Below are 144179 nucleotides of genomic sequence, written 5' to 3'. Positions count from 1 at the left end.
AAACCCTAAAACACTACCCCTAGCACGACCCCCTATACTACACAAACACCACTGCACTACCCTAAACCCTAAAACACTACCCCCCGCACGGCCCCCTTCACTACCCAAACACCACTGCACTACACTAAACAATAAATCTACCCCAGCACGACCCCCTACACTACCCAAACAACACTGCGCTACCCTAATCCCTAAAACACGGCCCCCTATACTACACAAACACCACTGCACTACCCTTAACCCTAAAACACTACCCCCAGCACAACTCGCTACACTACACAAACACCACTGCACTACCCTAAACCCTAGAACGCTACCCCCAGCACTGCCTCCTAAACTACCCAAACACCACTGCACTACCCTAAACCCTAATACACTACCCCAACACGAACCCCTACACTACACAAACATCACTGCACTACCCTAAACCCTAAATCTATCCCCAGCATGACCCCCTACACTACCCAAACACCACTGCATTACATTAAACGCTAACACATGACCCTCTACACTCCACAAACACCACTGCACTACCCTCAACCATAAAACATTACCCTCAGCACGACCCCATACACTACACAAACACCACTGCATTACCCTCAACTCTAAAACACTACCCCCAGCATGAACCCCCAAACTGTACTCAAATACCACTGCACTACCCTAAACCCTAAATCTACCCCCAGCACGACCCCCTACACTACCCCAACACCACTGCTCTACCCTAAAACACTACCCCAGCACAACCTCCTACACTACTCAAACACCACTGCAGTACCCTAAACCCTAAAACACTACCCCCAGCATGACCCCCTTTACTACCCAAACACCACTGCACTACCCTAAACCCTAAAACACTACCCCCAGCACGACCCCCTTCACTACACAAACACCACTGCAATACCCTAAACCCTAAAACACTACCCCTAGCACGACCCCCTATACTACACAAACACCACTGCACGACCCTAAACCCTAAAACACTACCCCCCGCACGGCCCCCTACACTACCCAAACACCACTGCACTACACTAAACAATAAATCTACCCCAGCACGACCCCCTACACTACCCAAACAACACTGCGCTACCCTAATCCCTAAAACACGACCCCCTATACTACACAAACACCACTGCACTACCCTTAACCCTAAAACACTACCCCCAGCACAACTCGCTACACTACACAAACACCACTGCACTACCCTAAACCCTAAAACACTACCCCCTACACTACACAGGCACCACTGCACTACCCTAAACACTAAAACACTACCCTCAGCACGATCCCCTACACTACACAAACACCCCTGCATTACCCTAAACCCTAAAACACTACCCCCAGCACGACCCCTACACTACACAAACACCAATGCACTACCCTAAACCCTAAATCTACCCCAGCACGACTCCCTGTACTACCCAAACACCACTGCACTACCCTAAACCCTAAAACACTATCTCCCAACATGACCCCCTACACTACACAAACACCACTGCACTACCCTAAACCCTAAAACACTACCCCAGCACGACACCCTACACTACACAAACACCACTGCAATACCCTAAACCCTAATACACTACCCCCAGCATGACCCCCTACACTACACAAACACCACTGCAATACCCTAAACCCTAATACACTACCCCCAGCACGACCCCCTACACTACGCAAACACCACTGCACTACCCTAAACACTATTCACTACCCCCAGCATGACCCCCTACACTACACAAATACCACTGCACTACCTAAACCCTAAAACACTACCCCAGCACGACCCCCTACACTACCCAAACACAACTGTGCTAAACTAAAACACTGCCCCCAGCATGACCCCCTATACTTCCCAAACATCGCTGCAGTACCCTAAACCATAAAACACTTCCCCAGCATGCCCCCTACACTACCCAAACACCACTGCACTACCTTAAACGCTAACACGCGACCCCTTACACTCCACAAACACCACTGCACTACCCTCAACCATAAAACACTACCCCCATCATAACCGCCTACAGTACACAAACACTACTGCACTACCCTAAACCCTAAAACACTACCCCAGGACAACACCCTACACTACCAAAACACCACTGCACTACCCTAAACCCTAGAACACTACCCCAGCACTGCCTCCTATACTACCCAAACACCACTGCGCTACCCTAAACCCTATAACACTACCCCCAGCATGACCCCCTACACTACACAAACATCACTGCACTACCCTAAACCCTAAATTTACCCCCAGCATGACCCCCTACACTACCCAAACACCACTGCACTACCCTAAACACTAAAACATGACCCCCTACACTCCACAAACACCACTGCACTACCCTCAACCATAAAACACTACCCCCATCATGACACCCTACACTACACAAACACCACTGCACTACCCTCAACTCAAAAAAAACCTACCCCCAGCGTGAACCCCCAAACTCTACTCAAATACCACTGCACTACCCTAAACCCTAAATCTACACCCAGCACGACCCCCTACACTACTTAAACACCACTGCACTACCATAAACCCTAAATCTACCCCCAGCACAACCCCTTACACTAACCAAACACCACTGCACTGCCCTAAACCCTAAAACACTACCCCCAGCATGACCCCCTAAACTACACAAACACAACTGCACTGCCCTAAACCCTAAAACACTACCCCCAGCATGAACCCCCAAACTCTACCCAAATACCTCTGCACTACCCTAAATCCTAAATCTACCTCATCACGACCCCTACATTACCCAAACACCACTGCACTCCCCTAAACCCTAAAACACTGACCCCAGCACAACCCCCTACACTACACAATCACCACTACACTACCCTAAACCCTAAAACCCTACCCCCAGCACGACCCCCTACTCTACACAAACACCACTGCACTACCCTAAACCCTAAAACACTACCCCAGCATGACCCTCTACACTATCCAAACACAACTGCACTACCCTAAACCCTAAAACACTACCCCCAGCATGACCCCCTACACTACCCAAACACCACTGCACTACCCTAAAACACTACCCCAGCACAACCTCCTACACTACCCAAACACCACTGCAGTACCCTAAACCCTAAAACACTGCCCCCAGCACGACCCCCTACACTACCCATACACCACTGCACTACCCTAAACCCTAAACCCTAAAACACTACCCCTAGCACGACCCCCTACACTACCCATACACCACTGCACTACCCTAAACCAGGACCCCCTTCACTACACAAACACCACTGGACTACCCTAAACCCTAAAACACTACCCCCAGCACGACCCCCTTCACTACACAAACACCACTGCAGTACCCTAAACCCTAAAACACTACCCCCAGCATGACCACCTACACTACCTAAACACCAGTGCGGTACCCTGAACCCTAAAACACTATCCCCAGTACGACCCCCTACACTACCCAAACACCACTGCGCTACCCTATACCCTAAAACACTACCCCACCACGACACCCTACACTACCCAAACATTACTGCGGTACCCTAAAACACTACCCCAGCACGACCCCATATACTACCCAAACACCACTTCCCTACCCTTAACCCTAAAGCACTACCCCAGCATGACCCCTATACTACCCAAATGCCACTGCACTACCCTAAACCACTACCCCAGCACGACCCCCTACACTACACAAACATCACTGCACTACCCTAAACTCTAAATCTACCCCCCAGCATGACCCCCTACACTACCCAAACACCACTGCACTACCCTAAACCCTACAACACTACCCCAGGACAACACCCTACACTACCGAAACACCACTGCACTACCCTAAACCCTAGAACACTACCCCCAGCACTGCCTCCTAAACTACCCAAACACCACTGCACTACCCTAAACCCTAATACACTACCCCAACACGAACCCCTACACTACACAAACATCACTGCACTACCCTAAACCCTAAATCTATCCCCAGCATGACCCCCTACACTACCCAAACACCACTGCATTACCTTAAACGCTAACACATGACCCTCTACACTCCACAAACACCACTGCACTACCCTCAACCATAAAACATTACCCTCAGCACGACCCCCTACACTACACAAACACCACTGCATTACCCTCAACTCTAAAACACTACCCCCAGCATGAACCCCCAAACTGTACTCAAATACCACTGCACTACCCTAAACCCTAAATCTACCCCCAGCACGACCCCCTACACTACCCCAACACCACTGCTCTACCCTAAAACACTACCCCAGCACAACCTCCTACACTACTCAAACACCACTGCAGTACCCTAAACCCTAAAACACTACCCCCAGCACGACCCCCTTCACTACCCAAACACCACTGCACTACCCTAAACCCTAAAACACTACCCCCAGCACGACCCCCTTCACTACACAAACACCACTGCAATACCCTAAACCCTAAAACACTACCCCTAGCACGACCCCCTATACTGCACAAACACCACTGCACTACCCTAAACCCTAAAACACTACCCCCCGCACGGCCCCCTACACTACCCAAACACCACTGCACTACACTAAACAATAAATCTACCCCAGCACGACCCCCTACACTACCCAAACAACACTGCGCTACCCTAATCCCTAAAACACGACCCCCTATACTACACAAACACCACTGCACTACCCTTAACCCTAAAACACTACCCCCAGCACAACTCGCTACACTACACAAACACCACTGCACTACCCTAAACCCTAAAACACTACCCCCTACACTACACAGGCACCACTGCACTACCCTAAACACTAAAACACTACCCTCAGCACGATCCCCTACACTACACAAACACCCCTGCATTACCCTAAACCCTAAAACACTACCCCCAGCACGACCCCTACACTACACAAACACCACTGCACTACCCTAAACCCTAAATCTACCCCAGCACGACTCCCTGTACTACCCAAACACCACTGCACTACCCTAAACCCTAAAACACTATCTCCCAACATGACCCCCTACACTACACAAACACCACTGCACTACCCTAAACCCTAAAACACTACCCCAGCACGACACCCTACACTACACAAACACCACTGCAATACCCTAAACCCTAATACACTACCCCCAGCACGACCCCCTACACTACACAAACACCACTGCAATACCCTAAACCCTAATACACTACCCCCAGCACGACCCCCTACACTACGCAAACACCACTGCACTACCCTAAACACTATTCACTACCCCCAGCATGACCCCCTACACTACCCAAACACCACTGCGCTACCCTATACCCTAAAACACTACCCCACCACGACACCCTACACTACCCAAACATTACTGCGGTACCCTAAAACACTACCCCAGCACGACCCCATATACTACCCAAACACCACTTCCCTACCCTTAACCCTAAAGCACTACCCCAGCATGACCCCTATACTACCCAAATGCCACTGCACTACCCTAAACCACTACCCCAGCACGACCCCCTACACTACACAAACATCACTGCACTACCCTAAACTCTAAATCTACCCCCCAGCATGACCCCCTACACTACCCAAACACCACTGCACTACCCTAAACCCTACAACACTACCCCAGGACAACACCCTACACTACCGAAACACCACTGCACTACCCTAAACCCTAGAACACTACCCCCAGCACTGCCTCCTAAACTACCCAAACACCACTGCACTACCCTAAACCCTAATACACTACCCCAACACGAACCCCTACACTACGCAAACATCACTGCACTACCCTAAACCCTAAATCTATCCCCAGCATGACCCCCTACACTACCCAAACACCACTGCATTACCTTAAACGCTAACACATGACCCTCTACACTCCACAAACACCACTGCACTACCCTCAACCATAAAACATTACCCTCAGCACGACCCCCTACACTACACAAACACCACTGCATTACCCTCAACTCTAAAACACTACCCCCAGCATGAACCCCCAAACTGTACTCAAATACCACTGCACTACCCTAAACCCTAAATCTACCCCCAGCACGACCCCCTACACTACCCCAACACCACTGCTCTACCCTAAAACACTACCCCAGCACAACCTCCTACACTACTCAAACACCACTGCAGTACCCTAAACCCTAAAACACTACCCCCAGCACGACCCCCTTCACTACCCAAACACCACTGCACTACCCTAAACCCTAAAACACTACCCCCAGCACGACCCCCTTCACTACACAAACACCACTGCAATACCCTAAACCCTAAAACACTACCCCTAGCACGACCCCCTATACTGCACAAACACCACTGCACTACCCTAAACCCTAAAACACTACCCCCCGCACGGCCCCCTACACTACCCAAACACCACTGCACTACACTAAACAATAAATCTACCCCAGCACGACCCCCTACACTACCCAAACAACACTGCGCTACCCTAATCCCTAAAACACGACCCCCTATACTACACAAACACCACTGCACTACCCTTAACCCTAAAACACTACCCCCAGCACAACTCGCTACACTACACAAACACCACTGCACTACCCTAAACCCTAAAACACTACCCCCTACACTACACAGGCACCACTGCACTACCCTAAACACTAAAACACTACCCTCAGCACGATCCCCTACACTACACAAACACCCCTGCATTACCCTAAACCCTAAAACACTACCCCCAGCACGACCCCTACACTACACAAACACCACTGCACTACCCTAAACCCTAAATCTACCCCAGCACGACTCCCTGTACTACCCAAACACCACTGCACTACCCTAAACCCTAAAACACTATCTCCCAACATGACCCCCTACACTACACAAACACCACTGCACTACCCTAAACCCTAAAACACTACCCCAGCACGACACCCTACACTACACAAACACCACTGCAATACCCTAAACCCTAATACACTACCCCCAGCACGACCCCCTACACTACACAAACACCACTGCAATACCCTAAACCCTAATACACTACCCCCAGCACGACCCCCTACACTACGCAAACACCACTGCACTACCCTAAACACTATTCACTACCCCCAGCATGACCCCCTACACTACACAAATACCACTGCACTACCTAAACCCTAAAACACTACCCCAGCACGACCCCCTACACTACCCAAACACAACTGTGCTAAACTAAAACACTGCCCCCAGCACGACCCCCTATACTTCCCAAACATCGCTGCAGTACCCTAAACCATAAAACACTTCCCCAGCATGCCCCCTACACTACCCAAACACCACTGCACTACCTTAAACGCTAACACGCGACCCCTTACACTCCACAAACACCACTGCACTACCCTCAACCATAAAACACTACCCCCATCATAACCGCCTACACTACACAAACACTACTGCACTACCCTAAACCCTAAAACACTACCCCAGGACAACACCCTACACTACCAAAACACCACTGCACTACCCTAAACCCTAGAACACTACCCCAGCACTGCCTCCTATACTACCCAAACACCACTGCGCTACCCTAAACCCTTTTAACACTACCCCCAGCATGACCCCCTACACTACACAAACATCACTGCACTACCCTAAACCCTAAATTTACCCCCAGCATGACCCCCTACACTACCCAAACACCACTGCACTACCTTAAACACTAAAACATGACCCCCTACACTCCACAAACACCACTGCACTACCCTCAACCATAAAACACTACCCCCATCATGACACCCTACACTACACAAACACCACTGCACTACCCTCAACTCAAAAAAAACCTACCCCCAGCGTGAACCCCCAAACTCTACTCAAATACCACTGCACTACCCTAAACCCTAAATCTACCCCAGCACGAACCCCTACACTACCTAAACACCACTGCACTACCATAAACCCTAAATCTACCCCCAGCACAACCCCTTACACTAACCAAACACCACTGCACTGCCCTAAACCCTAAAACACTACCCCCAGCATGACCCCCTACACTACACAAACACAACTGCACTGCCCTAAACCCTAAAACACTACCCCAGCATGAACCCCCAAACTCTACCCAAATACCTCTGCACTACCCTAAATCCTAAATCTACCTCATCACGACCCCTACATTACCCAAACACCACTGCACTACCCTAAACCCTAAAACAGTGACCCCAGCACAACCCCCTACACTACACAATCACCACTACACTACCCTAAACCCTAAAACCCTACCCCCAGCACGACCCCCTACTCTACACAAACACCACTGCACTACCCTAAACCCTAAAACACTACCCCAGCATGACCCTCTACACTATCCAAACACCACTGCACTACCCTAAACTCTAAAAGACTACCCCCAGCACGACCCCCTACACTACCCAAACACCACTGCACTACCCTAAACCCTAAAACACTACCCCCAGCATGACCCCCTACACTACCCAAACACCACTGCACTACCCTAAAACACTACCCCAGCACAACCTCCTACACTACCCAAACACCACTGCAGTACCCTAAACCCTAAAACACTGCCCCCAGCACGACCCCCTACACTACCCATACACCACTGCACTACCCGAAACCCTAAAACACTACCCCAGCACGACCCCCTTCACTACACAAACAGCACTGCACTACCCTAAACCCTAAAACACTACCCCTAGCACGACACCCTACACTACCCATACACCACTGCACTACCCTAAACCAGGACCCCCTTCACTACACAAACACCACTGGACTACCCTAAACCCTAAAACACTACCCCCAGCACGACCCCCTTCACTACACAAACACCACTGCACTATCCTAAACCCTAACACACTACCCCCAGCCCGACCCCCTTCACTACCCAAACACCACTGCACTACCCTAAACCCTAAAACACTACCCCAGCACGACCCCCTTCACTACACAAACAGCACTGCACTACCCTAAACCCTAAAACACTACCCCTAGCACGACCCCCTACACTACCCATACACCACTGCACTACCCTAAACCAGGACCCCCTTCACTACACAAACACCACTGGACTACCCTAAACCCTAAAACACTACCCCCAGCACGACCCCCTTCACTACACAAACACCACTGCACTACCCTAAACCCTAAAACACTACCCCTAGCACGACCCCCTACATAACACAAACACCACTGCACTACCCTAAACCCTAAAACACTGCCCCAGCATGACACTCTACACTATCCAAACACCACTGCACTTCCCTAAAACACTACCCCTGCACGACTCCCTACACTACCCAAACACCACTGCACTACACTAAACCCTAAAACACTACCCCAGGACAACACCATACACTACCGAAACACCACTGCACTACCCTAAACCCTAAATCTACCCCCAGCACGACCCCCTACACTACCAAAACACCACTGCACTACCCTAAACCCTAAAACACTACCCCCAACATGACCTCCTACACTACCCTAAACCCTAAAACACTACCCCCAGCACGATTACCTATACTACACAAACACCACTGCACTACCCTAAACCATAAAACACTACCCCCAGCACGACCTCCTACAGTACCCAAACACCACTGCACTTCCCTAAACCCTAGAAAAGTAACCCCCACCCCATGCCCAATCCCCCTTACCTGTCATTCCTCGTGGTTCCTGCTTCACGTCATCTCTGAGGGTCGGTGCATGTCGTTGTGAGTAAACGGAACAGCATATGTTTCCTTTCAACGACGTGGCTTGTCTACATTTTTTTAGAATGCATGGTCATTTACCATACATTCCTGTACAACGAAATTTGTTGTAAAGGCATGTGTGGTAAATGACCATGCGTTCTAAAAAATGCGTAGTAATGACTTTGCAATGTACAACGCATGCATGGGAATGCATTCATTGTAATGGTATTGCGAAGTAAAAATTTGTTGTAACAGCTGTTTACCGATCGAAGCTGGCCCCTGTTCTTCAGTGAGTTTTTTATTTGATTAGGAGGAAGGAATGTGTTTTTTTTTACCGAAAAGTGCATTCCAGGCTGTTGTATTGTGAAAGTGTCCGCGTGGCCTGGTTTCACATCCGATGAGAGAGTCGGTTTCGATCTAAAGGAGTTCTGTTGTTGGACGGGGCCGGAGCGACACGTCATCAGAAAACACAGCTAATGGAAAGCGTCCTCCCCGAAGTGTGGAGCAGTGCCATAAGAGGTCAACGAGTGTGCGTCCCACCGCAGTTTGACCGTACTGTGCCGTTCTAGGTTACGGGAGGCAGAAGCGCCATCCATCGCAGGTCCTCTTGTACACTAAAAAAATGACCAAACAATGCTTTCCTTTCTTTCTTTTCTTCTTCTGCTGCACCATCTGCTCTTCCTCCTTTACTGCAAGTTGATCAACTTCGGCAAAACTAGAAGCAATAGTTGTATTAAAAATAAATCAAAACACAAAAAAGGTATATCAATATAAAGAGAAGTAAGAAACAGGTCTTCTCTCTATCAAGGACAAAAAGTAAGGGAAATATCAGAATGAAATTGATTTCAAACAATCAGATTCCTTTTTTCTTTTGCTGACATGAAGTCGCCTAGGGTGCACGCACTCGTCACGCACCCATCGCGCACCTGCAAAAATGATATATATCATTATACACTATAAATAAAAATTTCTATAAACTTTTAATAAGTATATTAGCAAAACTGTTCAGTCTAATATCATATTCAAACTTTCTATAGTCATTTGTTCAACTTTAAAAGTACGCCGAAGTCTCGACTTCGGCTCGATCTCAGCGCGATCACGGCATGACCCCGGAAATACGCGTGGGGAGATGTTGTGCACATTAAGCGGCTACCCCGCGCATTTTGTAACTTTACTTTTGTCGAAATTATATTGAAAATTATACTTTAAAAATACTTTTATTAATAAATTTAGACAAACACTTAAAGGAAAACTTTTATTTATAATTAATTTAAAGATAAATCATACTTTACAAATTACGCCAAATCGCGACCCCAGTGCGACTTTTCAAAATGGCTACCGGAATGCGTGCAGCCATCGTGTAGGATGCGCGAAGGGTGCACGACTTCTGTATAATATTACAAAGAAAAAAGAATGAATATAGTTTTCCTAAATATATATATACCTATAGAAAATAAAAAAAACATAGGATTGAGGTACATTAGATTTACACATTTTCATTTAAAAAACCTTTGAAATTCACTGAATAAAACCATAGTTTTCAGGCACGTTATAGTTAGAAATTAGCATTTAAAAAACCATAGTAATTCACTAAAAAAACATAGGTTTCAGGCATGTTGTAGTTAGAAATTAGCATTTAAAATACCATAGAAATTCACTGAAAAAACCATAGGTTTCAGGAACGTTATAGTTAGTTGGACATTTCACTCGTACAAAACCATAGAAATTCCGGTGTTATAGTTAGTTCAGCTAACTATAACTCGCGCCCCCGCAATGCGCTGCTGATGATGTCACATATTACATCATTCATGACATGGCCAGTGACATCACTGATGACATCTCAAATGACATCACTGATGACATCATCCATGTGAAAATCTGATGAACCTTCTCACACCTGAATATAACCTTTGATACACCCACTCTAAAATACAGACTACCATTTTCCAAAAAATAGACACATCAATACCAGTTACTAAATATGCGCTGACTGATTCTTAGGTCGACACACACATCCACTCATTCACCTATACAGTCACTCATACATGCAGTCACTCATCAATACAACACTATCATTTGCACTCATACACCTATACAGACACTCACACACTGCCACATATCCAGAGTTACTCACACACCTAGTCAGTCATGCAAAGAATCAATCATACTTCCATTTACTCACCTATACAGTTATACAGACACCACCTCACTTATTCATACAGATACTAACACATAGTTACTCTCTTATAGAATCACTGATACAAATACACACTCATCCATGCAGCCACTCTCACAATTACTGACTCTCACATATAGTTATTTATATACACCATCACTCACATATACTGCCGTTTACATATGTACTTATGTGCACATGTACCACTGAGACATCCATTCACTCACCAACACACCCATACACATACTCACCCACCCATACAGCTGTTTCCACATGCACTCTTGAACCCATACACCCAGTGAATCAACCACTCACACATCTATGCACAGAGTCACACACCTCCCACCCACCCACACACACACTCAGGCAGCCATACAAATACTCAGGCAAGCAATCAATAACCCATATAGACACTCCTGCAGCTACTTACCAACCCAAGCAGCAGCTTACACAACAACAGACTGACTGATACAGACTTTCACACAGTTTAGTCACTAACCCATGCATTCAGAAAGACACATTTAATCACTCACTTTTACAGTCAGTCATGTACCTACTAAATCCTCCATACAGACACTTATAGACCCACTCATTCTTCAATACAGCTTGGCATATATATAAAACAAATTTAAAGTTTACGGAAACACACAGTCACTGGATGATGTCACCAGTGATGTCCAACTAACTATAATGTTCCTGAAACCAGTGAATTTCTATGGCATTTTAAATGCTAATTTCTAACTATAACGTGCCTGAAACCTATGTTTTTTTGTGTGAAAAAAAAAAATATATATATATATATATATATATACTCACACACACATATATATTTCTGATGGATACTTCTGTCTGTGGATTCCCCCCCTGCGCCAGCATTCCGCGGAAATTCTTTCCTAGCTCTCCCACGTCGATGAGGACGTCACAATAGTAAGGCTCCGCTCGTGACACCGTATGACGTCATCGAAGCCATAAGAGGACCTCGTTCCCGTGCTGATGTCTGTTCCCCTTTTTCCGCGCCGTCGACGCGTAACGGTTTTTCTAGGGCCTCTCCATTTTCTTGGAAGAAAACTTTGTATCTCTTGTTGGTTTCTGATGGCTACTTCCAGGAAGACCGTGTTTAAACCCTGCAGAGAATGTGGCGGGCATATGTCGATCACGGACCCGCATGAAGATTGCCTCTGGTGTTTATCTTCGGATCATGATGTCGAAGAATGTCGAAGCTGCAGGAAGATGAATCTCAAGGCTATTAAGGAGCATGAAGCTAAGCTGTTTATGGCCAAAGCCAAAAAGGAGAAGAGGGGTCGTAAGAGGGCGAAGTCTTCATCTTCCCATACATCTAAGTCAAAGAAACATAAGAAGTCCAAGAGGAGACATGGCTCTCGGCACCGATCTTCGAAGACCAGGGGCTCGAGGTCGAGGTTGCCGACTCCAGCTGAGTGGCCTCGAAGAAAGGACGTAGTCTCTCCATCTCCATCTCCTCAGGTGATGCCGGTTCCATCTCCGGATCCGGTATTGCCGGCTTCGAAAGGCTCTTCGCTGCATGAAGACACACCGGCTCCAGTGATGTCGCCGGTACCTAGGGAGTTGTCTCCAGGCTGTGTGGCTTCACCTGTGCGGACGCCGTCCCCGGCTCCGCAGCCTCTAGCTCGACCTCTGGAAGGTACGGATCCATATCCTGTTTCTCCTGCTCCTGGATCAGATTCTTCGCATTTCCTTAATGTGATGTTTGGCATGTTTGCCAGGGCCTCTGGTCCATCCGGATTTGCCTTCGGGCCCCGTGGGTCCTTTTTCCTTTAACTTGGGTGTTCCTCAATTTTATCCTCAAGCACCCTTTATGCCTTTCTTGTCGTCGACTCCGGCTTGGCATTTCCCAGCGCCGACGTCCTCCACTTCGGCTCCTCGGACTCCTTCGGCTGTTGACTCGGCGCCACCTCGAGTTCGATCGGCGTCTAGGTTTGAAGCTGAGACTCCTACCCATACACCACTGCACTACCCTAAACCAGGACCCCCTTCACTACACAAACACCACTGGACTACCCTAAACCCTAAAACACTACCCCCAGCACGACCCCCTTCACTACACAAACACCACTGCACTATCCTAAACCCTAACACACTACCCCCAGCCCGACCCCCTTCACTACCCAAACACCACTGCACTACCCTAAACCCTAAAACACTACCCCAGCACGACCCCCTTCACTACACAAACAGCACTGCACTACCCTAAACCCTAAAACACTACCCCTAGCACGACCCCCTACACTACCCATACACCACTGCACTACCCTAAACCAGGACCCCCTTCACTACACAAACACCACTGGACTACCCTAAACCCTAAAACACTACCCCCAGCACGACCCCCTTCACTACACAAACACCACTGCACTACCCTAAACCCTAAAACACTACCCCTAGCACGACCCCCTACATAACACAAACACCACTGCACTACCCTAAACCCTAAAACACTGCCCCAGCATGACACTCTACACTATCCAAACACCACTGCACTTCCCTAAAACACTACCCCTGCACGACTCCCTACACTACCCAAACACCACTGCACTACACTAAACCCTAAAACACTACCCCAGGACAACACCATACACTACCGAAACACCACTGCACTACCCTAAACCCTAAATCTACCCCCAGCACGACCCCCTACACTACCAAAACACCACTGCACTACCCTAAACCCTAAAACACTACCCCCAACATGACCTCCTACACTACCCTAAACCCTAAAACACTACCCCCAGCACGATTACCTATACTACACAAACACCACTGCACTACCCTAAACCATAAAACACTACCCCCAGCACGACCTCCTACAGTACCCAAACACCACTGCACTTCCCTAAACCCTAGAAAAGTAACCCCCACCCCATGCCCAATCCCCCTTACCTGTCATTCCTCGTGGTTCCTGCTTCACGTCATCTCTGAGGGTCGGTGCATGTCGTTGTGAGTAAACGGAACAGCATATGTTTCCTTTCAACGACGTGGCTTGTCTACATTTTTTTAGAATGCATGGTCATTTACCATACATTCCTGTACAACGAAATTTGTTGTAAAGGCATGTGTGGTAAATGACCATGCGTTCTAAAAAATGCGTAGTAATGACTTTGCAATGTACAACGCATGCATGGGAATGCATTCATTGTAATGGTATTGCGAAGTAAAAATTTGTTGTAACAGCTGTTTACCGATCGAAGCTGGCCCCTGTTCTTCAGTGAGTTTTTTATTTGATTAGGAGGAAGGAATGTGTTTTTTTTTACCGAAAAGTGCATTCCAGGCTGTTGTATTGTGAAAGTGTCCGCGTGGCCTGGTTTCACATCCGATGAGAGAGTCGGTTTCGATCTAAAGGAGTTCTGTTGTTGGACGGGGCCGGAGCGACACGTCATCAGAAAACACAGCTAATGGAAAGCGTCCTCCCCGAAGTGTGGAGCAGTGCCATAAGAGGTCAACGAGTGTGCGTCCCACCGCAGTTTGACCGTACTGTGCCGTTCTAGGTTACGGGAGGCAGAAGCGCCATCCATCGCAGGTCCTCTTGTACACTAAAAAAATGACCAAACAATGCTTTCCTTTCTTTCTTTTCTTCTTCTGCTGCACCATCTGCTCTTCCTCCTTTACTGCAAGTTGATCAACTTCGGCAAAACTAGAAGCAATAGTTGTATTAAAAATAAATCAAAACACAAAAAAGGTATATCAATATAAAGAGAAGTAAGAAACAGGTCTTCTCTCTATCAAGGACAAAAAGTAAGGGAAATATCAGAATGAAATTGATTTCAAACAATCAGATTCCTTTTTTCTTTTGCTGACATGAAGTCGCCTAGGGTGCACGCACTCGTCACGCACCCATCGCGCACCTGCAAAAATGATATATATCATTATACACTATAAATAAAAATTTCTATAAACTTTTAATAAGTATATTAGCAAAACTGTTCAGTCTAATATCATATTCAAACTTTCTATAGTCATTTGTTCAACTTTAAAAGTACGCCGAAGTCTCGACTTCGGCTCGATCTCAGCGCGATCACGGCATGACCCCGGAAATACGCGTGGGGAGATGTTGTGCACATTAAGCGGCTACCCCGCGCATTTTGTAACTTTACTTTTGTCGAAATTATATTGAAAATTATACTTTAAAAATACTTTTATTAATAAATTTAGACAAACACTTAAAGGAAAACTTTTATTTATAATTAATTTAAAGATAAATCATACTTTACAAATTACGCCAAATCGCGACCCCAGTGCGACTTTTCAAAATGGCTACCGGAATGCGTGCAGCCATCGTGTAGGATGCGCGAAGGGTGCACGACTTCTGTATAATATTACAAAGAAAAAAGAATGAATATAGTTTTCCTAAATATATATATACCTATAGAAAATAAAAAAAACATAGGATTGAGGTACATTAGATTTACACATTTTCATTTAAAAAACCTTTGAAATTCACTGAATAAAACCATAGTTTTCAGGCACGTTATAGTTAGAAATTAGCATTTAAAAAACCATAGTAATTCACTAAAAAAACATAGGTTTCAGGCATGTTGTAGTTAGAAATTAGCATTTAAAATACCATAGAAATTCACTGAAAAAACCATAGGTTTCAGGAACGTTATAGTTAGTTGGACATTTCACTCGTACAAAACCATAGAAATTCCGGTGTTATAGTTAGTTCAGCTAACTATAACTCGCGCCCCCGCAATGCGCTGCTGATGATGTCACATATTACATCATTCATGACATGGCCAGTGACATCACTGATGACATCTCAAATGACATCACTGATGACATCATCCATGTGAAAATCTGATGAACCTTCTCACACCTGAATATAACCTTTGATACACCCACTCTAAAATACAGACTACCATTTTCCAAAAAATAGACACATCAATACCAGTTACTAAATATGCGCTGACTGATTCTTAGGTCGACACACACATCCACTCATTCACCTATACAGTCACTCATACATGCAGTCACTCATCAATACAACACTATCATTTGCACTCATACACCTATACAGACACTCACACACTGCCACATATCCAGAGTTACTCACACACCTAGTCAGTCATGCAAAGAATCAATCATACTTCCATTTACTCACCTATACAGTTATACAGACACCACCTCACTTATTCATACAGATACTAACACATAGTTACTCTCTTATAGAATCACTGATACAAATACACACTCATCCATGCAGCCACTCTCACAATTACTGACTCTCACATATAGTTATTTATATACACCATCACTCACATATACTGCCGTTTACATATGTACTTATGTGCACATGTACCACTGAGACATCCATTCACTCACCAACACACCCATACACATACTCACCCACCCATACAGCTGTTTCCACATGCACTCTTGAACCCATACACCCAGTGAATCAACCACTCACACATCTATGCACAGAGTCACACACCTCCCACCCACCCACACACACACTCAGGCAGCCATACAAATACTCAGGCAAGCAATCAATAACCCATATAGACACTCCTGCAGCTACTTACCAACCCAAGCAGCAGCTTACACAACAACAGACTGACTGATACAGACTTTCACACAGTTTAGTCACTAACCCATGCATTCAGAAAGACACATTTAATCACTCACTTTTACAGTCAGTCATGTACCTACTAAATCCTCCATACAGACACTTATAGACCCACTCATTCTTCAATACAGCTTGGCATATATATAAAACAAATTTAAAGTTTACGGAAACACACAGTCACTGGATGATGTCACCAGTGATGTCCAACTAACTATAATGTTCCTGAAACCAGTGAATTTCTATGGCATTTTAAATGCTAATTTCTAACTATAACGTGCCTGAAACCTATGTTTTTTTGTGTGAAAAAAAAAAATATATATATATATATATATATATACTCACACACACATATATATTTCTGATGGATACTTCTGTCTGTGGATTCCCCCCCTGCGCCAGCATTCCGCGGAAATTCTTTCCTAGCTCTCCCACGTCGATGAGGACGTCACAATAGTAAGGCTCCGCTCGTGACACCGTATGACGTCATCGAAGCCATAAGAGGACCTCGTTCCCGTGCTGATGTCTGTTCCCCTTTTTCCGCGCCGTCGACGCGTAACGGTTTTTCTAGGGCCTCTCCATTTTCTTGGAAGAAAACTTTGTATCTCTTGTTGGTTTCTGATGGCTACTTCCAGGAAGACCGTGTTTAAACCCTGCAGAGAATGTGGCGGGCATATGTCGATCACGGACCCGCATGAAGATTGCCTCTGGTGTTTATCTTCGGATCATGATGTCGAAGAATGTCGAAGCTGCAGGAAGATGAATCTCAAGGCTATTAAGGAGCATGAAGCTAAGCTGTTTATGGCCAAAGCCAAAAAGGAGAAGAGGGGTCGTAAGAGGGCGAAGTCTTCATCTTCCCATACATCTAAGTCAAAGAAACATAAGAAGTCCAAGAGGAGACATGGCTCTCGGCACCGATCTTCGAAGACCAGGGGCTCGAGGTCGAGGTTGCCGACTCCAGCTGAGTGGCCTCGAAGAAAGGACGTAGTCTCTCCATCTCCATCTCCTCAGGTGATGCCGGTTCCATCTCCGGATCCGGTATTGCCGGCTTCGAAAGGCTCTTCGCTGCATGAAGACACACCGGCTCCAGTGATGTCGCCGGTACCTAGGGAGTTGTCTCCAGGCTGTGTGGCTTCACCTGTGCGGACGCCGTCCCCGGCTCCGCAGCCTCTAGCTCGACCTCTGGAAGGTACGGATCCATATCCTGTTTCTCCTGCTCCTGGATCAGATTCTTCGCATTTCCTTAATGTGATGTTTGGCATGTTTGCCAGGGCCTCTGGTCCATCCGGATTTGCCTTCGGGCCCCGTGGGTCCTTTTTCCTTTAACTTGGGTGTTCCTCAATTTTATCCTCAAGCACCCTTTATGCCTTTCTTGTCGTCGACTCCGGCTTGGCATTTCCCAGCGCCGACGTCCTCCACTTCGGCTCCTCGGACTCCTTCGGCTGTTGACTCGGCGCCACCTCGAGTTCGATCGGCGTCTAGGTTTGAAGCTGAGACTCCTCCGTCGACATCATTGATGCCTTCACCGGTGTCGCGTGTGGCGCCGCCGACGCCTATTCCTAAACAACGCTCTAGGGGAGAGGCGCAGAGGCTCCTTGAAGAGGAGGAATATGCACAGAATCAGGAGGAAGGAGAGATTGTTGATTCTATGGATAAGTTTGAGGGCCTTTGCGAGGCTAGTGGCTTGGATACTTCTTCTGAGTATAATCTTCCATCTGCGAATGCTGGTGTTGTGCAAGACATTGCTCCTTATGTGGTCATAAGGAAGGCGGCTGATTTGCCTGGTCTACAGCTTCCCTCAGCTGAGGTGAAATCTAATATTCTTACCGAGGTTCTTAATATTTCTTCTTCAACTTCTGAACCATTGCTTCCCTTTACGGATGCTTTGACGGAACCAATGATGGAGGTGTGGCAGAAGCCTTTATCTACTCCTGCAGTTTCTCGTTCCATCTCTAGAAGGTACAGGCCGCTCCTGGTGATCCGGCTTTTTCATCCTCACATCCTACACCGGAAAGTTTAGTTGTCAAGGCTTCTTGTTCAAAGCAATCTTCTGGTTCTTTCCCTTGCATTCTTGGTGATAGGGATTCTACAAAAATGGAACAGGCGGCAAAGAAGGTGTTCTCTTCTGCAAGTATGGCTCTTTAAATCCACTAATGCAACCTGTCTTCTTGGAAGGTATATCCATGCTTTGATGGACTCAGTCATGCAGCTAGCTCCAAAATTTCCTGAGGAGGATCGGGCTAATTTCTTGGAAGTCCTTTCTGATTCGGCACGTCAGGTGATTCAATCGGGCCTGGACACTGCTGACTCTGTAGCTCGTGTGACGGGGTCTTCTGTGGCTGCAAGGAGACAGGCTTGGCTTCGATCGTCTGGTTTCTCACCTGATATTCAGGCGACTTTGCTGGATTTGTCCTTGATGGGTCAAAACTCTTTGGTTCAAAGCTGGACTCAGCCGTAGAGCGTTTTAAGGACAGTAGGGCTACTGCAAGGTCTCTAGGCCTCTAGGTGCAGTCCAGAGGATACGGCTACAAGCGGTATCGTGGATTTGGGAGATCTGCTTCCTTTCGTGGCCACCAGCAATCTCAACAGGGCCAGCAGCAGCAGAATCCCTTGTATAAGTCGTACAGAGGGGAGAATAAAAGAGGCCTCAGGAAAGCAGCTCGACAACAATCCTCCTCCTTTTCCTCTACTTACCCTCCCGCCACCGTTGTTACATCAGGAAAGCAGTTCTAGATCCCTCATCATAGAACATGTTGGTCCGGTTGGAGGTCGGGTGTCCCACTTTCTACAAGAGTGGAGACTGATCACGTCAGATTGTTGGGTCTTGAATCTTGTAGAGAATGGGTACGCTCCTTTTTGGAGTTTCCTCCTCCTTACCCTCCTCGCCAGGGTTGGTGCTCAGAGGACCACTTACTGCTTTTACAGCAGGAGGTTCTTACCTTGCTTCAGAAGGGTGTGATAGAGGTGGTTCCGGAGCAGGAAAGGGGTCAGGGTTGCTACTCCCGGTATTTCCTGATCCCCAAACAGGACGGTCGCTTAAGGCCAATCCTGGACCTCAGGATTTTGAACCTTCACCTCAGACAGGAGAAGTTCAAAATGTTGACCTTGGCTCAGGTTCTTCTTGCGCTGCAACAGGAAGACTGGATGGTGTCCATCGATCTACAGGATGCGTATTTTCATCTTCCCATCCTGAGGTCGCATCGGAAGTATCTCTGGTCCACGGTAGGGTCGCAACATTAACAGTTTGCGGTTCTTCCGTTCGTTCTTACTTCCGCACCTCGAGTCTTTACAAAGGTGATGGCGTTGGTAGCGGCTCATCTCAGAAGGTATGGGGTTCCACTTTTCCCCTACCTGGACGACTGGCTGTTGAAAGACAGAAGTTGGTTTTGCCCCACTTGCAAGTAACAGCTCATCTGTTGTTCAAATTGGGTTTCTCGATAAATGTACCCAAATCTCGCCTGGTGCCTTCTCAGCGCAGCCTGTTCATAGGGGCAATACTGGACACTTCTGTGTGTCGAGCTTACTCTCCTCCGCGGATGATTCTCGACATTCAGGAAATGGTTCCTTTATTTCACGATGGAGCGGTTGTTCCAGTCCTGAAGGTTCTTCGCCTGCTCAGTCTGTTCGCTTCCTGCATTCTGTTGGCCAACCATGCACGCTGGCACATGAGGGCACTCCAGTGGTGCCTCCGCAGGCAGTGGTATCAGCAAAACGGAGATCTCGGGGAGAAGGTCAAGATCTCCAGAGAAGCTGCAGCGGAGCTGATTTGGTGGAGTGTGCAGGGCAACCTATCTCAAGGAAAGCCCTTTCAGCCTCCTCCACCGGTGGCCACAGTGATCACGGATGCCTCCACTCTAGGGTGGGGTGCTCATCTGGGGGATCTGGAGGTCAAAGGTCTTTGGTCTCCAGAGGACAGGTTGCTTCATATCAACTTGCTGGAATTGCGGGCGATTTGTTTGGCACTAAAGGCCTTCCTCCCTTCCCTTTTCGGTCAGTCGGTTCAGGTCCTGAGGGACAACTCTACTGCGATGTGATATATCAACAAACAGGGAGGTGTAGGGTCGTTTCGTCTTTGTCGAGAGGCTCTGCGGCTCTGGTCCTGGGCTCAGAACCATCGGATTCGTGTGTTTGCAAATCATCTGGCCGGTGTGCTGAATGTTTGTGCGGACAGTCTCAGTCGGCGTTACTCGGCCGATCACGAGTGGCGACTTCATCCGGAGGTGGTCCATCACATCTTTCAGATGTGGGGGTCTCCTCGGTTGGACCTGTTTGCCACTCACGAGAACGCGCACTGCCCTTCGTTCTGCAGTCTTTAGTATCCGATGCAGGGAGCGCTGGGGGACGCGTTTCAGTTGGATTGGAGGACACAGCTCCTTTACGCGTTTCCTCCCATACCCTTGATTCCTCGGGTTCTGAGGAAGATTCGCCAAGACCGGGCCCAAGTCATATTTATTGCCCCGGATTGACCAAGAAGGGTGTGGTACACAGATCTACTTCACCTCTCATGGCACACTCCGCTCTGTCTCCCTCTCAGGGCAGACCTCCTCTCGCAGTCGCAAGAGCAGGTTCTATACTCCCACCTCCAGAGCCTGCACCTTCATGCCTGGAGATTGAACGGGGCAACCTGAGTTCCTTTTCTCTCCCGCCGGATATAGTGGATGTTATTTTATCGTCCAGGCGACACTCCACTAAGTCAGTCCCGATGGTCCAGATTTGTTAGGTGGTGCAGAGAGAGAGACATTGACCCTTTGAAGGCCCGTTTGTCTAATATTCTGGAGTTTTCACTTTCTTTGGCACAACAAGGTTGTACTGAAGCCACTGTTAAGGGCTATTTGTCGGCCTTGTCTGCTTTTCTATTTTTGCCGGACCAGCCGTCTTTATTTAAGTCCCCCATTGTCATGCGGTTCATTAAGGGCCTTACAAATAAGTTCCCTCCCACACCTTTCATTATGCCTCAGTGGAATAAGAATCTCGTTCTCACCTTCTTAATGGGTGCTCCGTTTGAGCCTCTTCATACTTGCCCGTTTAGGCTTCTTTCTTTTAAAATGGTTTTCTTGATTGCCATTACCTCAGCTAGGAGGGTAAGTGAGCTTCAGGCTCCTAGTTCGAATCCTCCTTTCTTGACCATTCATGCGGATAAGTTGGTTTTAAGGACCAGGGCTGCTTTCTTTCCAAAGTGGTTACCCCTTTTCATTTGGGACAGTCCATTACTTTACCTACCTTCTATCCTCCCCTCACCCTTCCAAGGAGGAGGAGAGACTGCATCGTTTGGACCCTAAGAGAGCTGTCAGCTTTTACTTGGCTCGGACAAGAGATCTGAGACTGGACAATCAGCTCTTTGTGGGCTATGTTGGAAAGATGAAAGGCAAGGCTGTGCACAAGAGGACTCTTTCCTGGTGGTTTATCTTGTGCATCAAGATTTGCTACGCCTTGGCCAAGAAGGACCCTCCTGAAGGTATCAGAGCTCATTCCACCAGAGCTAAGTCTAATTCTTCTGCTTTGGCTAGAGGTGTTCCTGTTGTTGACATTTGTAAGGCAGCAACTTGGGCCTCCCCCCACACCTTTGCGAAGCATTACTGCTTGGACTCTGAGGTTAGGAGGGATGGCCATTTTGCTCATTCTGTTTTGCAAGATTTTTTGGTCTAGTCAGGTGGACACCCTCCGCCAGGAGAGGTACGGCTTTGGGAGTCTATTCATAAGGTGAGGAATCCACAGGCAGATGTATCCATCAGAAGAACAAGTTACTTACCTTCGGTAACGCTTTTTCTGGTGGATACAGTATGTGCCTGTGGATTCCTCACTGTCCCGCCCGCCTCCCTGTTGTCTACCTGTATCTACCCAAATTTTTATTATTTGAATATGTCTTGATCATGTTGATATTTTATTAATGAGAAATGCTTATTCAGTTGGTATTTCTCTATGTCTTTATTGATTATGCATTTGTGAGTTTATATATGTGTATATATTTGGTATGCTACGTTTACATTTGAAAATGTGTTGGTCTGCCCGTTTGCCTAGGTGGCACGGAAAAATGGGTCGCCGACGAGGTCCTCGTATGGCTCCGATGACGTCATACGGTGTCGCGAGCGGAGCCTTTACTATTGTGATGTCCTCGTCGACGTGGGAGAGCTAGGAAAGAATTTCTGCAGAATGCTGGCGCAGGGGTTATTCATAAGGTGAGAAATCCACAGGCAGATACTGTATCCACCAGAAAAAGCGTTACCGAAGGTAAGTAACTTGTTCATATACATACATACACATATATATATCTATATATAGATATATATATTACCTACTGGCGGTCGCCAGTAGGTAGTTCTAGTTAGGACCTAGTTACTATAGGAAAATGGCAATATTTTTTTCGCAATAACTTTGGCGCCGATTGATGAAGCTTCGTGAAATTATCAAAACTAATTCTTTGTTGAGATCAGCTCCTATGTTGAAAGTTTGGGGGTGATTCGTCAAGGGGGGGGCCGAGAAAAAAGGGGGGTCCCAAAACGTGTGAACGGAATTACCCCAAATTTGGCAGGGAGAAGGGTCGAGAAAGAACGCTTTTGTTTATTTGGTGTAAATCCGTTCAGTAGTTTTTGAGAAATATCGAAATTTATAGATATCGATATTTGGGAATTCTGCCATCTGATTGGCTGCGAGCGCTGCAAGCATTTGCAACTAGGAAGTGCTGGCCGCCATTTTGTGATCCCGTTGAAGCGAGTAAGGGGGAAAAAGGGCGAAAATGTGGGAAAGAGGAGGGTAGGAGCACTGTAACCTTTGTGGGGTGTTTAGGGTGTGCTATAGAGGGGGTGTGAAGTGAACTAGTCATACCTACTGGTGTGAAAGTTCTAGGCTACAAAAATTAAGTGAGGTATTGGCTAGTGTGTGATGTTTCTAAGGTGAGCTTGTGCACGACTCAAGGATTAAAGCATGAGCCCACACTGTGTGTCTTAAGCTGTGAAGTCATGTGCCCTGGCCACTGCAGTACAGTTGTGGAAGTAGTGTCAGCATGTGTTTATACCTACTAGGATGAACTACTGACCCGTAGTGGTGTGAAAGTCCTGGGTACGGAAAATATGTGAGGTATTGTCTGGAGTCTCATGGAAGGAGGAAGTGCTGGCTGCCATTTTGTGATTCCGTTGAAGCGAGTAAGGGGAATAAAGGGTGAAAAAAGTGGGAAATAGGAGGGTAGGAGCACTGTAACCTCTGTGGGGTGTTTAGGGTGTGCTATAGAAGGGGTGCGAAGTGAACTAATCATACCTACCAGTGTGAAAGTGCTAGGCTACGAAAATTAAGTGAGGTATTGCCTAGATTGTGATGCTGCTAAGGTGAGGTGGTGCGGGACTCGGGGATTAGAGCGTGAGTCTAAATTGTGTGTCTTATGCTGTGAAGTCATGTGCCGTGGCCGTGCCCGCAGCAGTACAGCTGTGGAAGTAGTTTCAGCATGTGTTTATAACTACTAGGACGAACTACTGACCCGTACTGGTCTGAAAGTTCTGGGGTACTGAAAATATTTGAGGTAGTGTATAGAGTCTCATGCTGCTAAGCTGAGCTGCTGCCGGACTCCGGGATGAAAGCGTGAGCCCAAACTGTGTGTCATATGCTGTGAAGTCATGTGCTCTGGCCGCTGTGCCACATCTGCACAAGTAGTGTCAGCATGTAGTTCTAGCTACTTGGAGGAACTTTTGTTTCAAACATTGTAACTTGTGTATGGTGCTTAGGGGGTGTTATATAGGGAGTACGAAGGTAAATTTGTGTGTATGAAATGAATTTGGTATTTGGAAAGTGGAAAGCTCTGACTCCTATGGGTCTGATGGCACTGGGGGAGTAAGGTGAGGTGCTGCTGGAGTTGGGAATAAAGCTGATGAACTACTGACCCTATTGTGAACTTTTAACGTGCACGTGCCGTTAAATGTTCGATAAAATGTTGCAAAAGTATATCGTTAGGTAAAAAAAAAAATGATGCCCTTTTAACCTGCAGGTGTCGTAGAAGGTTCCAGAAAGTGTGGTGATAAAATATGTTGAACTTGTGACCTGTATGTGGCGCGGAATAATAAGTAGCTTTTCGGAAGGAAAATTCAAAATTAACCAATGGAGGTAATTTTTGGAATGTCGTCGAAGGAATGAAGTATTCTGATTTGTTCTTTACATGTATTTATTTGTGGAGCGACAGAGAAATTGTGTAATTCCTGGTTTCATTCTTGATGAAGTCAGAGCTTTACATGTACTATGTGAGAAAGAGAGAATTGTATGCGTGTGCCATTTGAAATCTGGATAACAACTGCAAAGGTGAGTTAGAAATGAACAAGGTGTGTTATGTGTTTTATAGTATTGATTAAGTATTTGAAGTGATGTTTTTAATTTTGACAGTATTTTTTATTTCAAAGTAGTGTAGTAAAGTGTGGTGTTTGATATTGGTTATGAAATATGCATAACATTTGAGCTGTTATATAAGTATTTTATATATGTTTAGGAATTTTTCGCAGAGAAGAAGTGCAGTTTGTCATCTTTATAGGACTGTATTGTTTTGAAAATGAGGTTCAGCGTCAATTTGAGTTTGTAATGTATTTGGGGAGATAAAGAAAATGTTGCACATTTGCAACTGATACTTTTTGTGGAAATAGTGGGGTGGGAGGTGGTTGTAGGAGACGTATGTGTTATTAAGTTAAAAGCAATAAAACGAAATGTTATGTGGGCAGGTTGTGGTCTTATTTTTGACACTGAGAGGTAGGTTTGAATGTAAGTCAGGGTAGGTTGTTGTACAGTGGGGCCGTGTACAGTGTTTGGAGATTACATGGAGAGGAGATGGAGATAGGAAAAGTGATACGTTCCTTTTATATGTACGCATAGTTTGAATCATGTGATCCTAAGTTGAGATAAATATGAATATGGTTTCTGGTTTGCATTTGGGTATATTGAATATTTTTTGTAGTTTCTGACTAGTGAATAATAAAAAGGTAGATATAATAAAATATATGGTAGTAAACGTATTAATTATTGTCTGTTCTTATGGAATAGAAGTAGTTGGGGAGTGCTTCTTTAGAGGAGATGTTTTATAAATGTGTGAGAGACAAAAAAAATTTAAATGTGCGGTATACTTTCTGCATGACTTTGTTGACATTAGAGAACTACATGTGATTATAAGTGATACTATTTGTCAGGCTGTGTCGCTGTGGCGGATATATGTAGGTGTTAAAGTGGTTCGTGTTTTACTGATGGTGAGCTTCACTATCCCTTTTGAGACACTCGTCAATTTATTCATTCCATTTAATATCTTCAATATAGATACAGTAAAGGGACTGTATATCAAATGTTTGGGAATTAGAACTTTGTTTACTCTCCCCAAGCCCTGCTATACACTCTACAGAGTGTTTAAACGACTTTCGTAACATATAGATGTCTAGCTAGTAAAGATGGTGTAGTTCGACTGGGCCCATTTATAAACCGTGCTATGGGATGGTTTATGTTTTACCCGCCAATTTGCATGTTTGAATACTTTTTGCTGATAAGTGTTCCGGCAGACACCTGTTAAAATTAACGTTGTATATGGGTATAGTGGCGCTACTGGTAATGGTGGGGGTTTCTATTTGATTTCGTACGGTTAAGCAAGGGCAGGTGTGGGTGTGGGGGTGGTGGTTATGTTGCTGATTGAAACACAGAATATAGTTACGTGCAGATGTCGAGCTACTAAAGGTGATCTAGTATCACTGGGAGCACTTATAAAGCGCCCTATGGCATGGGATATGTTTTAGTCGCACATTTGCATGTTTTAATACGTTTAGTTGATGAGCGTTTCGGGAGACATCTGTTCAAATTAAGCCTCTGTTTGGCTATAGTGGCGCTTCTACGTTTGCTGGAGCTCTTTCTTTTATTGCGTAAAGTTAAGCAAGGGTGGGTGTTGAGGTGGTGTAGTTGTACTGTGACTCTTTATAAACCGTCTTATGGCATGGTGTATGTTTGAGTTGCAAAATTGTAAGTTTTATTAGCTTTTGCTGATGAGCGTTACGGCAGACACCTGTTGACATTGAGGGGCCGATTCCGATCCTGGAAAAACCGGGTACAAACTGTCGGTCGGAGCGTTTTCTCCGTCCGACTCGTACCCGGGAAAAAAAACCTACAAACTTGCAAGTACGATTCGTACGGAAACACCATTTCCGTACGAATCGGAAAAAAGACCGACCGACAGAAAAATACATACAAATGTGATCCGGGACACCACGGACGTGACGTCCGGACGGAGTTTGGCAGCTTTTTACGTACCAGCAAGTACGATTCGTACCGACAGCACTCCGGACGGCAATATTTTTACGGCACCCAAAAAGTGCCGGAAAAGCGAAGTACGCCGCGAAGCGTGAGGAAAAGGGGGCCCGGTACGTGCCGAACACCCCCCTAGCCCCCCCGTAAGAACGGAGCGTACCCCCAGCCCCCCGTATGTACGGAGCGTACCCCCAGCCCACCGTATGTACAGAGCGTACCCCCAGCCCCCCGTATGTACGGAGCGTACCCCCAGCCCCCCGTATGTACGGAGCGCACCCCCAGCCCCCCGTATGTACGGAGCGTACCCCCAGCCCCCGTATGTACGGAGCGTACCCCCAGCCCTCCCGTATGTACGGAGCATACCCCCAGCCCCCCGTACGTACGGAGCGTACCCCCAGCCCCCCGTATGTACGGAGCGTACCCCCAGCCCCCCGTATGTACCGAGCGTACCCCCACCCGCGTATGTATGGAGCGTACCCCCCACCCCAACAGTGTACGTACGGACCGTAACCCCACCCGCGTATGCATGGAGCGTACCCCCCACCCCAAGAGTGTAAGTACGACCCGTACCCCCACCCGCGTACGTATGGAGCGTACCCCCCCTGCCAACAGTGTAAGTACGACCCGTACCCCCACCCGCGTACTTATGGAGCGAACCCCCCACCTCAACAGTATCACTATGAGTACGCATACGCGAGAACACCCATAGTGAGACGGAGCGTACACACGCCTGAACGCTCACTATCACTATGAGTACGCATACGCGAGAACACCCATAGTGAGACGGAGCGTACACACGCCTGTACGCACACTATCACTATGAGTACGCATACGCGAGAACACCCATAGTGAGACGGAGCGTACACACGCCTGTACGCTCACTATCACTATGAGTACGCATACGCGAGAACACCCATAGTGGCACGGAGCGTACACACGCCTGTACGCTCACTATCACTATGGGTACACATACGGCAGCACTCCCATAGTGATACGGGAACGTACACAGGCCCTCTTTGCGAAAGCACGGTGCTTTTCACACATCACAGTGGTGACAGGCAGCACACAGGAAGGAATAGGGCTGACATACTTGTCCATGGATTGACATCAAGGCATTGTCTGGGCAGTACTACATGTGTGGGGCACAGGTGTGAAAGGCTGTGATGTGGCACATTACTCCTGAGTCGAGAAGGCATCAGATGTATGATGAGATGTGTACACATGTAATGTGTGACGGTGCAATGTGTGCCAGGCATGCCCTTGAATCCTTTGACATGTGTGCATGTCGTACTGCACACTTGGGATGAGCGTCACTGGCATGGCACGGACAACAACACACGCAAGTGTCCCCTGAGGCCCGGTACAGGGGTTACCACACCAGACATGTCACCACCCACGGTGCACGATGTGACTATGACATGTATGTGTGGGGGGTTCCCATTAGGTTGATGTTGGAGCTCCCTCAAAAGCAGCAGCTGTTGCAGCAACCAACATGTGTGTGTGTAGATTGACATGGCACACTGTTCCGCACACCATGCCACATGTGGTATCGGATGTGAGGTGCGTATGTATGCATGGGGCACGGAGTAGCGTAACAAGGACATGTCTGCATCCTCTCTATGAATGTGTGGTGAGTCATGACATGTACACCTTAATGGCAAGGTGTGTGGGCTGTCCTAGTGTAATGTCATGTGACCTGTGGCTCTAGTGTTCCGCTACCAGTCTCTGCAATCGACATCCTACTTCTGCTGATGTGTGGATGTATGTCACTCCTGTCTTGCGTCTGGCTGTTCACTTACACTGGGACACAGCTAATCCCATGCCATGGCATGTGGAGGTTCACAATCTCCGTGTGTAGCTGGGTCTTGGTAGGAGTGTCACCTGGCAGCCATACGTGTCCAGGGCATGTGGGACATACCTGACTCCGTATGTAGCATATGTGTATTGACAGATTAACATGTGCTCAGTACAAATAAATTGTTGTTGTGGTGCACTCACTCTTCCTTGTCACTTCCAAATTACTGCAGAGCGCCGCCTCTTCCCCGACCAATTCCGGACTTGGCTGACATGCGGGAGAATGACTGTATCCGGTGCTACCGCTTCCCCCAACCGTTGATTCTGGAGTTGACGGCGAGACTGGCACCACACCTGCAACCGCTGCACAGGTATCCTACGGCACTGACACCCAAGCTGAAGGTAATGGCAGCCCTACATTTTCTTGCCACGGGTACCTTTCAAAATACCATAGCTCATGTTGGTGGCATGTCCCAGAGCATGTTCTGCCGTGTGCTGCATGATTTCTTAGAAGCCATGTTGATTCACCTGGATGACTTCATCCATTTCCCAACCCCTGAAATGTTGACTGGGGTCAAGCGTGGATTCTATGCCCTGGGAGGGATGCCCCATGTCATTGGGTCCATAGATGGGACACATGTGGCTTTGGTACCACCACAGCCACAGGAGGTAGCGTACAGGAATCGCAAGCACTACCACTCCATCAATGCCCTTGTGGTGTGTCTGTCCAACATGGTGATTTCACATGTCTGTGCTCGTTTTCCAGGATCAGCACACGATGCCTACATCATGAGGCGTAGCAGGATGCCTGAAATGATGACGCAGCTGCGCAACGAACGAGCATGTGTTGTTGGTGGGTACAGTCTGTCTGTCCTGTATTTTGCGTAGACTTCCAGCACGACCGCTTCTCCTGTCCTACTTATGTCCATGTGCTTTCCATGTAGGGGACGCTGGCTATCCCAACATGCCATTGCTGATCACACCTCTCCGCAACCCCATCACGCCGGCCCAGCTCCGCTACAACACCGCCCATGGCCGGACAAGGCGAGTGATAGAGAGGACGTTTAGCCTCCTGAAGAGCCGATTCCGATGCCTCCACAAGACCGGCGGCGCGCTCCCATATGCCCCGGCGAAGGTCTGCAAAATCTTCATGGTGTGCTGCATGCTGCACAACATGGCAGTTGAGAAAGCTGTGCCACTCATCCTGGATCAAGATGATCAGGACCATCCACCCGTGGAGGACGAAGGTCTTGGCAATGGGGCTAGTGATGTGGAGGACGTGGTTCCGCAAGAGGACATCCGGACTCGGCTCATACGCGACTTCTTTGCTTAGTGGTGAGTACCAGTGTCTGTGTGTGCACGCATTGGTCCCCGTGTGGCATGTGTTGCGATGTGTGTGTCCATCTGCATGTATGCCACGTGAGTCAGAGCAGTGTGTGGATGTGTCACTGGAGTGATGGTGGCAGTGATGTGTATTTCTCCAGTCATAATTGTGATCTGGCATGTTGTCATCCTTACATGTGTCGAGTACATGCACATGCAAGTGGCTGTGCTTTTTGTGGCTGACGTCTTGTGTGTCTCTCATCACCAGGTACTTGCGCATGCCGTCTGCTGGTTGCATTGTTGTGGCACTGCTATTCCTCATGAACACGTCATCGTGTGCTGACTCAGCGTTACAGGCACGGACAAGTTTGGAAGTCTCCTTAGGGTAAGGGATGCATCAGGGGTGTATTGGGTGTGGCAGTTGTTCACGATGTATGCACACTGCCCCTGTCGATGTTTGGTTCCTCTGCAGACATGTCGCATCACCATGGTACACATTACATGCAGCTGGGTACACCTGAATAGATGGTCAGACTTGTTGACAGTCATCAGTGATGGGATTGTGGAATGTGATGATGGCATCAATGTGTGTTACACTGCCCTCGGACACATACGGTTTGCCTTGGCTTGACATGCTGTGGGACTTCCACATCAGCGGATCAATGGTGTATGGCAGTCTCTCCGTGAGCAGCAGGGGGTGTTTAGCTGTTAGCCGACACTTGTGTGCCAGTTCCATGGCTATCACGCATTTGGGCTGCAGAAGGGGGGTTCCAGTGTTGGACCCACATGTTACTCCACATGACCTGTTCATGTGTACTCCGAGTTGCCTCTGCAATCCCGAATACATGACTAATAAAGGTGTCCCTATGCCTCCAAGGTGCCTCTTCTCAGTCAATGCTGGTGTGTTGCCACGGTGCATCCGTCATGTGTGGCATGGTTTTCCGTGATAGTGGCTATGTGTAGAGTAGCAAGATGCAAGCTGTTTGTGTGGGATTAGACTCTGTATTGTGCATGTAGTCCATGCCTGTGTGGGTATTGTGACATGTACCATCCCCATGCATCCAGCGTTGGCCAGGCCACCATTCACTGCATCCACCTGACTCAAGCTTGCAGGACATGGTTCTGCCACCTGTCCACACATACCTGGGTGCCCCCCAGGACACTCCACATGATCCCTGACCTCTGCGCATGGCTGTCGCTGTACTCAATATGTCTGTCGGCACGGTTGTGCGGCCACCCCCTCAGCTGGTTGGGCCCATCACGGGTGTGTATGGTGCTCCATGTCTGTCTTGCCTAATACAATGTGACCCATGTGTGTCCTGTGCCAGACTCAGGCCCCAGGGTGTAGATGGTTGAAGTCAAATGAGAACTCAGGCATAGTTAGACTTTACAAGACACATGTAAGGTAATAATGCAATCAGTAGGCATCTTCTCTTTATGGTGTGACTTTTTATTTTGGTTGGGGTGGGGGGGGGGTTTGACATGAGGGGCATTCCGGGTGTGTGGAATCCAAAGTTCACTAGGGGAGTTGGTGTCCTTGCCATTTGAAATCCTCAGAGTCCATGCCACAGTCTTTGTCAACATTGGTCAGACAGTGACCAGCAAGTCCATGTGGCAGAGAATGTCTTTTGATGCTGTGCTGCTGTTGCTCCAGTGGGCCAGGTGCCAGGCCAGGTGTCCTGGGAGATGGTGCCGTTGCACCGACCCTCACGGTCTATTCCGTGGACGACCCGCCCTCCTGCAGGGACCCTCAGAAGCAGGCCGTGACGATGTTTGGGATGCTCCGTCGGCCGCTCCTCCTCCTCCTCATCCCTCCCTGTGGGTGGTGATGTTCTACGCCTGATGGCACAGGGAGGGTTGCCCATGTTGTCGGCCATCCGACGAAGTGTACTGTGAATTCCCGTGAACACCATCACGAGCTCAGCCTGTCTGTCCTCCATCCTCCGTTGGTGTTGCAGTAGACAGGCATGTTGCTCCGCATGTTGCTGGGCCTGCTGGGTCTTGATCCCCTCGAGGATGGACACAACCTGGGCCATGCCCGTGGTGTCTTGCCGGTATGTGTCCAGGATGTTTCGGACATGGGAATATACCGGTTCCCCAGCCAACTGGTCAGGCTCGCGCCTCCGCCGTCCTTCACTCCCACCACCCCTGCCCACTTGCACCTGGCCTGCCCGTGTGGGCATATCGGGTCTCCGGGACCCCTGAGGGGTGGCATTGGCTTTGTCGCCTGCCTCCTCCTGGGTGCCCGGGACACCGTATCCCTCCTGGCCAGCCTGGCTGCATTGTGGTGGTGGGGCAGGGATCCTGGGTGTCTCCTGGGATGTGGCAGGAGTGGGGGTGGTGGTTGGCCCAGTTGTACCTGACGCAGGTGCTGCAGGTCGTTGGACACCAGAGGGGCCAGGTTGGTCGGGGTCGGGTTCGTCCACAGAGTGGTGAGAGTCGTCGCTGCCGGTGGCTCCGTCATCCCGCCGAGCCGGATCCTGTGTGTCTTCCCCCCCAGTGTTGGGGGGTGATCGACGACGTTGACCTGTATGTGAGAGAGACAATGTTAATTTTGTTCCATGCAACATCCATGTTTCATTGTTTTCAAAGTTGGCACATTTCCTCTGGGAATTTGTATATGTCTTGCATTCCACTGACAGTGCACTTGTGCATGGGTATGTCCCTTGGCCACAGCTTTTGAGACTTTACCTATGTGTGGCACAGTCTTACTTGCTGCGTCAATTGTGACAGCAGTCAGCAGTGGAGTGGGCAGGTGTGGCGAGCCATGCATTGGCGCCTTCCGTGTAGCACTGTACGTGTGCACATGGAGTGGTTCCACACACTTATATGATGCAGGTAGCTGTCGTTGTGCTCGTGCACAGGTTGTGACATGGCCCTGTGTTTTGCCATGGAGAAGAGGGGGGGTTCTGGCACTGGCCACCCTTGTCTACATGCACGCAGTCCACCTGCTGATGAGCATACATCCCCACACCCCACAAGGCTGATTTGCTCTCCCTGTGTGTCCCTTTCTCGCTCCCTCTCTGTCCCCCTCTCCCTCCCTCTGTGTGTCAGCCTCCTCCCTCTGTCCATCTCCCTGTGTCTCCCTCCCTCTCTGTCCCCCTCTCCCTCCCTCCGTGTGTCAGCCTCCTCCCTCTGTCCGTCTCCCTGTGTCTCCCTCCCTCTCTGTCCCCCTCTCCCTGCCTCCGTGTGTCAGCCTCCTCCCTCTGTCTGTCTCCCTGTGTCTCCCTCCCTCTCTGTTCCCCTCTCCCTCCCTCCGTGTGTCAGCCTCCTCCCTCTGTCCGTCTCCCTGTGTCTCCCTCCCTCTCTGTCCCCCTCTCCCTCCGTGTGTCAGCCTCCTCCCTCTGTCCGTCTCCCTGTGTCTCCCTCCCTCTCTGTCCCCCTCTCCCTCCCTCTGTGTGTCACCCTCTGTCACCTCAGCCCAGCTTCCTGGGCACAGACTGTTCGCAGATCTTTGAATGGCCCTTGGATTGTTGATGTGAGTTTGTTTCTGATCTCCAGGCACCCATTGGGTGTAGTGTGTGTGTCTGCACTACTGCTGTGGTGGTGTGTGCTGCCACTCTTTCACAGTGTTGGCTGTTCATTAGCTGCTGTCATGTGCAAAAACGTGCCGTCACCCCCATTTGTTGATGCAAGGCGTCCGCCATTTGCTGTCGAGTCTTTCCTGTGTGGGGACACAGTGTTTGTCTGGCTGTGACCTAGGCCATATGGGCAGAGGGCATTTTTGTCTGCTTCTGAGTTGCACTATGTGATTTTTGGGGCCCACACTCCCGCCATCCGGGTTACCGTGTCTTGTGTTGGTGTTTTCTGTGGCCTGTGACTTGACATTGTCCAGCTGGGTGCATGGGGCATGGTGGCGCTAGTGGCATGTGCGTGTTCATGGAGAGTGGTTGAGTCATGCGATAGCTTGGGGTGGTTGCGTGCCTGTTTCTGAGTTTGGTTGTGGATGACGTTCCCCCCATGTGAGGTGAGTTGTTTGTGTACTCACCCGGGTCTCGGAGTCCTTCTAATCCGTCCACTGCCACCACCGGCAGTATGGCCATCACCCTCTCCTCCCAGGGATGGTATTCTACGCGTCTGCGGGGCGACCCTCCTCCAGTGACGTTGGCCTGGTTGTGTTCGTCGGTCATTTTGGCTCGGACCCTCCTCCGCAGATCGTACCACCTGGCTTGGCATTCATGCCTGGTCCTTCTGGCGTCCGCAACAGCATTCACAGCATCGACGATGGTCTGCCACATGGATGTTTTTTCTGTAATGGTGGTCTGTCTGACCAATGTTCCAAAGAGGTGTGGCTCAACTCTGAGGATTTCATCGACAAGGACCTCCAACTCTCGGCTAGTGAACTTTGGATTCTTGTTAGTGGGCATGGTGAGGGGTGTGGGTGTGGATGGTGGGGGGGTGTGTGTGGATGGTTGTGGGTGTGTGTGTGTGTGTGTGGTTGTGCAGGTGTGTGTGTGAATGTGATGTGGGGGTGTTTGTGAAGGTGTGTGTGTGAAGGTGTGCAAGTGTAAGGTGTGGTAAGGCTTCTAGTATGGTGCTGTAGGTTGTCTGTGGGGTCTGGCAGCAGTGAGTCTGTTGCAAAGGCTCATGGTTTGTGTGTGTGGGCCCTTTTTATTGGTCCATTGGTGGGTGTGGCTGTGTTTGAACTTTGGGTGGGTGTGTTATAAGGAGTGGTTGTGTTTTGGGCCTCTGTTTTGGATTTTGGCAGTTGCAGGTCAGTGATTGTGTTGTTTTTGAGCTTGTTGGACATGTTTAGTGGCTTTGTGCCATTCGAATGGTGTATTCTTGTGTTGTTTTGCTTTGTCCTGGTTGTGTACGTGCGTTTTTAGCATGTGTACGGTGTGTACTTCGGGCATTTTGTTGTACAGTGCTGTCCTTGTGTCTGGCTTGGTACGACTCGTACATGCGCGATGTTGAGTGGAGGTGCTGGTGTTGGGGCCTGGGGTATGCTCCATACGTCCGCGGGTGAGGGTACGGGTCGTACATACACGGGGGGTACGACTCGTACACGGGTGTACATACACGGGGGTACGACACGTACACGGGTGTACATACACGGGGGGTACGACTCGAACATACACGGGTGTACATACACGGGGGGTACGACTCGTACACGGGTGTACATACACGGGGGTAGGACACGTACACGGGTGTACATACACGGGGGTACGACTCGTACACGGGTGTACATACACGGGGGCACGACACGTACACGGATGTACATACATGGGGGGGTACGACTCGAACGTACACGGGTATACATACACGGGGGTACGACTCGTACACGGGTGTACATACACGGGGGGTACGACATGTACACGGGTGTGCATACACGGGGGGTAGGACACGTACACGGGTGTACATACACGGGTGGGGGTACGACTCGAACGTACACGGGTGTACATACACGGGGGTACGACACATACACGGGTGTGCTTACACGGGGGGTAGGACACGTACACGGGTGTACATACACGGGTGGGGGTACGACTCGAACGTACACGGGTGTACATACACGGGGGTAGGACACGTACACGGGTGTACATACACGGGGGTAGGACACGTACACGGGTGTACATACACGGGGGGTACGAATCGTACACGGGTGTACATACACGGGGGGTACGACTCGTACACGGGTGTACATACACGGGGGTACGACACGTACACGGGTGTACATACACGGGGGTACGACTCGAACGTACACGGGTGTACATACACGGGGGGTAGGACACGTACACGGGTGTACATACACGGGTGGGGGTACGACTCGAACGTACACGGGTGTACATACACGGGGGTAGGACACGTACACGGGTGTACATACACGGGGGTAGGACACGTACACGGGTATACATACACGGGTGGGGGTACGACTCGAACGTACACGGGTGTACATACACGGGGGTAGGACACGTACACGGGTGTACATACACGGGGGTACGACTCGTACACGGGTATACATACACGGGGGTACGACACGTACACGGGTGTACATACCCGGGGGTACGACTCGAACGTACACGGGTGTACATACACGGGGGTACGACTCGTACACGGGTGTACATACACGGGGGTACGACACGTACACGGGTGTACATACACGGGTGGGGGTACGACTCGAACGTACACAGGTGTACATACACGGGGGGTAGGACACGTACACGGGTGTACATACACGGGTGGGGGTACGACTCGAACGTACACGGGTGTACATACACGGGGGGGTACGACTCGTACACGGGTGTACATACACGGGGGGTAGGACACGTACAGGGGTGTACATACACGGGTGGGGGTACGACTCGAACGTACACGGGTGTACATGCACGGGTGGGGGTACGACTCGAACGTACGGGGGCTGGGGGGGTGTTCGGCGCGTATGCGGGCACACGTCGCTATGGGTGTTCGGTGCGGACGGTGTTTTTTGCATACGGTTGTAACATCGGACACATGGGATGGATCGTGATTCCGCGGTCGGACTTGACTTTTCACATTTGTACGGTAAATCGTCCGGGGACGTGTCGGACACAATTTCCGACCCGAGGACGTGTGGGGAATTGTTCCCAATGCGATTCGTATGGTCTTTTTCCCATGCGAATCGTAATTGGCAGTTTGTACGGCACTTGTACGATTCGTACGGTAAAAAGACCGGATACGAGTAGTACGGGCTATTTTTTTACCGGATCGTGATCGGCACCTTAATGAGAAAAACATCACACAAAGCAAAAAGAAGAATTTATCAAGTAAGGTGAAGCAGAGTTCAATTTCAAATACGAGGAAAAGGAAAGATGATAAAGAAATAGTATCTGCTACTTGGAGACAAAAACAATTTCAAGAAATTCGTCAGAGACTTTTTCGATCTAGAGTGATTCCGAATATATTGAAAACATGCTGCAAATATAAAAGAAGAATGTTCCAATTCAAAGAGAAGCAGCGTATTGAAAGTATAGTGGATACTGCTTTCAATTTGAAACAGATGTTGTTCATTTTGATTTTAAAGAGAATGAAAGTATTGGATAGAATAGTCAAAGTATTGAAAGACAAAAGTAGAAAAAAAGACTTGTGAACAGAACCAACTTTTTTAAAATCTTTAGTGGACATTGGAGACATACTTCTAGTACTGAGCCTTTTTTTAATGAGGAAAGTTACTTCCAGGAAAATAGTTTATCATTTGCAGTTGATACTGGAGGTCGTTGCTACGAAGTTCAGGATGGTGTTCCTCTTCCAAAGGAGGAAATGGTTGGTAAAAGTGCAGAAGAGTTAATAGCTGAAGAAGTGCAAGGGAAACGTCCACGAGCTCCTGTGTATAAGTGGAGTTGAAGTAGCATTTGTAGTATTCAACAGGAATCCACTGATATAATGAGATATTTGCTACGAGAATATAGTCAGAAAAGTATAAAACAGAAGATTAAGGTGCCGATTCCGATCCTGGAAAAACCGGGTACGAACCGTCGGTCGGAGCGTTTTCTCCGTCCGACTCGTACCCGGGAAAAAAACCCTACAAACTTGCAAGTACGATTCGTACAGAAACACCATTTCCATACGAGTCGGAAGAAACATCGACCGACTGACAAATACATACGAATGAGATCCGGACGTGATGTCCGGACGGAGGTAGGCTTGTTTTAACGTACCAGCAAGTACGATTCGTACCCACAGCAATCCGGACGGCAATATTTTTACGGCACCCAAAAAGTGCCGGAAAAGCTAAGTACGCCACGATGCCAGCGGAATAGGTGGCCCGGTACGCGCCGTACCCCCCCCCAGCCCCCGTATGTACGCGCCGTACCCCCCCCAGCCCCCGTATGTACGCCCCGAAAACCCCCCCAGCCCCCGTATGTACGCGCCGAACACCCCCCAGCCCCCGTATGTACGTGCCGAACCCCCAGCCCCCCCCGCGGAAGTACGCGCCGAACCCCCACCCATGTATGTACGGACCGTACCCCCACCCGTGTATGTACGGACCGTACCCCCACCCGTGTATGTACAGACCGTACCCCCAGCCCCCCGTGTAAGTACGGACCGTACCCCCACCCATGTATGTACGGACCGTACCCCCAGCCCCCCGTGTAAGTACGGACCGTACCCCCACCTGTGTATGTACGGACCGTACCCCCAGCCCCCCATGTAAATACGGACCGTACCCCCACGCGCTGGGGGTCCACTCCGTACATACACGGGTGGGGGTACGGTCCGTACTTACACGGGGGGCTGGGGGTACGGTCCGTACATACACGGGTGGGGGTATGGTCCGTACTTACACGGGGGGCTGGGGGTACGGTCCATACATACACGGGTGGGGGTACGGTCCGTACTTACACGGGGGGCTGGGGGTATAGTCCGTACAGACATGGGGGGTACGGTCCGTATTTACATGGGGGCTGGGGGTACGGTCCGTACATACACGGGTGGGGGTACGGTCCGTACTTACATGGGGGGCTGGGGGTACGGTCTGTACAGACATGGGGGGGCTGGGGGTACGGTCCGTACATACACGGGGGGCTGGGGGTACGGTCCGTACATACACGGGGGCTGGGGGTACGGTCCGTACAGACACAGGGGGCTGGGGGTACGGTCCGTACATACACGGGGGGGCTGGGGGTACGGTCCTTACTTACACAGGTGGGGGTTCGGCGCATACTTCCGCGGGGTGGCTGGGGGTTCAGGGCGTACATACGGGGGTTGGGGGGGGGTTCGGCGCGTATGCGGGCACATGTCTCCATGGTTGCTATGGGAGTTCGGTCCGTACGGTGTTTTTTCCATGCAGTTGTAACATCGGACGCCCGGTACGGATCGTACTTGCGCGCTCGAACTTGAGTTTTCACATTTGTACGTAAAATCGTCCGGGGACGTGTCTGAAACGTTTTCCGACCCGAGGATGTGTGGGGGAATTTTCCCAATATGATTCGTATGGACTTTTTCCCATACGAATCGTACTTGCCAGTTTGTACGGTACTTGTACGATTCGTACGGAAAAAAATCCGGATACGATTCGTACGGGGAAATTTTTTCCAGGATCGGAATCGGCCCCTAAGGCGCCGATCACGATCCTGTAAAAACCGGGTACGAACCGTCGGACGGAGCATATTCTCCGTCCGACGCGTACCCGGTCGTAACAATATACAAACATGGAATTACGATTCGCACGGAAACACCATTTCCGTACGAATCGTACAAAACTCCGACCGACCAAAATAAACATACAAATGCGATCCGGGAAAGCGCCGACGTAACGTCGGAACGCACGCAGCCTGCCATTCACGAACCAGGAATTACGATTCGCACCGACGTCATCCCGCACGGACAATATTTTCCGGCTGCCAAAAACTGCCGGGAAAGCAGGACGACACGAACAAGGAGGACCTGTACGCGACGGACAGACATGGACCCGAACCTACGTGTCATCCCAGCCCTCATAGCAGTCGACCTCCTCTACAGGTTCCGACGCAGACGCCGCAGAAGGTCAGAACAACTAAGGGAGGGGGGGAAAGGGGGGGGGCAGGACCAGGGGCAGGCCGCAAAACCACCACCAAAGTCACACAGCACACATGCCCTGGACATACCTGACCCCCAGGCCCTGGTCACTACGAGGGGGTGGGGGCGTGTCCAGCAAAGCCAGCGTCCGCCACAACGGAACTGCCTGACGACGCGAACCGGCAACACAACTATACAGGTACGTCCCGTACCCACGCCTTAAGAGCGTGGGTATGAGTCGTACCACGCCCACACCTACGTCACCCCAACAATGGCGGGACGGCTGTACCCACGTGGCAAAGGCCTGGGTACTCCACAGCGTGGGCACGGGTACGTACGGACCATACCCCCACCCGCGTATGCATGGAGCGTACACCCACCCCAACCGTGTATGTACGACCCGTGCCCTCACCCGCGTACGCATGGAGCATACCCCCCACCCCAACCGTGTATGTACGACCCGTACCCTCACCCGCGGACGTATGGAGCGTACCCCCACCCCAACAGTGTAAGTACGACCCATACCCTCACCCGCGGACGTATGGAGCGTACCCCCCACCCCAACAGTGTAAGTACGACCTGTACCCCCACCCGCGTATGCATGGAGCGTACCCCAACCCCAACAGTGTAAGTACGACCCCTACCTCCACCTCGTATGCATGGAGCGTACCCCGACAGTGTAAGTACGACCCGTACCCTCACCCGCGGACGTATGGAGCGTACCCCCCACCCCAACAGTGTAAGTACGACCCGTACCCCCACCCACGTATGCATGGAGCGTACCCCAACCCCAACAGTGTAAGTACGACCCGTACCCCCACCTCATATGCATGGAGCGTACCCCAACCCCAACAGTGTAAGTACGACCCGTACCCCCACCTCGTATGCATGGAGCGTACTCCAACCCCAACAGTGTAAGTACGACCCGTACCCTCACCCGCGGACGTATGGAGCGTACCCCCCACCCCAACAGTGTAAGTACAACCCGTACCCCCACCTGTGTATGCATGGAGCGTACCCCAACCCCAACAGTGTAAGTACGACCCGTACCCCCACCTCGTATGCATGGAGCGTACCCCAACCCCAACAGTGTAAGTACGACCCGTACCCCCACCTCGTATGCATGGAGCGTACCCCAACAGTGTATGTACGTACCGTACCACCACCCCAACAGTGTAAGTACGACCCGTACCCCACCCGCATACGTATGGAGCGTACTCCCACCCCAACAGTGTAAGTATGAACCGTACCCTCACCCGCGGACGTATGGAGCGTACCCCCCACCCCAACAGTGTAAGTACGACCTGTACCCCCACCCGCGTATGCATGGAGCGTACCCCAACCCCAACAGTGTAAGTACGACCCGTACCCCCACCTCGTATGCATGGAGCGTACCCCAACCCCAACAGTGTAAGTACGACCCGTACCCCCACCTCGTATGCATGGAGCATACCCCAACCCCAACAGTGTAAGTACGACCCGTACCCCCACCTCGTATGCATGGAGCGTACCCCAACCCCAACAGTGTATGTACGTACCGTACCTCCACCCCAACAGTGTAAGTACGACCCGTACCCCACCCGCGTATGTATGGAGCGTACTCCCACCCCAACAGTGTAAGTACGACCCGTACCCCACCCGTGTACGTATGGAGCGTACTCCCACCCCAACAGTGTAAGTACGAACCGTACCCCCATGGAGCGAACCCACACACGTGTATGTTCTAAGCATACATATTGTTAAATAGGAGGGGTGTGTGCCTATCACTCCCAGCAGTGCCCAGACAGAGGAGGGGTGTGTGCAGAGTCCTCCTGTCAGGCCTCCAGAGAACGAAGAGGCGACAATGGGAGCAACGTTGGGGTCTTTCGGCAGCCCAAGACTGAACAGATGGGCAAAGGAAAATTCATGAAAGAGGAACTCCAAGATGGCGGCCGCGCTGGAAGCATAGCGGCAGTCTAGTCTTTCTCCCCACAGGTGTTCCGAGGTTAGGAGAGGCGCGCGCTCCTAGAGGACGACGCACTTCACTGAGGTAATTCAGAGAGAGAGCAGTTAGAGATTAGAGTTCCTGAGTAGATTAGAGAGAGCAGCTGTAGAGTTAGTTGATAACGTCAGAGTAACTGAATAGTTTCCACGTCAGAATTCTTTCACAATTCCGAGAGAAGCACAGAGGAGATTCCGAAGAATTACTGAGACAAAAGACGAAGAATTCACTTCAACCTTCGTGAAGACTTCCAATCATCTCCGTTGATCTCGAGCAGATATTCGGAGGTTGTTGGCGCCATCCGGTGACAGAAAAAATAAGACCGAAGCTAAGTACTTTTGAGGGGCTTGGGAAAATCAAATATAAAAGTATATGACAGAAGAGAATTCTTAGAAGACGTACCTGATAGTCCTAGTCTTCTGTAATACGCCCCGAGGAATAAACAGATATGTTAATATAGAGACAAGAAATAAACAATATAATAAATATACTCACCATAGTTCTCTAGAACCGTGTAGCTGGAAATAAGGAAAAGCAAGGAACACACTAGCTTAGCGCAAGAATAGTATAGAGTAAAAATCACTTCAAGAAGAATACAAGGAAGAAGAGGACAGCTAGAAATATCCACTCCTGAAGTAAGCCAAAGAAATATACATTTCTAGTTTCAAATATTAATTTGAAAAAGGGAAAAGGGTTATGAGATAGAATTAACAGAAGGATGTTTTGTAGAGAAAAGAGTTGGAAGGAAGAACCAGAATCACAGAAAAGAATGGAAAGAAAAATCACCACACAACAAGACAGACATACAGAAGAGGGGCACAGAGCTTGAAACCCAGGGTAGGTGAAAATACGAAGAGAGGGAGAGAGTGTTAGAAGCAGAAGGGAACAAGAAAGTTATTGTGTTGTCTTCTTGTTTAAGGTTCTCATTTACAAGAGCTGACAACAGCATTAGGAAGAAGCTGAGAAGGATAGCAGAGAACCGGAGTTTCAGGACCAGTCTCTTCTTTGTTTATTATTTTATCCACTCCCCCTTCCCCCTGCAGGGTGGTTTCGGAGTCCAGGTGAATATTACTGGAACTCTGGTTGCCTTGTAGAGGGAGTTGGGAATTAGCATCTCTGTTCCTGTGCAAGCACTTCAGATAAACGATCTCGTGATTCTGACAGAGTGAAGTGCCCAAGTGATATACTTGCACCCGGACAGAGATGGCAGAAGGAATAAACTTACAGACTCTGGGAGTAGTGTTAGAGACCATTCAAAAGGAGTTAGTGGCGGTAAGAGAGGAAAACCAAAACTTGAGGCAGGAGGTGATGAACTCGAGAAAAGAGACAGCTGAGTTAGTTCAACGAGTCAAGCAACCCTTCGGTTCAGGGAGGGACGCGTTAGGTCCATCTACTGAAGACCCAAATAGAATAACCACACAAGTAATCCATTCATTGTCCCCAGTTATTCCGTTGGCTCCTCCCAAGCGTTTTAGTGGGGACCCACAAAAGGCACAGCTATTCATCACGCAGTGCTCTTTGCATTTCATGTGTCGCCCTTCCATCTTCCCTGATGCGCAGTCTAGGGTGGCCTTTGTTTTATCGTACTTGAGTGGAGATGCGGCGTCCTGGTCAATGCCTCTGGTCTCCCGGGATGATCATCTGCTACAAAACTATGAAAACTTCAAGCAAGAATTTCTTTGAATTTTCGACAGACGAAGAATATCTCAAGCAGTAGATAATGAATTATTGTACCTGAGGCAGGGAAATCGAGATCTAGTAGCTTATCTGGCCCAATTCAATAAGTTAGTCGTGGAAACAGACTGGCTGGAAAGCAAAAGAGCTGCAGTTTTTTATAGAGGTTTAAGAGACGAACTTAAAGATGTTTTGGCACAAATACCAAATAGACCCACAGGAATCTCAGAATTAGTGGACCTGGTCTTGGAAATAGACTTTCGTCAAGGAGAGAGAAGAGGAGAAAAAAAAGAAGGACTTCAGGCCAATAGCTCCAAGATTTGACCGGGTTCGGCCGGAAGGAAACAAGGCAGTGGAAGGACAAATGAATTCGGAACCCATGCAAATTGGAACGATAAGAGGTCCCCTAACGAAAGAAGAGAAAGAGAAAAGAAGGGCAGGAAATCTTTGTATGTATTGTGGCTCCAGTGGGCATTTTGTTAGGGGTTGTCCAAGAAAACCGAAGACCCCCTTTAAGCCGAAGGAAAACTCGCAGCACCACCAGTAGCGGGAGTTGGACCGGTGGATGCTAATCAGAAGTCAACTCCAAAAGAACATCAAGTGGCTAACACTCTACAGTCGTCAGCTCCACATCTAATTCTATCCATGGTACTCAAGTTCCGGCAAGAAACGTTGACAGAAGTTTCAGTGATGATAGATTCCGGAGCCACCGGAAACTTTTGTGATATAAAATTTGCTGCCAAGGTGGGGTTACGAGCTATCTTGAAACCCAAGAGTGAACCGGTTCGGGCTGTAGATGGGACGAATCTCTCATCTGGACCAATAGTGAGTCAAACTGAACAGGTACAATTGATTTATTGTGATGGACACGAAGAACTCATTCAATTCAATCTAATTGACGCACCACAGTTTCAACTTATCCTGGGCCTTCCATGGCTCACGGAGCATAACCCAACAATAAACTGGAGCACAAGAACCATAGTGATGGATTCAGAATATTGTCGAAAAAATTGTTTTGAAACAAAAGAAGGAACCAGAGAGTGTAATCCAGCTCAGGCCTTGTGCACAGCGGAGATGTCTGTCTGTGCGATAGACTCCCAGAAGATTCCGTCGGAATATGAAGATTTTGCCGATGTTTTTGACGAAACAGAAGCAGAACAATTGCCACCCCACCGGGTTTATGATTGTAAAATAGATCTAGAGCCAGGTTGTAATCTCCCCTGCAGTCGGGTATACGCGTTGACAGAAAAAGAACATCACCACTTGAAGGAATACTTGGATAAATATCTAGCGAATGGATTCATTCGTCCATCCCAGTCACCCGTATCTTCGCCTCTTTTCTTCGTGCCCAAAAAGCAGGAGGGAGATCTCAGAACCTGTATAGAATATCGCGCAATCAATAAGATCACCAAAAAGAACCGATACCCGCTTCCTCTGATTTCTGTTTTATTGGATCAGTTGAAGGGAGCGCAGATCTATACAAAACTAGATCTTAGAGGAGCCTACCATCTTGTGAGGATACGCGAGGGGGATGAATGGAAGACAGCCTTCAGGACTCGATTTGGGCTGTTTGAATATCAAGTTATGCCTTACGGTCTCTGCAACGCCCCGGCTGCCTTCCAGCATTTCATCAACGATGTTCTCAGTGAGTATATTGATCAATGCGCAATAGTGTACATCGACGACATTTTAATCTATTCGTCAGACACGATTCAACACCAGGAACAAGTAAGGAGAGTGCTACAGAAGCTTAGAGAAAACAAATTATTTGTAAAATTGGAGAAATGTGCATTCGGGGTCTCCCAAGTGGAATTTTTGGGTTTTGTTTTATCTCCGGCTGGAATGAAAATGGACGAGCAGAAGGTGAAGGCCGTGGTAGGTTGGAAATCCCCAGAGTGTGTCAAGGAGGTCCAGAGTTTCATCGGGTTTGTGAACTTCTATCGAAGATTTATAAGCGAAATTTCACGAAAAATATTACCTTTGACGCGTCTACTGAGAAAAGGAGTGCGTTTCGAATAAACGGAAGAAACGGAGAGAGCCTTTCAACTCCTAAAAAAAGACTTCACGACCGCACCGATACTCCTACATGCTGACCCTACTGAACCTTTTTACGTGGAAACGGACGCCTCAGATCTGGCAGTTGGAGGGGTATTATCCCAACGGCATAAGGTAATCGGTCAATTACATCCAGTCGCCTACAGATCACGAAAACTAACACCTGCAGAGATAAATTACACCATAACAGAAAAAGAGTTACTGGCAATCAAGGATGCATTTAAAGAGTGGCGACACTATCTCATGGGGGCTCAGCATCAAGTGACAGTCTTCACCGACCACAGAAATTTGAAATTTTTGAAGTCTGCCCGGACACTAACACCAAGACAACTCCGTTGGTCATTGTACTTCGCGGACTATGATTTCGTGATTACCTATAGACCAGGAGCCCAGAATGGTAAAGCGGACGCTCTATCCAGATTGGGAACAAATGACCAGAAGAATCAAATCAAAGATCAAACAATAATTCCGGGTGACAAAATAATTGGAGCTACAATATCTTCTGACTTAAAGGAGCAGATCCTCAAACGAATGAGCCGAGAGGAAATACAGGAATGGGTTGAGGAAGACAAGGAAAGAAACATTCAGCAACAGTTGCCTTACTTTAAGGAAGCTCTCTACTTGCCAACCCCGGAGTTACGGAATCAGGTGATGGCTGAATGTCACGACAATCTTTTGGCAGGGCACAAAGGAGAAACGAAAACAGAAGAGTTGATCAAGAGACATTATTGGTGGCCGCATATGACCAGAGACATTGAGGAGTACGTTAGAACTTGTGAGATCTGCGCACAGGGGAAATCGGAACGGCAGGCCCCCAAGGGGTTGTTGCAACCTCTACCCACTCCACCATATCCATGGCATACAGTTACATTAGATCTAATAGTGGATTTACCTTGAAGTTTGGGTTATAATACTATTCTAGTGTTCGTAGATGCATTTTCTAAGATGGCGCACTTTATGGCCCTAAAGGGAATTCCAACAGCCAAACAGTTAGCCCACCACTTCACTACACAAATTGTAAAGATACATGGGGTCCCCAAGGTCATTATTTCTGATAGGGGAACACAATTTGTATCTCATTTTTGGAAGGCCTTTGTGGGTGGATTGGGAATTGAAGCCAAGTATTCGACTAGCTATCATCCAGAGACAGACGGGCAAACTGAGAGAGCGAATCAGGAGTTAGAGCAGTATTTGAGGTTGTTCCTTCTGAAGTAAGAAGGAGAGTGGTCAGAGTTGTTATGGGCAGCAGAATTCGCACATAACAACGCCAAAAATGTCTCGACAGGTTATTCCCCATTTTATTTAAATTATGGGAGACACCCAAATGCAACTATTAGACAAACAGATATTTCCGTTCCAGCAGTAAAAGATCTGGTGACCCATCTGGGTAGGGTCCAGCAAATTGCCAAACAAAATTTACAACAGGCAAAACAGAAATACAAACAATATGCAGATAAAAAGAGACGAGAGGGTCCTTCCCTAGAAAAAGGAGATAGAGTCTGGTTAAGCACAAAGAACCTTAGACTAAAAGGAAACAGGAAATTTCAGCCCAGATTCATAGGACCATATCTGATAGAAGAGAAATCCTCACCAGTTAACTACCAGTTAAAATTACCTCCTAAATTGAAAATTCATCCTGTTTTTCATGTTTCCTTGTTAAAAAAGGCATCAGCAGGCTTACGCAGTGAATTGACACCAAAACCCATTCAGTTAGAATCAGGGGTTGAGTACGAGGTGAAAGAAATTCTAGATTCCAAAGTGGTAAAAGGAAAGTTATATTACTTGATAGACTGGAGGGGCTATGGTCCTGAGGAGCGGTCTTGGGAACTAGAATCAGATGTTCATGCTCCTAGATTGGTGAAATCATTTCATCAAAGATTCCCAACCAAACCAGGAATGGGAGGACCTCCTTTGTTGGGGGTACTGTCAGGCCTCCAGAGAACGAAGAGGCGACAATGGGAGCAAAGTTGGGGTCTTTCGGCCGCCCAAGACTGAACAGATGGGCAAAGGAAAATTCATGGACAGAATTAAATAGAAAGAGGAACTCCAAGATGGCGGCCGCGCTGGAAGCATAGCGGCAGTCTAGTCTTTCTCCCCACAGGTGTTCCGAGGTTAGGAGAGGCGCGCGCTCCTAGAGGACGACGCACTTCACTGAGGTAATTCAGAGAGAGAGCAGTTAGAGATTAGAGTTCCTGAGTAGATTAGAGAGAGCAGCTGTAGAGTTAGTTGATAACGTCAGAGTAACTGAATAGTTTCCACGTCAGAATTCTTTCACAATTCCGAGAGAAGCACAGAGGAGATTCCGAAGAATTACTGAGACAAAAGAAGAAGAATTCACTTCAACCTTCGTGAAGACTTCCAATCATCTCCGTTGATCTCGAGCAGATATTCGGAGGTCGTTGGCGCCATCCGGTGACAGAAAAAATAAGACCGAAGCTAAGTACTTTTGAGGGGCTTGGGAAAATCAAATGTAAAAGTATATGACAGAAGAGAATTCTTAGAAGACGTACCTGATAGTCCTAGTCTTCTGTAATACGCCCCGAGGAATAAACAGATATGTTAATATAGAGACAAGAAATAAACAATATAATAAATATACTCACCATAGTTCTCTAGAACCGTGTAGCTGGAAATAAGGAAAAGCAAGGAACACACTAGCTTAGCGCAAGAATAGTATAGAGTAAAAATCACTTCAAGAAGAATACAAGGAAGAAGAGGACAGCTAGAAATATCCACTCCTGAAGTAAGCCAAAGAAATATACATTTCTAGTTTCAAATATTAATTTGAAAAAGGGAAAAGGGTTATGAGATAGAATTAACAGAAGGATGTTTTGTAGAGAAAAGAGTTGGAAGGAAGAACCAGAATCACAGAAAAGAATGGAAAGAAAAATCACCACACAACAAGACAGACATACAGAAGAGGGGCACAGAGCTTGAAACCCAGGGTAGGTGAAAATACGAAGAGAGGGAGAGAGTGTTAGAAGCAGAAGGGAACAAGAAAGTTATTGTGTTGTCTTCTTGTTTAAGGTTCTCATTTACAAGAGCTGACAACAGCATTAGGAAGAAGCTGAGAAGGATAGCAGAGAACCGGAGTTTCAGGACCAGTCTCTTCTTTGTTTATTATTTTATCCACTCCCCCCTTCCCCCTGCAGGGTGGTTTCGGAGTCCAGGTGAATATTACTGGAACTCCGGTTGCCTTGTAGAGGGAGTTGGGAATTAGCATCTCTGTTCCTGTGCAAGCACTTCAGATAAATGATCTCGTGATTCTGACACCTCCCAGCAGTGCCCAGACACAGGAGGGGTGGGTGCAGAGTCCTCCCAGCAGTGCCCAGACACAGGAGGGGTGGGTGCAGAGTCCTCCCAGCAGTGCCCAGACACAGGAGGGGTGGGTGTAGAGTCCCCCCAGCAGTGCCCAAACGCAGGAGGGGTGGGTGCCTATCACTCCCAGCAGTGCCCAGACGCAGGAGGGGTGAGTGCCTATCACTCCCAGCAGTGCCCAGACACAGGAGGGGTGGGTGCAGAGTCCTCCCAGCAGTGCCCAGACACAGGAGGGGTGGGTGCAGAGTCCTCCCAGCAGTGCCCAGACACAGGAGGGGTGTGTGCCTATCACTCCCAGCAGTGCCCAGACGCAGGAGGGGTGTGTGCCTAACACTCACAGCAGTGCCCATGTAACGCAAAGGGTGGAGTAGCCACAGATACCATGCCCACAAATTTCAGTCAGGTGCACAAAGACCCTGCAGTACATGTACCACATGTGTGCGAGGCTGGGTGTATACGCATGCTTAGCACAGAAAAGAAAACATGTCCACATGAAGTCATGTCAATAGTCCACATACACAAGTACAATGACTACCAAGGATGCCACGAATGATGCAGGTGGAGACATTGCTCAGCATGCATGTGCAAAGTTGAAGGAGTCCGTCACACACCCAGCTAATGTACACACAGCTCAGCGCTAAATATTGGGAACACCCTGCAGGGAAGATGTCAGGGTACACAGAGCAAGGAATACACCTTTGGACAATTTCACCATGCAGCAACTGCTTACATGAACAGAGAAACCTAGCTAACACCGTGTGATGGCACACAGATCCCAGGGTCCCCCCTATGACCAGCACACTACAAAATTTCCCACACACCCAACACATGAACACCACCCAAAACCATGTAGCAGCCCCACCAACAGCAATACCAGCAAAGCAGTAGTGTTCCAAGAGGAAAAAAATAAATTGCTTTATTCAGCATGAACCAAAAAATTCTTGTTTGTAGGAAGTTCAATATTTACAAAGCCCATAGGGCAGTCCAGAAGTCACAGCTGGATGGGGGACACAGTGGGATGCGTGTCCCCTAGCTTGCCTGCACAGTTAGATTCCGTTGTCTTCCACAGGGGTGAGGGCATCATGGGGGGGAAGAACCAGGCACCGCAGGGACAGGAGGGCGAAGGGTAGGCGTCGTGGGTGCAGGGATGGAGGACTCCACCACAGGGGGTGGGGCAGGGCCAAAGGCAGAGGCCAGGATCTCGCTGCACACCTTAGCAAGGTCCTCCAGGGAATCCCCTGCACCCGAAGGAACCACAGGCCCCAAGGAGGGGGGGGGGTCAGAGGGATGGGTCGCAGCGCCACTGGGGGAGGGTGTAGACAGGGGGGGGAATCAACCACCCTGACCGGGGACTCCCTTCACCGCTTGCGGGGTGGTGTCACTGTGGGGCTCAGGGACAGAGCGGCCATGAAGGAGTCTTTGTGTGATATGTGGCGTAGTTCCAACATAAAGGATCGGATAGTACATACTCGTCCACAAGAGAAAAGAAGAAACACACAGGGCACCCTTTGGGATTTACCCCCGGTGCGAGGTCATTTTCCTTGTGGTTCTTGTTCAGTCTGTGCCCAGACATCACATATCTCTGAGGTTGAGATTGGTTCCTCTAGGCCTTGGGTGCTTATGACTCACACTAATTGCAATAGTGAGAACCTGATTTATCTGATCACGTGCCCTTGTTCCCTCCGGTATGTAGGGATGACCACACGTAAGGTTAAAATCCGCATCTTAGAGCACAAGAGCACGATAAGATGTAACAAAAGTGCAACGAGGTTGACCAATCACTTTCTGACGGTTCAGCATGGCCCACAAGACCTTCAGTGGTTGGTGTTAGAGAAACCCTTTATTCCCACACATATTGTTGATGTATCCTCTTTTCTGTTCAGGCGTGAGCAGTGGTGGGTACATAAACTTAGGACAGACGTGGAGGGTCTCAATGATGACATTCCTTGGGCCGCCCTATGATCTACTCCTTGCAACTCCCGGGTTGTAATCCATGGGAGGGTCGTTTTGTTGGTTCTGTAGATATGAACCTGTGTTAGGCCAGATGTTGATCCACCTTTGCACATGAGAATGTGATGAGCTCAGAGATCGTCTTAATTACATGTGAATGTCATGGGGTCCGTGAAGTCCTCGATCGTTAGTCTCTTGGACTGTCTTCAGTTTTGGATCCATAGGACATCTTCTGAATTAGGCGATAATCCACCTTTACAAGGCTGATATGGTCCTAGCACTTCAAGACTTTTAAAATGATTTGATAGTGTCTGTTTGACTGGGAACCCAAGAGCGCTGATGGAATTGCAAGTGTGGTTTCTCTGGTCCTCCAATATAATTTGTGTGGGTTCTCTTATAACGCAATGCCTGCTGATATTTGACAGCTTTGTTTTTTGACAGCTCTCTCGCTGCCTTTGGCCGTTTGAGTCACTTTTATTTGCAAGCTCTGTTGCTCTGAAAAACTTCCAATGATACCTTGAGCCCTAAAGTGCTACCGGCGTTTAGTCTTGTTTTATTGTGGTGTATGCCTTGTGTAGCTCTTGCACAGCTTTCTAATTTCGTTGTGCCCCCAGAGCGTACTTTTGAATTCCACACATGCGAGCTGCCAGAAGCTGATGTCTCTACACGGCGCATGCGTGACTAAGATTTGTTATCACCAGGCCGCATGCGCGCTCTTGATGTATTCTTGTAATCCAACACATCAGGTCCTGCATCTGAGTTCCATACACAGCGCATGCGCGACTTAGTAGTATCCTAACCACGTCGCATGCGCGCTCACGATGTGTCCTGGAATTCAAACACACCGGTTCGTGATGAATGCGCTGGTCTTCCGGTATATATGCATCACTTGCAACAGGGCACTCACCTCCGGCCACAGGCTCATGTAAAGCCCGGAGTACCGACGGAGAGGTGAGTGGCCCTATGTTCGAATTTTATCTGCATAACCGCTTAGAAGCCATCAGATTTTCACGGTTTATATCGGTGCACGGGGCCCCTTTTGAGTTTGAGAATTAGATAACAAGCGTTCTGAGGAAAACGTTGTATCTTTCCTGGGTTGTGGCTCGTTTTTGAGATACATGTGATATATGAGCAGACTGTTGGAAGTGTTAGGTGTAACAGCTTTCATTTTCTTACATGGCCACTATATTCAAACATCTCTGAGTGGTTATGTTTATATTGTTAAGAAAAAGATACTTTATTGAGGTAAACATCAACCTCTGGTGAATTTTTTCTATTTTTTTTTGTGTGGTTCTCTGCCTACATTTAGACACACAATGCAACTACTTAGATAGGATGTGTGATTAAGTTTTAACTGTGCTTTTGCGGTTTCTTCTACTTTGTTTTTGTACTACCCACCATATAAGGTTCATGATAGGAAGAATGTTTCCAAGACCTTTATATAGATGCAGTTCATAATGTTTTTCACATCGTTTCTTTTTAGAGCTGTGCCCCTTCCTGAGCTTTTGCCATGTTGAGGTGAAATGGTTACCCAGCAGACTGCGGGTAAGCCTTGTTTTCAATTTGTAGCATCACTTGCAGTGTTTAGACCGTTGGCATTTAATAACACGGATAGAGATGATGTATTTATGACGCTGTGCACTGTTTATTGTCTCCCATTTAGGTGTTGGTATTTAGAAGAACAGACAGACTGCTCCAAGCTCCTGTTCGTATATCCTTTTTAGTTATAGTCACGCACATTTTTCACGCAGCAGCACCATTAATAGGTCCTGATGAAAGCTTTACCCACCACAGGGTGTTAGGCTGAAACATGTCGACCATTATTTTTCTTTCCACCGAAACAGTTTAAAATTGTACTGTTGGTGCACTGTTGTTCTTAATCCTAGTAGGGATGTATTAGAATAAAGTTTCCGTTTTACATTCTCTAACTAGTTTTAAAATCACATCCTTTGCACATTTTGTTATATTTTGCGCTGCTTTCATCCTCACATACACCAGGCTCATCATTTGTGGGTTTAGTATACTCCACCTGTACACAAAGAAGAAAACATCCCTGAGCTCCCTCCTCTCAGAGAGGAGGTTGTAGCCCCCGGAGGAACTAGGTTTTTCCTTCGGGAGGAGATTCCCAAATGATGAAGCATGTCACCTATGGTGAGTGAGGGAATTCGTCCTTTAAAGGGATATGCCCACAGCGTTAGACTGTGAGGTGTAGTCATCGGTCTACAGCAGTAAGGGTGTTACATTTCTGAACAGTACCTACACATTTTTGCTCAATAGTTTATTCATTGACCCCAAGATTTCACACTGTTTTTTGACTTACACACACACACATGTCCAGGGTACGAACACATCATGTGGACACTCTCAGCACAGGTACACAGAACTAACACACATCTGTGGGTACAGTCACCTGTCACACTGGGCTGACCACATAATCACATGAGGACTGTAGAGGCAACATTCCCAGGAGGATAAGACAGGCAGAATGTGGCATGCACCATGCAGGGATTGTCACAGTAAACTCGATGCAAGTGAGGATGGCAGACATGCACCACTGCATGCTCTGGCTGAGAGACATCAGGCATTCCCCCCCCTGGGACCCCCCCTACAGTACATAGCATGTGTGAGACACCTGGACACAATGCCAGAAGTCACAGTCACAAAAAAGGGACACAGTCTGTGCCAGTGGACTCTGCACTCACCTGATACCCTGAACGGTAAATAGACATAATATCGAAAAAAAAATATCGTGTAGCAAGAATATCGAGTTTTTAATATCGAATGGACAGAATATCGACTTGCAAAAATATAGTGGTGAAGAATATCGAAAAACAGGTAAGAAATATCGATTGCAATAATATAGTTGTTAAAAATATCGATTTTTTTATAGTGTTTTAAGTGTTAGTATATGTGTTAAAAGTATGTATTAATATTGGAATGTATGTTAGAATATTTTTAAATTATTGAATTTTATGTTTTTTTATTTTTTTGTAATTTAATTCCGTAGCGGGTTGTGGGTTTATAGGGGAGTAGGGTGGGAAGTAATTTAATTATAGTACATTAAATAATAATTTATAGGAATTATTAATTATTTTTAATTTAATTTTGCGTTTTACTTCTGTAGCGGGTTGTGGGTTTATAGGGGAATAGGGTGGGAAGTAATTTAATTATATATTATTAAATAATAATTTATAGGAATTATTAATTATTTTTAATTTAATTTTGCGTTTTATTTCTGTAACGGGTTGTGGGTTTATAGGGGAATAGGGTGGGAAGTAATTTAATTGTTATTAGTTAATTATTAATTGGTATTGCAAATTCATTGGTTGTTGATTAATTATTAATTGGTAAATAATTAGTATTAATTGGTAATTAATTTGTATTAATTGTTTAATTGATAATTATGTTAATTGTATTCATTTAATATTTGTAGCGGGCAGTGTGTTTATAGGGGAATATGGTGGCAAATAATATAATTGTAAATAAATAATTATGTAATTTATTTGTGTATATTGTTAATTAATAAATCTTTAATTTAATTTTGCATTTTACTTCTGTAGCGGGTTGTGGGTTTATAGGGGAATAGGGTGGGAAGTAATTTAATTGTTATTAGTTAATTATTAATTGGTATTGCAAATTAATTGTTTGTTGATTAATTATTAATTTGTAAATAATTAGTATTAATTGGTAATTAATTAGTATTAATAGGTAAATTGATAATTATGTTAATTGTATTCAATTAATATTTGTAGCGGGTATTGTGTTTATACGGGAATATGGTGGGAAGTAATATAATTGGAAAAAAAAAATTATTTAAATAATTTGTGTATATCCTTAATTAATATATTATAAATTAATTATTAATTGGTATTATTTGCATTTATTAATGTTTGTTATTGAAAAACAATTGTTTGTTAATTAATTATTAATTGTTAATTAATTAAACAAAAATGTATTGGTATTTAAAAATGATCAATTCTTGTGTGATTGGTAATTAATGGTAATACTTGTTTTTGTATTAATAATTAATTAATTTAAAAATAAAAATACATTTATTATTTTCTCTACTATTGCACTTACTTGAGTGGGAATAGTAATTTTTACCCCTACGCTATCCAATGCTTTCCCTATTATTGCACTCTCTGGAGTGTGAATAGTAATTTTTACCCTCCCGCTATCCAACGCTTTCCCTACTGTTGCACTCACTGGAGTGGGAATAGTAATTTTTACCCTCCCGCTATCCAACGCTTTCCCTACTGTTGCACTCACTGGAGTGGGAATAGTAATTTTTACCCTCCCGCTATCCAACGCTTTCCCTACTGTTGCACTCTCTGGAGTGGGAATAGTAATTTTTACCCCTACGCTATCCAACGCTTTCCCTACTGTTGCACTCACTGGAGTGGGAATAGTAAATGTTACCCTCCCGCTATCCAACGTTTTCCCTACTGTTGCACTCTCTGGAGTGTTTTAGAGTAATTTTTACCCCTACGCTATCCAACGCTTTCCCTACTGTTGCACTCACTGGAGTGGGAATAGTAAATGTTACCCTCCCGCTATCCAACGCTTTCCCTACTGTTGCACTCTCTGGAGTGGGAATAGTAATTTTTACCCCTACGCTATCCAATGTTTTCCCTATTATTGCACTCTCTGGAGTGGGAATAGTAATTTTTACCCTCCCGCTATCCAACGCTTTCCCTACTGTTGCACTCTCTGGAGTGGGAATAGTCATTTTTACCCCTACGCTATCCAACGCTTTCCCTACTGTTGCACTCACTGGAGTGGGAATAGTAAATGTTACCCTCCCGCTATCCAACGCTTTCCCTACTGTTGCACTCTCTGGAGTGGGAATAGTAATTTTTACCCCTACGCTATCCAACGCTTTCCCTACTGTTGCACTCACTGGAGTGGGAATAGTAAATGTTACCCTCCCGCTATCCAACGCTTTCCCTACTGTTGCACTCACTGGAGTGGGAATAGTAAATGTTACCCTCCCGCTATCCAACGCTTTCCCTACTGTTGCACTCTCTGGAGTGGGAATAGTAATTTTTACCCCTACGCTATCCAACGCTTTCCCTACTGTTGCACTCACTGGAGTGGGAATAGTAAATGTTACCCTCCCGCTATCCAACGCTTTCCCTACTGTTGCACTCACTGGAGTGGGAATAGTAAATGTTACCCTCCCGCTATCCAACGCTTTCCCTACTGTTGCATTCTCTGGAGTGGGAATAGTAATTTTTACCCTCCCGCTATCCAACGCTTTCCCTACTATTGCACTTACTGGAGTGGTAATAGTAAATTTTACGCGCCCGCTATCCTACACAGAAAATATTGAATATTTTTAATTAATATCACGTTAAGATATATGTATTAATTTTTTTTTTTACTTACTTTAATTATTCATTAAGTTTACTGTTATTTAAGTATTTTTAAGTATGTGTCAGTTAATTATATGTATTATTTCATTTATTTAACATTACTTTTAAAACATTTAAAAAATTCGATATTTTGACTAACTATATTACTTACAATGATATTTTGGATTCGATATTTTTGTAATTTCCTGTTTGGAGATAGGACTTCGATATTTTGGCATTCTATATTTTGGCATCGATATTTTTGTAAGTCTATATTTTTGTAGTCGATATTATGTCAGTGATCCACCCTGAACGCCCATACAGCATGGGGTACTGTGGGAGGATCACATCCAGCAGAGCCATGTTCTCCTCCAGGGTGAAGGGCTGTGACCTCTCCACAGACCTTGACATGGTTCCAGGGAATCAGTGGCAGCAGCTGGGTCGTGGAATCCAGAGATGTGCAGGCAAGTGCTCCCTCATGGGACCTGGCTGCCTTATATCTGCCTTGCTGGCCTGTTTCATGCACAGGAGTACAGAGTGATTGGTCACTCACATTTGCATCCTATGTTTCCTCCAATCCCTTCAAACCTAGCACAGTCAGTGGGTTCTTATTGTGTTTTTTTCTTCAGCATGATGTCAACCCCACAAACACATTGCAACAAAGTAGATTCATTCCAACTGACTTCTGCTGTGCACCTTCCAGAACAAATTCAAACTTTAAACTTGGTCTCCATGACAACCAGCATGCATGTAGGCCTTAATACTTGTCCCTCATGTGTCCCCTATGTAATTTTGAGCTTCACACACAGGTACGGTGCGTTCCGGGGCCCTAGGGCACCCCAAATGCATAGCAACGGCCCGTACAGGCGTGTGTACGGGCCGTACCACTATGAGTACGCATACGCAAGAACACCCATAGTGGTACGGCCCGTACACACGCCTGTACGTTCACTATCACCATGGGTGTCCTCGCGTATGCGTACTCGTAGTGGTACGGCCCGTACACACGCCTGTACGTTCACTATCACCATGGGTGTTCTCGCGTATGCGTACTCGTAGTGGTACGGCCCGTACACACGCCTGTACGTTCACTATCACCATGGGTGTCCTCGCGTATGCGTACTCGTGGTGGTACGGCCCGTACACACGCCTGTACGTTCACTATCACCATGGGTGTCCTCGCGTATGCGTACTCGTAGTGGTACGGCCCGTACACACGCCTGTACGTTCACTATCACCATGGGTGTCCTCGCGTATGCGTACTCGTAGTGGTACGGCACGTACACACGCCTGTACGCTCACTATCACTACGAGTACGCATACGCGAGGACACCCATAGTGATAGTGAACGTACGCACGCGTGTACGGGCCGTACCACTACGAGTACGCATACGCGAGGACACCCATAGTGATAGTGAACGTACGCACGCGTGTACGGGCCATACCACTATGGGTGTTCTCGCGTATGCGTACTCATGGTGGTACGGACCGTACACACGCCTGTACGTTCACTATCACCATGGGTGTCCTCGCGTATGCGTACTCGTAGTGGTACGGCCCGTACACACGCCTGTACGCTCACTATCACTACGAGTACGCATACGCGAGGACACCCATAGTGATAGTGAACGTACGCACGCGTGTATGGGCCGTACCACTACGAGTACGCATACGCGAGGACACCCATAGTGATAGTGAACGTACGCACGCGTGTACGGGCCGTACCACTATGGGTGTTCTTGCGTATGCGTACTCATAGTGGTACGGACCGTACACATGCCTGTACGCTCACCATCACTATGGGTACCCGTACGGCAGCACACCCATAGTGATACGGGAACGTACACAGGCCCTCTTAGCAGCAGTATGGTGGTTTTCACACATCACAGTGGTGCCAGGCAGCACACAGGAAGGAATAGGGCTGACATACTTGTCCATGGATGGACATCAAGGCATTGTCTGGGCAGTACTACATGTGTGGGGCACAGGTGTGAAAGGCTGTGATGTGGCACATTACTCCTGAGTGGAGAAGGCACCAGATGTATGATGAGATGTGTACACATGTAATGTGTGATGGTGCAATGTGTGCCAGGCATGCCCTTGACTCCTTTGACATGTGTGCATGTCGTACTGCACACTTGTGATGAGCGTCACTGGCATGGCACGGACACCAACACACGGAAGTGTCCCCTGAGGCCCGGTACAGGGGTTACCACACCTGACATGTCACTACCCACGGTGCACGATGTGACTATGTCATGTATGTGTGGGGGGTTCCCATTAGGTTGATGTTGGAGCTCCCTCAAAAGCTGCAGCTGTTGCAGCAACCAACATGTGTCTGTGTGTAGATTGACATTGCACACTGTTCCGCACACCATGCCACATGTGGTATCGGATGTGAGGTGTGTATGTATGCATGGGACACGGAGTAGCGTAACAAGGACATGTCTGCATCCTCTCTATGAATGTGTGGTGAGTCATGACATGTACACCTTAATGGCAAGGTGTGTGGGCTGTCCTAGTGTAATGTCATGTGACCTGTGGCTCTAGTGTTCCGCTACCAGTCTCTGCAATCGACATCCTACTTCTGCTGATGTGTGGATGTATGTCACTCCTGTGTTGCGTCTGGCTGTTCACTTGCACTGGGACACAGCTAATCCCATGCCATGGCATGTGGAGGTTCACAATCTCCGTGTGTAGCTGGGTCTTGGTAGGAGTGTCACCTGGCAGCCATACGTGTCCAGGGCATGTGGCACATACCTGACTCCGTATGTAGCATATGTGTATAGACAGATTAACATGTGCTCAGTACAAATAAATTGTTGTTGTGGTGCACTCACTCTTCCTTGTCACTTCCAAATTACTGCAGAGCGCCGCCTCTTCCCCGACCAATTCCGGACTTGGCTGCCATGCGGGAGAATGACTGTATCCGGTGCTACCGCTTCCCCCAACGGTTGATTCTGGAGTTGACGGCGAGACTGGCACCATAGCTCATGTTGGTGGCATGTCCCAGAGAATGTTCTGCCGTGTGCTGCATGATTTCTTAGAAGCCATGTTGATTCACCTGGAGGACTTCATCCATTTTCCTACCCCTGAAATGTTGACTGGGGTCAAGCGTGGATTCTATGCCCTGGGAGGGATGCGCCATGTCATTGGGTCCATAGATGGGACACATGTGGCTTTGGTACCACCACAGGCACAGGAGGTAGCGTACCGGAATCGCAAGCACTACCACTCCATCAATGCCCTTGTGGTGTGTCTGTCCAACATGGTGACTTCACATGTCTGTGCTCGTTTTCCAGGATCAGCACACGATGCCTACATCATGAGGCGTAGCAGGGTGCCTGAAATGATGACGCAGCTGCGCAACGAACGAGCATGTGTTGTTGGTGGGTACACTCTGTCTGTCCTGTATTTTGCGTAGACTTCCAGCACGACCGCTTCTCCTGTCCTACTTATGTCCATGTGCTTTCCATATAGGGGACGCTGGCTATCCCAACATGCCATGGCTGATCACACCTCTCCGCAACCCCATCACGCCGGCCCAGCTCCGCTACAACACCGCCCATGGCCGGACAAGGCGAGTGATAGAGAGGACGTTTGGCCTCCTGAAGAGCCGATTCCGATGCCTCCACAAGACCGGCGGCGCCCTCCCATATGCCCCGGCGAAGGTCTGCAAAATCTTCATGGTCTGCTGCATGCTGCACAACATGGCAGTTGAGAAAGCTGTGCCACTCATCCTGGATCAAGATGACCAGGACCATCCACCCGTGGAGGACGAAGGGCTTGGCAATGGGGCTAGTGATGTGGAGGATGTGGAGCCGCAAGAGGACATCTGGACTCGGCTCATACGCGACTTCTTTGCTTAGTGGTGAGTACCAGTGTCTGAGTGTGCACGCATTGGTCCCCGTGTGGCATGTGTTGCGATGTGTGTCTCCACCTGCATGTATGGCACGTGAGTCAGAGGTGTGTGTGGATGTGTCACTGGAGTGATGGTGCCAGTGATGGGTGTATTTCCCCAGTCATAATTGTGACCTAGCATGTTGTCATCCATACATGTGTCGAGTACATGCACATGCAAGTGGCTGTGCTTTTTGTGGCTGACTTCTTGTGTGTCTCTCTTCCCCAGGTACTTGCGCATGCCGTCTGCTGGTTGCATTGTTGTGGCACTGCTATTCCTCATGGACACGTCATCGTGTGCTGACTCAGCGTTACAGGCACGGACACGTTTGGAAGTCTCCTTAGGGTAAGGGATGCATCAGGGGTGTATTGGGTGTGGCAGTTGTTCACGATGTATGCACACTGCCCCTGTCGATGTTTGGTTCCTCTGCAGACATGTTGCATCACCATGGTACACATTACATGCAGCTGGGTACACCTGAATAGATGGTCAGACTTGTTGACAGTCATCAGTGATGGGATTGTGGAATGTGATGATGGCATCAATGTGTGTAACACTGCCCTCGGACACATACGGTTTGCATTGGCTTGACATGCTGTGGGACTTCCACATCAGCGGATCAATGGTGTATGGCAGGCTCTCCGTGAGCAGCAGGGGGTGTTTAGCTGTTAGCTGACACTTGTGTGCCAGTTCCATGGCTATCACGCATTTGTGCTGCAGAAGGGGGGTGCCAGTGTTGGACCCACATGTTACTCCACATGAACTGTTCATGTGTACATCGAGTTGCCTCTGCAATCCCGAATACATGATTAATAAAGGTGTCCCTATGCCTCCAAGGTGCCTCTTCTCAGTCAATGCTGGTGTGTTGCCACGGTGCATCCGGCATGTCTGGCATGGTTTTCCGTGATAGTGGCTATGTGTCTATGTGTAGAGTAGCAAGATGCAAACTGTTTGTGTGGGATTAGACTGTGTATTGTGCATGATGTCCATGACTGTGTGGGTATTGTGACATGTGCCATCCCCATGCATCCAACGTTGGCCAGGCCACCATTCTCTGCATCCACCTGACTCAAGCTTGCAGGACATGGTTCTGCCACCTGTCTACACATACCTGGGTGCCCCCCAGGACACTCGACATGATCCCTGACCTCTGCGCATGACTGTTGCTGTACTCAATATGTCTGTCGGCACGGTTGTGCGGCCACCCCCTCAGCTGGTTGGGCCCATCACGGGTGTGTATGGTGCTCCATGTCTGTCTTGCCTAATACACTGTGACCCGTGTGTCCTGTGCCAGACTCAGGCCCCAGGGTGTGGATGGTTGAAGTCAAAAGAGAACTCAGGCTTGTTTAGACTTTACAAGACACATGTGAGGTAATAATGCAACCAGCAGGCATCTTCTCCTCATGGTGTGACTTTTTATTTTAGTGGGGGGGGGGGTTTGACATGAGGGGCTTTCCGGGTGTGTGGAATCCAAAGTTCACTAGGGGAGTTGGTGTCCTTGCCATTAGAAATCCTCAGAGTCCATGCCACAGTCTTTGTCAACATTGGTCAGACAGTGACCACCAAGGCCATGTGGCAGAGAATGTCTTTTGATGCTGTGCTGCTGTTGCTCCAGTGGGCCAGGTGTCAGGACAGGTGTCCTGGGAGATGGTGCTGTAGCCCCGACCCTCACGGTCTTTTCCGTGGATGACCCGCCCTCCTGCGGGGACCCTCAGAAGCAGGCCGTGACGATGTTTGGGATGCTCCATCGGATGTTTCCTCCTCCTCCTCCTGATCCCTCCCTGTGGGTGGTGATGTTCTACGCCTTCTGGCACAGGGAGGGATGCCCGTCACGAGCTCAGCCTATCTGTCCTCCATCCTCCGTTGGTGTTGCAGTAGACAGGCATGTTGCTCCGCATGTTGCTGGGCCTTGATCTCATCGAGGGTCCCCTTCATATCGTTGAGGGTGGACACAACCTGGGCCATGCCCGTGGTGTCCTGCCGGTATGTGTCCAGGATGTTTCGGGCATGGGAATATACCGGTTCCCCAGCCAACTGGTCAGGCTGGCGCCTCCACCGTCCTCCACTCCCACCACCCCTGCCCACTTGCACCTGGCCTGCCCTTGTGGGCACATCGGGACTCCGGGACCCCTGAGGGGTGGCATTGGCGTTGTCGCCTGCCTCCTCCTGGGTGCCCGGGACACCGTGTCCCTCCTGGCCATCCTGGCTGCTTTGTGGTGGTGGGGCAGGGATCCTGGGTGTCTCCTGGGATGTGGCAGGAGTGGGGGTGGTGGTTGGCCCCGTTGTACCTGACGCAGGTGCTGCAGGTCGTTGGACACCAGAGGGGCCAGGTTGGTCGTGGTCGTCCACAGAGTGGTGAGAGTCGTCGCTGCCGGTGGGATCGGCATCCCGCCGAGCCGGGTCCTGTGAGTCTTCCCCCCCAGTGTTGGGGGGTGATCCACGACGTTGACCTGTGTGTGAGAGAGACAATGTTAATTTTGTTCCATGCAACATCCATGTTTCATTAGTTTCAAAGTTGGAACATTTCCTCTGGGAATTTGGATCTGTCTTGCATTCCACTCACAGTGCACTTGTGCATGGGTATGACCCTTGGGCACAGCTTTGGCGACTTTACCTATGTGTGGCACAGTCTTACTTGCTGCGTCAAGTGTGACTGCAGTCAGCAGTGGAGTGGGCAGGTGTGGCGAGCCGTGCATTGGCGCCTTCCGTGTAGCACTGTACGTGGGCACATGAAGTTGTCCCTGTGTGTTCCTTACTCGCTCCCTCTCTGTCCCCCTCTCCCTCCCTCTGTGTGTCAGCCTCCTCCCTCTGTCCGTCTTCCTGTGTCTCCCTCCCTCTCTGTCCCCCTCTCCCTCCCTCTGTGTGTCAGCCTCCTCCCTCTGTCCGTCTTCCTGTGTCTCGCTCCCTCTCTGTCCCCCTCTCCCTCCCTCTGTGTGTCGGCCTCCTCCCTCTGTCCGTCTTCCTGTGTCTCCCTCCCTCTCTGTCCCCCTCTCCCTCCGTCTGTGTGTCGGCCTCCTCCCTCTGTCCGTCTTCCTGTGTCTCCCTCCCTCTCTGTCCCCCTCTCCCTCCCTCTGTGTGTCAGCCTCCTCCCTCTGTCCGTCTTCCTGTGTCTCCCTCCCTCTCTGCCCCCCTCTCCCTCCCTCTGTGTATCGGCCTCCTCCCTCTGTCCGTCTTCCTGTGTCTCCCTCCCTGTCCCCCTCTCCCTCCCTCTGTGTGTCACCCTCTGTCACCTCAGCCCAGCTTCCTAGGCACACACTTTTTGCAGATCTTTGACTGGCCCTTGGCTTGTTGATGTGAGTTTGTTTCTGACCAGCAGGCACCCATTGGGTGTAGTGTGTGTGTCTGCGCTGCTGCTGTGGTGGTGTGTGCTGCCACTCTTTCACATTGTTGGCTGTTCATTAGCTGCTGTCATGTGCAAAAAATGCCTTCACCCCCATGTCTTAATGCAAGGCGTCCGCCATTTGCTGGCAAGTCTTTCCTGTGTGGGGACACACTGTTTGTCTGGCTGTGACCTAGGCCATATGGGCAGAGGGCTGGGTGCATGGGGCATGGTGGCGCCAGTAGCATGTGCGTGTTCATGGAGTGTGGTTGAGTCATGCAATAGCTTGGGGTGGTTGCGTGCCTGTTTGTGAGTTTGGTTGTGGATGACGTTCCCCCCATGTGAGGTGAGTTGTTTGTGTACTCACCCGTGTCTCGGAGTCCGTCTAATCCGTCCACTGCCTCCACCGGCAGTATGGCCATCACCCTCTCCTCCCAGGGATGGTAGTGTACGGGTCTGCAGGACGGCCCTCCTCCAGTGACGTTGGCCTGGTTGTGTTCATCCGTCATCTTGGCTCGGACCCTCCTCCGCAGATCGTACCACCTGGCTTGGCATTCCTGCTTGTTCCTTCTGGTGTCCGCAACAGCATTCACAGCATCGACGATGGTCTGCCACATGGCTGTTTTTGCTGAAATGCTGGTCTGTCTGACCAATGTTCCAAAGAGGTGTGGCTCGACTCTGAGGATTTCATCGACAAGGACCTCCAACTCTCGGCTAGTGAACTTTAGATTCTTGTTAGTGGGCATGGTGAGGGGTGTGGGTGTGGATGGTGGGGGGGGGGTGTGTGTGTGGATGGTTGTGGGTGTGTGGGTGTGGTTGTGCAGGTGTGTGTGTGAATGTGATGAGGGGGTGTTTGGGAAGGTGTGTGTGTGAAGGTGTGCAAGTGTAAGGTGTGGTAAAGCTTCTAGTATGGTGCTGTAGGTTGTCTGTGGGGTCTGGCAGCAGTTAGTCTGTTGCAAAGGCTCATGGTTTGTGTGTGTGGGCCCTTTTTATTGGTCCATTGGTGGGTGTGGCTGTGTTTGAACTTTGGGTGGGTGTGTTATAAGGAGTGGTGGTGTTTTGGGCCTCTGTTTTTGGCAGTTGCAGGTCAGTGAATGTGTTGTTTTAGTGGTTGTTGGACATGTTTTGTGGCTTTGTGCCATTCGAATGGTGTATTCTTGTGTCGTTTTGGTTTGTCCTGGTTGTGTACGTGCGTTTTTAGCGTGTGTACGGTGTGTACATGGGCCATTTTGTTGTACAGTGCTGTCCTTGTGTGTGGCTTGGTACAACTCGTACATGCGTTTGTGATGTTGGGGCCTGGGGTGCGCTCCGTACTTAGAATGTTGTGGTGGGGGTACGCGCCATGCATACGCGGGTGGGGGTACGACTCTAACGTACACGGGTGTAGATACACGGGGGTACGACACGAATGTAGAGGGGGGTAGGACACATACACTGGTGTACATACACGGGGGGTACGACACGTACAGGGGTGTACATACATGGGGGTACGACACGTACACGGGTGTACATACACGGTGGGTACGACACGTACACGGGTGTACATACACGGGGGTACGACACGTACACGGGTGTACATACACGGGGGGAGTTGGAATAGTTATTTTTACCCCTACGCTATCCAACACTTTCCTTACTGTTGCACTCCCTGGAGTCGGAATAATAATTTATACCTCTACGTTATCCAACACTTTCCCTACTGTTACACTATCTGGAGTGGATATTGTAATTTTTAGCCCTCCGCTATCCAAAATTTTCCTTTCTGTTGTTTTTTGGAGCTGGAGTAGTAGTTTTATTGTCTCTGCTATTTAATATTTTTTTTATTATTTTAGCTAATGTAGTATATAATTAATTTGAACAACATTTAAATTAAATGTAATTTTTTTATTTTGTTATATATAATTATTTAATTTGTATTTATGTTATTGTTTTATGTGTGTAATGTTTTTGCAATTTTTAATATTTTTAAATAATTTATAATGTATTAAAATAATTATAAAAACATTATTAAGTCAGTATATATATTATATATTATGGTGCCAATTCGGATCCTGGAGAAACCGGGTACGAGCCGAATCGTAACAAACACCGACCGACGAAAAAATACATACCAATGTGATCCGGGAATGCTCCAACGTGACGTCGGGACGCATGCAGGCTGCGGTTCATGAACCAGGAAGTACGATCCGCACCGACGTCACCCCGCACGGATGATATTTTCCGGCTGCCAAAAACTGCCGGGAAACCAGGACGACGCGCACAAGGAGCACCTGTACGCGACGGACAGCCATGGACCCGAACCTACGTGTCATCCTAGCCCTCATAGCAGTCCACCTGCTCTAGAGGCACCGACGCAGACGCCGCAGAAGGTCAGAATAACACCCAGGGGCAAAGGGGGGGGCAGGGGCAGGACACATAACCCCCACACAAGTCACAAATCACACATGCCCTGGACATACCTGACCTGCAGGACCTGGTCACCTCGAGGGGGCGGGGGCGTGTCCAGCAACGCAAGCGTCCGCCACAACGGAAGTGGATGTTGACGCGAACCGGCAACACAACAATACCGGTAAGTACCGTACCCACGCCTTAAGGAGGGGTGTGTGCCGAGTCCTCCCAGCAGTGCCCAGACACAGGTGCCGATCACGATCCGGTAAAAAAATAGCCCGTACGACTCGTATCCGGTCTTTTTACCGTATGAATCGTACAAGTGCCGTACAAACTACCAATTACGATTCGCATGGGAAAAAGACCATACGAATCGCATTGGGAACAATTCCCCACACGTCCTCGGGTCGGAAACTGTGTCCGACACGTCCCCGGACGATTTACCGTACAAATGTGAAAAGTCAAGTCCGACCGCGGAATCACGATCCATCCCATGCGTCCGATGTTACAACAGTATGCAAAAAATACCGTCCGCACCGAACACCCATAGCAACCATGGAGACATGTGCCCGCATACGCGACGAACACCCCCCCAGCCCCCGTACGTTCGAGTCGTACCCCCACCCGTGCATGTACACCCGTGTACGTTCGAGTCGTACCCCCACCCGTGTATGTACACTCGTGTACGTGTCCTACCCCGTGTATGTACACCCGTGTACGAGTCGTACCCCCCGTGTATGTACACCCGTGTACGTTCGAGTCGTACCCCCACCCGTGTATGTACACCCGTGTACGTGTCCTACCCCCCGTGTAAGTACACCCGTGTATGTTCGAGTTGTACCCCTGTGCATGCACACCCGTGTACGTGTCGTACCCCCGTGTATGTACACCCGTGTACGAGTCGTACCCCCGTGTATGTACACCCGTGTACGTTCGAGTCATACCCCCCGTGTATGTACACCCGTGTACGTGTCCTACCCCCGTGTATGTACACCCGTGTACGAGTCGTACCCCCGTGTATGTACACCCGTGTACGTGTCCTACCCCCCGTGTATGTACACCCGTGTACGTTTGAGTCGTACCCCCACCTGTGTATGTACACCCGTGTACGTGTCCTACCCCCGTGTATGTACACCCGTGTACATGTCCTACCCACATGTATGTACACCCGTGTACGTTCGAGTCGTACCTCCACCCGTGTATGTACACCCGTGTACGTGTCCTACCCCCATGTATGTACACCCGTGTATGTTCGAGTCGTACCCCCACACGTGTATGTACACCCGTGTACGTGTCCTACCCCCGTGTATGTACACCCGTGTACGTGTCCTACCCCCCGTGTATGTACACCCGTGTACGTTCGAGTCTTACCCTCACCCGTGTATGTACACCCGTGTACGTGTCCTACCCCCGTGTATGTACACCCGTGTACGTTCGAGTCGTACCCCCGTGTATGTACACCCGTGTACGTGTCGTACCCCCCGTGTATGTACACCCGTGTACGAGTCGTACCCCCCCGTGTATGTACACCCGTGTACGTTCGAGTCGTACCCCCGTGTATGTACACCCGTGTACGTGTCGTACCCCCGTGTATGTACACCCATGTACGTTCGAGTCGTACCCCCGTGTATGTACACCCGTGTACATGTCGTACTCCCTGTGTATGTACACCCGTGTACGAGTTGTACCCCGGTGTATGTACACCCGTGTACGTGTCGTACCCCCGTGTATGTACACCCGTGTACGAGTCGTACCCCCCGTGTATGTACACCCGTGTATGTGTCCTACCCCCCGTGTATGTACACCCGTGTACGTTCGAGTCATACCCCCCGTGTATGTACACCCGTGTACGTGTCGTACCCCCGTGTATGTACACCCGTGTACGAGTCGTACCCTCCCGTGTATGTACGACCCGTACCCTCACCCGCAGACGTATGGAGCGTACCCCGGCCCCAACACCATCACCTCCACACAACATCGCGCATGTACGAGTCGTACCAAGCCAGACACAAGGACAGCACTGTACAACAAAATGCCCGAAGTACACACCGTACACACGCTGAAAACGCACGTACACAACCAGGACAAAGCAAAACAACACAAGAATACACCATTCGAATGGCACAAAGCCACTAAACATGTCCAACAAGCTCAAAAACAACACAATCACTGACCTGCAACTGCCAAAATCCAAAAACAGAGGCCCAAAACACAACCACTCCTTATAACACACCCACCCAAAGTTCAAACACAGCCACACCCACCAATGGACCAATAAAAAGGGCCCACACACACAAACCATGAGCCTTTGCAACAGACTCACTGCTGCCAGACCCCACAGACAACCTACAGCACCATACTAGAAGCCTTACCACACCTTATACTTGCACACCTTCACACACACACCTTCACAAACACCCCCACATCACATTCACACACACACCTGCACAACCACACACACACACCCACAACAATCCACACACCCCCACCCCACCATCCACACCCACACCCCTCACCATGCCCACTAACAAGAATCCAAAGTTCACTAGCCGAGAGTTGGAGGTCCTTGTCGATGAAATCCTCAGAGTTGAGCCACACCTCTTTGGAACATTGGTCAGACAGACCACCATTACAGAAAAAACATCCATGTGGCAGATCATCGTCGATGCTGTGAATGCTGTTGCGGACACCAGAAGGACCAGGCATGAATGCCAAGCCAGGTGGTACGATCTGCGGAGGAGGGTCTGAGCCAAAATGACCGACGAACACAACCAGGCCAACGTCACTGGAGGAGGGCCGCCCCGCAGACGCGTAGAATACCATCCCTGGGAGGAGAGGGTGATGGCCATACTGCCGGTGGTGGCAGTGGACGGATTAGAAGGACTCCGAGACCCGGGTGAGTACACAAACAACTCACCTCACATGGGGGAAACGTCATCCACAACCAAACTCACAAACAGGCACGCAACCACACCAAGCTATCGCATGACTCAACCACACTCCATGAACACGCACATGCCACTAGCGCCACCATGCCCCATGCACCCAGCTGGACAATGTCAAGTCACAGGCCACAGAAAACACCAACACAAGACACGGTAACCCGGATGGCGGGAGTGTGGGCCCCAAAAATCACATAGTGCAACTCAGAAAAAGACAACAATGCCCTCGCCCATATGGCCTAGGTCACAGCCAGACAAACACTGTGTCCCCACACAGGAAAGACTCGCCAGCAAATGGCGGACGCCTTGCACCAACACATGGGGGTGACGGCACGTTCTTGCACATGACAGCAGCTAATGAACAGCCAACACTGTGAAAGAGTGGCAGCACACACCACCACAGCAGCAGTGCAGACACACACGCTACACCCAATGGGTGCCTGGAGATCAGAAACAAACTCACATCAACAATCCAAGGGCCATTCAAAGATCTGCGAACAGTCTGTTCCCAGGAAGCTGGGCTGAGGTGACAGAGGGTGACACACAGAGGGAGGGAGAGGGGGACAGAGAGGGAGGGAGACACAGGGAGACGGACAGAGGGAGGAGGCTGACACACGGAGGGAGGGAGAGGGGGACAGAGAGGGAGGGAGACACAGGGAGACGGACAGAGGGAGGAGGCTGACACACGGAGGGAGGGAGAGGGGGATAGAGAGGGAGGGAGACACAGGGAGACGGACAGAGGGAGGAGGCTGACACACGGAGGGAGGGAGAGGGGGACAGAGAGGGAGGGAGACACAGGGAGACGGACAGAGGGAGGAGGCTGACACACGGAGGGAGGGAGAGGGGGACAGAGAGGGAGGGAGACATAGGGAGACGGACAGAGGGAGGAGGCTGACACACGGAGGGAGGGAGAGGGGGACAGAGAGGGAGGGAGACCCAGGGAGACGGACAGAGGGAGGAGGCTGACACACAGAGGGAGGGAGAGGGGGACAGAGAGGGAGGGAGACACAGGGAGACGGACAGAGGGAGGAGGCTGACACACGGAGGGAGGGAGAGGGGGACAGAGAGGGAGGAGAAACAGGGAGACGGACAGAGGGAGGAGGCTGACACACAGAGGGAGGGAGAGGGGGACAGAGAGGGAGCGAGTAAGGAACACACAGGGAGAGCAAATCAGCCTTGTGGGGTGTGGGGATGTCTGCTCGTCAGCAGGTGGACTGCGTGCATGTAGACAAGGGTGGCCAGTGCCAGAACCCCCCCTCTTCTCCATGGCAAAACACAGGGCCATGTCACAACCTGTGCACGAGCACAAAGACAGCTACCTGCATCATATAAGTGTGTGGAACCACTCCATGTGCACACGTACAGTGCTACACGGAAGGCGCCAATGCATAGCTCGCCACACCTGCCCACTCCACTGCTGACTGCTGTCACAATTGACGCAGCAAGTAAGACTGTGCCACACATAGGTAAAGTCTCAAAAGCTGTGGCCAAGGGACATACCCATGCACAAGTGCACTGTCAGTGGAATGCAAGACATATACAAATTCCCAGAGGAAATGTGCCAACTTTGAAAACAATGAAACATGGATGTTGCATGGAACAAAATTAACATTGTCTCTCTCACACACAGGTCAACGTCGTCGATCACCCCCCAACACTGGGGGGGGAGACACACAGGAACCGGCTCGGCGGGATGACGGAGCCACCGGCAGCGACGACTCTCACCACTCTGTGGACGAACCCGACCAACCTGCCCCTCTGGTGTCCAACGACCTGCAGCACCTGCGTCAGGTACAACTGGGCCAACCACCACCCCCACTCCTGCCACATCCCAGGAGACACCCAGGATCCCTGCCCCACCACCACAATGCAGCCAGGCTGGCCAGGAGGGACACGGTGTCCCGGGCACCCAGGAGGAGGCAGGCGACAACGCCAATGCCACCCCTCAGGGGTCCCGGAGACCCGATGTGCCCACAAGGGCAGGCCAGGTGCAAGTGGACAGGGGTGGTGGGAGTGGAGGACGGCGGAGGCGCGAGCCTGACCAGTTGGCTGGGGAACCGGAATATTCCCATGTCCGAAACATCCTGGACACATACCGGCAGGACACCACCGGCATGGCCCAGGTTGTGTCCATCCTCGAGGGGATCAAGACCCAGCAGGCCCAGCAACATGCGGAGCAACATGCCTGTCTACTGCAAAACCAACGGAGGATGGAGGACAGACAGGCTGAGCTCGTGACGGTGTTCACGGGAATTCACAGTACACTCCGTCGGATGGCCGACAACATGGGCAACCCTCCCTGTGCCAGAAGGCGTATAACATCACCACCCACAGGGAGGGACCAGGAGGAGGAGGAGGAAACATCCGATGGAGCATCCCAAACATCGTCACTGTTTGCTTCTGAGGGTCCCCGCAGGAGGGCGGGTCGTCCACGGAAAAGACCGTGAGGGTCGGCGCAACAGCACCATCTCCCAGGACACCTGGCCTTGCACCTGGCCCACTGGAGCAACAGCAGCACAGCATCAAAAGACATTCTCTGCCACATGGACTTGCTGGTCACTGTCTGACCAATGTTGACAAAGACTGTGGCACGGACTCTGAGGATTTCAAATGGCAAGGACACCAACTCCCCTAGTGAACTTTGGATTCCACACACCCGGAATGCCCCTCATGTCAAACCCCCCCCCCCTACCCCAACCAAAATAAAAAGTCACACCATAAAGAGAAGATGCCTACTGATTGCATTATTACCTTACATGTGTCTTGTAAAGTCTAACTATGCCTGAGTTCTCATTTGACTTCAACCATCCACACCCTGGGGCCTGAGTCTGGCACAGGACACACTTGGGTCACATTGTATTAGGCAAGACAGACATGGAGCACCATACACACCCGTGATGGGCCCAACCAGCTGAGGGGGTGGCCGCACAACCGTGCCGACAGACATATTGAGTACAGCGACAGCCATGCGCAGAGGTCAGGGATCATGTGGAGTGTCCTGGGGGGCACCCAGGTATGTGTGGACAGGTGGCAGAACCATGTCCTGCAAGCTTGAGTCAGGTGGATGCAGTGAATGGTGGCCTGGCCAACGTTGGATGCATGGGGATGGTACATGTCACAATACCCACACAGTCATGGACTACATGCACAATACAGAGTCTAATCCCACACAAACAGCTTGCATCTTGCTACTCTACACATAGACACATAGCCACTATCACGGAAAACCATGCCACACATGCCGGATGCACCGTGGCAACACACCAGCATTGACTGAGAAGAGGCACCTTGGAGGCATAGGGACACCTTTATTAGTCATGTATTCGGGATTGCAGAGGCAACTCGGAGTACACATGAACGGGTAATGTGGAGTAACATGTGGGTCCAACACTGGAACCCCCCTTCTGCAGCCCAAATGTGTGATAGCCATGGAACTGGCACACAAGTGTCGGCTAACAGCTAAACACCCCCTGCTGCTCACGGAGAGACTGCCATACACCATTGATCCGCTGATGTGGAAGTCCCACAGCATGTCAAGCCAAGGCAAACCGTATGTGTCCGAGGGCAGTGTAACACACATTGATGCCATCATCACATTCCACAATCCCATCACTGATGACTGTCAACAAGTCTGACCATCTATTCAGGTGTACCCAGCTGCATGTAATGTGTACCATGGTGATGCGACATGTCTGCAGAGGAACCAAACATCGACAGGGGCAGTGTGCATACATCGTGAACTGCCACACCCAATACACCCCTGATGCATCCCTTACCCTAAGGAGACTTCCAAACTTGTCCGTGCCTGTAACGCTGAGTCAGCACACGATGACGTGTCCATGAGGAATAGCAGTGCCACAACAATACAACCAGCAGACGGCATGCGCAAGTACCTGGGGATGAGAGACACACAAGAAGTCAGCCACAAAAAGCACAGCCACTTGCATGTGCATGTACTCGACACATGTAAGGATGACAACATGCCAGGTCACAATTATGACTGGGGAAATACACATCACTGCCACCATCACTCCAGTGACACATCCACACACTCCTCTGACTCACGTGGCATACATGCAGATGGACACACACATCACAACACATGCCACACGGGGACCAATGCGTGCACATACAGACACTGGTACTCACCACTAAGCAAAGAAGTCGCGTATGAGCCGAGTCCGGATGTCCTCTTGCGGAACCACGTCCTCCACATCACTAGCCCCATTGCCAAGACCTTCGTCCTCCACGGGTGGATGGTCCTGATCATCTTGATCCAGGATGAGTGGCACAGCTTTCTCAACTGCCATGTTGTGCAGCATGCAGCACACCATGAAGATTTTGCAGACCTTCGCCGGGGCATATGGGAGCGCGCCGCCGGTCTTGTGGAGGCATCGGAATCGGCTCTTCAGGAGGCCAAACGTCCTCTCTATCACTCGCATGTTGGGATAGCCAGCGTCCCCTACATGGAAAGCAGATGGACATAAGTAGGACAGGAGAAGCGGTCGTGCTGGAAGTCTACGCAAAATACAGGACAGACAGACTGTACCCACCAACAACACATGCTCGTTCGTTGCGCAGCTGCATCATCATTTCAGGCATCCTGCTACGCCTCATGATGTAGGCATCGTGTGCTGATCCTGGAAAATGAGCACAGACATGTGAAATCACCATGTTGGACAGACACACCACAAGGGCATTGATGGAGTGGTAGTGCTTGCGATTCCTGTACGCTACCTCCTGTGCCTGTGGTGGTACCAAAGCCACATGTGTCCCATCTATGGACCCAATGACATGGGGCATCCCTCCCAGGGCATAGAATCCACGCTTGACCCCAGTCAACATTTCAGTGGTTGGGAAATGGATGAAGTCATCCAGGTGAATCAACATGGCCTCTAAGAAATCATGCAGCACACGGCAGAACATGCTCTGGGACATGCCACCAACATGAGCTATGGTATTTTGAAAGGTACCCGTGGCAAGAAAATGTAGGGCTGCCATTACCTTCAGCTTGGGTGTCAGTGCCGTAGGATACCTGTGCAGCGGTTGCAGGTGTGGTGCCAGTCTCGCCGTCAACTCCAGAATCAACGGTTGGGGGAAGCGGTAGCACCGGATACAGTCATTCTCCCGCATGGCAGCCAAGTCCGGAATTGGTCGGGGAAGAGGCGGCGCTCTGCAGTAATTTGGAAGTGACAAGGAAGAGTGAGTGCACCACAACAACAATTTATTTGTACTGAGCACATGTTAATCTGTCAATACACATATGCTACATACAGAGTCAGGTGTGTGCCACATGCCCTGGACACGTATGGCTGCCAGGTGACACTCCTACCAAGACCCAGCTACACACGGAGATTGTGAACCTCCACATGCCATGGCATGGGATTAGCTGTGTCCCAGTGTAAGTGAACAGCCAGACGCAAGACAGGAGTGACATACATCCACACATCAGCAGAAGTAGGATGTCGATTGCAGAGACTGGTAGCGGAACACTAGAGCCACAGGTCACATGACATTACACTAGGACAGCCCACACACCTTGCCATGAAGGTGTACATGTGATGACTCACCACACATTCATAGAGAGGATGCAGACATGTCCTTGTTACGCTACTCCGTGTCCCATGCATACATACGCACCTCACATCCGATACCACATGTGGCATGGTGTGCGGAACAGTGTGCCATGTCAATCTACACACCCACACATGTTGGTTGCTGCAACAGCTGCTGCTTTTGAGGGAGCTCCAACATCAACCTAATGGGAACCCCCCACACATACATGACATAGTCACATCGTGCACCGTGGGTGGTGACATGTCTGGTGTGGTAACCCCTGTACCGGGCCTCAGGGGACACTTGCGTGTGTTGTTGTCCGTGCCATGCCAGTGACGCTTATCCCAAGTGTGCAGTACGACATGCACACATGTCAAAGGATTCAAGGGCATGCCTGGCACACATTGCACCGTCACACATTACATGTGTACACATCTCATCATACATCTGGTGCCTTCTCGACTCAGGAGTAATGTGCCACATCACAGCCTTTCAAACCTGTGCCCCACACATGTAGTACTGCCCAGACAATGCCTTGATGTCCATCCATGGACAAGTATGTCAGCCCTATTCCTTCCTGTGTGCTGCCTGTCACCACTGTGATGTGTGAAAAGCACCGTACTTTCCCGTATCACTATGGGAGTGCTGCCGTATGTGTACCCATAGTGATAGTGAGCGTACAGGCGTGTGTACGCTCCGTACCACTATGGGTGTTCTCGCGTATGCGTTCTCATAGTGATAGTGAGCGTACAGGCGTGTGTACGCTCCATACCACTATGGGTGTTCTCGCGTATGCGTACTCATAGTGATAGTGAGCGTACAGGCGTGTGTATGCTCCGTCTCACTATGGGTGTTCTCGCGTATGCGTACTCATAGTGATAGTGAGCGTACAGGCGTGTGTACGCTCCGTCTCACTATGGGTGTTCTCGCGTATGTGTACTCATAGTGATAGTGAGCGTACAGGCGTGTGTACGCTGCGTACCACCATGAGTACGCATACGCGTGAACACTCATAGTGGTACGGAGCGTACACACGCCTGTACGCTCACTATCACTATGAGTACGCATACGCGAGAACACCCATAGTGAGACGGAGCGTACACACGCCTGTACGCTCACTATCACTATGAGTACGCATACGCGAGAACACCCATAGTGATACGGAGCGTACACACGCCTGTACGGGCCGTTGCTATGGATTTGGGGTGCCCTAGGGCCCCGGAACGCACCGTACCTGTGTGTGAATCTCAAAATTACATAGGGGACACATGAGGGACAAGTATAAAGGCCTACATGCATGCTGGTTGTCATGGAGACCAAGTTTAAAGTTTGAATTTTTTCCAGAAGGTGTACAGCAGAAGTCAGTTGGAATGAATCTACTTTGTTGCAATGTGTTTGTGGAGTTGACATTATGCTGAAGAAAAAAACACAATAAGAACTCACTGACTGTGCTAGGTTTGAAGGGATTGGAGGAAACATAGGATGCAAATGTGAGTGACGAATCACTCTGTACTCCTGTGCATGAAACAGGCCAGCAAGCCAGATATAAGGCAGCCAGGTCCCATGAGGGAGCACTTGCCTGCACATCTTTGTATTCCACGACCCAGCTGCTGCTACTGATTCCCTGGAACCATGTCAAGGTCTGTGGAGAGGTCACAGCCTTTCACCCTGGAGGAGAACCTGGCTTTGCTGGATGTGATCCTCCCACAGTACCCCATGCTGTATGGGCGACCAGGGTATCAGGTGAGTGCAGAGTCCACTGGCACAGACTGTGTCCCTTTATTGTGAATGTGACTTCTGGGATTGTGTCCAGGTGTGGCACACATGCTATGTACTGTAGAGGGGTCCCGGGGGGGGGAATGCCTGATGTCTCCCAGCCAGTGCATGCTGTGGTGCATGTCTGCCGTCCTCACTTGCATTGTGTTTACTGTGACAATCACTGCATGGTGCATGCCACATTCTGCCTGTCTTGTCCTCCTGGGAATGTAGCCTCTACAGTCCTCATGTGATTCTGTGGTCAGCCCAGTGTGACAGGTGACTGTACCCACAGATGTGTGTTAGTTCTGTGTACCTGTGCTGAGAGTGTCCACATGATGTGTTCGTACCCTGGACATCGGTGTGTGTGTAAGTCCCCTGTCATGTGGGTGGGTGCATATGTGGGGTGTGGCACCCGGGCTGCATGAGGGATGGATATACCCTGCCCATGTGATGTGAGCAGGGAGCAGTGCTGTGTGTCTGACGTGCAGAGCCAGCCCCACACCTGTGAGCCCCCCCCCGTCTAGTGGCACATGTGCAGAGTGAGTTTTGTCGCAGCATTTGGCAATGGAAGGTGAATGTCCTGTGCCTGTGTGTGTCTGTGTACTCTGCTGCGGTAGCGTCAGTGGCCTGTGGCATGTGACTGCTTAGAGGTGCTGCACATTATCCTGGTGTACCTTGTGATGCACAGTGTGTGCCTGGATCATTGATTGTGTCGTTGCCCTCATTCCACCTGTGTACTTTCAATGGCACGTACTGCTTTTGCCCTTCCCCAGAGGATCATGTCCCTATGACAAAGGTGCAATGCGTTGGATGCATACTATGCCTTGTTGTACACAGCACATTTGTTCTAACATGTCTCTCTGTGACATGTGCCTGGTGTATTGATGTAGTGTCACTTGTTCATCCTCACAGGTAGGCGCCTCTGCCAAGAAGCAGATATGGCTGACCGCCGTCAGTGCCGTGAGGAGTGCGGATGGTCGGAAGCGGCGCCTGTCCCAGGTGAGGAAACGCTGGCAGGATATCCGGTGCTGGACGCGGAGGATCGCACGGGTCCTGCTGGGGGACTCACCTGAGACCCATAAGAACCGGGGGCGCCGCCGTCTGACCCATATCAACAAGCGTGTGCTGGCGGTGGTATTTCCAGACTTGGAGAGGCGCTTACAGGAGAAGCAGCAGCAGGAAGGGGGTAGGTACATGTGTGTTTGTTGTGTGTCACCAGCATTTGTAAGTGCACAGTTGCATGGATTCACTACAAGGGTTTAAAGGTGCTGTGCAGATCCAGTTACCCACAGTATAGATGTGCTCTCCTGCCTCCCTTCCCCTCCTTGCAATGTGTTCCCTGGTCTGTGTGTAGTCACTCCTTCACAAGGTAATGTAGGCTGGCGCTTTCTCCACGTGAACTATGCCTGTAGCATCATGTGTGGGGGTGGTGTGTAACAGGTTTGGGGACCTTGCCTGTGCCCTGTCCAGTTCAGTACATGTGGGTTCCATGTCAGTTGGCACTGATGCTGAGTCCAGACATGGGAGTTAGTCTCTCAAGTGTCATGCCTTACAGCGCGCATGTCCTATGTTGTGGCCTGTGACATGATGTGCATGAGTGTGCGATACGCATAGTGCAGGGATGGTGGCGTGTGTTGCAGTCATTCCCATTCAGGACCATGGAGTTGTGTGGCCACTACTGTCCCCTGGGGCATATTTTCATAGGTGTCATGTGTGTCATCACAAAACGTGGACACTCTCAGTGTCTACAGCATAGGTTGTGCTCTGTGCCATTGTCCCCTGGCACCATGTATATTGACGTGAAATGTAGTACAAGTGTCCACTGTACAGCCTGACCTGATTTCCCTTGTTCATAGTCACAGTGGCCAGTGCCTGTGTGTCTTGTTACAATCATCTGATGATGGCCATTTGTACATGATTCTTTGGACAGGCGCACCTTGGGAATTTGGCGTCCAATCTTGCATTTATGCAGCCCCTGTGTATTTCACCCAGACTAAGAGATGTAAGTGCTTCCTGTGTCTCAACAACTTGTCTCATGTAGGGGGTTGTTGGTGTGGGCAAAGCCTACATGTCAAAACCTGAACTCTCCTTGCTAGGTCTGGCCAGTGTGTGATGTTTGTCTGGACATACACTCAAGGTGCAGTGAGACAGTCATGTTGGGCATGTTTTCAGTATTACCTATGCAGCATGTGCCTCAAGTTCATGGATATGGTCCCTGCTCATCCCTATTTTCGGCAACGCTGTGTGGTGCAGATGCAGTGCTGGATTGTCCCCAGGGCCTGGCTCCTATGTCAAACTCCATTTCATGTCATTTGCAATTGTGTCATGCTCTCCATGGATTTTCAGTGGCATGGAGGGTGAACCAACTGTGTGTTGCATGCCCTACATCTGTACCTTGTTTTGTAGATGTTACTCATCTTTCTTTTCAGGCTATGCACTGTAACCTATGTAGATTGGACTCATGTGACATATGTATACAGGTGTGTGATTAATTGCTGTCTCTTCACCTTGCCCACAGCATCGTCGGGGGACACGGAGGGAGACATGAGCACAGACGGAGCGGAGGGACCGAGCACCAGTGCCAGCGTTGACATCGTGGCTGACACATTGAGTGGTACTGAGGCGGAGGAGAGTGAGGCCGAGGACCTGTCCACTGGCACAACTGAATATGAAGCTGACGGGTCCGAGGATGATCTCTCCGAGTGGACGGAGGCTGCACCACCAGCTGACAGCGCCACAACATCGCACCCCGCCCCCTCCATTGCCATCAGCCGCCTCCCACTTGCTCGTGTCCCTTCCCAGCGTGCCCGGTCACCACATGTCTCCTTCCTGCCAGGCACCGCACCCCCTGCCCCTGTCTCCACTGCTGCCGCCAATGCCGAGTCTGTGGACATCCAGCGGCAGTTGCAGATTGGTCAGGCTGCGATCCTTAATGTCCTCCATGGCCACAGCCAAGTGCTGCCCAACATGGAGGCATACTTGGAGGGCATTTTTTCATTGCAGGCTGACCAACGCCAGTTGCTGAGGTCCATAGACTCGACACTGACTGCAGCAGTGGGTCTCCTACAGCGCTACGTCCCACCCACTACCCCTGCCCCATCCACACTTCCCACTCCCATGCCTGTCCCACGTACACCCAGACGTCAGCATGCACCCACCACAACAGACACAGGCACCACACCAGCAGGGAAGGTCATACGCACACCTCCTGGCACGCACACACAGGGTGAAGTAGGCACACCCACTGGGTCGGGGGGCAAACGTAAGTCATGCAGCCAGAGTGGGAGTCCGCATTCCACCCAATCCACTCCCTCCAAATCCCCTCCCCTCAGCTCTCCTGGCCACATTTCCAGCAAGGACTCCTTAATGGCCGCTCTGTCCCTGAGCCCCACTGTGACGCCACCCCGCAAGCGGTCAAGGGAGTCCCCGGTCAGGGTTGTTGAGTCCCCCCCCCTGTCCACACCCTCCCCCTGTGGCGCTGCGACCCATCCCTCCGCCCCCCCCTCCTTGGGGCCTGTGGTTCCTTCGGGTGCAGGGGAGACGCTGGAGGACCTTGCAAAGGTGTGCAGCGCCATCCTGGCCTCCGCCTTTGGCCCTGACCCACCCCCTGTGGTGGAGTCCTCCATCCCTGCACCCACGACGCCTACCCTTCGCCCTCATGTCCCTGCGGTGCCTGGTCCTTCCCCCCCACATGATGCCCTCCCCGCTCTGGAAGACGATGGAGTCTGACTGTGCAGGCAAGCTAGGGGACACGCGTCCCACTGTGTCCCCCACCTGGATTGGAACTTTGGTTTGCCCTATGGGCATAGTACTTTTTGAACTTTGAAGTGAAAAACATATGTTTTGGATGCTGATTAAAGCTATTTATTTTTCCTTTGTACACTACTGTCTGTCTGGTATTGCTGTTGGTGGACCTGCCCCATTATCTTGGGTGGTGATTATGTGTTGGGTGTGTGGGAATTGTCATCTTGTGCTGGTCATCGGGTGGATCCTGGTATCTGTGTGCCATCACAAGCTGTTGGCTACATAACTTTGTTCATGTAAGCAGTTACTGCATGGTGACATCGTCCCAAGGTGTGTTCCTTCCTCTGTGTAACCTGACTTCTTCCCTGCAGGGTCTTTCCAATATGTGGTGCTGAGCTGTGTCTACATTGGCTGGGTGTGTGACAGCCTCGTTAGACTTGGCCCATGCATGCTGAGCGATGTCTCCACCTGCATCATTCGTGGCGTCCTTGGTGGTCACTGTACTTGTGTATGTAGACTGTTGCCATGACTTCATGTGTACATGTATTATTTTAGGCGCTATGCATATGTATACATGTGGTACATGTACTGCAGGATCTTTGTGCACCTGACTGACATTTGTGAGCATTGGATCTGTGGGTACTCCACCCTTTTCTTTGCAGGGGCACTGCTGTGAGTGTTAGGCACCCACCCCTCCTGCGTCTGGGCACTGCTGTGAGGACTCTACACCCACCCCTCCTGTGTCTGGGCACTGCTGGGAGGACTCTGCACACACCCCTCCTGTGTCTGGGCACTGCTGGGAGTGTTAGGCACCCACCCCTCCTGTCTCTGGGCACTGCTGGGAGTGTTAGGCACCCACCCCTCCTGTGTCTGGGCACTGCTGGGAGGACTCTGCACATACCCCTCCTGTGTCTGGGCACTGCTGGGAGGACTCTGCACCCACCCCTCCTGTCTCTGGGCACTGCTGGGAGTGTTAGGCACCCACCCCTCCTGTGTCTGGGCACTGCTGGGAGGACTCTGCACACACCCCTCCTATTTCAGGATATGTACGCTTAGAACATACATGTGTGTGGTTTCACTCCATGCATACGCGGGTGAGGGTATGGGTCGTACGTACACTGTTGGGGTGGGGGGGTACGCTCCATACGTACGCGGGTGGGGGTACGGGTCGTACTTACACTGTTGGCAGGGGGGGTACGCTCCATACGTACGCGGGTGGGGATACGGGTCGTACTTACACTCTTGGGGTGGGGGGTACGCTCCATACGTATGCGGGTGGGGGTACGGGTCGTACTTACACTCTTGGGGTGGGGGGTACGCTCCATACATACGCGGGTGAGGGTACGGGTCGTACTTACACTGTTGGCAGGGGGGGTACGCTCCATGCATACGCGGGTGGGGTTACGGTCCGTACGTACACTGTTGGGGTGGGGGGTACGCTCCATACGTACGCAGGTGGGGGTACGGGTCGTACTTACACTCTTGGGGTGGGGGGTACGCTCCATACGTACGCGGGTGGGGGTACGGGTCGTACTTACACTCTTCGGGTGGGGGTACGCTCTATGCATACGCGGGTGGGGTTACGGTCCGTACGTACACTCTTGGGGTGGGGGGTACGCTCCATGCATACGTGGGTGGGGTTACGGTCCGTACGTACACTGTTGGGGTGGGGGGTACGCTCCATACGTACGCGGGTGAGGGTACGGGTCGTACGTACACTGTTGGGGTGGGGGTACGCTCCATACGTACGCGGGTGAGGGTACGGGTCGTACTTACACTGTTGGGGTGGGGGGTACGCTCCATACGTACGCGGGTGGGGGTACGGGTCGTACTTACACTGTTGGGGTGGGGGGTACGCTCCATACGTACGCGGGTGGGGGTACGGGTCGTACTTACACTGTTGGGGTGGGGGGTACGCTCCATACATACGCGGGTGAGGGTACGGGTCGTACTTACACTGTTGGCAGGGGGGGTACGCTCCATACGTACGCGGGTGGGGGTACGGGTCGTACTTACACTCTTGGGGTTGGGGGTACGCTCCATGCATACGGGGGGTGGGGGTACGGTCCGTACATATGCGTCCCCACGCTATGTGATGCTTGTGCGGGCTGTACCCAGGCCTTTGCCACGTGGGTACAGCCGTCCCGCCATAGTTGGGATGACGTAGGTGTGGGCGGGGTACGACTCGTACCCACGCTCTTAAGGCGTGGGTACGGGACGTACCTGTATTGTTGTGTTGCCGGTTCGCGTCGTCAAGCACTTCCGTTGTGGCGGTCGCTGGCTTTGCTGGACACGCCCCCACCCCCTCGTAGTGACCAGGGCCTGAGGGTCAGGTATGTCCAGGGCATGTGTGCTGTGTGACTTTGGTGGGTGTTTTGTGTCCTGCCCCTGCCCCCCCCCCTTTGCCCCTGGGTGTTGTTCTGACCTTCTGCGGCGTCTGCGTCGGAACCTGTAGAGGAGGTCGACTGCTATGAGGGCCGGGATGACACGTAGGTTCGGGTCCATGTCTGTCCGTCGCGTACAGGTACTCCTTGTCGTCGTCCTGATTTCCCGGCAGTTTTTGGCAGCCGGAAAATATTCACCGTGCGGGATGACGTCGGTGCGAATCGTGATTCCTGGTTCGTGAATGGCAGGCTGCGTGCATCCCGACGTCACGTCGGCGCTTTCCCGGATCGCATTTGTACGTTTATTTTCGTCGGTCGGGGTTTTGTACGATTCGTACGGAAATGGTGTTTCCGTGCAAATCGTAATTCCATGGTTGTATATTTTGACGACCGGGTACGCGTCGGACGGAGAATATGCTCCGTCCGACGGTTCGTACCCGGTTTTTACAGGATCGTGATCGGCACCACAGTAGGGGTGTGTGCCTATCACTCCCAGCAGTGCCCAGACATAGGAGTGGTGTGTGCCTATCACTCCCAGCAGTGCCCAGACACAGGAGGGGTGTGTGCAGAGTCCTCCCAGCAGTGCCCAGACACAGGAGGGGTGTGTGCAGAGTCCTCCCAGCAGTGCCCAGACACAGGAGGGGTGTGTGCAGAGTACCCCCAGCTGTGCCCATGGAAAGAAAGGGGTTGTGTACACACAGATACAATGGCCACAATTGTCAGTCAGGTGCTCAAAGACCCAGCTGAACACGAAACACATGTGTGCGAGGCTGGGAGTACACACATGCAAAGTGCGGAAAAGGCTGGGAGTACACACATGCAAAGTGCGGAAAAGGGAACATGTACACATGAAGTCCTGTCAATATACTCCACTCACAAGTACAGTGACCCCCAAGGATGACACAAATGATGCAGGTGGAGACCTTGCCCAGCATGCATGGCCAAAGTTGAAGGGGTCCGTCACACACCCAGCAAATGTAGACACAGCACTGCACAAATGTCTTCACAACACCCTGCTGGGAAGATGTCAGGGTCCACAGAGGAAGGAACACACCTTGGGACAATGTCACCATGCAGTAACAGCTTACATGACCAAAGTTTGATAGCAAATACCGTGTGATGGCACACAGATACCAGGGTCCACCCCACGAACAGCACACTACAACATATCCCAGACACCTAACACATTATCGCCACCCCAAATCATGGAGCAGCACCACCAACAGCAATGCCAGTAAAGCAGTAGTGTGCTAAGGAAAAAAAAATTGCTTTATTCCGCAATGTCCCAAAATGATTTGTACGAAGAGTTCAAAATGCACAAGGCACATAGGGCAGTCCATTGTTCCAATCCAGGTGGGGGACACATTGGGATGCGTGTCCCCTAGCTTGCCTGCACAGTTCAGACTACCTTGTCATCCACAGGGGTGGGGGCATCATGTGGGGGGGAAGGACCAGGCACCGCAGGGACAGGAGGGGCAAGGGTAGGTGTTGTGGGTGCAGGGACGGACGACTCCAACACAGGGGGTGGGGCAGCGCCAAAGGTGGATTCGAGCACGGCGCTGCACACTACTGCCAGGTTGCCCAGCGTCTCCCCTGCACCCGAAGGAACCACAGGGCCCAAGGAGGGGGGGGCGCAGGGATGGGTTGCAGCGCTACCGGGGGAGGTTGTGGACAGGGGGGGCTCAACTCCCCTGCTGGTGTCCTGCCTCCACCGCTTGCGGGATGGTGCTACACTGGGGCTGATGGACACACTGGGCAGGACTGACCCTGTGTCCGACTCTTGGCCAGGAGAGCTGAGGGGAGTGGATTTGGAGGGTGGTGGTCGTGAGGAATGTGGACTCCCACTCTGGCTGCGTGTCTTCTGTTTCCCCCCCGACCCAGTGGGTGTGCCTACTTCACCCTGTGTGTGCGTGCCAGGAGGTGTGCGCTTTGCCTTCCCTGGTGGTGTGGTGCCTGTGTCTGGTGGTGTGCGTGCATGGCTACGTCTGGGTGTGCTTTGGACAGGCATGGGAGTGGGAAGTGTGGATGCTGCAGGGGTAGGGGGGGACGTATCGCTGCAGGAGATCCAATGCTGCAGTCAGTGTCGAGTCTATGGACCTCAGATAGTTGCGTTGGTCAGACTGCGCAGCTGAAATGCCCTCCATGTATGCCTCCATCTGGTTGAGCACTTGGCTGTAGCCATGGAGGACATTAAGCATCGCAGTCTGACCAACCTGCAACTGCCGCAGGATGTCCACAGACTCGGCATTGGTGGCAGCAGTGGAGACAGGGGCAGGGGGTGCGGTGCCTGGCAAGAAGGAGACACGTGGTGACCGAGCACGGCGGGAAGGGACACGAGCAAGTGGGAGGCCGGTGATCGGAATGGAGGGGGCGGGTAGTGATGGAGTGCTGCTGTCAGCTGTGGGAGCAGCCTCCGCCCCCTCGGAGTGCTCAGCCTCGGACCCGTCTGTGTCATAGTCGGTGGTGGTTTGACTGGACAGGTCCTCCGCTGCACTCCCGTCGGCCTCCGTGCCACTCGATGTGCCAGACAACTCTGCACTGCTGGCACTGGTGCTCGCTCCCTCCTCACGGTCCGTGCCAGTGTCTCCCTCGTAGTCCCCCGACGATGCTGTGGGCAAGGTGAAGAGACAGGAGAAATCAGACACCTGTATACATATGTCACATGAGTCAACTCTACATAGGTCACAGTGCATAGCCTGAAAAGCTACAAGAGTAACATCTACAATACATGGTACCTATGTAGTCCCTGCAATACACAGTTTGTTGACCCCCCATGCCACTGTTAAAATATGGAGAGCATGACACAATAGCAAATAACTTGATATCAAATTGGACAGAGGAGCCAGGCTCTGGGGACAATCTAGCACAGCATCAGCGACACACAGCGTAGCCAAGAAAGGGATGAGCAGGAACCATGTCAAGCAACTCTTGGGACATGCTGCAAAGGTAATACTGAAAAACATGGCCAACATGACTGGGGCACTGCACCTTGAGTGTTTGGCCACACAAACATCACACACTGGCCAGACCGAGCAAGGAGACTTCAGGTTTGGACATGTAGGCCTTGCCCGCACCAACTCCCCCCCTACCTGAGACAATGTGATTGAGACAGAGGAAGTACTTACACCTCTTAGTCTGGGATGAAAACACATGGCCTGCAATTAATCCTGATCGCACACAAACTACCCCTGGTGCGCCTGTCCACATATATCACTGACAAACAACCATCATCAGATAGTTGTACCAAGACACATAGGCACTGGCCCCTGTGAGTATGCACCAGCTAATTTAGGTCACCCTGTAGAGTGGACACATGTAGCACAGTATACGTGAATACAAATGAGGCCATGGTACTATGCCACAGGGCCCAAACCATGCTGAAGACACAGAGAATGTCCACATTGTGTGATGACACACATGATACCTAGGAAAAGGTGCCCCAGGGGACTGTAGTGGCCACACCACTCCATGGCCCTGGATGGATATGACTGGAACACAAGCCACCATCCCTGCACTATGCACATCTCACGCTCAAGCACATCATGTCAGAGGGCACAACATTCGACATGCAGGCAGTAAGGCAGTACACATGAAACACACACTCCCATGTCGGGACTCAGCATCAGTGCCAACTAACATGGACCCCACAATGACAGAACTGGCCAGGGCACAGGCAACGTGCAAAAACCTGTTACACACCACCCCCACACATGATGCTGCAAGCATTGGGCACTTGGAGTAACTGCCAGCCTAGATGACCTTGTGCAAGAGTGACTACACACAGACCAGGGAACACATGGCAAGGAGGGGAAGGGAGGAAGAACAGCACCGCTTTACTTTGTGGAAAAGGATATGCACTGCACATTTAAACCCTGGCAGTGTATCCATGCAACTGCGCACTTCCAAGAGCTGGTCACACACAACAAACACACATGTACCTACCCCCTTCCTGCTGCTGCTTCTCCGCTAGGCGCCTATCCAAGTCAGGGAAGACCACCGCCAGCACACGCTTCTGGATGTGGGTCAGATGCCGGCACCCACGGTTTTTCTGGCTCACAGGTGAGTCCCCCAGCAGGACCCGTGCGATCCTCCGCATCCAGCACCGGATGTCCTGCCAGCGTTTCCTCACCTGGGCTAGGCGCCGCTTCCGACCCTCCATCCTCCTCACGGCACTGACGGCTTGCTTCCAGATCTCCCCCTTGGCACAGACGCCTACCTGTGAGGATGCAAAAGTGACAATACATCAATCCACCTTATCAATGATACAGAGACACACATATTACAAATTATGCATGTTTGAACTGGCCATAGTATGCAGCCAACTCATTGCACCTTTGCCATAGTGACATCATCCTCCTGGGAATGGGCGAATGCAGTAGGTGCCATAGAAAGTACACAGGTGGCATGAGGGGTGCAACACAATCAATGATGCAGGCGCACACTGTGCATCCCAAGCTACAACAGGAATCTGAACAGTACCCCTAAGCAGTCACATGCCCCAGCCCACTTACGCTACCTCAGCAGAGTACACAGACACACACACAGGCACAGAACTATCACCTGGCATAGGCAACTGCCGCTACAAACCTCACTCTGCACATGTGCCACTAGACTCGGGGTGTCACAGATGTGGGGCTGTCTCAGCACGGCAGACATCCAGCACAGCTCCCTGCTCACATCAGATGGCCAGGGTGTATCCATCCCACATGCAGCTGGGGTGCAACACTCCACATATGCACACACCCACATGACAGGGGACTCACACACACACACCAATGTCCAGGGGACGACCACATCATTTGCACACTCTCACCACAGGTACACTGAACAGACACACATCAGTGGGTCCTGGCACCTATCACCCTGGGGGGAGCACAGACTCACATCAGGACTGTAGAAACAACATTTCCAGGAGGATGAGGCAGTCCGAAAGCGGCATGCACCATGCAGTGATCGTCACAGTAAGCACCATGCTAGTGCGTTGTGCACACAGGAACTACAGCATGCTCTGCATGGGAGACATGAGCCCTTCCCCCCCCTGGGACCCACTATGAAGAACCCTGCATGTCTGTCACACCAGGACACAATGCCAGAAGTCACAGTCACTAAAAGGGGCACAGTTTAAGCTAGTGGAGTCTGCACTCACCTGCTCCCCTGGTCGACCATACAGCATGGTGTATTGTGGGAGGATCACATCCACCAACGCCATATTCTCCTCCATGGTGAATGGCTGGGCCCTCTCCACAGACCTGGACATGGTGCCAGAGGAATCACAAGCAGCAGCAGTGTTGTTGAATGCAAGGATGTGCAGGCAAGTGCTCTCTCAAGGGACCTGGCTGCCTTATATCTTCCTTGCTGGCCTGTTTCATTTACAGGTGTACAGAGTGATTGGCTCAGTCACATTTGCATCCTACGTGTCGTCCAATCATTTTAAAACTACCCCAGTGACAGGCTTTGCATGGTCTTAAAATTGAGCATGATGTAATGTCAGCAACCACATTGCAACAAAGTAAATTGTCTCCAACCGACTTCTGCTGGCCACATGATGCAAAATTCAAACCTGAAACTCGGTCTCCATGACAACCAGCATGCATTTAGGCCCCTATACTTGTCCCTCATGTGTCCCCTATGGCAACCCTATGTCACAACACAGGTAAGGTGCGTCCCACAGCCCTAGGGCACCCCAAATGCATTGCAACGGACCGTACACGCGTGTGTACGGTCCCTATCACTATGGTGGTGCTGGCGTACGTGTACGCCTTAGTAGTCCGGACCGTACACACGCGTGTACGGTCCGTATCACTATGGCGTACGCATACGCCAGCACCACCATAGTGATACGGACCGTACACGCATGTGTACGGTCTGGACTACTATGGCGTACACGTACGCGAGCACCCCCATAGTGATAGGGACCGTACACACGCATGTGTACGGTCCCTATCACTATGGGGGTGCTCGCGTACGTGTACGCCTTAGTAGTCCGGACCGTACACACGCGTGTACGGTCCGTATCACTATGGTGGTGCTGGCGTATGCGTACGCCTTAGTAGTCCGGACCGTACACACGCGTGTGTACGGTCCCTATCACTATGGTGGTGCTGGCGTATGCGTACGCCATAGTGATAGGGACCGTACACACGCGTGTGTATGGTCCGGACTACTATGGCGTACACGTACGCGAGCACCCCCATAGTGATGGGGACCGTATTGAGCTGTCATACATGGCCAAGGCTGGACATCAAGGCATCGTCTGTGCAGTACTACATGTGTCGGGCACAGGTGGGTCAGGCTGTGATGTGGCACCATACCACTGAGGTGTGAAGCGAATTACAGTATGATGGGCTGTGTACACATGTCACGTGTGATGGTGCCCTATGTGCCACACATCCCCTTCACTCCTTTGACATGTGTGCATGTAGTACTGACTTGGTGGGCCATGCGTCACTGGCATGGCACAGTCACCGACACCCGCAAATGTCCCCTGATGCCAGGTACACGGAATGTTACCCCTGACAAGTGAATGCCCGCGTTGCACGCTGTAGCTATGTCATGTGTGTGTCATGTGTTCCCATAGGTTTGCTGTAGGTGTTTGGTCAAATGCATCTGCAGTTTCTGCAACCAACATGTGTCTGTGTGTAGATGGGCATGGCACACTGTTACGCACACCAGCACACATGTGTAATCCGACGTAAGGTGTGTATGTATGCATCGACACGGAGTTTCAAAACAAGGACATATCTGCATACTCTCAATGTATGTGTGATCAGTCTTGACATGTAATCCTTCATGGCAAGGTGTGTGGTCTGTCCTTTTTCTATTACATGTGACCTGTGCCTCTAGTGTTCCGCAACCTGTCTGTACAATAAACATCCTTCCTCTGCACATTTTTGGATGTCTGTAACTCCTGTAATGCGTCTGCCTGCTCACTTACACTGGCCCACAGCTAGTTTCATGGCATGGCATTATGAGGTTGAGAATCAACGTTTGGATCTGCCTCTTGGTAGGAGTGTCACATGCCTGGCAAACGTGTCCAGGGCATATTGCACAGACCTGACTCTGTATGTAGCATATGTGTATTGCCTGTTGAGCATGTGCTCTGTACATTGACATTGGTGGTGTACTGTACTCACTCTTCGTTGTCCCTTCTAATTCACTGCAGGGCTCCGCCTCCCCCTCGAGCAATTCCGGACTTGGCTGACATGCGGGAAAATGACTGTATATGCCGCTACCGCTTCCCCCAACGTTTGATTGTGGACTTGACGACACGGCTGGCAGCACACCTCCAACCACTACACAGGTATCCTGGTGCACTGACACCCAAGATGAAGGTGATGGCAGCCCTACATTTCTTGGCCACGGGTACCTTTCAACATACCATTGCCCATGTCGGTGGGATGTCCCAAACCATGTTAAGCCGTGTTCTGCATCATTTTTTAGAGGCCATGTTGGAGCACCTTGATGAGTTCATTAAATTCCCAACTCCTGAGCAGTTGACAGCTGTCAAGCGTGAGTTCTATGCCCTGGGAGGGATGCCCCATGTCATTGGGTCCATAGATGGAACACATGTGGCTTTGGTACCACCACAGGCACAGGAGGTAGCCTTCCGTAACCACAAGCATTACCACTCCATTAATGCCCTTGCGGTGTGTCTTGCCAACATGGTGATTTCACATGTCTGTGCTCGTTTCCCAGGGTCAGCACATGATGCGTACATCATGAGGCGTAGCAGGGTGCCTGAAATGATGCTGCAGCTGCGCAACAAACGAGCATGTATTGTTGGTGGGTATACTCTGGCAGTCCTGTATTTAACGTCATCTTCCTGTCTTACTGCTTCTCCTGACCCACTGTTGTCCATGATGTTTCCATGTAGGGGACGCTGGCTATCCCAACATGCCATGGCTGATCACGCCTCTCCGCAACCCCAGCACGGCTGCCGATCACCGCTACAACAACACCCATGGGCGGACCAGGCGAGTGATAGAGAGGACGTTTGGCCTCCTGAAGAGCCGATTCCGTTGCCTCCACAAGACCGGTGGCGCACTCCCATATGCACCGGTGAAGGTCTGCAAGATATTCCTCGTGTGCTGCATGCTGCACAACATGGCAGTGGAGAAAGCTGTGCCACTCATCCTGGATCCAGATGAGCAGGACCATCCACCCGTGGAGGATGATGGGCTTGGGCATGAGGCAAGTGATGTGGAGGAGGAGGAGGCATTAGAGGACATGCGGAGTCGGCTCATATGCGACTTCTTTGCTTAGTGGTGAGTTCCAGTGTCTGAGTGTGCACGCATTTGGCTGTGTGTGGCATGTGTTGCAATGTGTGTGTCCATCTGCATGTCTTCCAAGTGAGTCAGAGGTGTGTTTGGATGTGTCACTCGAGTGATGGTGCAATAGAAGAATGTTTTTCCAGAGTCATCATTGTCACCTCGCATGTTGACAACCTAATACGTGTCGAGTACATGCACATGCATGCGGATGTGCTTCTTTTGGCTGACTTCTGGTGTGTCTCCCATCCACAGGTACTTGCGCATGCTGTCTGCTGGTGGCATTGTTGTGCTCCTGCTATTCCTCATGAACACAGCAACATGTGCTGAATCAGCGTTACATGCACGGACAAGCTCGAAAATCTCCTTCGGGTAAGGGATGCAGCACGGCTTTTTGGGAGTGGTATTTGTTATGAATGTGTGTGCACTGCTCCTGTTCATGTTTGGATACTTCACATACATGTAGATTCACCATGGGGCACATGACCTGGAGCAGAATTCACCTGAATTGATGGTCAGACTTGGTGACAGTCGTCTGTAATGGGATTGTGATGGAGCCATCAATGTGTGTAACACTGGCCTCAGAAACATACGGGTTGCACCGGGTTGACATGGTGTGTGAATTCCCCATTAGGGGCTCAATGGTGTATAGCAGGCTCTCCGTGAGCAGCAGGGGGTGTTTAGCTGTAATCCGTCACTTGTGTGCCAGTGCCATGGATTTCCAGCATCTGTGGTGGTAAGGGGGGTGCCAGTGTTGGTCCCACGTGTTCATCCACATGACCTGTGTATTAGCATTCCGACACACATGAGTAATAAAGGTGTCCCTCTGCCTCCAAGGTGCCTCATCTCTGTCAATGGTGGTCTGTTGCCACTGTGCATGCGGCATGTCTGGCATTGTTCTCAGAGATGGTGCATATGAGTCTATGTGTAGAGTAGCAAGATGCAAGCTGTTTGTCAGGGATTAGATTCTGTATTGTGCATGATGTCCATGGCTGTGTAGGTTTTGTGGCATGTCAGTCTCCACGACGGCCACTGTGCCGCATGTGAATCCATTGTGTGTGTGTGTGCCATGTTGAACCAGACATTCCTTCCTTGACATACACCTTTTGCATGGTTCCTTCCTGAGATCCTTGTCTTTGTATGCTACTTGTGGCATTGTTTCCTTGACATGGCGCATGCTGTTGCAGGCCCTGCTGCAAGGGCACCCAGTGTCCACGCAAACGAGCTGGTGTTCATCATGGATTGCTTGCTGACATGTGCTATGCTGATCAGCAGCATCTGTGCCTCATGCGGCAGCACACTCTGCATTATGCACAAGATCCCCAGTTCCATCCACCTCAAAGCAAGAGGGAGACCATACCCCAGGTCAACTATGACATCCGTGTCTACTCCTACCCTGCACTCTACGGACATGTGCGTTAGAAATCCCATGATACTTGTCCACATACAGGGTGCATCTGCACAGCTCTGCTACTACATCCGGCGACCAGGCCACATCAACGTCCAACAGAGATGGGGGTAGTGGATCACTGCCAGCTGCAGGATGACCTTCTCAATCCACGCACACACTCAGGATGCAGCCCACAACCACAACACAACCTTGTGGCACTGTGATCCAACACCCAATTGTGCAATCTCCATGCATCCAACCTTGGCTGGCCCACTATTCTCCACATCCACCTGACTACACATTCCTGGGACTCCCACCCCAGGACACTCCACATGATCCCTGACCTCTGCGCATAACTGTTGCTCTTCTAAATAGGTCTGTAGGCACAGTTGTGCGGGCACCCCCTCAGCTGGTTGGGCCCATCACGGGTGAGTATGGTGCTCCATGTCTATCTTGGATGGTACGTTGTGACCCATGTGTGTCCTGTGGCAGACTCAGACCCCAGGGTATGGATGTTTGGAGTTAATTCAGAAATCATGCATGGTTTGACTTTACAACACACACATGTAGTGGAATAATGCAAAATGACGGCATCATCTTGTGATTGTGATGAATTTTATTAGTGCTGGGGTACGTGTTTGGGGGGGTGACAAGAGGTGCTTGGTGGGAGTGTAGAATCCAAAGTTCACAGGGGGAGTTGGTGTCCTTGCCATTGACAGTCATCAGAGTCTGTGCCACAGTCTTTGTCAACATTGGTCAGACAGTGACCAGCAAGGCCATGTGGCAGAGAATGTCCTTTGCTGCTGTGCTGCTGTTGGGCCAGAGGGCCAGGTGCCAGGCCAGGTGACCTGGGAGATGGTGATGTTCCGCTGACTCTCACGGTCTTTTTCGTGGACGACCCACCTTCCTGTGGGGACCCTCAGACGCCTGCCTTGACGATGCAAGGGACACTCCATCAGATGTATCCTCCTCCTCCTCCCTCCCTGTGTCTGGTGCTGCTCTACGCCTGGTGGCACAGGGAGGGTTTGCCAGGCTTCGGGCGATCTGATGGAGGGATTGGCTCACGTCCCTGTGCACCGCCAAGAGCTCTGCAAGTCTTGCCTCCATCCTGGCATGATGCTCAACCTGCAGGGCCTTCATCTCATTGAGGGTCCCCACTACCTGGGCGGTGCCTCTGGAGTCACGCCGGTATGCGTCCAGGATGGTTCTGACGTGTGCCATAGCTGGGTCCTGAGCCAACTGGTCAGGTTCGCGCCTCCGCCGTCCTCCACTCCCACCACCCCTGCCCACTTGCGCCTGGCCTGCCGTTGTGGGCACATCGGGTCTCCGGGATCCCTGAGGGATGGCATTTGCGGTGTCGCCTGCCTCCTCCTGGGTACCCGGAGAACCTTGTCCCTCGTGGACAGACAGGCTGTGTTGTTGTGTGCGGGCAGGGCTCCTGGGTGTCTCCTGGGATGTGGCAGGAATGGGGGTGGTGGTTGGCACAGTTGTACCTGACGCAGGTGCTGCAGGTGGTTGGACACCAGAGGGGCCAGGTTGGTCTGGGTCATCCACGGAGTGGTGAGAGTCGTCGCTGCCGGTGGGGTCCTCTTCACGCAGAGCCTGGTCCTGTGAGTCTTCCCCCCCAGTGTTGGGGGGAGATCGATGACGTTGACCTGTGTGTGAGAGAGACAGTGTTAATTGTGTTACATGCGGCATCCATGTTTCATTCATTTTTGATTTGGTACAGTTCCTCTGGGTGGTTGGATTTGGCTAGCATTCCTCACACAGTGCACTTGTGCATGGGTATGTCCCTTGACCACAGCTTTCGACACTTTACCTATGTGTGACACAATCTTAGTTGATGCATATTTTGGGAACGCAGTCAGCAGTGTAGTGAGCGGGCGTAGCAAGCCATGCAGAGCCGCCTTACGTGTTGCACTGTACGTGGCCAAATGGTGTTTATTCCATGCTATTTGAGAATGCAGGTAGGTAACTTAACAATTTGTGACAGGGTTCTGACGAACACAGTGGGTAGGTATACTGGGTGTAAGGTTCTGTTTGTGCCTGCAGCACGGATGTACTCGTGCACAGATTGACACATGGCCTAGTGTTTATCAAAGGTTGAAGGGGGGGTTAAGGCACTGCCAAACCTTGTCGACATGCACACAGTCCACCTGCTGACGAGCGGACATGGCCACACCACCCAAGGGTGATTTGGTCTCCCTCTGTCTCCCTTTCTCCCTCCCTCTGTCAGCCTCCTCCCTCTGTCCGTCTCCCTTTCTTCCTCCCTCTGTCAGCCTCCTCCCTCTGTCTGTCTCCCTTTCTCCCTCCCTCTGTCAGCCTCCTACCACTGTCCGTCTCCCTCTATCTCCCTTTCTCCCTCCCTCTGTCAGCCTCCTCCCACTGTCTGTCTCCCTCTATCTCCCTTTCTCCCTCCCTCTGTCAGCCTCCTCCCACTGTCCGTCTCCCTCTATCTCCCTTTCTCCCTCCCTCTGTCAGCCTCCTCCCTCTGTCCGTCTCCCTTTCTCCCTCCCTCTATCAGCCTCCTCCCTCTGTCCGTCTCCCTTTCTCCCTCCCTCTGTCAGCCTCCTCCCTCTGTCCGTCTCCCTTTCTCCCTCCCTCTATCAGCCTCCTCCCTCTGTCCGTCTCCCTTTCTCCCTCCCTCTGTCAGCCTCCTCCCTCTGTGCGTCTCCCTTTCTCCCTCCCTCTGTCAGCCTCCTCCCACTGTCCGTCTCCCTTTATCCCCCTTTCTCCCTCCCTCTGTCAGCCTCCTCCCACTGTCCGTCTCCCTCTATCTCCCTTTCTCCCTCCCTCTGTCAGCCTCCTCCCTCTGTCCGTCTCCCTTTCTCCCTCCCTCTGTCAGCCTCCTCCCACTGTCCGTCTCCCTCTATCTCCCTTTCTCCCTCCCTCTGTCAGCCTCCTCCCACTGTCCGTCTCCCTCTATCTCCCTTTCTCCCTCCCTCTGTCAGCCTCTTCCCACTGTCCGTCTCCCTCTATCTCCCTTTCTCCCTCCCTCTGTCAGCCTCCTCCCTCTGTCCGTCTCCCTTTCTCCCTCCCTCTATCAGCCTCCTCCCTCTGTCCGTCTCCCTTTCTCCCTCCCTCTGTCAGACTCCTCCCTCTGTCCGTCTCCCTTTCTCCCTCCCTCTATCAGCCTCCTCCCTCTGTCCGTCTCCCTTTCTCCCTCCCTCTGTCAGCCTCCTCCCTCTGTCTGTCTCCCTTTCTCCCTCCCTCTGTCAGCCTCCTCCCTCTGTCCGTCTCCCTTTCTCCCTCCCTCTGTCAGCCTCCTCCCACTGTCCGTCTCCCTCTATCTCCCTTTCTCCCTCCCTCTGTCAGCCTCCTCCCACTGTCCGTCTCCCTCTATCTCCCTTTCTCCCTCCGTCTGTCAGCCTCCTCCCACTGTCCGTCTCTCTCTATCTCCCTTTCTCCCTCCCTCTGTCAGCCTCCTCTCTCTGTCCGTCTCCCTTTCTCCATCCCTCTATCAGCCTCCTCCCTCTGTCTGTCTCCCTTTCTCCCTCCCTCTGACAACCTCCTCCCTCTGTCCGTCTCCCTTTCTCCCTCCCTCTATCAGCCTCCTCCCTCTGTCCGTCTCCCTTTCTCCCTCCCTCTGTCAGCCTCCTCCCTCTGTCCGTCTCCCTCTATCTCCCTTTCTCCCTCCCTCTGTCAGCCTCCTCCCTCTGTCCGTCTCCCTCTATCTCCCTTTCTCCCTCCCTCTGTCAGCCTCCTCCCTCTGTCCGTCTCCCTTTCTCCCTCCCTCTATCAGCCTCCTTCCTCTGTCCGTCTCCCTTTCTCCCTCCCTCTGTCAGCCTCCTCCCTCTGTCCGTCTCCCTCTGTCTCCCCTTCTCCCTCCCTCTGTCAGCCTCCTCCCTCCCTCTGTCTGTCTCCATGTGTCCACCTCTGTCTCTGTCCCTCTCTCTGCCCCTCTCCCTCCCTCTGTGTGTCACCCTCTGTCACCTCAGCCCAGCTTCCTGGGCACACACAGTTTGCAGGTCTTGCAAAGGCCATTGGCTTGTTCATGTGGGTTGGTTTCTTCTCTGTGGGCACCCATTGGGCGGAGTGTCTGAGTCTGCGCTGCTGCTGTGGCGGTGTGTGCTGACACTCTTTCAGTGTGCTGCGTCTTCATTGGCTGCTGTTATGTGCAAATTGTGCCTTCATACCCATGTCGTCCTGCAACGCGGCCACCATTAGCAGGTGAAACAGTACTGTGTGGGGACACACTGTTTGTATGGCTGTGCCCTTAGCCATATGGGCTGAGGGCATTGTTGTGTGCTTCAGAGTTGCTCTATGTTGGTTTTGGGGCCCACCCTCCCGGCATCAGGGACATCCTGTCTTGTGTTGGTGTTTTGTGTGGCCTGTGACTTGGCATGGCCTTGCTTGGGGCATGGAGGCGCTAGTGGCATGTGTGTGTTTTTGGAGTGTGGTTGTGTCCGGTGCTGGCTTTGGGGGGGTTGCGTGCATGATTGGTATTTGGGTTGTATATGGCATTCCCCCCATGTGAGTTGAGTTGTTTGTGTACTCACCAGGCTCTCGGACTCCTTCTACTCCGTCTACTCCCACCGGCGGCAGCGTGGCCATCACCTTCTCCTCCCAGGGATGGTAGTGTACCGGTCTGCGGGACGGACCTCCTCCAGTGATGTTGGCCTGGTTGTGGTCGTCCGTCATTTTGCGGCGGACCGTCCTCCGCAGATCGTACCACCTGGCTTGGCACTCATGCCTGGTCCTTCTGGTGGCCCCAACAGCATTCACGAAATTGACTATCCTCTCCCACATGGCAGTTTTTTCTGATATGCTGGTGCGTCTGACCAATGCTCCGAAGAGCTGTGGCTCGACTCTGATGATTTCGTCGACAAGGGACTCCAGCTCGTCCTTTGTGAACTTTGGATTCTTGTTGGTGGGCATGGTGTGGGGTGTGGGTGTGGATGGTTGTGGGGGTGGGGGTGTGGATGGGTGTGGGTGTGGATGTTTGTGGGTGTGCAGGTGTGTGTGTGTGAATGTGATGAGGGTGTGTTTGTGATGGTGGTTGTGTGAAGGAGTGCAAGTGTAAGGTGTATTGATGGTTGAAGTATGGTGCAGTGCGTTGTCTCTGGGGTCTGGCAGCAGTGGATCTGTTGCAAAGGATCATGGTTTGTGTGTGTTGGGCCTTTTTATTGGTCCATTTGTGGGTGTGGCTGTGTTTGAACTTTGGGTGGGTGTGTTATAAGGAGTGGTAGTGGTTTGGGCCTCTGTTTCTCTGTTTGTCAGTTGCAGGTCAGTGTATAGGATGTATTTGGCCTTGTTGGATATGTTTTGTGGTGTTGTGTGCCTCGGATTGACTCTCCTTGTGTTTTTTTGGTTTGTCCTGGTTCAGTAGGAGTGTTTTTAGCGTCTGTACGGTGCGTACATGGGACATGTTGTTGTACAGTGCTGTCCTTTGCTATGGCTTAGTACGACTCATACATGCCCGATGTTGGGTGAGGGTGCTGGTGTGTGGGCCTGGGGTAGGGTGCGTACGAACACAGGCAGGGTGTTGGTCCGCACCGTCCATCGGTGGTGGTGTTTCGCACCGTACATACAGGGGGGGCTGGGTGTAGGGTCCGTACATACACGGGTGGGGAGTTGGTACGCTCCATGCATACACGGGTGGGGGTACGGTCCGTACATACACTGGTGGGGTGGGGGTACGGTCCGTACATACACGGGTGGGGGTACGGTCGGTACACACACTGGTGGGGTGGGGGTATGGTCCGTACATACACTGGTGGGGTGGGGGTACGGTCCGTACATACACGGGTGGGGTGGGGGTACGGTCCGTACATACACGGCTGGGGTGGGGGTACGGTCCATACATACACTGGTGGGGTGGGGTTACGGTCCGTACATACACTGGTGGGGTGGGGGTACGGTCCGTACATACACGGGTGGGGGTACGGTCCGTACATACACGGCTGGGGTGGGGGTACGGTCCGTACGTACACTGGTGGGGTGGGGGTACGGTCCGTACATACACTGGTGGGGTGGGGGTACGGTCCGTACATACACGGGTGGGGAGTTGGTACGCTGCATGCATACACGGGTGGGGGTACGGTCCGTACATACACTGGTGGGGTGGGGGTACGGTCCGTACATACACGGCTGGGGTGGGGGTACGGTCTGTACATACACTGGTGGGGTGGGGGTACGGTCCGTACATACACTGGTGGGGTGGGGGTACGGTCCATACATACACTGGTGGGGTGGGGGTACGGTCCGTACATACACGGGTGGGGAGTTGGTACGCTCCATGCATATATGGGTGGGGGTACGTTCCATGCATACACTGGTGGGGGTTCGGCGCGTACATCCGCGGCCGGGGGGCATTTTGCGCATACATGTGGGGTCTGTGGTGGGGTGTTCGGCGCGTATGCGGGCACGTGTCTCCATGGTTGCTATGGGAGTTCGGTCCGTACGGTGTTTTTTCCATACAGTTGTGAAATCAAAAGGACGGGAGTGATCGTACTTGCGCGGTCGGACTTCATTTTTCCGATTCGTACGGTAAATCGTCCGGGGATGTGTCGGACACAATTTCCGACCCGAGGACGTGTGGGGAACTTTTCCGGATGTGATTCATATGGAGTTTTTCCCATGCGAATCGTACTTGGCAGTTTGTACGCTTCTTGTAGGATTCGGACGGAAAAAAGTCCAGATTCAATTCGGACGGGGGAAATTTTTCCAGGATCCGAATCGGCACCTTAATGTGTATGTTTAATTATTTTGTTATTAAATTATATTGGTTAATTATTAATTTTTAACATTAGGAAATATATTTTATTATGTTTATTTTACATATTTTTTGTAACCAAAAAAAACGATATTTTTAAAAACGATATTTTTGACATTGATATTTTATTTTCGATATATTTGTACTTACCATGTTGTAGATAGGATGTCGATATTCTTGACAACGATATTTTTGTTGCGATATTTTTGTAGGTCGAATTTCTGAGAATTTTGTCAGAGATCCAAGTTTAAGTGAACTGAATGGAAGTCTTTTATATGGTTCTTTATCAGATGTTCAAAAAAAGTGTGATGATATTGAAATGCGATATTTTGGTTCAGAAGAGCAGTTCATAGAAAGTGAAAGTTTGATAATTACAGATGTTGGAGGATATGAGAAAGTGATTAGCACTGATCAGTTTGAAGAAGAAATTGGAAAGTTTAATGTAGTGTGCTCTGAAATACCAAACTATGTTTGTGTTTGTTGTTGACTTACTCATTATAAAAGTCAAAGTAGGAATGTTGATTTGTATTTGAAAAGTGAAAAGGAGAACAATGGTAAGTGGGAAGAATTTGCAACTAACTTGTTTGTTGAAGGTCGATTTGAGTTAGGTAGTGATCAACGTATATGTAAATATTGTTACAACAAATTAGAAGAGAACAAAAGGCCTGCTAGAGCAGTGCATAATAAGTTGGAGTTAGTAGCTATTCCGCAGGAGCTGGCCAAATTGAATACATATGAGTCGGTTCTAATTCAATCTGTTCATCCTTTCCAAACTATAATTCGGATGGAGCCTAAAACAGGTAAACTGCCACCAACAGACTTGCAAAGAGGGCTGAAAGGAAGAGTGGTATACTTACCTTTGGATTTTAAGAAAAACATTGAAACTATTGCTAGAGAGAAAGAGGAAGATGAGGCAGTAGTTATTTTAGTAAATGGTGTACCCACAGAGAGTCGGAAAATATGGCAAGAATTTGTGGATGTTAATAAAGTTGAAAAGGCTACCTTATATCTGATAGAGAACAATATTTATTACAAAAATGTAAATGTGGATGAACAGGTAATACGCTTAGAAGATGATTTAGAAATTTCAAGTGGTCAAATAGAGAAAGTGGACGAGTCAAGGACTGAAGAGATTTATGAACATTATACAATATGTCCTTTGCATTCAAAAGAAGTGATAGGAAGTAGCATTGAGTTATTTCAAATGAAAAAAGCACAGAGAACTCCAATGAGTGTATGGGAGAAAAGCATGGAAGCTCGTTGTTTTCCACAGTTGTTTCCTACTGGAGAAGGTGGGCGATATGATGACCTACCTGTACGGATTCCAGCTTCAGAATATCGGTCAACAAGTTTATATTCTGAAGATCCTAGATTTCGACAGTGCATTCCACACATATTTCACCTTTTGTTTGAAAGTGATCTGTCTTCTCTCTCGTGTGCAGTGAATCATATACTTAAAACTGGAGTTCATGAATCACTTTTTTCTGCGAAAGAATTTGTGGAGAAAGTTCAAGAAACAGATGAAAATTTAGAAGCACAGTTAATCAATTTGATGGCATGTCAACGTGGAACAAATGGGTATTGGTATTGTCGTCCTGGAGAACTCAAGTGTATGTTACGGAACTTAGGTACACCAACATGGTTTGTCACACTTAGCTGTGCAGAGTATGCATGGGAAGATTTGCTTGCGTTTTTAAGAGAAGCGAATTCTAATATAAAAATTTTTGAAATAAAGACTCCTGGTGAACTGTGTTCATTGGATCCTGTAAATGTGTGCAGATATTTTAATCATAAGTTTCAAGGTATGATGTCTTTTATCTGTAATAAAAAGAATCCACTTCTTGGAGAAGTTACCGATTTCTTTTGGAGAAAGGAGTATCAAGCAAGAGGTGCACCTCATATACATATGCTAGTATGGATCAAGGATGCACCTAAATTTGGAAATGATTCTGATGAAACAGTATTGTCTTTCATCAAACAGTATGTGACATGTGAGATTCCAAGAGAAGGAGGCGATAGAAGCTTGAGACAGCAAGTTTTACGTTTCCAAAGTCACCGTTGTGGAAAGTATTGCAGAAGAACATTTTTACACCAAATGTCGGTTTGGTTTTCCCCGTCCAGTCATTTGTAAAGGAAGAGTAAATTCTTTTTTTTCTTCTGTGAGGCACACAATAACTCGGAAATCTCCAAAGAATACCTACAACTTAAAAAGAACAGAAGTGTCAAAGTATATCAATGACTGCAATCCAGTCATTTTAAAAATGTGGAATGCGAACATGGACATCCAGTATGTTGCGGATAACTCAAATGCTGTTGCACGTTATGTTACATCGTACATAACAAAATTTGAAAAAACAGAGGTGAAACAAATGTCGGAAGAAATTGCACAAGTGAATAGTCTTAGCAAAAAATTGTACAGCTTTAGTTTGAAAATGCTTTCCCACCGAGAAATTGGATTGTATGAATGTTCAGACCGCTTGTGTTCTTCAAGTTTATATTCAAAGTCACGAGGAATCATTTGGTTAAGTTTAGGTCTTGCCTGCAAACTAAATAGAGTGTTGAAATCATTGGAAGAAATTGAACAATTAGCAGCAAATGAGCCAGATAGTACACATACTATCCGAAAAGGAGTCAACATCTGGAACAGCTATGTCTGTATGAGGTACTTCAACATTACAGCTTCAAAAGAAATGTTAAAGAGAATTTAAAAGAAGGAAAGTTTGCAGTAGTTGGATGTCATGGTTGTTTAGTAAAACATGCAAAGGGTCATCTTATACACCACAAGAAACTTAGTTGTGAAACTCCAGATAAGCGAGAATTTGACTATTTAGCACTTCTGCAGCTGTTTAAACCATGGCGTAGCGAAAGTGAATTACTTGGAGAGTTTGACTGCTACAAAGATTCTTTTAATGCTTGTAAAGATAGCATTCGATGTCCAATTTTCCCTACATATTTAAAAATGTTGAATGATGAAGTTGAACAGGAAAAGACTATTATAGCTGAAATAGCTCATGAAAGTTCTCAAGATAGTCAAAGTAGTGGTCCATGTAGTCAAGATCCTCTTGGACAAACAATGCTGGAAAATGAAGCAGCGATTGCTATGAATGAAGTCGAAATTGCAATGCAACAAGCTCATGTGGAGAATATAACATTGGAAAAGTTAGAAGAACAAGTAAATGTTGAACAGAAAGAAATATATGTGCAAGTGAGAGAACGGATAGAACATGGTTTGTTGCATGAAAAAAAAGAATGTCTGTGTTCATCTTTTAAACCTCTTCTGATGTACATCAGTGGTCAAGCTGCGACAGGTAAAGTTTTTTAATTAAAGTTTTGACCAGTTATCTTAAAAAAACTACTGGTTCATATTTATGTTGTGTGGTAACAGCTCCAACTGGATTAGCTGCACACAATGTTAAAGGAGTTACTTTCAATCAATCAATCAAATAATTTGTAAAGCGCACTACATACCCGCAAGGGTTGCAAGGTGCTGAGAGTGGGGAGTGGGGGGAAGTGCTGTTGCTACTGGTCAAACAGCCAGGTCTTGAGTCGTCTCCTGAAGGTTAGAAGGTCTTTGGTTTGTCGTAGGTTGAGCGGGAGGGTGTTCCAGGTCTTGGCGGCGTGGTGGGAGAAGGATCTGCCTCCGGCTGTGGATCTACGGATGCGTGGGTTGGTAGCCAGGGAGAGGTCTGCGGAGTGGAGTTTCCTGTTGGGTACCTAGAGGGAGCGACTGTTGAGGTAGGCTGGGCCGGTCTTGTGGAGTTCCTTGTGTGCGTGGATCAGGAGCTTGAAGGAGATTCTTTTGTCAACGTGGAGCCAGTGCAGGTTCCTCAGGTGGGGGGTGATGTGGTCGCGGTGCGGGATGTCAAGGATCAGGCGTGCAGAGACATTCTGGATTATTTGCAGTTTGTTGATGAGCTTGGTCGGGGCTCCGGCGTAGAGGGCATTTCCGTAGTCGAGTCTGCTGCTGACTAGGGCCTGGGTGACTGTTTTCCTTGTGTCTGTCGGGATCCATCTGTAGATCTTGCGGAGCATACGGAGGGTGTTGAAGCAGGTGGAGGAGACAGCGTTGACTTGTTTGGTCATGGTGAGTTTCGAGTGGAGGTTGACTCCCAGGTTGGGTGCGTGGTTGGTAGGTGCGGGGGGTGTCCCCAGCGATGCGGGTCACCAGGAGTCGTCCCATGCTGAGGGGTTGGGCCCGAGGATGAGGATCTCCGTCTTGTCTGTGTTCTGCTTAAGGCGGCTATTCTCCATCCAGTCGGCGACAGCCTTCATTCCCTGGTGGAGCTTGGATTTGGCGGTGAGTGGGTCCTTGGTGAGGGAGATTATGTTACCGTCGTGATATCGGGCAATGCGTGCGAGAGGCGCCATGTAGACGTTGAACAGCGTCGGGCTGAGGGAGGATCCCTGCGGGACGCCGCAGATGATCTCGGAGGCTTCGGATCAGAACGGGGGAGGCGGACTCTCTGGGTTCTGCCGGAGAGGAAGGAGGAGGTCCAGTCCAGGGCCTTGTCTCGGATCTCTGCGTCGTGGAGTTGTGTGCGAAGTGTGCGGTGGCAGACGGTGTCGAAGGCGGCAGAGAGGTCCAGAAGGATGAGGGCCGCCGTCTCGCCGTTGTCCAGTAGGATCCTGATGTCGTCTGTGGCGGCGATGAGGGCGGTCTTAGTGCTGTGGGTGCTGCGGAATCCTGACTGGGAGGGGTCCAGGATGCTGTTGTCTTCGAGGTAGCGGGCGAGCTGGATGTTGACTATCTTCTCGATGACCTTAGCTGGGAACGGAAGCAGGGAGATGGGACAGAGGTTTTTAAGTTCGCTCTGGTCCGCCTTGGGTTTCTTCAGTAGGGCGTTGATCTCGGCGTGTTTGCAGCTCTCAGGGAAGGTCGCAGTCTCGAAGGATAGATTATTGATGTTACCAGTGGAGCATGATAAGAAATTAGAATATCAGAAGTTTTCTGGAGAAGCTTCTTATGAAGTGTCAAGAGTGCTGAAGAAAATGAAACTTGTAATTATTGATGAGGTGAGCATGGTCTCAAACTTAATGCTTGCTTTTGTACACTTAAGAATGCAACAGGTATTAAAAACAGATTACGACGTTCTCTTTGGGAGAAAACATTTAATTGTATTTGGAGATCTGCTACAACTAACCCCTGTAAAAGGAGAACCAGTGTTTAAAACTCTTCTACATGAAGTCACTAAGAAATCTTTGGGAAGTATTGGAAATGTGAATCTGTGGTTACATTTTGAATATAAAGAACTCACTTAGAATATGCGACAAGCAAGAGATGAAGATTATGGAAATATTCTAAAAGATGTAAGAATTGGTGTTCTAAGCAAACATGGTAAACAAGCTTTTCAAAGTCATCTACTAAAGAACTTGTTTACAAATGAAAACACACCAGCAGAAGTAATGTACAAGAAAATGAAAGAAAAAAAGTCTATAGTTTGCTTAATGCCTACAGTGGAAGAGTGTTATACGTTTAATAGAGAGCTTATGAAATTGGAAAATCAAGAAATAGTTCACATTGAAGCTATAGATAAAATAGAGCATCAAGGAATAACAATTGTTCTTTCAGAAAAAGTACAGACTAAATTGGATTCTTTGGAAAAGTCTGTATCAAAAACTGATGGCTTAGAAAAATATTTAGATGTATGTTTAAACTGTCTGGTAATTTTGAAGCGTAACCTGAATGTAGAAGAAGGGTTAGTGAATGGAGCAATGGGGAAAGTTGTTGATTTTGCGAAATATCAAAATAGAAATGGAATTGAATTTTTGAAAGTAAAATTTGATCAGATTGCAGAGGTAAGACAGTATGCACATTCTGCCGCACGTTTTTTGCTTGTAAAAGACTTGTATGTTCGTAGAAAACAGTTTCCCTTCTGTTTAGCATATGCAATAACTATTCACAAATCACAAGGTTTAAGTGCAGATAATGCATTGGTAAATGTTGGAAAAACTATGTTTAAAGAGGGAATGGTATATGTTGCATTATCTCGAGTTAGATCGTTGTCTGGTTTGTTTTTAATTGATTTTGATGAGAACAAGGTTAGTGCTGATGTTAATTGTGTAAGACAATATCATCGTTTGAGAAGGCTTTATGCTCCCCATTAAGGTGAATATCCTATTTATGAGAAACCTGTTGTGTGTTCAAAAGGCAAATATGTTGAAGAGTTAACTATGGTTGAAAAGCAGGAAAAAAATCAACAGAAAAGAAAAGATGTAAAGAAGCAGAAAATACAAACAAGTGATGATGTTGTTGGATACCAATTAGAAAATGCTTCTGGTGTCAACTGCTATGGTAATGTCATTCTAAATGTTATATTTTATCTTGAAGATGTTTGTAAAGAAATTATGGAAAGTCAGGACAAAACTTTATGTTCTGCACTCTACACTTTATTTCAAGACTTGAGAACTGATAGAAGTAAGATTCATTCTGCTTCTGGTATTCGCCAACTGTTGGATACATGTACTGGATCTTTAACATTCAGTGCTAATATACAGCAAGATGCACAAGAATTTCTGATGGTTATGCTTTGAGTACTAGAAGATGAAGGAATTCAGATTGAGAGTTTATTTGGACTCAGTTACAAATGTGAACAGTGTTCATTAACTTCAAGCACTATAGTTGACAGAGAACAATTTTTATATTTAACAATACCTGACTGCAAATTTGTACCATTTTCCAAATTAGTAAAAGAAGCTGATCATGAGATGATGTGTTCTCGTTGTAGATCAAGAATGCTGTCTGCATTATGCCTACAAAGATATGGAAAATATTTCATTATAATGCTGCAACGCTGTCGACCAAGTGGAAGAAAAGTGGAAACCAAAATTAAAATTGTTGTTGCTAATCAAGTATCTATTTCTGGAAGAACTTTTGCAACAGTTGCTATTGTTTTCCATGCTGGAAGTACTACTACAAGTGGACATTATACAGTTTATTTAAAGTGTAATAATGGTTGGAGTCACTATAATGATACACACTTGGAAATGAAACCGAGATTGCCTTATGAACTACCCAACTCATACTTCATTTTTCTGAAACAAAGATTTTAGATACACTATTCGGCTTTAATGGGAAGGTGTATAGATCTTTAAGGAATTCATATTGGATGCTTTCAAAGCGAAAGTTTTGATACATTATCTGGCGTATTGGGAAAATGTGCAGAGAAACTACGCAAGATCTTTAAGGAATTCATACTGGATGCTTTCAAAGCAAAATTTTTGATACATTATCTGGTGTATTGGGAAAATTGTGCAGAGAAACTACGTAAGATCTTTAAGGAATTCATACTGGATGCTTTCAAAGCGAAATTCTTGATACATTATGTGGTGTATTGGAAAAATTGTGCAGAGAAACTACGTAAGATATTTAGGGAATTCATACTGGATGCTTTCAAAGCGAAATTTTTTATATTTTATCTGGCATATTGGGAAAATGTGCAAAGAAACTACGTAAGATCTTGAAGGAATTCATACTGGATGCTTTCAAAGCAGTTTGATACATTATCTGGCGTATTGGGTAAATTTGCAGACAATCTACGAAGTAAAGGTAAGCTTTGAACATTTTAAGTACTATTGGATGTGTTATTTGTGTTGATTTTATATTATATTTGAGAGAATTAGTTTTTTTTTTTTAACAATCTAGTTGATTGTTTTTTTTTTCCCTGCTGTTTATGATGAAACTACACTGGCATCACTGTAAATAGTGAAGTTAAGTAGTAGCTGATGACAGCAAATAAAGGGAGAAATATTGTTATATGAATGTTAAATTGTTTTGTATTATTTAAAAACTCATTGTAATTTGTGAAATGTATTATGTTACATAGTACTTTTGCAGTTTATTTTATGTTGTTGAAAAGTTAGAAAAAATAGTATTAATGACAAATACACAATAGTAGTTTGATATTTAAAAAACCTTTGAAATTCACTGCAAAAACCATAGGTTTTACAGACGTTATAGTTAGGAATTCGCATTTAAACAAGCTTAGAAATTCACTGAAAAAACCATAGGTTTCAGGGACGTTATAGTTAGTTGGACATTTGACTCATATAAAACCAGAGAAATTCGCCTGTTATAGTTAGTTGATCTAACTATAACTCGCGCGCCCGCAATGCACTGCTGATTATGTCACATATTACATCACTCATGACATGGTAAGTGATATCACTGATGACATCCCTGAAACCTATGGTTTTTTCAGTGAATTTCTAAGGTTTTTTATATGCTAATTCCTAACTATAACGTCTGTAAAACCTATGGTTTTTTAAGTGAATCTATATAAATATGTATAATTTAATATATCTGGTGGCCGAAACGCGTAATGGCGTGCTGTGTGGGAGCTGATTTTCATTAAAAAAACCTGTGAAGCACGAGTTGGTGTCCGTGTGCTTCTTCCTCGCCGTCAGGAAGTGGGAGATAGCCTTTTGGAACTTATATATATATATATTCACTGAAAAAACCATAGGTTTCACACATGTTATAGTTAGCGGAAATTTTACTGATAAAAAACCAATGAAATTGCCCCGTTATAGTTAGCGCAGGCAACTATAACTCACGCGACCGCAATCCTCTGCTGATGCTAATACTGTATTTAGACACTTATTTGCCCATGTCTTCTTCCATACATTTTTAGCTATACATATATTACAAATATTTTTTTTTCATAAAGACACATATGTCATCAGCAGAAGATTGCGGTCGCGTGAGTTATAGTTGCCAGCACTAACTATAACGGGGCAATTTCATTGGTTTTTTATCAGTAAAATTTCCGCTAACTATAACATGTGTGAAACCTATGGTTTTTTCAGTGAATTTGCAAGGTTTTTTAAATGCTAATTCCTAACTATAACGTGTGTGAAACCTATGGTTTTTTCAGTGAATTTGTACGGTTTTTTAAATGCTAAGTGACTTTACGCCATTCGTGGCGTGCGCGCCCACTTAACGCAGTTCGTTCCGTGCGCGCACGGTGCGCTTCGCGCACCGTGCGCGCACAGTGAGCACGCGGTGCGCTTCGCGCACCGCGCACCCACTTTACGCAGTTAGTGCCGTGCCCACGTTACGCTAGATGGGCCATGTACGCACGATGCGCTTCGCGCACCGTGCGCACATGGAGGACATATTATGCGCTTCCTTGTGATAGGTAATCTGTTGAAATTTTTTGGGAAATTTCTGTGCTCTGATAAGCCATGCAAAAATGGTGGCCTTCGGCCACCATTTGCACAAGGGGTGGAGAAAGTGTGGATAGTGTTTTTTTTATTTTTATTTTTTTACCGTACGCTTACGGTAAGCGTACGGTAAGCGTACCCCGCGAAATTGCCGAAAAAAAAATAATGCCGTTTTTGCTCTTGGGGGATGTTTGGGGACTCCCTCAACATGACTATGTGAGAGGGAGTTGTCAAAACATCCCCGTAACATGTTTTTGGCCATCATGTTTGATACATAACACTCAGTGCGGTAGACAAAATGGCGGACGCCGCTTCCTGGTTTCTGCCGATTCGAATGTTTACTAAGATCTAAGAGCCAATCAGAATCGCGCTCGCGCACGCCACCGTACGCTTACCGTAAGCGTACGGTAAGCGTACCGTAAGCGGGCTCAGATATATATATTGATTTAAAGGCTATTTTCTCAGAATCTACTGAACAGATTTACACCAAACCTACAAAAGGCACTTCCTTGACCTAGGGACTACCTCTCTGCCAAATTTCTAGTAATTCTGTTCAGCCGTTCGGGCTGTAGCTCGTTCTAAAGGTCCTATGGAAAAATGCATGGGAAAAACGCGTTTTGGGACCCCCCTTTTATCTCAGCCCCCGCTTGACGAATCCCCCCGAGACTTTCAGGGTAGGAGCGGAGCGTAGCGCCCCACCTATTTTGAGAAATTCGCGAGGATTCGTCGACCGGCGCCAAAGTTATTCAAAATAGAATGTTGAGGTTTTCCTATGGAAACGTGGTCCTAACTATAACTACCTACTGGCGACCGCCAGTAGGTAATATATATATATATCTGTCAATGCCCTCATTTAGAACGCTGCCGCTGCTTCTATGGGGGGGGTGCACGTCTTCTCCGGCAGGGCTGCCGGTAAATATTCCACCAAGATTCTCCGTGGCAAGCAGAGAATTTTGAAGAACGCACTTAGTCGGGCCATAGATTCATGAATTTATTTAAATGCAGTTGCCATGCCCTACGCGTTTCGGTTCGCCACTCTAACCTTGATCGGGATGTTTTGCATTTCAAAACAGGCATCATTAATTTCTACTTTTGCAAGCATTTCCTGTTAATGAGGCACATACCATGCTGGTATCTGTAGTTCATTAATGTTTTTTCTTTTCCTACTTTTTTAAAATATAAGTTGCACAGTGCTTAAGTGATATTATACAGTAGTGAAAAAAGGTGCAAGCATATGTGATTAAAACTATTTCATTTTGAAACAAATTTCTCGTGAAATTTCTTGAGGCACAAATACTTTTTACTTATTCATTGCTTAGTGCCATTTTTAAACATATGATAATAATAATCAAACTCTCTAGTGAGTGATCAAATTGCATGATTGGATAAGTATTTACAAGAGAAATTTGTTTACTCCAGTTTATCTGATGTTTTCTATCTCAAGTTTTACCATTGATTTTCCATGGTTTCTAACATTTGACAGTCAATTTCTTGGTTATTTAAGCTCTCTAGTGAGCTGATTAAATCAACACAGACATAGGTCCAATTGATTATTCAACTGAGTATTTACAAATGCACATATCGTTCCTCGTCCTGATTGAATCCCAGTGGTGTTAATGTCCTAAAAGAAACAATGTGTTTGGATTCCTTTTACGATTTCCTCCTCCTCTCTCGGATCTTGGGACTTGTTCAATAGCGTAGAATTTTAGAGCTTCCCATTTTTCCTCCATATACCTTTTCCATATGTTTTGCTCTGGCGTTGGACCGGTCATAGTTTTTGGTAGCTCGGATGTGCTCTAAAATTATTTTCTTGGTTTCACACGTTGTGCTGCCTATATATTTGAGTTTACATGGGCATTCCACAATACAAATTACATATTTACTTTTACAGGTGATGGGTTTTTTATCTTCCATTTTGCTCCTTTGTTGATTATTACCTCTTTTTTATTTTCTGCCATTCGACAAGCTTTACAACTTTTACATGGCCATAAACCTTCTATTTGTGTCCATGGATTTGATTGTTTTACTTTGAGGTGACTGTGTGTTAGTCTGTCACCAATGTTCACTGCTCGTCTGTATGTAATGTTGGGATGGTCACCGATTATTCCTGATAGAGTTGGATCGAGTTTTAAGATTCCCCAATGTTTCTTGATGACCTGAGATAGTTGATTAGCTTCCATTGTATAGGTCATTATTAATCTGATTTTTGGAGAATCATCTGGTATCGGTTGTGTAGAATCATTAAGAATTTCTAATAGATTTTGTCTGTTTTTGTGTATTTTTGGTAGGAAGTATATGGTGGCTGTTGCTGGATTTTCCACCACCATATATTTCTTCTCTTCTTCATCGATTAGCCCTTGGTTTATCCATATTTGAAGGTTTTTATCCAAGATTTTCTCAATTTCCTTAGTGGGATCATTGCTTAAGGTTTCATAGCATGTGACATCTTTTAGTTGTTTGTTGACTTCTTGGATGTAATCCTCTTTGTTTTTGATTACGATATTTCTGCCTTTGTCAGCAGGTTTTATTTCTATGAGTTCATCTTGTTGAAGGTCTTTTAATGCTTTTATTTCTTGTATAGTTAGATTATCTTTTTGTTTTGTGTGATTAAGCTTATAGAGTTCATGAATAATCGCTTCGTAAAAAACATCAATTTAATTGCCTGGTGGTTGATTGGGGTAAAAAAGGACTTTGGTTTTTTACCGCTAATTCCAGCACCCAAAGGAGGAAATAAATCATCCAGAGCGTCTGGATTAGACTCAGTTTCAGTGTCCCCCCATGGTTATCAATATTTTCAGGGCTGTTTTGTCCTCCACTGATAATGTACTTTCATAAGTTGTTGCTGTTCTTTCTCTTGTTTTATTGACCTTTCTGCGAATATCTTTGCCAACTTGATCTTTCGTACGTATTTTTATAGATCTATACGTGTTTGTGCGATGTCCAAATGCATTTTAGGGTAGTAGTTTAGGCCTTTCTTTAAGCGATTTTGTTCCGATTCGCTTAGGGCTCTGTCAGATAAATTGATGACATTCAGTTCTTGAATTTCTTCTTCATTTATTTTCTGGTTTGCTTTGATCTGCCTCTGGTTAGCATTCCTTTGTTGTCCCCTTTGGCATCTCCTTGTTTTCGGCTTGTTCCTCTGCCCTGTCCTCTTCCTCTTCCTCGTCCTATTGGTTTGGTTTTCTACCAATTTTGCTGTTGTAGGGCCATAGGCATTTCGGATAAAAAAGTACGTTTTTGGTTACTGCCTGTTGCTGCCGATGTACCAGGTCCTTCATTTTCACTGACATCTGTGCTTGTTAGTGATTCATAGCTTGAGAACTCTTTATTAGCTAATTCCAATTGTTCTTTGCTTCTTTGTTGTTCAAATTTCCTTGCGAATGTAAAAATGTGCCCTTCCTCATAACATTCCTTTAACACAGCTGTTTTGACTGCCTTTTTGAAAACTCGGAGTGCCGAGTTTCGAGACACTCCCCAGTACCTGCCAGATGACTTCAGCCAATCGCAGTGAGGCAAGCTAGTTTAAAGGTGGACATTTGCGAGCATTCATGATTTGAAGGCATTTTAAAAAGTTTTACTACGAAACGCGTCATGCCCTGAATAGCCGATTAAAGTTGCTGGACCTACTGTGCTTGTGTGGCTTGTTCTTCTTCTTGCTGAAGGGAACTTGGTTTTGGATATATATATATATATATATATATATATATATATATATATATATATATATATATATATATATATATATATATATATATATATATATATATATATATATATATATATATATATATATATCTATATATAGATAGATAGATAGATAGATAGATAGATAGATAGTCTCTATTTCCCTGAGTTAAACCAGGCACATGGAAGAGGTGGCAAGACAGACTGATTGAGCCACCAGTCAGTAATTTATTGTTTCCAACAACAAGAATGTGCTGCATACAAGAATAGTGACCGACACGTTTAGACTATCTTTCCTTCAACTGGACCATAGAATTCACTTCTCTAAACATCTCATTTAAAGTTGCATGTGCAAATGGTCCTAAAACCATTTCCCAAATAAACTAGAATGTTAAAAATAAGTTACACAGCCAATGTTAGCTGCCATTTTCTTTTTTTTACATTTTTTCTGTTCTTTTTACATATTACACATCTTAGTCTAATGAGACATTTTTATGCACAAATCTTTCTCTTTCTTTTCTCTTTTTTTTCCTTCTTTTTCAACATCAAGCTAGTCCACAATATTCCCACCCTTACGATGGTTTTGCATTTTTCACATCCCTGATCATACTAAAAATAACTGTGGGTAGCATATTGTCCTAAATTAAATTAAAACATATATCATTTATAATATTGATCATCATGAGAAACAATTTCCTTGAAAGTGAAATTTTCAAACACATAATTTAAATACCGTCTTTCTAAAAAGATGTGTTATTAAATTCTGAGTTCAGAGAGCCTAAACTTTATTCCTCTATATATTCCTAATGGAAGGTTTTTTTGTTTTTTTGTTTTTTTTCTTGTCCTCATCTGCCACGCAGGTTTCAATATGCAATCTTGCAGGTTTACACACATTGTGCTGCCTCAGTTACTATGACTGGTTGGGGCAGTAATGGAACAGAAAGCTCATCCCTCAGCAACAATGTTTCAACCAGCAGTGATCGCTAATATAAAACCAAACAGGGATTGCTAGAGTCCAGCCAAGGTACTAATAATAGCACCAAGAAACGACTATCCCCCAGAATGGGATTAATGGCTTAATCATTGGACCTGGTGGAAACATAAAAAAAAAAAAACAGATACTCAATGGACCCAATTCAGAAGATGCCAGAAGGATCTTGTATCTGGATTACCAGTTCTAGCCAGGTCCCACTTAGAGACCAGCAGAGTAGAAGCATACCAGTCATTAATAGAAGGAGATGAAGAGTCCTTCCACTTCCTGCATATCTCCCTCCTGGCAAGCAGTATGGCATAAAAGATAAGCTTTTTTGCCAAGGAAGGGACCCCTTGATAGCAACCAAATATTACTGATGTAAGGTCCAGGGTAATGTTAACACCAACAGAAAGTGAAAGAGTCTTACCAATGGCTTCCCAGAATGGGGACAAATGCGGGCACTCAAAGAACATGTGAATGTCAGAAGCAGCCACCAAACCACATTTCGCGCAAGCCACACTACTCCCCACGGTAAATTTGGAGAGACGAAGGGGTGAATAATATGCTCGATGAATGGTGAAAAGATGGTTCCTGCGTAACCATGCCGGTTTGACAATGTCCCACATCAACGTACAAGACGAATTCCAAAGATGTTGTAGATCGGGATTGGTGACATGCAAGGACCAAAGCTCCTCTGGCAATGAAAATATTCCATCCATTTCCTCCAGGATTAGATTGTACCACAGTGAAATTTCCTTCTTGGCAGGCAGTTTATCTGCCAAAAGCGTTATAAGATAACTATCCGCACCCAAGGGATATTGAACACCATGTGGAGGTTGAACAGAATATGCACGAGACCTACTCGATATTTGAAGATACTTAAGCCTGGAGAAGTTTGGACCAATTTTAGTGCAAAGATATTCCCAGGGTAACAAATCCCCGTCAACAAATAGGTCACCCCACTCCTCCAGTCCAGCCTCTCTCATAGACATAGCTAGTGCATCCCCTAACCAAGTTGGACCGTCAGGGAGATCCCACAGCGGTGTCCTTCTTCCATAGTACCCAACTTTAATGGCCTTAGACATCTGAGCCCATATTCTAGCCATACCCCATAACATTTTCAGTTTAATTTTTTTGAAAAACTTGGGGTTTCCAAATTTGAAAAGAAACCCTGACTGACTTACCCCTTCTGCATCCAATAACATAGAATAAATGGACCCCACTCCATAACCTACTGGACTCTTTAATAGGATCCTGGCGTGAGATAGCTGGAAAGCCCAGGCATAAGCCTCGAGGTCAGGGGCAGCGAGCCCTCCTTTTTCCCTACGCCTCCTGATTTTTTTCCAGGAGATTCTTGGAAGATGTTTATTCCAGATAAAGGTACTAATATCAGACTGCAATTTTCTGATAGAGGGGGGATCAAAATATAAGGGTATCGTATTAAACAAAAAAGAAACTTTGGGCAGAATGGACATTTTAACAAGGCTGACCCTACCCAGTAGGGAGAGCGGAAGATGGGCCCAGGTCTGGAGCAGCTTACGACATTCTTTTGCAACTTTTCAAAAGTTAGTAATAGTGATCTGATCGAGGTCAGCTACAATATCCAAACCTAGATACCTCATCTGACTCCCCGGCCGGATTTCAGAATTAAAGGTACTTTGGTCAATATTCCAGGTCATCATCTCGGTCTTTAAAGTATTAATTTCATAGCCAGAGACCCTCCCGAACTCCGAAGCCAACTTAAATATTGCTGGGAGGGCCTCATGCGGTTCAGAGGTAAATATAAGGATATCGTCGGCATAGAGGGCCACCTTTCTCTCCCAGCCCCTGTATGCAAATGCCTTGATGTTAACACTATCCCTCAAAATCTGGGCAAAAGGTTCAGCATACAGATCGAACAGGAGTGGGGAGAGAGGGCAGCCCTGTCTGGTACCCCTCGAGATGTCAAATGGGTCAGATAAAATACCGTTAACCAATACACGGGCACTAGGGTTCCGATAGAGAAGACCAATCGTCTGACGAAATCTACCCCCCACGCCAAACTTTGCCAAGGCCTCCGACAGATACAACCAATTGACTCTGTCGAAGGCCTTGGTGGCGTCCAGCGTGAGAACCGCCAAGGGCAAAGACTTCAAACATGCCAAATCTATTGATCCAATCAAGTCAAAAGTCAGTTCAAAAAGCTGTCGCCCCTTAATAAATCCTTTCTGATCAGTGTGTAAAATAGTGGGAGCGACTAGAGCCAATCTCTTTGCAAGAATGGAGGCAAAGATCTTATAGTCTCCATTCAAAATAGAGATTGGTCTATAAGAACCGCAGGCTGTTGGGGACTTCCCTGGTTTCAAAATTATAGTTATAGATGCGTTATCCCATGACACGGGTGGTCGCACTCCATCCAGCAAGTTCTGATTAAACAGTGTAATCAGGAAAGGGACAAGTTCCTGCTCCAAAGTTCTATATATTTCAGCAGGCAGGCCATCAGGCCCAGACGCCTTTCCTTTCTTGGCATCCTGGATGGCTTTCCTTACCTCTTCTTCCGAGATTTTACTATCTAGCATTACTGACTGATCAGCGGAAAGACTTGGTAGATCTATTTTCCTAAGCCAATCATTGATAGTAGCAGTATCCAATTTCTTATCTTCATGGTAAATAGCTTGATAGTAATCTCTAAATGCTGCTCTAATATCTGCATCTGAAGAAAGAGGGACGTTATTGACATTGATCTGGTTGATGTTATTACGAACCTGATCAGTTTTTGCTTTCCATGCCAATAACTTACCAGCACCTTCTCCATACTGGAAATGTGCGATTTTACTGGCCTCCCATCTTTCCTGAAGCCGCCGGTTAAGAATCGAGGTCAGTTGGCCCCTTAGAGTAAGTAGTTTAGCCCGCAAAGGTGTTAAGACATCATCTGTAGACGCTAAGCTGGCATCAATGTCAGTCTGCGTTTTAGACAAATTCGCCTCCACAGAGGCAATGACCTCTCTGTATTCCCTCCTTCTATATGACACCTTGCCCGTAATAAGACCTCTCAAAAAGGCTTTAAGTGAGTCCCAGACCACACCGGGTTCTGCAGAACCCACATTTACCTCTAAGAAAGACCTTACTTCAGTTTTTAAAAAGGTGACATCTTCAGGATGAGAGAGTAAAGTGCAGTCAAAAGACCAACCCGGTTGTAAAACTTTACTAGCATGGAAGTACGATTCGCACGGAAACACCATTTCCGTACGAATCGTAAAAAACACCGTCCGACGAAAATATACATACGAATGTGATCCGGAAATGCGCCGACGTGACGTCGGGATGCTGTCAGGCAGCGTTTCACGACCCAGGAAGTACGATTCGAACCGACAGCAGTCCGGACGGCGATACATACACGGGTGGGGGTACGACTCGAACGTACACGGGTGTACATACACGGGGGTACGACACGTACACGGGTGTACATACACGGGTGGGGGTACGACTCGAACGTACACGGGTGTACATACACGGGGGGTTCGACACGTACACGGGTGTACATACACGGGGGGTTCGACACGTACACGGGTGTACATACACGGGGGTACGACACGTACACGGGTGTACATACACGGGGGGGTTCGACACGTACACGGGTGTACATACACCGGGGGGTACGACACGTACACGGGTGTACATACACGGGGGGGTTTGACACGTACACGGGTGTACATACACGGGGGGTACGACACGTACACGGGTGTCCATACACGGGGGTTCGGGGGGTTCGGCGCGTACTCATGGGGGCTGGGGGGGGGTTTGGCGCGTACTCACGGGGGCTGGGGGGGGTTTGGCGCATACTCTAGGGGGCTGGGGGGGTTCGGTGCATACTCACAGGGGCTGGGGGGGGTTCGGCGCATACGTGGGCACAAGTCTCCATGGTTGCAATGGGAGTTCGGTGCGGACGGTGTTTTTTCCATACGGTTGTGACATCGGACGCACGGGATCGTACTTGTGCGGTCGGACTTCACTTTTCACGTTTGTACGGTAAATCGTCCGGGGAAGTGTCGGACACATTTTCCGACCCGAGGATGTGTGGGGTATTATTCCCAATGCGACTCGTATGGAGTTTTTCCCATGCGAATCGTACTTGGCAGTTTGTACGGCACTTGTACGATTCGTACGGTAAAAAGACCGGATACGAGTCGTACGGGGAAAATTTTTCCAGGATCCTAATCGGCACCAGAGTCCTTACTACGGCAGAAGTAGGTACCATAAGTTCCAGGAATACAGCAGAGTGATCGGATAAATGTAACGGGAAATATCGAATGTCCTTAACAGCGTCAATTAAGCTATGGTTGATTAATATAAAATCTACCCTGGACTGATGATTATATTTATAATTTCTAAAAGAGACCCCTGCTGCTGCCCGGCCCTTAATCTCCAAATGTCCACATATCCGTACTGTTTCATTACATTCAACAAGAAAGATCTTGTTTTCGAAGGGACACAAGATCTACTGTTATGAGATTTATCCAGGATTGGATCTAAAACGATGTTGAAATCACCAGCTAATATAACTGGTTCCGGGAAGGACAAAAGATGGAAAAAAATCGCTTCCAAAGATGTAGGATCGTCAAGATTGGGGCCGTAGTATCCAACCACTGTAAAACAAGCACCCAAAATTGCCAGGGAGGCAATAACCCATCTCCCCGTAGGGTCAACCTTAAAGTCTAATACCCTGGGCCTAAGATGCTTTTTGAAAATCAATGACACGCCACGGGAGGTCATGGATTGAGAGGTCGATATTATGAAATCAATCCATTTATTCCCTTTAACCAAGGTGTCAATTTCAGACTGGATCAAATGTGTCTCTTGGAGAATGATGACCTGGGCATCTGAATCCCGGAGGTACTGCATCAATGTTCTAGCCCTCGGTTTAGTACGGAGCCCATTGACGTTCCAAGACATAATCTTTAAACTAGCCATCCCCACTGATCCAGAGCACAACCCGCCTTGCCTTTATAATACGACCAAATATACACTGACCCACCTCCATGAGAAAATTTGCAGCACAATATGAAAACAGGACTAACAAAAATTGTAAAAAATAAAAAAGTTGGCAGATGAGAAATTTTAAGGATGAAAACTGTTTGCATGCAAGACTGCATTAGTCGCTGTTGCTTTTCTAAAGAGAGTTGTTTCCATCAGTATAGATTTCAGTATCTAGAAACGTCATTTTTGTTGCACTTATATCATACGTGAATGGTAAATTGGCTTCGTTGTTATTAAGGATATTGAAGTATGTAGCAAAGTTTTCTTCTGTTCCATCCCAAACGATGAAAAGGTCATCAATAAACCTTAGCCATAAGATGATTTTGTCTACAAAAATGTCATTTTCTGGTTTCCAGGCGATTTTTTTGTCCGAACCATCCCATGACCAGGTTAGCATAATTTGAAGAAAATGAAAAGCCCATGGCTGTACCTTTGATTTGTTAAAAAAATTCTTTATTGAATATGAAGATGTAATTATGTAGGCAGAAGGAAATCATGTCAATTAACATACTATTGTGCTGTTGGTATTGGATGTTTCTTTTTCCCAAGAAGAAACTGCATGCATTGATTCCAATCTTATGCTCTATATTTGTATATAAAGCAACAACGTCGATTGCAATTAGTTTATACTCTGGATGCCGTGATATTCCCTCTGGTTTTTGCAAGAGGTCTGTGGTATCTTTTAGATAGGAGTTCAAATCTTTTACCAATGGGGCTAGAAAGAAATCTATATAATTTAACATTGGTTCCAACATTGAGCCATTTGCAGACACTATTGGTCTTCCTGGCGGGTTGTGTCTGCTTTTGTGTATTTTTGGTAGGAAGTATATGGTGGCTGTTGCTGGATTTTCCACCACCATATATTTCTTCTCTTCTTCATCGATTAGCCCTTGGTTTATCCATATTTGAAGGTTTTTATCCAAGACTTTCTCAATTTCCTTAGTGGGATCATTGCTTAAGGTTTCATAGCATGTGACATCTTTTAGTTGTTTGTTGGCTTCTTGGATGTAATCCTCTTTGTTTTTGATTACGATATTTCTGCCTTTGTCAGCAGGTTTTATTTCAAGAAGTTCATCTTGTTGAAGGTCTTTTAATGCTTTTCTTTCTTGTATAGTTAGATTATCTTTTTGTTTTGTGTGATTAAGCTTATAGAGTTCATGAATAATCGCTTCGTGAAAAACATCAATTTTATTGCCTGGTGGTTGATTGGGGTAAAAAAGTACTTCGGTTTTTTACCGCTAATTCCAGCACCCAAAGGGGGAAATAAACCATCCAGAGCGTCTGGATTAGACTCAGTTTCAGTGTCCCCCATGGTTATCAATGTTTTCAGGGCTGCTTTGTCCTCCACTGATAATGTACTTTCATAAGTTGTTGCTGTTCTTTCTCTTGTTTTATTGACCTTTCTGCGAATATCTTTGCCAACTTGATCTTTCGTACGTATTTGTATAGATCTATACGTGTTTGTGCGATGTCCAAATGCATTTTAGGGTAGTAGTTTAGGCCTTTCTTTAAGCGATTTTGTTCCGATTCGCTTAGGGTTCTGTCAGATGAATTGATGACATTCAATTCTTGAATTTCTTCTTCATTTAGTTTCTGGTTTGCTTTGATCTGCCTCTGGTTAGCATTCCCTTGTTGTCCCCTTTGGCCTCTCCTTGTTTTCCTCTTGTTCCTCTGCCCTGTCCTCTTCCTCTTCCTCGTCCTATTGGTTTGGTTTTCTCCCAATTTTGCTGTTGTAAGGCCATAGGCATTTCGGATAAAAAAGTAAGTTTTTGGTTACTGCCTGTTGCTGCCGATGTACCAGGTCCTTCATTTTCACTGGCATCTGTGCTTGTTAGTGATTCATAGCTTGAGAACTCTTTATTAGCTAATTCCAATTGTTCTTTGCTTCTTTGTTGTTCAAATTTCCTTGCGAATGTAAAAATGTGCCCTTCCTCATAACATTCCTTTAACACAGCTGTTTTGACTGCCTTTTTGAAAACTCGGAGTGCCGGGTTTCGAGACACTCCCCAGTACCTGCCAGATGACTTCAGCCAATCGCAGAGAGGCAAGCTGGTTTAAAGGTGGACATTTGCGAGCATTCATGATTTGAAGGCATTTGAAAAAGTTTTACTACGAAACGCATCATGCCCTGAATAGCCGATTAAAGTTGCTGGACCTGCTGTGCTTGTGTGGCTCGTTCTTCTTCTTGCTGAAGGGAACTTGGTTTTGGATATTTTATGCGCGGCCACAGCACACTTGAGCCGCCACCCCACAAGTTGTTCACTGTTAGCAGTGGCAAGCTTTTGGGATTACCTCGTGGACACCTCGTGGACCGGGGAAACACTGAACCACCGCATTTTGCAGCAGTTACCTACCCGTTGGCTGGACCGTGATTGCACAAGGGGGCATCTTGCACTGTTGAGATGTTCCGAGGTTTCAGCTACGTTATGCGGGGGGGGTGAAGGTCCAGGCCAGTTGCTTTTTCCACAAGTAAGATGCAGGAGCGTCAGGGGAGAAGAGGCAGTCACCGCCCACTTGGGTAGTACTAACGCTGTTTTGACTGCCTTTTTGAAAACTCGGAGTGCCGAGTTTCGAGACACTCCCCAGTACCTGCCAGATGACTTCAGCCAATCACAGTGAGGCAAGCTGGTTTAAAGGTGGACATTTGCAAGCATTCATGATTTGAAGGCATTTGAAAAAGTTTTACTACAAAACGCGTCATGCCCTGAATAGCCGATTAAAGTTGCTGGACCTACTGTGCTTGTGTGGCTCGTTCTTTTTCTTGCTGAAGGGAACTTGGTTTTGGATATATATATATATATATATATATATATATATATATATATCTATATATATTACCTACTGGCGGTCGCCAGTAGGTAGTTATAGTTAGGACCCCTTTTCCATAGGAAAACCTCAACATTCTATTTTGAATAACTTTGGCGCCGGTCGATGAATCCTCGCGAATTTCTCAAAATAGGTGGGGCGTTACGCTCCGCTCCTACCCTGAAAGTCTCGGGGGGATTCGTCAAGCGGGGGCTGAGATAAAAGGGGGGTCCCAAAACGCGTTTTTCCCATGCATTTTTCCATAGGACCTTTAGAACGAGCTACAGCCCGAACGGCTGAACAGAATTACTAGAAATTTGGCAGAGAGGTAGTCCCTAGGTCAAGGAAGTGCCTTTTGTAGGTTTGGTGTAAATCTGTTCAGTAGATTCTGAGAAAATAGCCTTTAAATCAATATATATATCTGAGCCCGCTTACGGTACGCTTACCGTACGCTTACCGTAAGCGTACGGTGGCGTGCGCGAGCGCGATTCTGATTGGCTCTTAGATCTTAGTAAACATTCGAATCGGCCGAAACCAGGAAGCGGCGGCCGCCATTTTGTCTCTCGCACTGAGTGTTGTTTATCAAACAAGATGGCCAAAAACATGTTACGGGGCTGTTTTGACAACTCCCTCCCACATAGTCATGTTGAGGGAGTCCCCAAACATCCCCCAAGAGCAAAAACGGTTTTATTTTTTTTTCGGCAATTTCGCCGAGTACGCTTACCGTACGCTTACCGTAAGCGTACGGTAAAAAAAAAAAAAAAAAAAAAAAACACTATCCACACTTACCCCACCCCCTGTGCTTTTGGTGGCCGTAGGCCACCAAATGTACAGGGCTTATTAATAGGTAAAAAAAACTAAATTTTGTCAACATGAAATTATAAAATCGAAATAAAAAAAACACTATCCACATTGACCCCACCCCCTGTGCTTTTAGTGGCCGAAGGCCACCAAATGTACAGGGCTTATTAAAGTTGATAAAAACCGTGCACGGAACGAACTGCGTTAAGTGGGCGCGCACGCCTCGAATGGCGTAAAGTAACTTAGCATTTAAAAAACCGTACAAATTCACTGAAAAAACCATAGGTTTCACACACGTTATAGTTAGGAATTAGCATTTAAAAAACCTTGCAAATTCACTGAAAAACCCATAGGTTTCACACATGTTATAGTTAGCGGAAATTTTACTGATAAAAAACCAGTGAAATTGCCCCGTTATAGTTAGTGCTGGCAACTATAACTCACGCGACCGCAATCTTCTGCTGATGACATATGTGTTTTTATGAAAAAAAAATATTTGTAATATATGTATAGCTAAAAATGTATGGAAGAAAACATGGGCAAATAAGTGTCTAAATACAGTATTAGCATCAGCAGAGGATTGCGGTCGCGTGAGTTATAGTTGCCAGCACTAACTATAACGGGGCAATTTCACTGGTTTTTTATCAGTAAAATTTCCGCTAACTATAACATGTGTGAAACCTATGGTTTTTTCAGTGAATATATATATATATATATATTCACTGAAAAAACCATAGGTTTCACACACGTTATAGTTAGGAATTAGCATTTAAAAAACCTTAGAAATTCAGTGAAAAAACCATAGGTTTCACACATGTTATAGTTAGCTGGACATTTTACTCGTAAAAAACCAATGAAATTGCCCCGTTATAGTTAGTTCAGCTAACTATAACTCGCGCGCCCGCAATGCACTGCTGATGACGTCACATATTACATCACTCATGACATGGTCAGTGACATCACTCATGACATCACTGATGACATCTCAAATGACATCACTGATGACCTCACTGATGACATCATCCAGTGAATGTGTGTTTTTCTGAAAATTAAATATGTTTTATATATGTATATCTCAAGGTCAATGGAAGAATAAATGGGTATATAAGTGTCTAAATGGATGATTTGTTTTTGAAAAATTGATTGTGTAACTGACTGATTAAGTGTATCTCTCACTTTGTGTATAAGTGGCTGCATGGGTTGGTGAGTAGCTACATGGGTGTCTATATAGGTTATTAGTTGTTTTTTTGAGTATCAGTCTGAGTGTCTGTATGGTACGGTGGGGGGTATTACGTAGTGCATAGATGCATGAATGAGTGACTCACTGTTTGTATGTGTTGAAGACAGCATGTGTGCAGGACTGTATGGGTGGATGAGTGTGTGTATGGGTGTGTTAGTGAGTGAATGACTGTCTCAATAGTGTCTTCAGGAGTAACTACATATGTTTTAAACTAGTATATGTGACTATTGGTGTATATATGTGACTATATGTGAGAGGGAGAGATTGAAAGAGTTCCTGTATGAATAAGTATGTGTTTCTATAAGTGATTGTTTAAAAGACTAAGTATGTGTAAGTTTCCGTAGAAGTAAGTATGGTGGTGTGTGTATTACTGTATATGCAAGTAAATGTATATTTTATTCTTTATTAGCATGAGTGACTATGTGTGTGAGTAACTCTATGGATGAGTGGCATTGTGTAACAGGATGTATAGATGTATGAGTACATATGATGAGTGAGTACATGTATGAGTGACTGTATAGGACTGTTGGTGAATGAGTGGATGTGTATGTGGATCTTAGAATTACTGAAGAGGTTGTTGTAACTGGTATTGGTATGTCCATTGTTTTGAAATTTTTAGTCTCTATTTTTGAATGTGTGTATCAAAGCTTATATTAAGGTGAGAGGAGGTCTGCCACTCTATCACAAGGATGATGTCATCAGTGAGGTCATCAGTGATGTCATTTGAGATGTCATCAGTGATGTCATGAGTGATGTCACTGACCATGTCATGAGTGATGTAATATGTGACGTCATCAGCAGTGCATTGCGGGCGCGCGAGTTATAGTTAGCTGAACTAACTATAACGGGGCAATTTCATTGGTTTTTTACGAGTAAAATGTCCAGCTAACTATAACATGTGTGAAACCTATGGTTTTTTCACTGAATTTCTAAGGTTTTTTAAATGCTAATTCCTAACTATAACGTGTGTGAAACCTATGGTTTTTTCAGTGAATTTCTAAGGTTTTTTAAATGCTAATTCCTAACTATAACGTGTGTGAAACCCATGGTTTTTTCAGTGAATTTGCAAGGTTTTTTAAATGCTAATTCCTAACTATAACGTGTGTGAAACCCATGGTTTTTTCAGTGAATTTGCAAGGTTTTTTAAATGCTATTTTTTTTTTTTATTCTTCATTTTTTTCAAACATATTTTTAATTTAATTTTCTTATCTTTTATAAAGACTATGCTTAAATTTTTAAAATCCTTAAATATTTTTTTTATATATATTTTTTAAAATAAACATGTAAAATTTATTTCCAGATTTTTTATTTTTTTTTATTTTTTTATTTTTATAGTACGCGTACCGTAAGCTCACGGTAAGCGTACGGTTTACGCAACGTCCGTAATCTATCTACGCTGCTTGCGCATAGTTACGTACTTTGCGTAGCCGCGCGTACTGCGCGTGGGACGCGTGCGCGCTTACGCAACACGCGCACGTTACGCGGAAGTGCCGGGAAATGACTGTTATGCGCATGCGCGCAAGCGCGTGTCTTTTTTACGCGCACGCGTACTTTTTGCCGTAAGCGCTCCGTAAGCGTACCGTAAGCGTACGGTAGGTCATGTGATCATGAAACACAACTTTTGATTGGTGGAAACTACTTTCAGTTCTAGAACTCTCCTACACCACACCCATTCCCCTCATTTCTGCTTGTGATCCCTTGGAAGAAGGAGCTGGTTTGTCTTTGGGATACGATGGCAGAACAGCAGAGCCCTTCTGAGAGTGAGGCTAGCACCAGCAGCACTGTCTTGAGGCAGAGAGCGAGGAAAGTAAAGCCTTCTTATGTTTGGGATTATTTTACTTTTCCAGAAGGCCAGCAAAAGGTGAATGCACCCTTAGTTACTTGCAGGCTGTGTCAGCGTGTACTTTCTAGAGGTAATCCTGACAGGAAGTATTCCTTTGGGAATCACACCATGATCAGACACCTCAAGGATGTACACAAAAGGACACATGGTCATCTTTTTGGAGGTAACTCTTCAGAAAGACGAGCCAGTACATCCACAGCAGCTCAGCCTGGACCATCATCTGCAGGGCAGACTCCTTCTTCTGCAGGTCAGGTGAGCCCTTCATCTGTGGGGGGAGAATCTCCTTTTGCTGGCCCTCTGGAAATTAACCCTCGGTTTGCGAGGGTTGAAGTACGGTGCGCCACTTGTCACGATCTAATTACTTATAGGGAGACCAGTATTTCCCTAGTGAACAATAAAATAGATCAGCACACTTGTCGTACCGTCTAATATTCCCAATCTTTCTTTCCTCTGTCCCTGCATGAACACAACGGCTCTTTTAAGAGCCAACCTTATCTTTCATCTTTTTTTTACATATGTTTTTAAAAACTTTTTTTTATTTTTTTTTTACCGTACGCGTACGGTAAGCGTACCTTTTTTATTTTTTTTAAAAAAAACACTAAAAATCATTTATCACATTACATTGACTTACCATACTCACTCAAAAAAATATTTATTCATTTGTTTTTTTAAAAAATAGTTTTTAAAATGGTTGTAGTTTTCGAAAATGTTCTATATCGATCTGAAAAAAAAGAAAAAAGTATTAATATTTTTATAACAATTTATAATACAGTACACATATTTAAATTTTTTTCCAAAAAATATTTTTGCCTCTTTTAACAATTGGAAATCACTTTTACAGACTGACACATTATGAAACCACTATTTTTGATTTATTTAATTGCACGTGTACAAACTGTTTTTTTTTCAGACCACCACCATGTGCATTCTCTGTGACTGCCTACACTCCACCAAGGGCAACCAGCCTTAGTGATGCTGAATGTATTTGCATTACAGACTTAAACCTGAAAACCCCACTGGCTTGTAAATACTGTGCATGACTATACACGGCAAGGACATGGGTGTGTGCTAACCCTCTGCTTATTCCCCCAAAAATTCGCTCCCCCTTTCCATCTAATGCAACTGTGAAATCACCAGAGCAAGACGCAATAAATCTCTGCCTATAATTCTTCTATGCACACAGAGTCATATTTTCACATTAGTCCCAAAACGAAATTTCTTTGCCAATTTGAAAGCACACTTACTGCTCTTTTTTTTTTCAGGGGCAAGTGTAAATCACTTTTACACACTGACACATTATGAAACCACCATGTGTAACTACAACAAAAACAATTCCCATTTCTATTATTCATTTCTTAAGTTACCACATACATACCCTCTCAAACTGTAAACTCACCTTTAAAATTAGTTAGTTGTGAAAGAAATGTGACACTCAAACAGCAGATTATCAGAGCCAGGATCTCTGTTGTGTTCACCTCTCTCCTCTCAGCAGAACCAGATAATGGCAAACTTTCCCTCTATTTTTCCACACATATACATGTAAGTTTCAAATCTCAGTGCTTCCCCCTTTTTTTCACATGTAATCACACATTTCTATTGGTTGAAAACGAACCCTTTTCCAAAAGTACCCTTCCCCCACCTTGACTTCTGCCTAGTACCCTTCCCCCAACTTGACTTCTGCCTGCTACCATAGCAACAGCTCATGGAACACTGCTGTGTGCAGTTAGGTCAGAAGTTCGACACACAATGTTTCAATTCCACAGAGCAAGAGTGCTTGACTTTTCAAACCTAACAGCAAATCCATAGTACTGTTCTTTGGTTACACATTTTTTTGTACCAATACAAAACATGCTTCTATTAATTTACACATACAGCCTAGTTTTTATTCTAGAATGGTATGAAACAGCCAATCAGTTCTTTTTGTTTTGAAAAAAATATGTATGCCTCCATTTCCAAACTGTCTTTCTTTTCATATTGCCATTCTACTGAAAGACACCTCCTGAGTGCATCCAGATCTCCTTTGAAGATGTTCACAGTGTGGATTGTAGGGCACAGCTATGTCTTCTGGAGTGAAAAGTTTGCAGAGAAAACAGATATGGTGAGAGACCTTGCTTTGCCAAATGTAGACATTAAATGGATTGGTCAGAGAGGGTTAAAGTGGCACCAATTGATGCCATTGGTGAAATCCTTCATGCAAATCCAACACCCTGACCTCATAATAGTGCACTGTGGTGGCAATGACCTAGGCACTTTGACTGGGGTAGGTCTGGAAATGCTTATGAAGGACACCTTTGCACAACTGTTTTCACTTTTCCCTAAAACTGCCTTTGTGTTTTCCAACATATGCCAAAGGCAAAAATGGAACTGGTCCAATCATTTCTGTCCACAGATTGACAAAGCAAGAAAGCACGTCAACAAATCTGTTTCTGCTTTCCTCCGTGACTATGGTATGGGTGCCATTTACCACAACAACTTGCGTTACGACATGCAAGACATTTATAGAGGAGATGGTGTGCACTTCAATGATGAAGGGAACAGAGTCTTCCTCTTGAACCTTAGACTCTGCATCGGTACTTACTTGTAGGTACCACTAAAAAAATGACTCCATAAACACAACAGCTCTTTTTAGAGCTCCCTAATTTCTAAACTCTTAAATCTGCTTTTCATTTATTTATTTTTATTTTTTTTACCGTACGCTTACCGTAAGCTTACCGTACGCGTACCCCGTGATTTTTTTTAAAATCAATAAATATTTTTTTTGTACTTTTCTGTCCATCTTTGACCCCCTTACAATTGTTAGGGGGTCTGTAACTCTCCTCATTGCCCCCTTTCCTTGTTTTCACTCTTTTTTTTCAGAGTGAAATACACAAAATGGCGGCCGCCGCTTCCTGGTTTCGGCCGATTCGAATGTTTACTAAGATCTAAGAGCCAATCAGAATCGCGCTCGCGCACGCCACCGTACGCTTACCGTAAGCGTACGGTAAGCGTACCGTAAGCTGGCTCAGATATATATATTGATTTAAAGGCTATTTTCTCAGAATCTACTGAACAGATTTACACCAAACCTACAAAAGGCACTTCCTTGACCTAGGGACTACCTCTCTGCCAAATTTTGAGTAATTCTGTTCAGCCGTTCGGGCTGTAGCTCGTTCTAAAGGTCCTATGGAAAAATGCATGGGAAAAACGCGTTTTGGGACCCCCCTTTTATCTCAGCCCCCGCTTGACGGATCCCCCCGAGACTTTCAGGGTAGGAGCGGAGCGTAGCGCCCCACCTATTTTGAGAAATTCGCGAGGATTCGTCGACCGGCGCCAAAGTTATTCAAAATAGAATGTTGAGGTTTTCCTATGGAAACGTGGTCCTAACTATAACTACCTACTGGCGACCGCCAGTAGGTAATATATATATATATATATATATATATATTCAATGAAAAAACCATAGGTTTCACACACATTATAGTTAGGAATTAGCATTTAAAAAACCTTAGAAATTCAATGAAAAAACCAAAGGTTTCACACACGTTATAGTTAGCTGGACATTTTACTCGTAAAAAACCATTGAAATTCCCTCGTTATAGTTAGTTAAGCTAACTATAACTCGCGCGCCCGCAATGCACTGCTGATGACGTCACATATTACATCACTCATGACATGGTCAGTGACATCACTCATGACATCACTGATGACATCTCAAATGACATCACTGATGACATCACTGATGACATCATCCCGTGAATGTGTGTTTTTCTGAAAATTAAATATGTTTTATATATGTATATCTCAAGGTCAATGGAAGAATAAATGGGTATATAAGTGTCTAAATGGATGATTTGTTTTTGAAAAATTGATTGTGTAACTGACTGATTAAGTGTATCTTAGTGAATACATGGCTTAGTGAGTAATGTTTAAATATGTAAATATCTGTATCAGTCTCTCACTTTGTGTATAAGTGGCTGCATGGGTTGGTGAGTAGCTACTTGAGTGTCTATATAGGTTATTAGTTGGTTTTTTGAGTATCAGTATAAGTGTCTGATGTCTGTATGGTTCGATGGGGGGTATTACGTAGTGCATAGGTGCATGAATGAGTGACTCACTGTTTGTATGTGTTGAAGATAGTATGTGTGCAGGACTGCATGGGTGGATGAGTGTGTGTATGGGTGTGTTAGTGAATGAATGACTGTCTCTACAGTGTCTTTATGAGTAACTACATATGTTTTTAACTAGTATATGTGACTATTTGTGTATATAAGTGAGTATATGTGAGAGTGAGAGATTGAAAGAGTTCCTGTGTGAATAAGTATGTGTTTCTATAAGTGATTGTTTAAAAGACTAAGTATGTGCAAGTTTCCGTAGAAGTAAGTGTGGTGGTGTGTGTATAACTGTATATGCAAGTAAATGGATGTTTGATTCTTTATTAGCATGAGTGACTATGTGTGTGAGTAACTCTACGGATGAGTGGCATTGTGTAACAGGATGTATAGGTGTATGAGTACATATGATGAGTGAGTACATGTATGAGTGACTGTATAGGACTGTTGGTGAATGAGTGGATGTGTATGTGGATCTTAGAATTACTGAAGAGGTTGTTGTAACTGGTATTGGTATGTCCATTGTTTTGAAAAGTTTAGTCTCTATTTATGAATGTGTGTATCAAAGGTTATATTAGGGTGAGAGGAGGTCTGCCACTCTATCACAAGGATGATGTCATCAGTGATGTCATTTGAGATGTCATCAGTGATGTCATGAGTGATGTCACTGACCATGTCATGAGTGATGTAATATGTGACGTCATCAGCAGTGCATTGCGGGCGCGTGAGTTATAGTTAGCTTAACTAACTATAACGGGGGAATTTCAATGGTTTTTTATGAGTAAAATGTCCAGCTAACTATAACGTGTGTGAAACCTTTGGTTTTTTCATTGAATTTCTAAGGTTTTTTAAATGCTAATTCCTAACTATAACGTGTGTGAAACCTATGGTTTTTTCATTGAATTAGCAAGGTTTTTTAAATGCTAATTCCTAACTATAACGTGTGTGAAACCCATGGTTTTTTCAGTGAATTTGCAAGGTTTTTTAAATGTTAATTTTTTTTTTTTCTTCTATTTTTTTAAACATATTTTTAATTTAATGTTCTAACCTTTTAAAAAGACTATGATTACATTTTTAAAATTCTTTAATATGTTTTTTTAAATATATTTCATAAAATAAACATGTTATAATTTTTTCCAGTACATTTTTTCCTTTTTTTTTTTGTACGCGTACCGTAAGCTTACGGTAAGCGTACGGTTTACGCAACGCCCGCAATTTATCTACGCTGTTTGCGTATAGTTACGCAATTTGCGTAGCCGCGCGTACTCCCCGTGGGACGCGTACGCGTGTACGCTACACGCGCACGTTACGCGGAAGTGTCGGGTAGTGACTGTTATGCGCATGCGCGCAAGCGCGTGTCTTTTTTACGCGCATGCGCACTTTTGCCGTAAGCGTACCGTAAGCGTACCGTAAGCGTACGGTAGGTCATGTGATCATGAAACACAACTTTTGATTGGTTGAAACTACTTTCAGTTCTAGAACTCTCCTACACCACACCCATTCCCCTCATTTCTGCTTGTGATCCCTTAGGAGAAGGAGCTGGGTTGTCTTTGTGATACGATGGCAGAACAGCAGAGCTCTTCTGAGAGTGAGGCTAGCACTAGCAGCACTACCTTGAGGCAGAGAGCGAGGAAACAAAAGACCTCTTATGTATGGGATTATTTTACTTTTCCTGAAGGCCAGCTAAAGGTAAATGCACCCTTAGTGACTTGCAAGCTGTGTCAGCGTGTACTTTCAAGAGGTAATCCTGACAGGAAGTATTCCTTTGGGAATCATACCATGATGAGGCACCTCAGGGATGTACACAAAAGGACACATGCTCGACTTTTTGGAGGTAACCCTTCAGAAAGTCAACCAAGCACATCCACAGCAGCTCAGCCTGGACCATCATCTGCAGGGCTGACTCCTTCTTCTGCAGGTCAGGTGAGCCCTTCATCTGTGGGGGGAGCATCTCCTTTTGCTGGCCCTCTGGAAATTAACCCTCGATTTCTGAGGGTTGATATTCGATGTGCCTCTTGTCATGATCTAATTTGTCATAGGGAGACCAGTGTTTCCCTAGTGAACCTCAAAATAGATCAGCACACTTGTCACAGAGACTAATTTTCCCATTCTTTCTTTCCTCTCTCCCTGCATGAACACAACGGCTCTTTTAAGAGCCAACCTTATCTTTCATCTTTTTTTATATATTTTTTAAAAAACTTTTTTTTTTTTTTTTTTTACCGTACGCGTAATTTACCTGCGCGTAATTTTTTTTTTTTTTTTTAAAAGCACAAAAAATCAATAATCACATTACAAGGACTTTGAAACACTACAATTATTATTATTGACTTACCATACCCACTCAAAAAAATATTTATTCATTTGTTTTTTTTTTTAAAAATTGCTTTAAAAATGGTTCTAGTTTTCGAAAATTTTCTATATCAATCTGAAAAAAAAGAAAAAAGTATTAATATTTTTTAAACATTTTAAAATACAGTACACGTATTTACATATTTACCAAAAAATATTTTTGCCTTATTTTTGCTGTTTTCAGAATATATTGCATTTCACTTTAAATTGTGAAAGCAATTGCATTCATCATTTAACAGCGGGCAAAAAAAAAATAACAATCTCAAAGATTGTATTAAAAAAGCCCAGAATCTCTTCTCACTTAAACTTAACATTACAGAAATGCATAATATTCTAAAAAAATATCATCAAAAAACAATACTTATTTCTTTAAAATACCGTCTGATATTTTTGTTTCAGAAGTATAATCACAATATTATATCTCAAATAACTCCACAATACATCTGATTCCATTTCCTTTAGGCCAAATAGTAATTTTAAAAAAAATTTTGGATTAAATTTCCAATGGTAATCCAATAAAATTCTAAAGTTTAATTTGTCCAGATCTCACCGATTCTCTGTAACATTTTGGTTCACGAAAATTTTTTTAATAATTTATTAAGTCCACAATAGAATTGGTTACTTTTCCGCATGGCCAAATAGTAATTTTGAAAATCTTTTTTGAAAAAATTTCCAATGGCACTCCAATAACATTCCAAAATTTAAATTGTGCAGATGTTACCGATTATCTCTAAATTATTGGTTTTTGAAAGTTTCATTAAAAATTAAAAAAGTCCACATTACAATTGGTTATCTTTCCATTAGGCCAAATGATAATTTAAAAAATCTTTTTTTTAGAAAATTCCAATGGTAATCCAGTAAAATGGTAAAATTATTTTGTCCAGATCTTGCCAAGTCTCTCTAAAAAGTTTCAGGAAGATTAGATAGGAATTTGCTAAATCAAAAGGCAAACGTTGTTTGAAAATCAATTGGGAATCATTACACAGTGTCCAGCCTTTTTCACATTTAAGATAAACTGTGTAATGTCCAGAAGTAACAGTAGGTCCATCATGGAAAATTATTGCAACAGTTACAAAAGTTTTTCCTGAAATTGATAATTGCTGTCCTGTAAACTTCTTTATTAAAGTATCCAATTTTGAACCATCAGCTCTACATCGTTGCATCATTAAAATTACATACTGTCCGTATTCCTTTAAAATTAATGTTGAAAACATGTCAGATTTACACTCACCGCATTTCATGCTATGATTAGCATCTTTAACTAATTTTGCAAAAGTGACTGTTTTACTCTCTGGCAATGTCAAATAAATAAACCTTTCATTATCAACATTAGAGCCACATATATTATAACAGTTTTCACAACTATGTTCCCATTTATAAGAGAGACCAAATAAAATATCAATTGCAACTTCTTCTACTTCCAGTACTTGAAGAAAATACATCAAAAATTCGTGTGCATCTTGCTGTTCATTTTGAGAAAACTGTGTTCGTCCTGAACATATATCTAAAAGTTTTCTAATTTCAGTAGCACTTTCTATTTGAGTTTTATCTTTACTCAGCTTTTGAAAAAGGAGACTCAGCTCAGAACAGAATCTTTTTCCCTGATTTACTATTATCTGCTCTTGCAAACTTTCCAGATAAAATGCAACATTCAGCACTACATTTGCGTAGCAGTTGACACCAGAGCTATTTTCAAAATGACATCCTACAACCTGTTCTTCATTTTCCTTTTTCTTTTTGCTTGCAATTACATCACTCCTCTTTTTTTTCCTCTTCTCTACATCTTCATTACAGATATTCTCATTTTTTCTTTTACGAGAAACTACACGTTTCTCCAACACAGGATACTGACCTAAATGAGGAGCATAGCTTCTTCTTAATCTATTATACTCCTTTACACAGTTTGTATCAGCACTAACTTTTGAATCATCAAAGTCTATCATGAATAAACCTGATAATGTTTTCACTCGTGACAAAGCAACATATGCCATACCTTCTTTGAACACAGTTGAACCAATGTTCACAAATGCACAATCTACAGTCAATCCTTGAGACTTGTAAATAGTTACAGCATATGCTAGAGAAAATGGAAACTGCTTCCTACGTACATATAAGTCTTTCACAAGCATGAAACGAACTGTACAACGACAAATATCTTTAACTTCTTCTATCTGATCAAATTTTATTTTTAAACATTCAATTCCATCTTTTTTCTGATAATTAATAAAACCCACAACTCTTCCCATAGCTCCATTAACTAAACCTTTTTCAACATCCAAATTTCTTCTTAAAAATACTCTACAGTTCATGCAAACATATAGATTTTTTTCTAATCCAGCTGTTTTGGAGATGTTCTTCTCTAGTGAATCCAATTTATTTTTCAGTTTGCCTGTTACTGTGACAGTAATTCTTCCATCCTCAATTTTGTCCACTGCTTCCAATTTCCTGATCTCTTCTTTTTCCAATTTCAAAAGCTCCTCATTAAATATTGAGCATTCACGTAGAGTTGGCATTAAGCAGATGACACTTTTGTTTTCTGCAATGTTCTTGTATATTTTCTCTGCAACTATTTCTTCCTTTGGAAATAAATTATGTAGCAGCCGACTCTGTAATGCTTTTTTGCCAACTTCTGTGAGTAGTCCAATTCTGATATCTTTCAGAATACTTCCATATTCTTCATCGCTTGCTTGCCTCATATTAGTAGTAAGTTCCTTGTACTCAAAGAAGGACCAAATATTTGTATTTCCGATGCTTCCCAATGACTTCTTCGTGTCTTCATGTGTGACAGTATTAAACACTGGTTGTCCTTTAACTGGAGTAAGTTGCAAAAGATCTCCAAAAACTATGACGTGTTTTCCACCAAATAACATGTCATAGTCTGTCTTCAAAATTTGCTGCATTCTTAAATGCACAAAGGCAAGCATTAAGTTTGATACCATGCTCACCTCATCAATAATGAGAACTTGCATCTTCTTCAATACTCTTGAAACTTCCAAGGATGCTTCTCCAGTTAGCTTGTTGTATTGTATTTTGTTCTCATGCTCCACTGGTAACATTAGCAAACGATGTAAAGTGATTCCTTTTATGTTATATGCTGCTAACCCAGTTGGAGCAGTAACCACACAAGACAAAGTAGAATCTGTTTTTTGCTGTAGGTAGCTTCTGATGACTTTTATAAGGAAACTTTTTCCAGTTCCAGCTTGTCCGCTTACATACATCCTGATTGGATGAAATGATGTGCATGAGCACTCTTTTTTTTCATGTAGAAATCCGTGATCAATTTTGTTTCTGATCTCTTCATAAATTTGTTGCTGCTCTTGATTCAGTTGTCTTTCCAAATTTTCTAAGTCTATAAATTCTTCTTGAGCTTGATTCATAGCCGTTTCCACTTCATTCATGGCTATTGATGCTTCATTTTCAACGATTGGTTGTCCTAGGGGATCTTGACTGAGTGTTCCTGAACTTTGGCTGTCCTGAGAACTGTCTCTAGCTATTTCTGCTGCAATTGTAGTTTCCTGTACAATTTCTTCATTTAACATTTGCAGATAACTTGAGAATGTACTGCATTGTATGCTGTCTTTGCAAGCATTAAAAGAATCTTCATAGCTTTGAAATTCTCCCAGTAGTTCATCCTCTGTACGCCATGGTTTAAACAACTGTAAAAGAGCCAAGTAGTAAAATTCCTTCTTGTCAGTAGTGTCGCAACTCAGCTTCCTGTGATTTATCAAACTTCCTTTTGTTTGCTTCACCAAACATCCTTCCTCACCAACGACTTTATATTTTCCATTGTTGATGTCTTCTGCGGCTTTCCGTGAATAAATGTAGTTCTGCAGCACTTCATAGAGACACATGTTCTCCAGATGTTGACTTCTCTTGGGATAATATGTGTCCAACATGTTTGATTTCAAAATATCTGTACTTTCTGGGTCATTCTCGGCCAAATATTCAATTTCTCCAACAGATTTCAGTACCCGATTTCTCATTGTTGCAAGGCCTAAAGTTGCCCAAATTATTCTTCTTGACTTCGAGTAGAGACTTGCAGAAGATAACCTATCTGAACATTCGTAGGATCCAATTTCTCGATGCGATAACATCTTCAAACTGAAACTGTACAGCTTCTTACTGACAGTCTTCTCGTGAGAAATCTCTTCCCACATTTCCTTCAATTCTGTTTTTTCTGATTTCGTAATGTAAGACGTTACATATCGAGCAACAGCAATGGAATTGTCAGCTACATACTGTATATCCATGTTAGCGTTCCACATGGATAAAATGACTGGGTTGTAGTCATTTATATTTTTTGATTCTTCTTTTCTTCTTAGGTTGTAGGTATTCTTAGGTGATTTTCTTGTGATAGTATGTCTCACAGCTGACATAAAACTGTTGACTCTTCCATTTGAAAGAACAGGTCTAGGAAATCCAAATCGACATTTAGTGTAGTATTTATCTTTGCTCTTGTATTTCCGTCGACAGTATTTTCCACACCGATGACTTTGGAAACGTAAAACTTGCTCCTTTAACTTTTTCTCTTCTGTGCTTTTTGTTATAGCACATGTTGCATATTCTTCAATGAAAGATAACACTGCTTCATCAGTATCTGTTCCAAACTTTGGGGCATCCTTGATCCACAACAGCATATGAATATGAGGAGCACCTCTTGCCTGGTACTCTTTTCTCCAAAAGAAATCCACTACTTCTCCTAGAGGTGGATTTTTTTTATTGCAGATGAAGGACATCATAGCCTCAAATCTATGATTGAAATATCTGCAAACATTAACCGGATCCAATGAGCACAGTTCTCCTGCTGTCTTGTATTCGATGTTTTTAATGTTTGAATTTGCCTCTCGTAGAAAATCCAGTAAATCATCCCAAGCGTACTCCGCACAGCTTAGGGTAACGAACCATGTTGGTGTTCCTAAATTCCGTAACATGCATTTTAATTCACCATGGCGTCGGTACCAATATTCATTTGTCCCACGCTGACAAGCCATCAGATTGATCAGTTGTGTTTCCAAATGATCATCTCGGTGCTGCACTTTCTCCATAAAATCCTTAGCAGACACATTTTGTAAATGTACTCCACTTTTTAAAATGTGATTTACTGCATAAGACAGTGCAGACAAGTCGCTTTCAAATAAAAGATGGAACAAATAAGGAATACTTTGTCGAAATCTGGGATCTTCAGCATATACTCTTGTAGTCCGATACTCAGAAGCTGGAATCTGTTCTGGACGTTCATCGTATCGTCCTCCTTTTCCTTTAGGAAACAGCTGGGGAAAACATCGAGCTTCCAAGCTCTCCTCCCATACACTCACGGGAGTTCCTTTTGCTTTCTTCATCTGAAAGAGATCAATATTATCTCCCATAACTTCTTTTGAATGAAGAGGATGTATGCTAAAATGTTCATAAATTTCTTCTTCCTTTGACTTGTCCACTTTTTCAATTTGTCCAGTTGGTGTTTCTGTGTCTTCTTGTAAATCTTCTTCTTCTTCTTCTTCTTCTATATAAATTGATTCATACCATTTGTTATTCCTTTTCAAATACAAATTTGCTCTTTGTACTTTCCGCACATCTACCAGCTCCTGCCAAATCTTCTTATTCTTTGTAGGTACACCATTAACCAGAATAACTAATGGTTCAGTTTCCAAAGTATCCGCATCAATAGTTTCCATATTTTTTTTCAAATCCAAGGGCAAATACACCACTCTTCCTTTTAAACCTCTCAGTAAATCAGAAGGAGGTAATTTACCAGTTTTGGGCTCCATACGTACTATGGTCTGGAACGGATGAACACATTGAATGAGTATAGACTCATATGTATTTAATTCAGAAAGTTCAGCAGGAATAGCATCCAATTCTAAATTATTATGTACAGCTCTGGTCGGCATTCTATTTTCCTCTAACTTGTTGTAACAGTATTTACAAATACGCTGATCTTCACTCAAATCAAAACAATTTTCTAGAAATATATATGTGGCAAAATCCTTCCACTTATAATTATCTTCATTTTCACTCTTTCTGTAGAGATCAACATTCCTAGTTTGTTTTCTATAATGAGTTCTGCGGCAACAAATACAAGTAAAATTTGGTCTTTCATTAGAGACTATTGCAAATTTTGTTATGTGATCATTAAATGTGTTACTTACAGAGGGTTCTACATTCTCTTCCACTTCTTCCTCATTTACTGTGTCCTTCTCTGCACTGTTTTGTTCAGGACCAAAGTAACAAAACTGAATTTCATCAACAACCTTCTCTACATCTGATACCGTTCCTCGGAACAGAGCCCTATTCAATTCATTTAACTATATTGCTGGACCTTTGGCAAAATACAACCGTCTCACAAACTTTCTCATTTCAGTATGATGAACAGCCAGCATCCTAAAATGATGGAAAACACTATTGCACACTTTTCTAGATAGACAAGCCAGAGAATGACCCTGCAAACCAGTATTCTCTCTCACTCTGCATGGATCCAGACTTTGAAGCACCTTAATCTTCTGTTTTATACTTTTTTTACTATATTCTCTTAGAAACTCTCGAAATTTGTCAATAGATTCCTGACGCACAGTGCAAATACTACTACAATTCCAAGTGTACACTGGGGCTTTAGGACGTCTCCCCATAGCCTCATCTGCCATCACTTGTACCTCATCTCTTGGAACCATTATCTCCTTCTCCATTATGCAACCATTTTTTACTTCGTAAGAACGACCTCTGGTGTCAACTGCATGCAGCAAACTATTACTTTGAAAATAGCTCTCTTCATTAAAAAAAGGTTCACTACTTGAACTATGCATCCACTTTCCTAAAAACACTTTACAAAAGTTTGTTCTGTTCACTACTCTTTTCCTTTTGCTATGTGATTTCAGTACATTAACCATTTTGTCTAATGTACGCATCCTATTCAAAATTAAAATGAATAGTTTCCTTTTTAATTCTAATGCCTTTGCTGCAATGGCTTCTATTTCTTTTTTTCTTTTATAAAACTTTGTCTTTTTCTTATATTTCTTCACATCCTTCATCAAATTGGACATAACTCTTCTCTGAAACATTTTTCTACGTATCTCTTTAAACGCTGTTTTTCTATTTATATAAATCTTTTCAGTTGCTGAAGGTATATTTGCATTAACTAAATTGTCAATTTTTTCCTCTCCTTTTTTGTTCAAAACATCCTTTCGAGTACAGACATTTTGTACATTTTTCATTCTTTTGAATATATTTTTTAGAAATTGTTTTTTCTGCTTACCAGAAGATTTTTTCTTTTTCCCAACATGAGCATCTTCTACTAACTTTGGTCCTCTAGTTGTCTTCAAATATAGGTTTTTTTTGTGCGTTTTTTGAACTCTGGATTTTGTAGGCATCTTAAATTTTGTCCACTGCTCTTCAGCAATACCTGAAAAAAACTAAAAAAAAATTCCTTTATTTTATTTAAATATATTACTACATTTCTTTTCACAATAGTCACAAAACGTAATTTCTTTGCCAATTTGAATGCAAGCTTACTGCTCTTTTTTTTTGGCAAGTTAAAATCACTTTTACAGACTGACACATTATGAAACCACTTTTCAGTTTTTTTAAAAAGCCCATGTCCAGACTGCTTTTTCAGACCACCACCATGTGTATCCTCGGTGACTGCCTACACTCCAGCAAGGGCAACCAGCCTTAGTGATGCTGAATGTATTTGCATTACAGACTGAAACCTCAAAACCCCACTTGCTTGTAAATACTGTGCATGATTATACATGGAAAGGAGATGGGTGTGTGCTAAGAGTCTGCTTCTTCCCCCAAAAAATCGCTCCCCCTTTTTCCTACTAATGCAACTGTGAAATCACCACAGCAAAACGCAATAAATCTCTGCCTGTAAATCCTATTTGCACACAGAGTCATGTTTTCACATTAGTCACAAAACGAAATTTCTTTGCCAATTTGAATGCTCACTTACTGCTCTTTTTTTTTGGCAAGTGAAAATCACTTTTACAGACTGACACATTATGAAACCACTTTTCAGTTTTTTTAAAAAGCCCATGTCCAGACTGCTTTTTCAGACCACCACCATGTGTATCCTCGGTGACTGCCTACACTCCAGCAAGGGCAACCAGCCTTAGTGATGCTGAATGTATTTGCATTACAGACTGAAACCTCAAAACCCCACTCGCTTCTAAATACTGTGCATGATTCCACATGGTAAGCAGCTGGGTGTGTGCTAAGAGTCTGCTTCTTCCCCCAAAAAATCGCTCCCCCTTTTTCCTACTAATGCAACTGTGAAATCACCAGAGCAAAATGCAATAAATCTCTGCCTGTAATTCCTATTTGCACACAGAGTCATGTTTTCACATTAGTCACAAAACGAAATTTCTTTGCCAATTTGAATGCACACTTACTGCTCTTTTTTTTTGGCAAGTGAAAATCACTTTTACAGACTGACACATTATGAATCCACTTTTTAGATTTTTTTAAAAAGCCCATGTCCAGACTGCTTTTTCAGACCACCACCATGTGTATCCTCGGTGACTGCCTACACTCCAGCAAGGGCAACCAGCCTTAGTGATGCTGAATGTATTTGCATTACAGACTGAAACCTCAAAACCCCACTCGCTTCTAAATACTGTGCATGATTCCACATGGTAAGCAGCTGGGTGTGTGCTAAGAGTCTGCTTCTTCCCCCAAAAAATCGCTCCCCCTTTTTCCTACTAATGCAACTGTGAAATCACCAGAGCAAAACGCAATAAATCTCTGCCTGTAATTCCTATTTGCACACAGAGTCATGTTTTCACATTAGTCACAAAACGAAATTTCTTTGCCAATTTGAATGCACACTTACTGCTCTTTTTTTTTGGCAAGTGAAAATCACTTTTACAGACTGACACATTATGAATCCACTTTTTAGATTTTTTTAAAAAGCCCATGTCCAGACTGCTTTTTCAGACCACCACCATGTGTATCCTCGGTGACTGCCTACACTCCAGCAAGGGCAACCAGCCTTAGTAATGCTGAATGTATTTGCATTACAGACTGAAACCTCAAAACCCCACTCGCTTCTAAATACTGTGCATGATTCCACATGGTAAGCAGCTGGGTGTGTGCTAAGAGTCTGCTTCTTCCCCCCAAAAATCGCTCCCCCTTTTACCTACTAATGCAACTGTGAAATCACCAGAGCAAAACGCAATAAATCTCTGCCTGTAATTCCTATTTGCACACAGAGTCATGTTTTCACATTAGTCCCAAAACGAAATTTCTTTGCCAATTTAAATGCACACTTACTGCTCTTTTTTTTTGGCAAGTGAAAATCACTTTTACAGACTGACACATTATGAAACCACTTTTCAGATTTTTTTAAAAAAAGCCCATGTCCAGACTGCTTTTTCAGACCACCACCATGTGTATCCTCGGTGACTGCCTTCACTCCAGCAAGGGCAACCAGCCTTAGTGATGCTGAATGTATTTGCATTACAGACTGAAACCTCAAAACCCCACTCGCTTCTAAATACTGTGCATGATTATACATAGAAAGGAGCTGGGTGTGTGCTAAGAGTCTGCTTCTTCCCCCAAAAAATCGCTCCCCCTTTTTCCTACTAATGCAACTGTGAAATCACCAGAGCAAAACGCAATAAATCTCTGCCTGTAATTCCTATTTGCACACAGAGTCATGTTTTCACATTAGTCCCAAAACGAAATTTCTTTGCCAATTTAAATGCACACTTACTGCTCTTTTTTTTTGGCAAGTGAAAATCACTTTTACAGACTGACACATTATGAATCCACTTTTTAGATTTTTTTAATTGCACATGTCCAGACTGCTTTTTCAGACCACCACCATGTGTATCCTCGGTGACTGCCTACACTCCAGCAAGGGCAACCAGCCTTAGTGATGCTGAATGTATTTGCATTACAGACTGAAACCTCAAAACCCCACTCGCTTCTAAATACTGTGCATGATTATACATGGAAAGGAGCTGGGTGTGTGCTAAGAGTCTGCTTCTGCACCAAAAAATCGCTCCCCCTTTTTCCTACTAATGCAACTGTGAAATCACCAGAGCAAAACGCAATAAATCTCTGCCTGTAATTCCTATTTGCACACAGAGTCATGTTTTCACATAAGTCACAAAACAAAATTTCTTTGCCAATTTAAATGCACACTTACTGCTCTTTTTTTTTGGCAAGTGAAAATCACTTTTACAGACTGACACATTATGAATCCACTTTTTAGATTTTTTTAAAAAGCCCATGTCCAAACTGCTTTTTCAGACCACCACCATGTGTATCCTCGGTGACTGCCTACACTCCAGCAAGGGCAACCAGCCTTAGTGATGCTGAATGTATTTGCATTACAGACTGAAACCTCAAAACCCCACTCGCTTCTAAATACTGTGCATGATTCCACATGGTAAGCAGCTGGGTGTGTGCTAAGAGTCTGCTTCTTCCCCCAAAAAATCGCTCCCCCTTTTTCCTACTAATGCAACTGTGAAATCACCAGAGCAAAATGCAATAAATCTCTGCCTGTAATTCCTATTTGCACACAGAGTCATGTTTTCACATTAGTCACAAAACGAAATTTCTTTGCCAATTTGAATGCACACTTACTGCTCTTTTTTTTTGGCAAGTGAAAATCACTTTTACAGACTGACACATTATGAATCCACTTTTTAGATTTTTTTAAAAAGCCCATGTCCAGACTGCTTTTTCAGACCACCACCATGTGTATCCTCGGTGACTGCCTACACTCCAGCAAGGGCAACCAGCCTTAGTGATGCTGAATGTATTTGCATTACAGACTGAAACCTCAAAACCCCACTCGCTTCTAAATACTGTGCATGATTCCACATGGTAAGCAGCTGGGTGTGTGCTAAGAGTCTGCTTCTTCCCCCCAAAAATCGCTCCCCCTTTTTCCTACTAATGCAACTGTGAAATCACCAGAGCAAAACGCAATAAATCTCTGCCTGTAATTCCTATTTGCACACAGAGTCATGTTTTCACATTAGTCACAAAACGAAATTTCTTTGCCAATTTGAATGCACACTTACTGCTCTTTTTTTTTGGCAAGTGAAAATCACTTTTACAGACTGACACATTATGAATCCACTTTTTAGATTTTTTTAAAAAGCCCATGTCCAGACTGCTTTTTCAGACCACCACCATGTGTATCCTCGGTGACTGCCTACACTCCAGCAAGGGCAACCAGCCTTAGTAATGCTGAATGTATTTGCATTACAGACTGAAACCTCAAAACCCCACTCGCTTCTAAATACTGTGCATGATTCCACATGGTAAGCAGCTGGGTGTGTGCTAAGAGTCTGCTTCTTCCCCCCAAAAATCGCTCCCCCTTTTACCTACTAATGCAACTGTGAAATCACCAGAGCAAAACGCAATAAATCTCTGCCTGTAATTCCTATTTGCACACAGAGTCATGTTTTCACATTAGTCCCAAAACGAAATTTCTTTGCCAATTTAAATGCACACTTACTGCTCTTTTTTTTTGGCAAGTGAAAATCACTTTTACAGACTGACACATTATGAAACCACTTTTCAGATTTTTTAAAAAAAGCCCATGTCCAGACTGCTTTTTCAGACCACCACCATGTGTATCCTCGGTGACTGCCTTCACTCCAGCAAGGGCAACCAGCCTTAGTGATGCTGAATGTATTTGCATTACAGACTGAAACCTCAAAACCCCACTCGCTTCTAAATACTGTGCATGATTATACATAGAAAGGAGCTGGGTGTGTGCTAAGAGTCTGCTTCTTCCCCCAAAAAATCGCTCCCCCTTTTTCCTACTAATGCAACTGTGAAATCACCAGAGCAAAACGCAATAAATCTCTGCCTGTAATTCCTATTTGCACACAGAGTCATGTTTTCACATTAGTCCCAAAACGAAATTTCTTTGCCAATTTAAATGCACACTTACTGCTCTTTTTTTTTGGCAAGTGAAAATCACTTTTACAGACTGACACATTATGAATCCACTTTTTAGATTTTTTTAATTGCACATGTCCAGACTGCTTTTTCAGACCACCACCATGTGTATCCTCGGTGACTGCCTACACTCCAGCAAGGGCAACCAGCCTTAGTGATGCTGAATGTATTTGCATTACAGACTGAAACCTCAAAACCCCACTCGCTTCTAAATACTGTGCATGATTATACATGGAAAGGAGCTGGGTGTGTGCTAAGAGTCTGCTTCTGCACCAAAAAATCGCTCCCCCTTTTTCCTACTAATGCAACTGTGAAATCACGAGAGCAAAACGCAATAAATCTCTGCCTGTAATTCCTATTTGCACACAGAGTCATGTTTTCACATAAGTCACAAAACAAAATTTCTTTGCCAATTTAAATGCACACTTACTGCTCTTTTTTTTTGGCAAGTGAAAATCACTTTTACAGACTGACACATTATGAATCCACTTTTTAGATTTTTTTAAAAAGCCCATGTCCAAACTGCTTTTTCAGACCACCACCATGTGTATCCTCGGTGACTGCCTACACTCCAGCAAGGGCAACCAGCCTTAGTGATGCTGAATGTATTTGCATTACTGACTGCAACCTCAAACCCTTAAAGTATTCCTTATTTTTACCAGTACACCTTAATTTATCATGACAAAATAGTCCATATTATTTTACATGTTCCTCACATTTAAATTTCTCCCAAAACAGAAAATAATAAACACAACTTCTACAAAAGGAATTCCAATTCTATTATTCATTTCTTAATTTACCATATACATCCCCTCTCAAACTCATAACTCACCTTTAAAATTAGTTAGTTGTGAAAGAAATGTGGCACTCAAACAGCAGATTATCAGAGCCAGGATCTCTGTTCTCTACACCTCTCTCCTCTCAGCAGAACCAGAAAATGGCAAAGTTTCCCTCTATTTTTCCACACATATACATGTAAGTTTCAAATCTCAGTGCTTCCCCCTTTTTTTCAAATGTAATCACACATTTCTATTGGTTGAAAACCAACCCTTTTCTTAAAGTACCCTTCCCCCAACTTGACTTCTGCCTGCTACCATAGCAACATCTCATGGAACACTGCTGTGTGGAGTTAGGTCAGAAGTTCGCCCAACAATGTTTCAATTCCACAGAGCAAGAGTGCTTGACTTTTCAAACCTTACAGCAAATCCATAGTACTGTTCTATGGTAACACATTTTTCTGTACCAATACAAAACATGCTTCTATCAATTTACACATACAGCCTAGTTTTTAGTGTAGAATGGTATGAAACAGCCAATCAGTTCTTTTTAAAAAAAAAAATATGTATGCCTCCATTTCCAAACTGTT

The sequence above is a fragment of the Triturus cristatus genome, chromosome 1_1 (assembly GCF_964204655.1).
Source record: "Triturus cristatus chromosome 1_1, aTriCri1.1, whole genome shotgun sequence".
Taxonomy (NCBI): Eukaryota; Metazoa; Chordata; class Amphibia; order Caudata; family Salamandridae; genus Triturus; species Triturus cristatus.
Note: the sequence above shows the minus strand (reverse complement) of the source record.